Here is a 144,179-nt window from a genome sequence, read left to right as displayed (position 1 = left end):
ACTAAGGGCCAGTTGCACAGTCTCCAGTGTTATTCTAATCATTAGCGAAATCCATAGATTCAGACTGCGAGCGTGCAAATAGACGACGAACGGAGATAACAGGTAAGAAAGATTACTTATCTTCTTGGCGTATACAAGAGTACGAAATTTTGAAAGAAAATTTTTGCCAGATCGCTACTAAGGGCCAGTTGCACAGTCTCCAGTTAGCATCCGCGTCCCCCCCCCCCCCCCCCCCAACATGAACCATGGACCTTACCGTTGGTGGGGAGGCTTGCATGCCTCAACGATACAGATAGCCGTGCCGTAGGTGCAACCACAACGGAGGGGCATCTGTTGAGAGGCCAGACAAACGTGTGGTTCCTGAAGAGGGGCAGCAGCCTTTTCAGTAGTTGCAGGGGCAACAGTCTGGATGATTGACTGATCTGGCCTTGTAACACTAACCAAAACGGCCTTGCTGTTGTGGTACTGCGAACGGCTGAGAGCAAGAGGAAACTACAGCCGTAATTTTTCCCGGGGGCATGCAGCTTTACTGTATGGTTAAATGATGATGGCGTCCTCTTGGGTAAAATATTCCGGAGGTAAAATAGTCCCCCATTCGGATCTCTGGGCGGGGACTACTCAAGAGGACGGCGTTATCAGGAGAAAGAAAACTGGCATTCTACGGATCGGAGCGTGGAATGTCAGATCCCTTAATCGGGCAGGTAGGTTAGAAAATTTAAAAAGGGAAATGGATAGGTTCAAGTTACATATAGTGGGAATTAGTGAAGTTCGGTGGCAGGAGGAACAAGACTTCTGGTCAGGTGAATACAGGGTCATAAATACAAAATCAAATAGGGGTAATGCAGGAGTAGGTTTAATAATGAATAAAAAATAGGAGTGCGGGTAAGCTACTACAAACAGCATAGTGCACGTATTATAGTGGCCAAGATAGAGACGAAGCCCATGCCTACTGCAGTAGTACAAGTTTATATCCCAACTAGCTCTGCAGATGACGAAGAAATTGAAGAAATGTATGATGAGATAAAAGAAATTATTCAGGTAGTGAAGGAAGACGAAAATTTAATAGTCATGGGTGACTGGAATTCGACAGTAGGAAAAGGGAGAGAAGGAAACATAGTAGGTGAATATGGATTGGGGTTAAGAAATGAAAGAGGAAGCCGTCTGGTAGAATTTTGCACAGAGCATAACTTAATCATAGCTAACACTTGGTTCAAGAATCATAAAAGAAGGTTGTATACATGGAAGAATCCTGGAGGTACTAAAAGGTATCAGATAGATTATATAATGGTAAGACAGAGATTTAGGAACCAGGTTTTAAATTGTAAGACATTTCCAGGGGCAGATGTGGACTCTGACCACAATCTATTGGTTATGAACTGTAGATTAAAACTGAAGAAATTGCAAAAAGGTGGGAATTTAAGGAGATGGGACCTGGATAAACTGACTAAACCAGAGGTTGTACAGAGTTTCAGGGACAGCATAAGCGAATAGTTACCAGGAATGGGGGAAAGAAATACAGTAGAAGACGAATGGGTAGCTCTGAGGGATGAAGTAGTGAAGGCAGCAGAGGGTCAAGTACGTAAAAAGACGAGGGCTAGTAGAAATCCTTGGGTAACAGAAGAAATATTGAATTTAATTGATGAAAGGAGAAAATAAAAAAATGCAGTAAATGAAGCAGGCAAAGAGGAATACAAACGTCTCAAAAATGAGATCGACAGGAAGTGCAAAATGGCCAAGCAGGCATGGCTAGAGGACAAATGTAAGGATGTAGAGGCTTATCTCAGTAGGGGTAAGATAGATACAGCCTACAGGAAAATTAAAGAGACCTTTGGAGAAAAGAGAGCCACTTGTATGAATATCAAGAGCTCAGATGGAAACCCAGTTCTAAGCAAAGAGGGGAAAGCAGAAAGGTGGAAGGAGTATATAGAGGGTCTATACAAGGGCGATGTACTTGAGGACAATATTATGGAAATGAAAGAGGATGTAGATGTAGATGAAGATGAAATGGGAGATACGATACTGCGTGAAGAGTTTGACAGAGCACTGAAAGACCTGAGCCGAAACAAGGCCCCGGGAGTAGACAACATTCCATTAGAACTACTGACGGCCTTCGGAGAGCCAGTCCTGACAAAACTCTACCATCTGGTGAGCAAGATGTATGAGACAGGCGAAATACCCTCAGACTTCAAGAAGAATATAATAATTCCAATCCCAAAGAAAGCAGGTGTTGGCCGGCGGCGGTGGTCTCGCGGTTCTAGGCGCGCAGTCCGGAACCGTGCGACTGCTGCGGTCGCAGGTTCGAATCCTGCCTCGGGCATGGATGTGTGTGCTGTCCTTAGGTTAATGGCTCTGAGCACTATGGGACTCAACATCTTAGGTCATAAGTCCCCTAGAACTTAGAACTACTTAAACCTAACTAACCTAAGGACATCACACACATCCATGCCCGAGGCAGGATTCGAACCTGCGACCGCAGCAGTCGCACGGTTCCGGACTGCAGCGCCAGAACCGCTAGACCACCGCGGCCGGCGTCCTTAGGTTAGTTAGGTTTAAGTAGCTCTAGGTTCTAGGGGACTGATGACCACAGCAGTCGAGTCCCATAGTGCTCAGAGCCATTTTTGAAAGCAGGTGTTGACAGATGTGAAAATTACCGAACAAGCAGTTTAATAAGCCACAGCTGCAAAATACTAACGCGAATTATTTACAGACGAATGGAAAAACTGGTAGAAGCCGACCTCGGGGAAGATCAGTTTGGATTCCGTAGAAATGTTGGAACACGTGGGGCAATACTGACACTTAAGACCAAATCCAAATGACAGTCTTGCATTTCCTCGAACATGTATGTTTTATGTATCAAGCTTTTAAGAGAGATGTGCGCTAGAAAATGTTTTATTTTTTTTTTTTAATTTTTGACTTCCTATCTCTAACGCTCGGAGGGGGGGAGGCACCACTATCAAGTTTTTTCCCCGATTTGCAAACATCGTAGATTTAAGGCTGTGTTAAGAGTATGAGTTCTTTCGCGTCATAATTACAAAAATTTAAATTAAAACTAAAACAGTGAAAAATTCCCGAAATTCTAAAAAAAAACGGGTTTTCTGGATTTCTCTCAGATGAAAAAATTCTCGGCTGTCCCGGGACGTATACATCCTGAACACAATTTATTTTATCTCCTCGTGTGACGTGCCAAGGCCTTGCCGCTGTCCCCGTCAGATCACGGAAGTTACGCGATGTCAGGCTTGGCTACCACTTGGATGAGTGACCGTCCAGTCTGCCGAGCGCTGTTGGCAAGGGGGGCGCACTCAGCCCTTGTAAGGCCAATATTGAGGAGCTACTTGACTGAGAAGTAGCGGCTACGGTGTGCTGACCATATGCCCCTCCATATCCGCACCCAGTGACGCCGAGGATGACACGGCGGTTAGTCGGTACTGTTCGGCCTTCAAGGCCTGTTCGGATGGAGTTTAGGTTTTGGTGTGGAGTGATGGAGTACAATTCCAACAATTTTACCAATACAACAGCAAAGTGCAAATGATTGAGCCATAAACAATCAAGCCGATCACCTGTAGCGCCTCAGCAGAAAAGTTTCAAACTAAGGTATTGACCACTATTCTGGAAGCACCTAACGCACGATGGTCGGGTAACGCCAGCACAGGGAACTTCTAAAACAAATACAAAAATATTTCAAAAATAGATACCAAATATGTAAAAAATCACTGTTTGACCTGCCCAGTTAACAAACCGTTTAAGAAAAATGGTTCAAATGGCTCTGAGCACTATGAAACTTAACATCTGAGGTCATCAGTCCCCTAGAACTTAGAATTACTTAAACCTAACGAACCTAAGGACTTCACACACACCTATGCCTGAGGCAGGATTCGAACCTGAGACCGTAATGGTTGCGCGGTTCCAGGCTGAAGCGCCTAGAACCGCTCGGCCACACCGGCCGGCGTTTAAGAAAAGCTAATTTCTTTTGAAATAATATTTGTGAACTCTCGCTTTAAAACAACATAACACTGTGCTTTTAAATTATCAACACTATCAGAATTTGAGAATGACTGATGAATGACCAAAAAATCAGCAAGAATTACAAATGTCAGACAAAATTTTCATATAAGGAATTGAGCCGTGAATGGCTCGTGTTCGTGCCATATCTCTTTTTACATCCTGTTTTTACTGTACTACCACCTCGTTATGTTAATTTCAATTGCTGGTGTCATTGAGTTCCCACTTTGCCTGTCCGTGAGCGGCAGCAGCGGCGCTCATCGATATAAGCCCTGGCATATTATCTTTGCTGACTGCTATTGCCGGCCGGTGTGGCCGAGCGGTTCTAGGTGCTTAAGTCTGGATCCGCGCGACCGCTACGGTCGCAGGTTCGAATCCTGCCCGGATGTGTGTGATGTCCTTCTGTTAGTTAGATTTAAGTGGTTCTAAGTTCTAGGGGACTGATGACCTCAGATTTTAAGTCCCATAGTGCTCAGAGCCATTTGAACCATTTTGACTGCTATTACTTCCCGGTTTTCGTGTGCTCGGAGTTAGTTGGGGACTGCCAGTGAGTTGGGAGGCGCTAGCAGTTCAGTTCGGACCTGGCAGTGTTTGACGTAGAACGCAGCAGAAGTTCAGTCGTGGCGCGGCTGCAGTTAGGTCCGGATAGCCATGACTCGTCCGACGATTGCTGATACATATCACTTGAGTGCGGACCATCTTGGTTGGTTGTCAGTTGGTCGTCTTGTCGGACGATGTGTATGTTAGCCGGTGATCGCTTATGGGTTGCCTGCGTGTGCCTACTCGTGAAATGGTTCAAATGGCTCTGAACACTATGGGACTTAACATCTATGGTCATCAGTCCCCTAGAACTTAGAACTACTTAATCCTAACTAACCTAAGGACATCACACAACACCCAGCCATCAAGAGGCAGAGAAAATCCCTGACCCCGCCGGGAATCGAACCCGGGAACCCGGGCGTGGGAAGCGAGAACGCTACCGCACGACCATGAGATGCGGGCGCCTACTCGTGATTTGTACTTGTTATTGCACAGTCGCTGCTGTTAATATTGTCTAGTCCTTCGTGCAAGTGTTCGTGAAACTGTGTGTAGCTTTGATGTCGACTGCTCAGTTATTTTAGTGCTGTCTCCGTGCTGATGTGTGGGAGTCGGTCAGTTGGTGTGGATCAGCGAGGAAATCTCTGCGCGGCGCAGTGGGCCAGGCCAGATGGCGGTCTCTTCGCAGTGTCGGAGTGTGTGGGAGCTGTTCTGATTGTTACGAGGTTCGTGGGTCACCAACCCAGGACATCAAAGTTGAGGGGTGATTTAATTACCAAAACCAGTGTTGACACTGTGCCGTTGGTTTTCATGGTTGGTTGTTGGGGTTATCCCCATGAGCAACAGCGAGTGTTCGAGTTGGCGGAAGTTTGGCCACCAACCGGTGGAGTGGAGTTTAACTGTATTTTGGTTATTTGAAGTCCTGTTACCTGCCCTGGTCGCTGACGTAAAATTCAGGCAGTCCTTTGTTGCTGTCCAACACGTGTGTGTAGTTTTGACAGCTTATGCATACTCGGTTGTGGGCGGCTACGCCTTTTGCGTTTTGGCTTTGGAGTCCCTTGTGTACTGGTCGGGTGGAAAGCAAGTCATCTTGTGGGTGGGTCCGTTGACTGCCTCTTGGTTGGGTTGCCGGCAGATCGGATATAGTTGGGCCGACTACCTGTCTCCCCTAGGTGAATGTTAATATTTCAAGTGCAGACCGATCCCCGGAAACTTCTGAGCGTCGCTGGCTATACTGCCTTTCCTTATTGGTGTTTGACTGTGTATTTTAATGGCTCATAGCAGATGGTTTGAATTTGTATGCATTTAGTTGGGTTTTTAACAATGGGCCTTCAGCCGCTTTAAAATTAAAATTCCTTACTTGTCAAGTCTTGCATTGTTTGGGCCTTCAGCCTCATTTAAAATATTTTTTTTTTGTGGATAAAGCTTTGGGCCTTCTGCCTTTTGCAAATTTATTGTAGTTATGTTTTTTAACCATGGGCCTTCAGCCGTCTTAAAATTTAAATTCCTTACTTGTTAAATCTTAGACTGTTTGGGCGTTCAGCGTCATTTAAAAAAAATATTTAAAAATAAAGCCTTGGGCTTTCTGCCTTTGGAAATTTATTGTAGTTGTGTTTTTAAAATATGGGCCGTCAGCCGTTTTAAAAATTAAACAGGTTGTGCCCTTAAGCCATAAGATTGTGTGACATATTCAGTCGATAGTTAAGCTCGGAAATTTGCGCTGTAATGTTTGGGCAACTAAGTAAAGTTATATGTGTTCGATTGTAAATGACAGCCGCTCACTTTTGGCCCCTTTCCACAATTCCAACTACCTGTTCTGTCCTGCGTATTTAACCAGGCGTTTCAGAAATTTCGCTCACTGCAAGCCCGACACTATCAGCAGAACAAATAATTAACCCTGTACAAGGTAATCGTGATGATTTACAGATAATGATACAAGTTAAATAACCCCCAAAATTTCATTGTTAAATACGACAATAACAAATACAATGGAAAATAGCGGGAACAGGAGACTGAACAGTACCGCAGAGGGGTATCTGTTACTCTTGAGCTTTAAGAATTTTCAGACTGGGCCAAACGCTGCTCGAGATTATACGAGTACCATAAGATTGGCTGGGGAATCATACGTAAAAGAGAACATAAAAATTATTAATCATGCACACATCCACCCAACTGGGACGAGAGTATAATGATATCAGAGTAAGTGCCAAACTATCACAGTACAGTCACAATTTAAACAATTCGAAACACGTTTACCTGGTATAGTTCTTTGAAATCGGTCTGCTGGTGATAGAATAGGTGCATGCTGTCATGGGAATTGTCTTGTGGCAAACGGCTCTCTCCTCCACGAACTGCGCCCCCACACGGCTCCTGACGACTCCCAGGCAGACGGAAAGCAAATGAAGTGATATCTTCCGGATACCGGTGTTCTGGCCATGCTACAGAGCAGGTTCAGGCTGTGTGTTGACAGGATGAAGAACTTCCTGGATCGGCTGCTCATGATGACAGCTAATTCTGTCCTGTCGGAACCATGCTGCTCGAACTGGTCAAGCCCACTCGATACACGTGGGCAGCTTGCTTGCCTTAGTCGACGGCGTATCCCAGATTATGTATGGCAGAATGGCACCGGGCGGTGGTAGAGTCTTGCGTTCTTCCAAGAGGGTTCTGTCACCAACTGCTTCGCTCCATCTTATATTCGGCCGCCAAGAGCACTCGTCCCGCATCCCATGCGTTTCTTGCGACACGTCTCAGTATGTGTACCTGTAGTATTGTTGTCGGTACTGATTTACTGTTGATTCTGACGAGCATAATCCTATTACTGAACTGTTCACCCTATGCCCATCCTATCCAAAATGAATCCTACCCTCATTATACTATTATCTGCTCCTGTTGACATTACCTATACCAGAAATCCTTGTCTTCTTTCCATTTCACTTCACTTCGCTGACCCCCTACTATAATTAAATTTAGCCTCTGCGTTTCCATTTTCAAATTTTATAGCTGCCACATGTAGACTTCTGACATTACAAATTCTGACACGTAGTACGTTACCCTTTCGTCGGTTATTCCACCTGTTCATCCCTCTTCAGCCGCTTTTATTAGTCATTTGCAACTTTACTGTCCATCTTTCAGTGAAGCCCTTAGAATAGACTCCACAAACCAACAGCTAGCAGACAATGAGTGCAGCCACACTTCCCCTCACATCAGGGCCTGCAGCCAAATGCTTCGATGTCGCTGCAGCGTGGTTTCTAATGTCATCTTAGTACTGTTAACTCCATAAGAAGAATCTAAATTGAAAATTCACAAATTTGGCTAATCAATAAAACCCTGCCTGAGATCATCCAGATACTGCACGACAAAAAAAAAAAAACAATTTATCTTAACAAAACTACAATTTTTTAAAGTAAAAATGCCACCGCAGTACGACGCATCTCGCTGATTCTCTGCGGAACCTCCTCATTCCTTACTTATGAGACCAACTAATTGTCAGCACGCCGGCCGCGGTGGTCTAGCGGTTCTAGGCGCTCAGTCCGGAACCGCGCGACTGCTACGGTCGCAGGTTCGAATCCGGCCTCGGGCATGGATGTGTGTGATGTCCTTAGGTTAGTTAGGTTTAAGTAGTTCTAAGTTCTAGGGGACTGATGACCACAGCAGTTGAGTCCCATAGTGCTCAGAGCCATTTCAGAGCCATTTTCAGCATTCTTCTGTAGCGACACATGTCATATGCTTTGATTCGCTTCTTTTCCGACTTTCCCGGAGTTCATGTTTCGTTGTCACACAATGCTGTGTTCCAAACGTACTTTCCACATATTCTGTCTTGCTTCCATTATCATCATCAACGGTAGAACTGCCTCTCTGGTGTCTTTACCTTTCTCAAGGCCAAACTGATCTTCATCTAAGAGATCCTATAATTTCTTTTACATACTTCTGTGTATTATTCCAGTCAGCAACTTGATACAAGAGCTGTTAAGCTGATTGTGCGACAATTCTCCCATTTGTCGCTCTTGCTGGCTTCGGAATTGAGGGGATGATATTTTTCCGAAAGTCAGATGGCATATCGCCAGACTCATACATTCTACACACCAACGAGAGTTGCCGTCTTGTTGCCAATTAACCCCTTGATTTTAGAAATTCTGATGGAATGTTATCCATCTCTTCTGCCTTATTCTATGTTAGCCTTTCAAAACTCCTCTAAATTCTGATTCTAATACTGGATCTCCTATCTCTTCTATATGGACTCCTATTTCATCTTCTATCGCTTCATCAGATAAGTCTTCTCCCTCATAAAGGCCTTCAATGTACTCTTCCCACCTATCCCCACTCTCCTCTGCATTTAACAGTGGAATTTCCATTGCACTCTTCATGTTACCACCCTTTCTTTTAAGTTCACTGAACGTCGCTTTGACTTTTCTATATGCTGACTCAGTCCTTCCGACAATCATTTTTTGCTCGATTTCTTAACACTTTTCATGCCGTCGTTTCACCTTATCTTCCCTGCACTTCCTATTTATTTCATTCCTACTTGACCTGTATTTCTGTACTCCTGGGCATTTTTGTACTTCCTTCTTTCGTCGATTAACTGAGGTACTTCTTCGGTTACCCTCGGTGTCTTCGTAGTTACCATACTTGACGCTACGTTTTTCTTTCCAACTTCTGAGTTTGCTCTTTTTAGAGGTCTCCAGTCCTCTTCAACTGAACTGCCTCTTGTGCTATTCCTTATCACAGTGTCTATAACTTTAGAGAAATTCAAGCGTACCTAACTCTTCATTCATTAGTACTTTTGCATCCCACTTCTTTGCCCATTGATTCTTCCTGACTTGTCTTTTAAATTTTAACCTACTCTTCAACACTACTAAATTGTGATCTGAATCTGTACCTGCTCCTGAGTACGTCTTACAACCCAGTATCTGATTTCGGAATTTCTGTCTGACCATGATGTACTGGACTAAAATATTCCCTTATCTCCCGGCGTTTTCCAAGTATACCACCTCCTCCTCTTGTGACTCTTGAACAAAGTATTCGCTATTATAAGCTGACATTTATTGCAGAACCCAGATGGTCTTTCTCCTCTTTCATTCCTAGTACCAACTGCATATTCTCCCGTAACCCTTTCTTCTACTCCTTCCCCAACAACCGCATTCCAATCCTCCATGACTATTAGATTTTTATCTCCCTTTACGTACTGAATTACCCATTCAATAACTTCATATAATTTCTCTATCTCTTCATCTTCGGCTTGCGACGTCGGCATATACACCTGAACTATCGTTGTCGCTGTTGGTCTGCTGTCGATTCTTATGCAAATAACCCTATCGCTGAGGTGTTCACAGTAACTCACTTTCTGTCCTACCTTCCTACTCACAACGAATTCTACTCCCGTTATACTATTTCCTGCTGCTGTTGATATTACCCTAAACTCAGCTGACCAAAAATCATTGTTTTCTTTCCACTTCACTTCACTGGCCTTCACTAAATCTAGATCGAGCCTTAGTATTTCCCTTTTCAGATTTTCCAGCTTCCCTACCACGTTCAAACTTCGGATATTCCACGCCCCGATATAGTACGTTCTCCTTTCGTTGGTTATTCAGTCTTTTTCTCATGGCCACCTCTCCGTTGGCAGTACCCTCCGGAGAGCCGATTGGGGAACTACTCCGGAATCTTTCGTCAAGGAGAGATCATCGTGACACTTTTTCAATTACAGGCTAGTGGATACACTTTATGTGTCTTCACTGCAGTAGTTTCATTGCCTTCTGCATCCTCAAACTGTTGACCACTGCTGACCCTTACCCCTTTAGGGGCAGTTTCACACCCCAAGGGCAAGAGAGTGCATGAGCGGTGGCGGGTTTCGAACCCGGGCTCGAGAATGTTTTGATTATTAATCAAAGACGTTTCGCGGCCAGAGTATGTCAACGAAACCTGCGTACTGGCTTAGCAGCCGGCTTTGACGAAACACAGGGTCAAGATAATTCACAGAAATAGTAGAACACTATAACAACATGAACAGAGAGGATGGACTGCGTCCAGGAGCCGATGTCTCATACGCCAATGAGCACCAATCATAGCAAACAACGCAAGAAGCAATAGACAACAGCAGATCCCCACCCCCTCCACCGTAGCAACCCATTACAATTAAATTTCCGCTCCTTCCGCGTCAAGTGAACAATCATAACTACGATCTTTTAAGATGATGATGTAATGTGATGCTCAGTGAGAGGCAGTGACAAAACACAAGCGAATTCTCACAGCTAAAGTACATCAGCGGACTCAGAAGAAGGCCACTGTATGCGTAGCTGAAACGCTGGTTTCTCAAGTACAATTTTTTGTACTGCTCGATACCACGTGGCCCGGACGTCGGTAGGAAGGAAGGGCTGATGGATGCTACACAACACTATGGGCCACCGGACGAAGGGATATTTGGTCTCCGGTACGTTAAAGGAAGCACAGCGCAATAATAGGGAGTAAAAATCCTTGGTTCTGGGCGGACGCATATCGCTGTGTGCGTAACTTTAGTCAACGAAGAATGTCAAAATGTGAGACAGAAGAAGCGCAATGTGGCCGACAGACGCCGTTGGTGAGGTAGATTCAGGCACGAGGACCTCGAGGAAGCTGCGTTTAGGGACGCACTGCATCCAGTCCATTGTTTTCTCGCAGTACTCATATAAAAGGCAGCAGGTTGCATCGGGATGTTGACGATTCTGAGGCCACTATCCCGTGGGCAAGGTGAGAGTCTAAAACGGACGTTAAACACGGAACCAGCCGTAACATAATAGCGAAGGGCTGCCTGAAGGTTGCACCCAATCGCCGTCCGCAGATGGAGCGCTTTTTTTTTTTTAAATTCTTTATTTCCAAATACATATTAATCATACAATGTAGCCCACTACCTTATGTGATTAGTGGGCCGTAATACATGTACATTTATTCATTTTATTGCAGCTATTCTACATATAACTTAGTAACTAGTTAGTTAGAGCACTATATGAGAAGTACAATGGGCATAGTAATATGTTCTTAAGTACTAAGTGGTATCCTACTAACTATGGACTAGTCACTATAGCCTGCAGCGTTACAAATGTGTCAGCTGGAAATATAAACCTACTATAAGGCCTTGCTCATTGAGCTAACCCCAATGAGCGTGCCCCTGACACTGGGCAGGCCATGGTGTTAGTCGCTGCAGGTTCCTATAATTAAAGTCTATAAACTAGGTTCTACAACTAAACTTATCCTAGGGTCAAGTTTGGGTGCGTTGTCTAATTCAGTGTATAAGTGCACCCCACTCCCCCTAATCCCGAGCGCGGCGGATTCTCGACTGAAGAAGTCGGCCTTTCCGCGCTCAGGCGGTTTGGGAATAGGGTACTAGACTTCATCGGTATTTAAGGTGTCTTAGTAAGGTGCTAGTTCGGTTCTCGCAGATAGTCCCTTAAGACTTTCTGTGATACCGCGTTTGCCAGTTCGTTGATAGTCTGAAAAGTGTCGCGTTGTCTCAACAGTCTGAATGTGTCATTGTGGGCTAGTTGGTCTCGTAACACAGAGGCCACATCATTGAAAAGGGGGCACTCGTAGACTACATGGTCAGGAGTACCCTCCGGAACACCACAGTCACACTCGGGTGTCGCCTTTCTTCCAAATCGGCATAAGTATGTCGGATAGGGTCCATGGCCAGTGAGAAGGTGAATCAGTCCCCTAGTTGGTTCCATTCTTTCCCTGACATCTGGTAAGAAGTTGAAGGTTCTTCGCCCTGTTTCTTCGTTTTCCCATGAATGTTGCCACAGCTGATCCCCTCTTAACCTGATCTCAACTTTATTTTCAATCCTACTCCCTAAAATTTCTTCTATTTTATCCACGTTCCCCATTTTTGCCCAGTACCAAGCAGCCTGCTCTCGAATTTTGATATCTAAGGGGCAGAGTCCCATTATGACTAATAGGGCCCCTCCCGGTGTGGTCCTGTAAGTCCCCGTTGATCTCATAATCATGTTTCTTTGTATCCTTCTCACTGTCATGGCGGGCACCACCCTCGTGAGCCTATGTGCCCAGACTCCAGAACCGTAACCCACTATGGAGGGGAGTATGCTGTTATGATATACACTCCTGGAAATTGAAATAAGAACACCGTGAATTCATTGTCCCAGGAAGGGGAAACTTTATTGACACATTCCTGGGGTCAGATACATCACATGATCACACTGACAGAACCACAGGCACATAGACACAGGCAACAGAGCATGCACAATGTCGGCACTAGTACAGTGTATATCCACCTTTCGCAGCAATGCAGGCTGCTATTCTCCCATGGAGACGATCGTAGAGATGCTGGATGTAGTCCTCTGGAACAGCTTGCCATGCCATTTCCACCTGGCGCCTCAGTTGGACCAGCGTTCGTGCTGGACGTGCAGACCGCGTGAGACGACGCTTCATCCAGTCCCAAACATGCTCAATGGGGGACAGATCCGGAGATCTTGCTGGCCAGGGTAGTTGACTTACACCTTCTAGAGCACGTTGGGTGGCACGGGATACATGCGGACGTGCATTGTCCTGTTGGAAGAGCAAGTTCCCTTGCCGGTCTAGGAATGGTAGAACGATGGGTTCGATGACGGTTTGGATGTACCGTGCACTATTCAGTGTCCCCTCGACGATCACCAGTGGTGTACTGCCAGTGTAGGAGATCGCTCCCCACACCATGATGCCGGGTGTTGGCCCTGTGTGCCTCGGTCGTATGCAGTCCTGATTGTGGCGCTCACCTGCACGGCGCCAAACACGCATACGACCATCATTGGCACCAAGGCAGAAGCGACTCTCATCGCTGAAGACGACACGTCTCCATTCGTCCCTCCATTCACGCCTGTCGCGACACCACTGGAGGTGGGCTGCACGATGTTGGGGTGTGAGCGGAAGACGGCCTAACGGTGTGCGGGACCGTAGCCCAGCTTCATGGAGACGGTTGCGAATGGTCCTCGCCGATACCCCAGGAGCAACAGTGTCCCTAATTTGCTGGGAAGTGGCGGTGCGGTCCCCTACGGCACTGCGTAGGATCCTACGGTCTTGGCGTGCATCCGTGCGTCGCTGCGGTCCGGTCCCAGGTCGACGGGCACGTGCACCTTCCGCCGACCACTGGCGACAACATCGATGTACTGTGGAGACCTCACGCCCCACGTGTTGAGCAATTCGGCGGTACGTCCACCCGGCCTCCCGCATGCCCACTATACGCCCTTGCTCAAAGTCCGTCAACTGCACGTACGGTTCACGTCCACGCTGTCGCGGCATGCTACCAGTGTTAAAGACTGCGATGGAGCTCCGTACGCCACGGCAAACTGGCTGACACTGACGGCGGCGGTGCACAAATGCTGCGCAGCTAGCGCCATTCGACGGCCAACACCGCGGTTCCTGGTGTGTCCGCTGTGCCGTGTGTGTGATCATTGCTTGTACAGCCCTCTCGCAGTGTCCGGAGCAAGTATGGTGGGTCTGACACACCGGTGTCAATGTGTTCTTTTTTCCATTTCCAGGAGTGTAGTTTGATAAGATGTGGTGGGAGGTGGAAACGTTTATGTCCAATGGAGATGAGGTTGTTGAGTACTTGTAAGGCTCTTTGTGTTACGGTTTCAATGTGTCTGCCAAATGACCACCTCTCATCAATGATGATGCCCAGGTATCGAGTCTCACGTCGCCTGAGAACTGGTGAGCCCTCTATCCTAACTGTTGGATTCCTGACTAGCTGTCCCTTTAGAAGGAGATATGTTGACTTAGTTGGTGAAATTGTCATCTTAGTTTTTCGGCACCGAAGTTTTAGTGTTCCTATTGCACGTTCTATTTTAGGTTCTATGTCTTCTCGGCTTCGGCCGCCAACCAGTAGGAGGAGGTCATCGGCGTAGGCTATCACCTATAGCACGTCATCACTTTGCTGTAGTGTGTCTAATAGAGGTTCCATGTGGATGTCCCAAAACAGGGGACCTAGTACGGAGCCCTGGGGACATCCCTTGGTGATTATTTTTGTTACCCTTGTGCTAGGGGATGATAGCCAGACCTCCCGATCCTCACAATAGCTCCTCAGACACCCATATAGCAGCCCTGGACACTCCTTCTCCCGTAAACAGGAGAAGAGCGAAGGCCACCACAGGTTGTCGAAGGCGCCACTTATGTCCACCATGATGCCAACAACGTACTTGTACGGGGTAGAGCCACAGACCTCAGCCGCCAGGGCGATTGCATCAGATGCTGATCGCCCAGGCCTGAAGCCGAATTGCCTGCTGCTCATCCCGCACAGCACTCGGTGCGCAGCCAGTCTGTCGGCCAGCAGTCTCTCCAGAACCTTCCCAAGCAGATCAAGCAGGCAGATTGGGCGGTAGGATTTTGTTTCTGCTGGGTCCTTGTCAGCTCCTTTCTTAATAATCACTACATTTGCCCTCTTCCAAATTCGAGGGAACTTTTGTTGCCTAAGACATTCGTTATAAAGATGAGTTAGAGGGGCGACTATCTGGGGAGCCAGAAACTGCACCACCTCCGCCACAATGCCATCTGGCCCGGGAGCTTTCCCTATCTTCAGGGATTTTATATGGGCAGCTACCTCCTCTTCAGAGAAGGGGTAGACTGCCGTGTTGTTTCCATATTCATTGCTGTTATAGTTCTCCCGCAGCTGTTGTTGTTCGTCTGTTTCTCCATCTGCTGTGTCATCAGGCAGCAGGGACTGGAGAAGGACCTCAGCAGTTTCCTGCCAAGACTCCGTCATCCCATCCCCACGCCTGACGGTTGAGAGCTCCATCGGAGAGCGGATTTTTTCCCGGACAAGCTTGTAGGGACCTCCCCAAGGGTCTAGAGCAAGTTGATTTAGAACAAAGTGTTCCCAACTTTCAGATCTGACCTCACGTAGGCGTCTGTGGAAATTTTCTTTCGCTTCCCGGTATAGTTGCAGCCGTCTTTGTCTTTCTAGCCAGACGACACTGCGCTGGTAGTGCCTCCTGAGCCTTCTGACAGACCGGCGCATCTCCTCCAGTTCAGCTGACCATGGTGACAGAGAGGCCGCTATGGCCTTCCTCCTAGTAGGTACAGCAGCCTTCACCGCTCGAGTTATTGTCGTCATCAGTTCCTCAGCTCTGTTGTCTATGTCATAGTCCAGGTGTCCGTCACCTTCTGGTAGTGCAGGAATGTCGCACTCCCTAGCTAGCTTCTCCCAGTCGGCTCTTTTGTAATTGTATTGCACCTCCCACCCCACGGTCCAGCAGCTCTCCCTGTCTCCCACACTGAAAGTAATGAGATTGTGGTCACTAGTGGTGGCGTTTTCTACCACTTCCCACTGTTGAATTAGGTGCGCCGCGTTAGGCGTAGCCAAGGTCACATCGATGTTTGTGCCTTGGCCACCTCCCGCCACATATGTCGGAGGGTTTCCTGGCTTATTTACCACCACTAGCTGCAAGGCCATGATGGCCTCTTCTGCCTTCTCACCGTTTGGGTCTCTTGTGCCACTGTACCATAGGGGGGATTTAGCATTTATGTCGGCAGTTATAATTACTTTTCGCCCCCGCAACGCCGTGATAACTGTGGTGAGGTGTGTCAGGTGTCTTTCGATGTCATCACCATACTGGAAGTACATATTGATTAGGATAATGTTACCAGATGGAGATTGCAGCTCCACGACGTTGCAGTGGCTTGTTGTGAATTGTGTCAGAACTATGGCTCTTAGGATTTTGTTAGTGATAACTATTGCCGATCTCGGGTCTTCTCCTCTACTTATAACTTGCCATGTCGCGGCTGTAAAAACTAATTTTCCATTTAGGGAGTACGGCTCTTGCAGGCAGATCAGATCCAGCCTCCTCTCCTCCACTTCCTTGCGTAGCTCCTGCATCACAAGTCTGCTGTTGTGGGCGTTAAGTTGTCCAATGGTGATTTTTGTCATTAGTTTTTACGGAAAGTATGTATGGATTCTGTCATTTGGCCAGGTCTTGTTCCAGTCAAATGTGATACGTCCATTTGCTAAAACTGCTTGTTCATATATATCGTTCAAGTCAAACTTTTCGCCACGTCTTTCAAAGACCTTCTTGAGTAAGTCTTGCAGGGCTCCGAAGTCGGTGGGGAGATTCACTGACTTAAGTTGGATTCTGTCTACAGCCTCCATTACCGAGAAGGTGACTTTCCTACCATATTCATGTCCCACCCGGACCACGTGTCTTAAGGTAGTGGTCAGGGTAGTCGGCTGCTCTAATCTTGCTAACTGCATAGTAAACTCCAGGTTTGGGTAGACTCTGACTGGGTCAATGGGTGGCAATCTCACAACAGGATCTTTCATGTTTAGTTCACAAGAGCTAGTTATTTTATTTTCCTGGAGTGGTTGGTTGATATTCCTACTTTCTTCTGTTGGGATTGCCGCCGTCTCAGTTGCAGGATGCCATTGCCGTTGTTCTTTGGTCGGCGTTGTCCCCCGGCTTTGGGAGGAGGGAGACTTGACTTTAAGAGGATCAGTCTGAGTTCCTCTATCGGTTGTGGTGGATTCCGTTTGGGTACTCACATCTTTGGTGATGACTGAGGCGTCAGTGAGCGACCTCAAAAATATCTTAAAGGCTCTTGCCCTCATGGCATCCCTCCTCCTTTTGCTCGGGGATTTTCTTTTGGGCATCCTGTTCGCTTTGACTTGATCAGCCATAGTCTATCCTTGAGATTAGCCGTTGCTCTAGGAGTCTGTAGGTGGGGCAGTTTCGCCCAGTGGCGCCGCAAGGTTTTTTGCCCCTTCTTTTGCATGGGATGCAGACTGTTGCAGCCCTACAATCTTTGCGGACGTGTCCATCCTCACCACATTTCGAGCAGACCGACCCCCTGGTACAGTGCCTCAGAACGTGGTCGAGATCTCCGCAGTTGTGGCAACGCGGTACCACAAGATAGTCGCGTGCGTTTATGGCGTGAAAGCCAATATAGAGTTTGCCCATTGTAGTTATTCTCTTCCACATTTGAGAGGAGACCTCGGCGACGTGGTGAACCACGTCACGGTCCCGAGGCCCTGTTTTAAATTTCAGTTTAAAGTTTTCTTTGAATTCGTCTTCTGTCATTTCTTCGAAATTCTGTGCTTTTATGGTTTCGTGTATCTCCTCGTTAGTCATAGTTGTTGGTACATCATATAGGATGACCAACGGGTTTCTTTTCCTCGGTGGCTCGCATTTGACCACCGAGTTTAGTTTAGCATTGTTTAGTAATTTAGTTTTGTCCTCTTCAGAGGCCACTTCTACAATTACGGAATTCTTACTTGCTTTAATCTTGTTTATTTTGATCTTGTCTTTTATTGGATTGATTGTGGTGGTGAGCAGTTCCTGTATTTTTTTCACACTGGTGTCCTGACCGGGTAGGGTCCTTAGGAACACGGTTGTGTCTGTTCTTTTTGATACTTTAGTAATTGTGTCTCTGGTTGTTTGTGACTTTGGTGGCGCTTGTGCGACCACTCCCGCCCAGGTCTGAGCCGGTTGTTTACGCAATCTTTCATTTTCTTTCTCTAATTCTTCAACGCGGCCTTCGAGGTTGGCGTTGGCTATGGCCCATGCCGCCAGCTCATTTTTTATTGTTGTCAATGCCGCCTGGCTAATTTTACCATTTTTGATATTTTGCTCAAGGAGCAAAGTAATTCTTGTATGTCTTTGCAGAACGTTTTCCTCGTTTGCCTGTCCTGACTCGTCCTGTGGAGCAGGTACAGGCATCACAGAAGCTCGCGATGGCGCACTAGAATCACTCGTTTCTGGTGTGTCCATGATTAACGAGTGATAAAAAAGGAGTGGGAGCCCGTCTCTTGCCCCGGACCGGCTCCTCTGGCATGGGGGGGGGGGGGGGGGACTTCTGCAGCTCGCCCACCGACCTCGCCCCTAGGTCAAGGGCATTCCAGAGCCGCCGGGTTCAGCGCGCCGTCGCCAGCGCACTGGTCCCCATCGATGGCCTCGTCATCGACGATTTCACACGACGCTCCTCGGCAACTGCACCCCACACTCCGGAGAGGCGGATGCACCCCTCGCCCTTCGCCGCCTACTTGCCCGAGCTTCCACCTGAAGGCCAAGGACCCACTCCTACTCAGGTGGTGGGTCGGTCCCCCAGTCGTTCGGCGGTCTGGGCCCATCTAACCTAGCCCAGGCGATGTCACCACCTCCTGGGTTTGGCAGAACACGCCCCGGTTACCCAGGGGCGCGGCGAAGCACCCTTGCCGACTCGCGCCGTGATCCCACGCCGACAAACGAGGTCGCCGGCATGCAGAACACCTGCTGGACTGTGCCCTGCGAACAGAAAGGGACTGGTGTTCGGTCCCTTGACACAGCTCCCCCTGTGCCACGCACCCTTCGCTTTCGCATCGGGTTGGGTCGCAGCTCTCCCTTTTGTCGCAAGGCAGAATGCCAAGCTTAACGTCTGGCACCACGGGAAGGCGGAAAGAGCCACTTGGGAAGGAGAGGCTATAAGAGACGCTTCACTTCCCCTGTGAGGACTGCCGCGGCCCCAGTGCGAGCTTCCGTGCCTTACGGGGCGCCGGCAACGGGCGGGCCCGCGCCGAAACGCGCCGTCAAGCGACTGACCTCACGCCAGAGCGCCAGAGCGCTTGCTCGACGTGGACCAATTTTGATGCCACATAACGATTAAGGAACTCAATTTGTTGAAGAGTGTCCTGGAGGTGCAGGAGGTTCCGGCGGAAGTCACTGCGGACGTGTAACAGGCGACGGAAACTCTTCGTGGCTTTGCAGGTGACGGAGGAGGGGGTGGCGGGGGGGGGGGGGGGGGGAGGAAGGAAAGGAGGAGGTGGTAAAGATAAGGCTCAGGTACCGGAACATCCTCACTAGCGGCAGGGGTGCCACCTCTCCTTCCAAGAGGCCTAGCTCAATGTACAGCGCAGAAAATTTAACCACGTTCATGGCACTGCCTGCAGCAGCCCCGTAACGTGTTGTCAGTTCGAGGACTGCTCGAATTTCAGAGCCAGAGCAGATAAGCAGTAGGAGGTCGTCAGCGTATGCCCAGCAGCGATGAATGTGTTGACGAAGGGTGAGTCCGGAGAACTCAATCGACAAGTCCCGAAGGAGGGGCTCTAGGGCAGTAGCATACAGGAGGGTAGAAAGGGAGCACCCTTGCCAAATTGAGCAGCGGATGGGCACCAGTTCTGTCAATGTCCGTTGACTTGGACTCAGGAAAAAACACAAATGTAAGAATCGTCAACATCCCGGTGCGAGCATTTTACATGAGCACTACGAGAAAACAGTCGACTGGATGTGGCACGTCGATGAAGAGATGTGGGGCGCCCATGTGTGTTGCCACCAAAAACAAGGAACAGTGGCGCACTTTACCAGAAGCGTTATCGAAATCTAGAACGACCACCACTGTGCGGAGTTTGCAGGTTGCCACCATCGAAATTACGTTGCGGACTTCGCCTGTCACAGTTTGTATGTTAACCTGTCCCCCAGGTGCCGTTTGCTCTGGGGAAAGGGAGCGAAGGAGTATTGTTCGAAGACGCATAGCCAGTAAGCAGGTGAAGGTCGTAGTCTGCATTGATTAGTGTGAGCGGTCGATGGTTTGTGACTGTCGATGCGTGGGACGGTTTGTGGATCGGAATAATGATACCCTCAACAAAGTTGGGTGGAACTTCTTGGTCAGATGTCCTCAGTTTCTGGCACATAGCCAGCCACTGAAGTGCCGTGAGCCCCAAGAAAGCTTGGTAAAATTCAGTCAGTAAGCTGTCAATGACAGGCTATTTGTTGAAAGTATCCTTATCGATTGCATCGTCGGCTTCGTCTCGAGTGGCCGTCACTCTTAAAGTATCCACCACCATGTGTGAGCCGTGGTCTCTCCCAGCTATGCATTTTCTTGAACTCCGCTGTCTATCTGTGTTTGGTTTCCCGCCCTTGTCGCGGTTACGTCGTGGTTCTTCTTCCTTCTACGTGTGGCGGCAGTGATGTTTATCGATATTTGCACCGTGTACCATCGTTGGTTTGCCGCATATAGTTTCCGGCAAGGGGGTCTGGAGTCAGTCGGTCGATTGTTGCGGGCGAGGGAAGTTATCTCCGAGTGGTGCAGTCGGCTGGGGCCGCTGGCAGCCCCTGTGCAGTGTCGGAGCGTGTGTGGAGCTGTCCGGTCGCTACGAGCTTCATGGTTCACCGACCCAGGACGTCAAAGTTGAGTAGTGGTTTCAACTACCCAAGCCACGTCTATTCATGTTGTGGTGGTTTGCTGTTGGGGAAGTTTTCCGGTGAGCAATACCGAGTGGTTCTACTGCTGAAATTTAGCCGCCATGCGGTGCAATTAACTATTTTGGTCGACTAAGATTGAGTGCACCAGTGGAATTTTCTGTCTTGTGGCCGTTACTGTTCTGGTTACCTGCTCTGGGCGCTGACGTAAATTCAGGCAGTGTTCTTTAGAGCGAAATTAACTATTACTGTGTGTCAAATTCAAGTGTACCAGCGGAATTTTCTGCCTAGGTGGCCGTTACTGTTCCGGTTACCTGCCCTGGACACTAACGTAATTTCAGGCAGCGTCCTTTTCTCACCTATTGTCGCTGTCCAACATGGTGTGTAATTTTGACAGCTAATACGTACTCCATTGTGGGTTATCATGTTTGTAACATTGCCGGTTTGACTTCTCATGTGCTGATTGACGGGAAGCAAGTCGTGTCGGTTGGTCCGTGGCTGCCCCCTGGTTGCGTTCCGAAGGATCAGATATAGTCGGGCTCACTACCTGTCTCACCTAAGTGAACGAGGGCAGACCAACCTCCCTGGATGCCTTCTGAGTGCCACCGCTGTTTAATTATCTGTTGTCAGCTATTTTAAATTTTAGGCTTACGGTTATTTGTTTTCCTAAAATTTTGCAAAATTAATTTTTAAATTTATCTTTCAAACTTAAACACTGTTGCCTTCTGCCTTTAAAGATTATGTAATATACTCGTATTTTAAAATTTTGAAGTTTGATTGTGGCCCTCAGCCATTGGTATTGCACCTTGCATATGTTCCTTCTTTAAATTATTTTATTGCTATCTTAATTGGATTTTTATCTTGTTAAGATTTCTTGTTGGAGGCCTTCAGCCGCGAAAGAGTTGCATTCAGGAAAGATTCGGCTATGTGCCGCTTTGGTTGTAAAGGTTATTAAATTACAATAAATGGCAATTAGACGCAGAAACTGACCTCATCCATTGGCCCATTCCTCAATCCTATTACCTGTTGTGCCCGGCGGGTTTAGCGGGCGTATCAATGTGGATAGGGGTGCGTGTGACATATGGCAAGATGGAATCTTCCTCACCGGCGTCGGCATCCTCTTCCCTGTAACTGCGACAGTCATGTTTGACGAACACGGTAGCGATATCGGTCTGATTGGTCACCCACAGGTCATATGGCGTGACCAGAGTGTCGATGAGCTGTCGCCGACGCCATCGTAGGACACTGTGTGATGCATGGATGGAATTTCCAATCCCGCTTGGTCGTGGTGTCACGTCCGTATCACCACCCTCTACAATTTGCAGCGTGTCAGCGCAATTATCCTAGCCTTAATTCTGTGCCGTTCCATCTGGCTGTATAGGGTTAGCAATTAGTCGTCCAGATCTTGGAGGATCGCATAATAGAAGTTAATGATGTTGCAATGCCATTTGGATAAATCCTTTTCGTATCTCTTCATTGTTCTCCGGATAGTCGGTCTGGCGCAGTCCATCCATTACATCACTGCCACACATTAGCAGGGAAGGCATCGCTTGCAGGCCGCCCACGTCACAGTGACTTGATGGCGACAAGCCAGGTTGTGCAGGTGGGCAGCATCCGGTTTCCTAGGCACACAGGTGCACCAAACGTTTCGGGTTGGAACGAGGACAGTGCAGATTAAGCGCAATGGTCGGAAAAGACTACTCGCCACTGTCTGGTGTCCCGCATCACAGATGTAAGTTGCCGCGAGACATATATCCTGTCTAGACGGCTTGCAGAGCGGCTTGTAAGATATGTATGACTGATCGGTCGCCACGTCGTACTATTCAGGCGTCGTGGAGCAGGAAGTCCTGCACCACTGCACGTAGTTCTTGGCTGGTAGTACAATGGGGAACCTAATCTTTTGAGTGCAGAACCCAGTTAAAATCACCGCTTAGCATTCAGTGTTTCTTCCATCCTAAAAACAGGGGGCGACGTCTTCAGAATAAAACCGAGCCTTGTTATGTCGTTGGGTAGGGCCCAAAGGGGTGCAGATAACGAGGAAGCGTGTCCCCCATGGCAGTGACAGGAATCCTTTCATGGATGTAGATGGCCGCTCCACGGCTCATGGGACCACCTGCAGAGACATGGGCGGTGCAGCCATTTACACCCGAGTGACTAGCCATGTGAACTTCCTACAGGAGGGTGACATCAATACCAGACGCCCAAAACATTTCCTGTGAATTTTCACCCGGTGTTGCTGCTGACCGTAGCTATCCGATAGGCCTGGTGGTGGACCACTTGAGGCGGATCTGCCGTGGCGTCAGCAGGACTTGGGCGTCATGGTGAAACGTCGCTGCTCGCCCCATGGGGTTCAGGCAAGAGTATGATAAGCGGAGCGGCGCTGACGATGCAGGGCCCTGTAACGGGTCCTGTTCCTCCCCCTCCTCTTCGTCCCATGTTGTGGAGGTGGGCACCGGTGCATCGTCCATTCTGTCCTCCGAAGATGATGGAGGGGTTCATGATGTATCAGCAGAGCTAAGTCCATTAAGGGGGGACCTTGATGTAATTGAACAAAAATGTCAACTTTTGATTTATTTTTTATTTGATAATACAACTCATGGACAATAAGTTCCCAAAATTTCAATGTTGAAATCGCACCCGAAGTGCCTGAAAATTAATTAAAAGTGTGACGCGGCCTCCCTGCCACGCCCAAGTTTTGAAGCAGCACTTCAATACCAGCTCAGTGAACAACGATTCTGTGTATTACTTTCCACCAAACGTGTACAGGATGCATCTAGAAGGCCGTGATACATACTCTTTGGTTTTATAGATCATCTTAGACTCTGTTCCGTATCTTATAAACAATAACAAACTAGCTGCATCGTTTAGGACGAAGCAATTCGTTTTTTGCCTTATGATACAGACGGAGATTTATACAAGTGTTCGATTCTTTCTTCATTCACTTATGCCACGATCACAAAGAGTGTATAAGAAAGTGGATAAACTGCGTTTGAATGAGTTAGTGAATGGAAGACGTGAGAAACAACGACAAACCAGCAATGAGGCTACGTCTCTTTAGCGCGTCTCTGCAGCTGAATAGTCAGTTTAAGAACTGGTAAAGGAAAGAAGACAGACGACAAGAAACCAGAGGAGAAGCCTTGAAGGGAAAGACGACCCAGAGTACAAATGTGGTGCCTTCTGAAGAAGTGACATAATGGAAAAAGTTAGGTTGAACTTTAAATTGCGTTTGCTGAAAAGTTAGTTTTTTGAAGTTTATGTACCTTTTCTTCAGATTCTATGAAAGCTAGAATTATGAAATTTTGTAGACATATTTCTGTAAACCTAATAAAAGTTGTCTCAAGATCAAATTTTGAAATTCTGATTGCAAGCTGAGACATGAGGCAAAGTGCTTGGAATTTTGCATGAATTTAAAATTGTACTTGTGGAATTGTAATTAAAAATTATGAAAATTTTCCTATTTGACCTACTCCAAAAACCTCAAGAGAGAAGCTTACAACATATAAAGAGATGACACAGAGAAATTTTTGTAGAAATCTCTTGAATACTTTCTGAGAAAAAGGAACATACATTATTTTTTGAAAATAAAAGTTCAAATTTCATTAAAAAAGTTGAATATATATAATCAAAGGATTTTATATGTAAATGTGTTATTTTCATGTAAAGCATGGTACAAAATTTTATTGCCATATTTCCAAAACTGTGGATTTGGTGCATTTTTGAAATAGTTTGTGTTTTTCAGGAACGTCCCCCCTTAAAAACGTAGTGTGATGTCCTCACGGTGGTGTGGGGGAGGGGAGCCTCACTTACATCGTCTTCTTCGGCGGTGGTGGTTTTGTGGACCTCATTCGGATCGACGGCGGCCTTGTCTTCGGCCTGCAACTTCTCCCCTTGGCGGGAGACGGTTCGGCGCCTTTCCTTGGGACGTTTCCGAGAACATTGTTTCCTCACGCGACCTTCCGTGTCCGACGACGGCAGGGAGCCGCTTCGCTCTGACACGACAGCCACCATAGGGACGAAGAGATAGTCGATCTTCATGTTGGCGCCGAGGACCGAGCGCTCTCCGCGGGGGTGTATGATCTAGCACAGTTGTGGTGTCAGTGCGTCGTTGCGAGGTGACAGGAGAAGCGATGGCAGCTGTGTAGGTCACCAGTAGCACCGTTGTTTGCCACGCGGGTGGTCTACGGTAGGTACTAGTTGCGTAGTGCGCCTCTGTAGGCATTGGGATCTAAGGTGGCCTTCTCCACCGTATGCGGAACAGCTCCGAGGCTGGCCGTCGTACATGATTATTCCGCAGCAACCGCTGATCCGTAGATAGGGAGGGACGTGGATTCGGAGATCAATGGTGATCTGTCGCACGCCATTTAGGACAGTAAACGTCCGAAATTGAGTAAATTTTTCCGCAGTGTAGCCATGGACTGTGCTTTATGGTGAGAGTGTCCCGACAACTTCCTCAGCTGGAAGTTCGAATCGCAATTCGAAAACTGTTTCGTACGCAAGCTTAAGCCGGCGTGATCGACAGTCACTGGCCTAACTCTGCCGTCAGCATGACAGAAGCGGAGCCCGCGTTTTGTCTCGCGCAGGATACGTTCGCTGTCCGCGTCGTTGACAGTTTTAACAAAGACAGTGCTGTTCACGATCAACAAGTGTATTTCTATGACGTCTGTCGCCGGGATCTTGGTTTAATCTCTCAGAAAACGCTCCAACTCTAGCGCCTTAGGTCGGGCATAGTCATTGCAAAAAGTAAATAGGAGTGTGGATTCGTGGTGGCGGTTCGCCATGTATAGTACACGCTAAACCGCCACGTAAGTAACGGCCATCAGAATGTAAACAATGCGAGCTCTCGCTCAGCAGTAGGAAACACAACAGCGCTCCCACACTAGTGCCCCGACAAGCGCAGACTGCGCCCCTAGACCACGAGTGCTTTGACGATCTAAGGCGCCAGTTTAAAAGAATTTGACATGACATCTCTCAGGAGGACATCCAACAATTCTGTCACTCAATAGCAAACCGAACAACTGCTTGCATAAGGGCCAGAGGTGGACCAATGCGCTGTTGACATGCTCAGTTTATGAAGCTCTCTCTCTTGTGTAAATCATCCAATGTTTCTAAAACTGTAATGATTTATTTGTCTTTACATGAACATCACATCTACCGATTTCTATCCCATTTGGATAATTCCTTCATGGTGCATCGTTTTATTTTGTCTTAGAGAGTATTTTTTAGTTACCCGGTACTTTTTTTCTGTACAAAGCAGCAGGTATGTTGAAGTTGACACAGATTCGTGGATTCTTCTTAAGTATTTCATTTGAATAATATTATTTTTGGAAATTAAATCTTTTTACGTACGCCGTAAGGGCACAGGGAGAGCAGTTGAAAGAACGGGGCGTGACTTTCGCTTCCTGTATGGCTGAGCAAGCAGTAGATCCTCTCGGGCGCTATTTTATTCGTGCGGGACCGCTGAGTCGTCCAGGGCGTTGTGGCCTTCCTCAACTCATCAATTCCACATTCTCTTGACGACAGTGGGACCCAAACTAATGTGATAAACAACATCACGCAACAATAGCAGTATAGATAAGCTATTACACGTTTCTCTTCATTACATGAGGTGTAACACGATCTTATCACAAATAGCATACACTCAAAAGCGATTTCTCAACGAGAAAAACCGCTTCGTATTCTTTACTCACAAACAGAATGTAGATACATTATTAATATCTACTTCGGTTGTGCTGATATGCATTTCCAAGCAGTGCCAATTTGTTGCAATTTTAAGGTCACGAAGTTAAAGTGTTTCGCAATAAGATGATTAATACGGATGTAACATGTAACGGAATTTATGTGATTTCCCAGTGTAATATGTGTATTTATAAATTTGTATACTGTATGAAATATAAAATTTCCTTGTGAAGTTGTTAATCAGTGCCGCAGAAAAGAAATTAATTTGTTATATCTAATATTTGAAGACAAAGACAGTTGAGGTAAGGGTGAGATCTGTGAGAGAGACGGAAACCTGTTAAAGAGGAAATAGCAATCACGTTGATTTCGTAGCCTTTTCAATGGAGTCTGTAATCCTACAATGGATGGAACTGAGCAACGTAATTGTGTATTCCAGAAGCGACTGAGAGAAGTAAGAAGCAGTGTGTTTATTGTAGTGGACATTAGAACGAAGTTAAAAATGGAAGTTACGTGGGGTTAAAAATGGAAGTATCGTGGAACCAATGAAAGGCAATTACTTTTAGCTGTGAGGAAGCAGCAGTGTGAATACCAATTACCATAACAGCATTAAGAGTGTGTGACTCGTAATTTATTTTCTGAGTTAAATGCACAAATAGAAATCATAATACACTACTGACCATTAAAATTCCTACACCAAGAAGAAATGCAGATGATAAAAGGGTATTCATTGGACAAATATATTATACTAGAACTGACATGTGATTATATTTTCACGCAATTTGGGTGCATAGATCCTGAGAAATCAGTACCCAGAACAACCACCTGTAGCCGTAATAACTGTCTTGATACGCCTGGGCATTGAGTCAAACAGAGCTTGGACGGCGTTTACAGGTACAGCTACCCATGCAGCTTCAGCACGATACCACAGTTCATCAAGAGTAGTGACTGGCATATTGTGACGAGCCAGTTGCTCTGCCACCATTGACGAGTCGTTTTCAATAGGTGAGAATGTGCTGGCCAGGGCAGCAGTCGAACATTTTCTGTATCCAGAAAGGCCCGTACAGGACCTGCCACATTCGGTCGTGCATTATCCTGCTGAAATGTAGGGTTTCGCAGGGGTCGAATGAAGGGTAGAGCCACGGGTCGTAACACATCTGAAATGTAACGTCAATGCGAACAAGAGGTGACCGAGACGTGTAACCAATGCGACCCCATACTATCACGCGGGGTGATACGCCAGTATGGCGGTAACGAATACACGCATCCAATGTGCGTTCACCGCGATGTCGCCAAACACGGATGGGGACATCATGATGCTGTAAACAGAACCTGGATTCATCCGAAAAAATGACGTTTTGCCATTCGTGCACCCAGGTTCCTCGCAGACGCACCTGTCTGTGATGCAGCGTCAAGGGTAACAGCAGCCATGGTCTCCGAGCTGATAGTCCATGCTGCTGTAAACGTCGTCGAACTGTTCGTGCAGATGGTTGTTGTCTTGCAAAACGTCCCCATCTCTTGACGCAGGGATCGAGACGTGGCTGCACGATCCGTTACAGCCATGCGGATAAGATGCCTGTCATCTCGACTGCTAGTGATACGAGGCCGTTGGGATCCAGCACGGCGTTCCGTATTACCCTCCTGAACCCACCTATTCCGTATTCTGCTAACAGTCATTGGATCTCTACCAACGCGAGCAGCAATGTCGCGATACCGATAAACCGCAATCGCGATATTTTATAATCTGACCTTTATCAAAGTCGGAAACGTGATGGTACGCGTTTCTCCTCCTTACACGAGGCATGACAACAACGTTTCGCCAGGCAACGCCGGTCAACTGCTGTTTGTGTACGAGAAATCGGTTGGAAACTTTCCTCATGTCAGCACGTTGTAGGTGTCGCCACCGGCGCCAACCTTGTGTGAATGCTCTAAAAAGCTAATCATTTGCATATCACAGCATCTTCTTCCTGTCGGTTAAAGTTCGCGTTTGTAGCAATTTTAATGGCCAGTAGTGTGTTTCTGCGTCTGCGCGAGTACCGGAAATTTTCTTTATAGAATTCTATAAAGAAAGTTTCCCCCCACATCTCGAACTGTGATTCCGTCGGCCTGTTTTGAGCTTTCAGAGCTGGGAAATTGGTGCTGAATAAAACTGCTGGTCAGTATGTAATCCCATAGTTGGTATCACAGCTCCCCGATCTCAGTTCTGTGACCAATTTACGATATGATTTTGTTTTGTGAAAAATGCTAGTGTGTCAATACTGTCTTGTACGCTCTCTCTTCTGTCCTAGCTGCCTCAGTGAACGGACGAAATGACGGCTGTCTTACGATGTTAATGTAGATAAGCTGAATTGGAATAATTTGAATATTTGCTTTATTCATTTCTATTATTTGGTTTACTCCCTGTCCTCAATTAATAATTTTCAATGTTTTTAGCAAATATTCATTGTTGATCGTCTTAATAGGACGATGCCATGGATCAGCCGCAATTGTCAAAGCCTTAAATGCTCACAGCACGTTCTAGAAAACGAACCTATCTTCATTTAATAACATGAGATTACGTGAGAACGAAGTCCGATGACAATTTATAAGCGTCGTTTTATTACAAAGTTTAATCTGAGCCACAGAAATGATTGATCATCTTTCCATGGTCACGTACCGTCGTGTTGAAGACAGGCCTTCAACATAGGCTTCGCCGATTTTCGTCATTCATCATTGTAATTGCCCTTTTCTTTATTCTTACTTTAATATACACTGAAACACATATATCAGGGCTGGCCAGAAATTCTGCACGCGTGCGGTGCTCCTGCACATGTGCAATTTCCGGGTCACAGCGTGCACGCCGCAGCCGTCAGCGTTCACGTAGTGCATGTTTCTACGCACAGATGTCGCTTTATCCACTTGCTGGGATACTCTGTACCGGCGCATTCTAGTGCTCTTTCCACAGCTTGCAAGCCAACCATGGGAAGGTATTTCGCGTATTAAACATTTAAAATACTGTCACAGTCTACTCACTGAGACGTCTACTTTTATGTTAACAATTTAACCCAGTAAGACAAGTAATACAGTTAACAACCGTGGGTTTTTATTAAGGCAGCTTGACTGACGGCACGTAAATACGCGTAATGTTTTTGATCTAGTATTTAGGAAAGAGAGCACTTAGCGACTTCCAACGAACCTTAGTGATGATTTCAAATAACATTAAACCAATGCAAGGTTTCCTATAACTAATTCTCGGTGCCATTAGTTACACCCACATAATTTCTGCCTCACTGACCTCGTAACAGAACGACAACCGCAGACCTCTCGATGATGACCAGTACCATTATTGTTATGTCTTTCATCAGTTCCGTGTGAAATCTGTATAATAACCGACAATTAGATGAATGTTATGTTTTATGGACTTCAGCTGAGCGTAGCCCTTCACACATTAAAAAAAAGACCCTAAATGTGAGGCAATAATGCACAGTTAGTAAACAATAATTTTTAATTATGAAAGGAATAAATCCAAACACGTTTAACACTGGTCATGAGAAATGATATAGTTAATATCGGGCACAAAAGCACGGCTCACTGACAAACGCAAGCAGTTGCAGGAGATTTTCATCACTGATGCTTGATCGAAACGTCTGACAACATAGATCTTCCGTCCTTTGCTTTTTCACAGTACCATCCATTTCTCAGTACTTCTCTGTTCAAGTTACGGTCACCAGGGGTATTTTAACGAGACTGTTGCGCTCTTGCTTGTACCACATAAACAGGGAAGTGGAGCCGCCGCCGTTCATTTAGGACACAGGTCTAATAACAGATGTCGCTGTCGCTCGCTGTCGCACACGTGCGCACATGTGCAGCACTTCCGCACGTCTGCACACTGTGCAGCGTTTGGCCGGCCCAGACATATATTAACGGGTTACTAAAGGAGGGAGTGATTATGGCGAGAACAAGGAAGGACTTATAATTATCTAGAGTTTTTTTTGCATGTACCACATCTCAAAGGAAAACTGACATTAAAAAATTATTAAATATTTGAAAAGATAAAAAAGGAGGAAAAATTGTCAGAGAATTCCATTCATCAAATCCAGGAATCATTTTAGATCGTCAGTCCATCACTATTTGAGGTAAAGGCAATCTGTAACGCGTATTTTCAGCCTCTGGAATCGCGCTCTGAAACTGAAGCAGATATTATAAAAACTAACGTACTATGTGAAAATGATGCTCAGATATCTGATCTTGCATGTAGAGTAATTCATCAGTCTTATGACAATATTTCACGTAAAATAAATGTTCCAACGGGCGATGTTTCTATTGTTGCAAAATTTTAAGGCAGTGAGGGACGTCATGACCACGCAATTTGAGAACCAATCCGAAAAATTGCCAAGTTTATCCAAAGATTTAAAAAATCACTCTAGTAACTGATAACTTAAACACATTGTCATTACAATACGATACTGTAGCAAGTGAAGTTTCACAGTTAAAGAAAGCTTATCATGGTCTTCCGGAAGCCGTACAGACCCTGTCTAAAGATCAAAAACGAATGATATCGTGTGCAGTTAGAAAACAAAGTCGATACTTCCGTTGAAGAACGTGGTGCAAAAGTACAAAAACTGTTCAATGATCAGTGCAAGCACATTGCTTATGATTTTTCGTAATGGCTTACGCACAAAGATGTAGAAATGAACGACAAATTAAATTCAGAACTAGAGCGTATCGTGGGTGAAATGAACATAGCCGCTGTATCCGAGCGAGACAATGCTGGCAAATCGGTAAAATGCGAATTAGAACAAATAAAAGTTACTTTAAATAAAGATATCGCCAGAACGCTGTGACAAAGTAACTGCCCAAATCACAACCTTATAACAGGAATTGTCTACAGTCAGGGGCAAAGTCCGAGGCACTCCACCAACGGTCAAAAAAGTATGTGATTATTACGCCAGTCCTATTGCAGCAGCCGCATAAGGTAACGACACAAATTCTAATACTTCACCTCCTGCTCGTCTACCACATGAAGTACCGACTGCAGAATTGCTTTCTCCTGTTTTACTTGAAGAAAGTTCAAATCAGCGCATGTAATCACAGGTCTTTACGCGAGAATGGCGGGGCCATGTTGCAACGCCGAACTGCTGTTCTAGCCAGCCTAAATACACTGGAGCGCCAAAGAAACTGTATGGGCACGCGTATTCAAATGCAGAGATATGTAAACAGGTAGACTACGCCGCTGCGGTCGCCAACGGCTACATAAGACATGTGTCTGGCGCAGTTGTTAGATCGGGTACTGGCTGCTACAATGGCAGGTATCAAGATTTAAGTGAGTTTGAACGTGGTGTTACAGTCGGTGCACGAGCGACGGGACACAGCATCACCGAGGTAGCTACGAAGTGCGTATTTTCCCGTGCGACCATTTCACGAGTGTACCGTAAATATCAGGAAATCCGGTAAAACATCAAAACTCCGACGTCGGTGCAGCCAGAAGAAGATCATGCAAGAATGGGACTAACGACGACTGAAGAGAATAGTTCAACGTGACAGAAGTGGAACCCTTCCGCAAATTGCTACAGATTTCAAAGCTGGGTCATCAGCAAGTGTCAGCGTGCGAACCATTCAACGAAAAATCATCGATATGATCGATACGAGCTTTCGGAACCGAAGGCCCATTTGTGTGCTCTTGATGAGTGCACAACACAAAGCCGTCAAAATCGACATTCGACTGTTGATGGTTCAAATGGCTCTGAGCACTATGTGACTTAACATCTGAGGTCATTAGTCCCCTAGAACTTAGAACTACTTAAACCTAACCAACCTAAGGGCATCACACACATCCATGCCCGAGGCTGGATTCGAACCTGCGACCGTAGCAGTCGCGCGGTTCCGGACTGAAGCGCCTAGAACCGGACTATTGATGACTGGAAACATGTTGCCTAGTCGGATGAGTCTCGTTTCAAATTGTATCGAGCAGATGGACGTGTACGGGTATGGGGACAACCTCATGAATCCTTGGACCCTGCATGTCTCCAGGGGACTGTTCAAGCTGGTGGAGTCTCTGTAATGGTGTGGGGCGTGTGCAGTTGGAGCGATATGGGACCCTGATATGTCTAGATACGAGTCTGAGAGGTGACACGTACTTAAGCATCCTATCCGATCACCTGCACCCATTCATGTCCATTGTGCATTCAGACAGATCTGGGCAATTTCAGCAGGACAATGCGACACCCGAGACATCGAGAACTGCTACAGATTGGCTCCAGGGACACTCTTCCGAGTGTAAACAACTCCGCTGGCCACCAGACACCCCAGACATGGACATTACTGAGCATATCTGGGATGCCTTGCAACGTGTTGTTCAGAAGAGATCTCCACCCCCTCGTACTCTTACGGATTTATGGGCAGCCCTGCAGGATTCATGGCGTCAATTCCTTCCAGCACTATTTCAGACATTAATCGAGTCCATGCCACGTCGTGTTGCGGCACTTCTGTGTGCTCGTGGGGACCCTACACGATATTAGGTAGATGTACCCGTTTCTTTGGCTCTTCAGTGTAGCTGTTGAGCTGCTCATGTGACGTCACCTCCAACGACACATGAGAATGACGTGCAGCGTACTGACAACGCACGCGAAAACAGAAATTACAATATCCGGTACCACCCTGAATATCAAGGAAACTGGGCACATAATTCTGTAGAAATAAACGGTTGCTGGGATCTACGTGATGCTAACCACAACCGCGTGAGAAGAAAAATTACTCATGTAAAAAGTAATCATATGTCCCATAATCTGCCTGATGCTAGTTGGTAGAATTACGGTTTCTCCGTGAATGTTCTTGATGTAACTTATAAACCACAATCGGACTTCCATAACCAAACTGTGACAAATTCCTTTAAATCTCATTACGCCCACCAATGACGATAGTTTTACAGGGTGGAGCATTCAAGGCAATCATGTCAATTTTTAAGGTATAATGACGGTACTGGTATTAGAGATGTGTTGAGTATGGATCAGCCTTTGCACACTGAACATACACAGGTTTTAATGAAGTCTCAATAGATGCCACAGCGGGAAAAATTCCTACCAAAACAGTTTTAATACAGGTGCCTCAACTGATGATTTTTCGCAAAACCTGTTCAAAAGGATTGAAGAAGTAGAGAAAGTGCTGACCCACCAGATACAGAATTATCGTAGGGGCCTGATGCCCATTTCTGATTCTAAAAAATCTTGTTGTTGACTGCTTGCTAGGTTTTTCCGAGAAAAGGGCGTAAAATTAGATTTTTCTTTGGATAGGTGCTACTTATGCACCGAGAGCAAAGATACCGAAGTGGATTTAATGTAAACCCCAGTGGAATATGGCAAGTACTACTAAAGCATTAAAGTTTTTAAAAGCAAAGAGTGTACCCGAAGACTGTTTCTCACTCACCGTGATTAAAAGGACAATAACGGAGCATATATATAAGTTAAGGCAAATTGATCTTCTTATCTCGATGCATAAGAGCAATCAGATTTAAGAAATACATTTTGGGAGTACTTACATGTTTTTGAGCCGAAACTTGGCGTAATAAATACGCATGTGTACGACATGGTCATGATACCACACGACACATTTTGCCGTAAATCTTACTCCATTCCGTGGACGAAACGAGAGGCTGTTGATCGAGAAATAAGACGAATGCTCACTGGAAAGTAATCGAAAACCGTCACATTCACCTTACTGTAGTCGATCATTAGCAGTAAATGAACCTAATGACCGTGTACGCCTCGTTCTGTATGCGAATTCTATTAATAAAATAATATGTACTAGTCCGCACGCAATCACAGAATTTAGAAACGCAGAATGTGGAATTAACAGAAAAATGAGATGAAAAGCACTGAAGGCTCAAGGTAGAAAATGTATTTATGAAAGGACTCATGTTCCCTTCAGGCAAAGTCTAATAAGTAGTTCTCACTTTTTTACTTAATTACTATTTATTCATTAGTGAACTGTTAGTATAAGCAGGTTTATATACTAATCTTTAGGTTCTATTATGCAAAAGAAGGGCCACTTAACCATGACGTTGAACTGATTGAAACTAATATGAGCTCGAGAAGAGCACTAATGGTGAAATGAGAATATTTCTGATAGAATCAGTAGATCTTAAGGTGTGGATGCACTATGTTCTGCCGGCCGGGGTGGCCGTGCGGTTCTAGGCGCTACAGTCTGGAGCCGAGCGAGCGCTACGGTCGCAGGTTCGAATCCTGCCTCGGGCATGGATGTGTGTGATGTCCTTAGGTTAGTTAGGTTTAAGTAGTTCTAAGTTCTAGGCGACTGATGACCTCAGAAGTTGAATCGCATAGTGCTCAGAGCCATTTGAGCACTATGTTCTGACAATCCGTTTTTGACAAATGAAATCCCTGAGCTGAGATCAGGCAATGATTCATTTGCACACAAGTAGTTGTATGTGTACTAAATTGTAATGCCCCTTAGTCTGGGCTATTTTCTATTTTTCGGTGTGCTTTACCGTGTATTTCCGCACGTCCGCTTGTCTTTCGTCTGCTGTGGGCGTATTTTCTTCTTCGTGGTAATGGCAGTGCCTGTTGCCCAACCATAAATAGTGATGAATCCGCATATTCACCTGAGCATTTGCTCATTACTTTGAAAGTCCATTGTAAATATTCTTGTACAGGACAAGGGGAAGACTAAGAAATAAATGTGAAATACTGACACCTTTATGCAAATGCTATGAAACCATGTTTGATTTCACGACTAACAGACAGATCCACAGGGACGAGTTGCAGCTTAAACTCCGAAATGTGAATGACGAACGCTGAATTAGAACCTCCTCACTTAGATCACAGTGAAGTTATAACGTGTTAAAAAAACCATTAAGTGTTTATGAGTTAGAGGAGAACCTACGAGAGGCATGAAGTGTCAGTGAAATCCTGTGTTTGGCAAGCGTTGCACGAAGAAAGTGAACACTTTACTTAACTGGACTTGATGCTGTGAGCTTCTGGCTGTCTGCGGTTTAACTCGTGGAAGAGGGATATCCTTGTAATTTCCTGCAAGGGATTACACATGAACACGATCATGCGAGTACGTTATCCATTTTATGCTGGTACTGACGAATTATTCGTAGCGCCTGCGCCGGGAGAACCTTACGACAATGCCAGCGGTGCAATACAGACTTCATTGTCGAGACAGACTGCTGCTACGTGGCGGCGACATTATGAAAATTCAAATAGTGTAAATACAATGAACACCAAGTGCAGACTTAAAATAGACACGAACTGCGCCTAATGTAATGTAATGTTATATCATCCAGGCACTTCTTATGCTGCGTGATAAAAAAGAAATTCGCTTCCCTGAATAAAACTGAGCGGATCTACTAGGATATTATAGAATCTGTTAGAATCGCTTAGGGTGTATTAAAATGTATATACGGGGTGTTCAAAAAGTCTCTCCGCAGTGCCGTATGATTGTTAGCCCCGCGTGCCGTATAACGCTGTGAATATACCGAAATGAAACTCAGTGAAATACAGGTTATTAGTTTATTGAATATTCATTTTTACTTACAAATTTTCACATTAAATGTTGAAACTGTCCCCCTTGTTGTTGAATGCATAATTAAATTCGTCTAATCATGTTTCCAAACTCAAGATGTAATATTTCTTCTGCAACAGAAGCAGTGAAAGTGGATATTGAAGTTTTCAATTCATCGATGGATTGTGGACGGTTTTTGTAGACAGTTGCTTTCGCTGCACCCCAGAAGAAAAAGTCAGGTGATGTTAGGTCAGGCGATCGTGGAGGCCAAAGTCCCTGTGAAGTCGTGCGATCACCGAAAACATCAGCAAGCAGTGACATTGAAATGCGAGTGTTGAAAATAACCGTTCAGTATTTCACTTAACGCAAGTTCTCCTATGAACGGGTACAGAACATCACTGAAGTATCGTTGTGCGTTTATTGTTTCGTTGAAGAATATGGGACCCACAATCCGACGTCTAGAAATTGCAATCCAAACTCCTATTTTCACAGAATGAAGTGGTTCCTCATGAATACACAATGGATTTGCAGTACTCCACATACGAGAATTTTGAGAGTTCATGTACCCGGATAAATGAAACCACGCCTCATCAGTGAAAAACGTTTCATTAAGAATATCCCTTCCATTTTGTTGAACGAAATTTTTGGACCATTGACAATAATGCAGTCTCTTGCCATGAACAGTATTTTTCAGTTCTTGCACGACTGTCACTTTGTATGGGAAAAGTTCTAAATTTTTACTTACAGCTGCGTGGGCCGTTCCGACACTAACATCGATTTCCTGGGCGAGTTTTCTTACTGACTTGTTCGGACTCAAAAGAACTAAACTTAAACGTTCACGACAACACGTAACGACACAAACCAACGATAGTACTTGTCACTGGCTGAGATAAACGTAACAGTGGAGTCCACTTGAAGGAAAGTAACCCAGACAAGCTAACAATCACACGGCACTGCGGAGAGACTGAACACCCCATATAAATATAGAAATGGAAATATCGTAACCTTCGTATTTTAAAACCTTTATTTCAGCTCAACTGTCTTGAGATGTGCAAAAGCATCACTGATTCTGTCGTACAATTGTTTCATCATCCTAGCCTATATGGCGTACTGGTCGAGTCGTGACATCCACGAACAGTCGGCCAATCTCTGTCGGCTCCTGTCATCTGACCTCACTGGGCGCGTGGTCTACTTTTCACCGATCAGTGGTAAAACAGACTACGTCTATTAATCTAATATACTTAAATACTGAAACGTCGCAAGACATGAAAAACTATCCATTCAAAAGAAAGAAAACATTTTCCTATCTATATGAACTATTTCTACCTATGTAAATGAAATCATTATATCTATTGGTTTGTGTATGTGGTAAAATGTACTGAGTGCTTTATGTGAGTTCAAGAGAAAGAATAAATGAATAGACATTATGTAGGACTTCGTTGACTGGCGTTGTAACTTCATTGTGGAGAATTGTGCCAACGCCATTCAAGGGGCTGTGTAATACGACAGTTAGTGTCACAGTTCCTCGATCTCAGACATGCTCTGTGACTTATTTACGACATCATTTTGTTTTACAAAAAACGCTAGCGTCTCAGTACTGCCTTGTACCATCTCTCTTCGGTTGTAGCCGTCTCAGTCTGACTTTTTCATTGGTTGCTTTGTTAGAGCTGGGACCGTCGTGTTGTTGTTGTTGTTGTTGTGGTCTTCAGTCCTGAGACTGGTTTGATGCAGCTCTCCATGCTAATCTATCCTGTGCAAGCTCCTTCATCTCCCAGTCCCTACTGCAACCTACATCCTTCTGAATCTGCTTAGTGTATTCATCTCTTGGTCTCCCTCTACGATTTTTACCCTCCACTCTGCCCTCCAATGCTAAATTTGTGATCCGTTGATGCCTCAGGACATGTCCTACCAACCGATCCCTTCTTCTAGTCAAGTTGTGCCACAAACTTCTCTTCTCCCCAACCCTATTCAATACCCCCTCATTAGTTACGTGATCTACCCATATAATCTTCAACATTCTCCTGTAGCACCACATTTCGAAAGCTTCTATTCTCTTCTTGTCCAAACTATTTATTATCCATGTTTCACTTCCATACATGGCTACACTCCATACAAATACTTTCAGAAACGACTTCGTGACAAATCTATACTCGATGTTAACAAATTTCTCTTTTTCAGAAACGCTTTCCTTGCCATTGCCAGTCTACATTTTATATCCTCTCTAATTCGACCATCATGTTATTTTGCTCCCCAAATAGCAAAACTCCTTTACTACTTTAAGTGTTTCATTTCCTAATCTAATTCCCTCAGCATCACCCGACTTAATTCGACTACATTCCATTATCCTTGTTTTGCTTTTGTTGATGTTCATCTTATATCCTCCTTTCAAGACACTGTCCATTCCGTTCAACTGCTCTTCCAAGTCCTGTGCCGTCTCTGACAGAATTACAATTTCATCGGCGAACCTCAAAGTTTTTATTTCTACTTCAAATTTTTCTTTTGTTTCCTTTACTGCTTGCTCAATATACAGATTCATTAACATCGGGGAGAGGCTACAACCCTGTCTCACTCCCTTCCCAACCACTGCTTTCCTTTCATGCCCCTCGACTCTTATAACTGCCATTTGGCTTCTGTACAAATTGTAAATAGCCTTTCGCTCCCTGTAATTTACCCCTTCCACCTTTAGAATTTGAAAGAGAGTATTCCAGTCAATATTGTCAAAAGCTTTCTCTAAGTCCACAAATGCTAGAAACGTAGGTTTGCCTTTCCTTAATCTTTCTTCTAAGATAAGTCGTAAGGTCAGTATTGCCTCACATGTTCCAACATTTCTACGGAATCCAAACTGATCTTCCCCGAGGTCGGCTTCGACCAGTTTTTCCATTCGTCTGTAAATAATTCGCGTTAGTATTTTGCAATTGTGACTTATTTAACTGATAGTTCGGTAATTTTTACATCTGTCAACACCTACTTTCTTTGGGATTGGAATTATTATATTCTTCTTGAAGTCTGAGGGTATTTCGCCTGTCTCGTACATCTCGCTCAACAGATGGTAGAGTTTTGTCAGGACTGGCTCTCACAAGGCCGTCAGTAGTTCTAATGGAATGTTGTCTACTCCCGGGGCCTTTTTTCGACTCAGGTCTTTCAGTGCTCTGTCAAACTCTTCACGCAGTATCGTATCTCCCATTTTATCTTCATCTGCATCTACATCCTCTTTCATTTCCATAATATTGTCCTCAAGTACATCGCCCTTGTACAGACCCTCTGTATACTCCTTCCACATTTCTGCTTTCCCCTCTTTGCTTAGAACTTTGTTTCCATCTGAGCTCTTGATATTCATACAAGTGGCTCTCTTTTCTCCAAAGGTCTCTTCAATTTTCCTGTAGGCTGTATCTATCTTACCCCTACTGAGATAAGCCTCTACATCCTTACATTTGTCCTCTAGCCATCCCTGCTTAGCCATTTTGCACTTCCTGTCGATCTCATTTTTGAGACGTTTGTATTCCTTTTTGCCTGCTTCATTTACTGCATTTTTATATTTTCTCCTTTCATCAATTAAATTCAATATTTCTTCTGTTACCCAAGGATTTCTACTAGCCCTCCTCTTTATACCTACTTGATCCTCTGCTGCCTTCACTACTTCATCCCTCAGAGCTACCCATTCGTCTTCTATTGTATTTCTTTCCCCCATTCCTGTTAATTGTTCCCTTATGCTCTCCCTGAAACTCTGTACAACCTCTGGTTTAGTCAGTTTATCCAGGTCCCATCTCCTTAAATTCCCACCTTTTTGCAATTTCCTCAGTTTTAATCTACAGTTCATAACCAATAGATTTTGGTCAGAGTCCACATCTGCCCCTGGAAATGTCCTACAATTTAAAACCTGGTTCCTAAATCTCTGTCTTACCATTATATAATCTATCTGATACCTTTTAGTATAGCCAGGATTCTTCCATGTATACAATCTTCTTTTATGATTCTTGAACCAAGTGTTAGATGTAGATAGTGCAAAACCCGGTCTCGTTTCCGTTCTCACTGTAATAACAGTTTGTGTCTTGCTATGTTAATGTAGATAAGCTGAACTCGAATAATATGAATATTTACTTTACTTATTTGTACTGTTTAGTTTACTCGTTGTCCTCATTTAATAATTTTTTAATGTTTTTCAGCAAATGTTCGTTGTTGGTCGTGTTAATACGATAATGCAATGTATAGGCCGCCGTTGTCGCAGCCTTAAGTGCTCACAGCGCGTTCCAGAAAATGAACATAACTTCATTTGATTGAATGAGACCGAAGTCAGATACCGATTTATAAGCGTCGTTTTATTGCAGTGTTAATTCTGACGCAGAAGCCTGATTAATCATCTTTCCACGGTCACGCATCATCGTGTTGAAGAAAAAGCTTCGTTGATTTTCGTCATTCATCATTATAATCGCCCCTTCCTTTCTTCTGACTTTTTCGTACAGTGCAACAAATATCAATAGATTACTACAGGGAAAGAGCTATTATAAGCACATAGACAAAGATAATTATAGGCAGATCAGAGAGGAAGGCGGCAACCTGAAAGATGAGATGGTCGAACTTCTTGTCGTCTCAACAAAACTGCGGCACCCACTCCATATGAAAAACCAGATCCTCTTTAATGATTCAAAAGGTTAGTGAAAACCTGGAATAAACACTAACACAATTTACATGGAGTGGTAACTGTACAAAAAATGAAGACGGTTTGAACTTAATAACATGTCACTATTCCATTTTACCGTAAAAGTAATTCTCGAAGTTGCAATTGTGGGAAGAGTTATTTCATAACAACGACAAGCAGGCATGGAATAGTCCCAACCAGGGTTTTAACAGTGGTTTCACCTCGCCATTCTCTCTCTCTCTCTCTCTCTCTCTCTCTCTCTCTCTCTCCCCCCCCCCCCCCCCACTCGACCTCCAGCCAACCGATCCCCCTTCTGGGAAACGTTGCCTGGCACAAATGGGATCTCCTCTGCCCCAGTTTCAGTCAGCCTGCTGGGATAGTTTGCCTACGAGAACCGAGTTCTCCGACATCCCGCCCTACTCTCACTAGTGAAAAAACAAAACAAAAAAAAGTCATCGCCAACTTATTTCGTACAGTAACGCACACGCACATACACAATATGGCCTTCATACACAATACATGTACACAACATTTTAATTTTTCTCTGGTAAATACAGTAGTTCCAAACCCGCAATCCTGTCCAAGGTCTGCGAGTGGTTTCCCTTGGTTGTAAAGCAAAAGCTGTGACTAGAAATCCGCTCTCAAATATTCCCATTTGAGTCTCCCCCTGAAACCACTACAAACTGGCCTGGTAGTTGGCTGAAAATTGCCACTCTATAAAGCTAGCCCCTCTTCCTTTAGGAGCAGGGAATGAAAAATATTTAAAAAAACAAAGCCTTTTAACGCGTCTATTAGAGAAATTTTTTAAACTAGTTAACCTCATTTTGAGAAATGAGATAAAGTTATTCGGCTTGCATTGAACTGCAAACATCTTGTCAGGAAACTCCACGCAACATATTGCACTAAATTTATTTTGTTGGATGTCTTGGTGAAAAATTACACTGCGTAACAAACAACTCGAAGCACCCAGAAGAAGACACGTCCCAATCAATATAACTTCGTACATGCACACACCATCGGCGGGTACATAAATGATTAGCGTTGCAGTTCTCTGTGACAGTTACAAAGGCCGCCAGAGTGCATTAGTGTGGTGTTGGTGTTTTCACAAGGCCTAGCAGGGTATATAAGGGCATGAACAGCGTCAGATATTGAGTGATCATCATGAAGGAGATCCTGCGTACTCCTGTGAAACAGCGTCATCATCACGTGACAGAGTTTGAAACGGATTTCATTGCTGGTTTCCATTTGACCGGCTAGTCGAAACGTCCAGTATCCAGATTTATGGTGTATTCGGATGCGAAAGTGGCCCTGTGTTAGACTGCGTGGGAATGTGATAGCAAGCATACTCGTCATCAAGGTTTTGGCCGACCACGTCTGACCACCACAAGGGAGAACCGCCACGTTGTGCACCAAGCTGCGTTTGGAGTGGTGCCCTGACCCTGAAGCATAGACTGCTAATGAATGACGCCACGATGTGTCCAGGGATGAATCGTGGTTCTGCACTAGCCTGGACGATTATCGTTGGCGAGTAAGACGGCGACCTGGGCAGCAGTCCCATTCTTCCAGTTTCTGGAGAGATGTAGCTGTGTTATTTCTGGCGTCATGGAGCAACCGTGTATACAGGCCACAGTTTGTGGTGTTTGAGGGAACTTTGGCATCACAGTGGTATGGGATGGACATCCTGCATCCTCATGTGTTATCTCTGGTTGGTCGGTTTGTTGATTTGGCGGAGAGGACCAAACAGCGAGATCATTGTGTCCATCGGATTAGAGAAAGTTGGGGAAGGAAGTCGGCTGTGCCTTTCAAAGGAACCATCCACGCATTTACTTGAAGTGATTTAGGGAAATCTAGGGAAATCGCTGAAAACCTAAATCAGGATGGCCGGACACGGGTTTGAACCGTCGTCCTCCCGAATGCGAGTCCAGTGTGTCATTTTTCAACAGGACAATGCTTGTCCATACACGGCGCGCATCTCTATGAATTGTCTGCGTGATGTTAACGTACTCCTATCGTCACCAAAATCCCTGGATCTGTCCCCAACAGAACATGTTGGGGACCAGCTCGGATGGAAACTTTGTCCTAAGAAGGACCAGTTACAACAGTTATGGGCCAACTTGCGTCAGCCATGTTTTATGACACCCTTCACAACCAAACCAGTGCATGTGTTTAGGCCAGAGGGGGTGCAACCTCACATTGATAAGTGATCTCAAAGTACCAAGTTCTTTGTAAATGTGACTCGATTTTGGGATCACTGAAATAACATCAAATACCCTCTCAACCCATGGAGTCCCATTTCATTCTCTCCTCCCCTTCTCAGTGCTTCACATTTTTTTGTCAAGTAATGTAAATTCAGTACGAAACAAACTCTGAACTTTATGTAAATGAGGCCTAAATCTAGCAGCAACGGTGTTATATTAGAGAATGACTTTTCGTGGTGATAAAGTGTGTGAGATCAGTGGACTGTAATTCACTCAACTAGAAAGAAGTAAGGTTATCTCCTGGGAGTGCAGTATTAGTTATTGGTGAATGAAGAAAGACATCAGGAGCGATAATTGGTGACCATAAGTACATATTATTATCGATGGTACAAAGAAATTGCTTCAAATAAGCTAGGAGAATATTATGGTTACATGACATGATCATTTACGCAGGAGACGATCTATAATTCTTTACTATAGTTTTCTTTTGAAAACTAGAGAATAAATTAGTTTCCAAAAGAAGATTACAGAACTAAAAGAATGTAATTTATCGCTTGGGTTACTAGATCCTTGGCAAGTATTTAAGTACCAGTTGTTAGATATTAATGTGTGTTAATCTACAGCAGGACAAATTATTGTTTTAATCGATGAGACAGGTGGGGTGGATCTAGAGGTGTAAAAGAATAGTCTGATGTCAAAGAAAAGCGAAAATATTGAAAGTAAAAGAACTGAGAATGACGTCAGGTGATGCTACAATTAAAGATGCAGTTCACAGAGCAGGATACTGGCAGGAATGGGGCAGAAACACAGGAGCCAGTTAAGTACTGTGGAGCAAGAAGTAAGAGATACTAGCCAGAGGACGGACAAATATTGATTCTCAGTATATTAGGTTAAATGATAAATAGCCAAAAAGAACTCATTCACTATGATCTTCCTACTATCGTGCGTTGTTCAAGTAATGGCATATGAAAGTTAGTGTTCGAATTATGGCAAATAGAGCAAATATTTTACTGGCCTCGGAGTGAGAGCTGTTTGTGCACGTTGTCTAAATCAGCCAGTAAATTTCTAAACAGTGTACACCCGCTGCAATGTGTAAGATTAATTTTGGAAATTTTCGTCTCAATGTCTTCACAATTCGTCCTATCAACAAATAGCTCAACGATGATCCTTTTGTTTATTCCCAGTCACTTATGCTATAAAACTTTAGGGAAGGAAGGTGACAGTTATAGTAGCATGCTGTTCAGAATACAGACATTTGTTGCCTTAATCGAGATAATTGGAAAACGCCATGTAGATTATTATTCACTGTTTTATTCACTTAAAATGAACATTACAGAACAGTCGGTCAGTTTACTCCAGTGTGTGACAAAAATGGAAGTATATTCACATATCATACAAATAAACCTAAGTATAAAAATATATACATTGTTGCAATTTTTATTGCTGAAAGTATAAAATAATTAATACAAAAACTAATCAGTTCTTTTAATACATTGTGGGAATGTTAGACCAGTAATGTGAAAGACGCCTCTCAGATTAAAACTCTCCTTTCCAGCCACAATATTTGGCTTGTACAATTTCTAGAAAACTTCTACAATTAATACTATTTAGCGATACAAGGTATGTAGCAATACAAGACTTATGTCGATAATCAGACTAACGATATCGACGCGTAAAATCGCCAAGACGCTTATACTTTTGTGACAAGAATCAGTGAGGAACACTTTCACTGTGAAAATGGTTAACCAAATTCTTTGATGACTACTGTTTTCGGGGTTCAGATTACTAATATTAGGTTTTTGTTAGTGCTATAGGAACATCAGTATGCCTCTCACTCCATAAGTTAAGTAACACAAGCTGCTCGAAAAAGAAGGTATAAGCACTTAACACATTTTCTTCAGTTCATTATCTAAACCACATTCACATTTACGTTAAAAGTTCTCGCGTTAATATTTCGTTTGCGTGATTTTGTGTCTATTGGTCGAAGTGACCACAAAAATATGACACTTTTGAAGACATGTCTGTCTTTAATTGTAGTAAAACACGGTTTGTACTTGTACTTGAATGTTCTATTAGAAATTCAAGCAATAGGATTCTCTCCTAAGACCACTTATTACGTTATACCCCGCTATATACAGTTCTTTACATTGTACTCTACATTTCATTAAAATATTCATATAATCAGTACACAAGTATCCACATATTGGAAGACAATTATTATTTACACATGTTTATTTTCAATATATCCAGCTAAGGAATGTCAATTATTGGACGGCTTTATGTGCTCTTTGAAACAGCATCCTCTCTTCTTACATATTTTAAGATCACAGCCGCAGTTAAATACAAAATGGCAAGGATTTTTACAGTAACTCCGGTTTATCATTGAACTATCTAATCACACGGTGGTAATCGCGTTTAGTCTCGACCACAACGTGAGGAACAGTAGGTGCATCCGGGAGGTAGGATTTGTCCCCCCTGAAGTGCACCTCTGCTCTCCCGTCGTGTGTTATTGCACGGTGGTGTCCGCTGCCGCTTTGGCGGTAATACTGTCCTTTAGGTTTGTACACTTGTAGCCGCACTCGCGCACGGCGGTTCAGCTGGTCGCGGCGCCAGCTGCGACGAGTCCAGTTAGTAGCAGGAGGACGCTGGTGGCCAGCGTACCAGCTGCGGGCGCGGACGACTGACCCGGCTGGTCCCGAAGAGGGTCGGCGGTGAGGCGGGAGAGGGCGTGTCCCTTGGAAGGGTAGGGCGGCAGCCAGCTGTTGCAGCGAGGGAATCCTGGGGGCGGCGGCGGGAAGTCGGAGTGGTCGCCCACCTTGAACACCACCGCCATGCCCACCTCCACGTGGAACTCGATGTGGCAGTGGAACAACCAGTAGCCTGCCAACAAACGCTCTCATCAGGCAAGCGCCACCAAACATCCAGCTGCAAGCGCATCCATTCTGTCTCAGTACAGGGTGATCTGTTAGACGACATTCAGTTTGGCTTCAGTAAAGGTAAAGGTACCAGAGAGGCAGTGCTGACGTTGCGGTTGATAATAGAGGCAAGACTAAAGAAAAATCGAGACACGTTCGTAGGATTTGTCGACTTGGAAAAAGCGTTCGACAATGAAATGGTGCAAGATGTTCGAAAGCCTGAGAAAAATAGGGATAAGCAACGACGGAAATAAAAGATAGGTTTAAGTGTTGGATTACAATCCAGAGTGACGGGATATCGATGATAAGATTCAGTGGTGACATTCCTATCGTCAGTCAAAGTGAAGAATTACATGACCTTTTGAATGGAATGAATAGTCTAACGAGTACAGAATATGGACTAAGACTAAATCGAAGAAAGATGAAAGAATTGAGAAGTAGCAGAAATGAGAACAGCGAGAATCTTAACACCACTACTGCTGATTACGAAGTAGGAGAACTTGTCCAAAAAAAATGGTTCAGATGGCTCTGAGCACTATAGAACTTAACATCTGTGGTCATCAGTCCCCTAGAACTTAGAACTACTTAAACCTAACTAACCTAAGGACATCACACACGTCGAACCTGAGACAGGAGCGGTCGCGCGGTTCCAGACTGTAGCGCCTAGAACCGCTCGGCCACCCTGGCCGGCTCATTCTTAAGTACTTAATGAATGTACTTTGGGTATTTGTGCACTGTCATTTATGATGTCTCAAGACAAGCACACAGTATCCAACTTTAATACTTGTTTTATAGTGATAAAAATTAAATAGTGAGTTAATTATGACAGAACTTTAAATCTGGCCAATAATTAAACGAAATTAAAAGCAAATATTCGGTGCTTTAGAAGTTAAGTCCCATAGTGCTCAGAGCCATTTGAACCATTTGAACTTAAGAATGAGAGCACTTAGTGACTTCCAACAAACTTTAGGTGCAATATCAGACATTGAAGGAACTTTCTCTTGCTGATAAGCTCTTTCGCACGTATCGAGCTAGAGAATACGAAAATTTCGCAGGTGGTTTTTGAAGATGTTGCGGGTTGCATAGAACCCACAGGTAAGGGCAGCTGACTCATCCTGTATAGCTGTAACACAATGTTATAGTGGCGTTTACAAAGTCGCGAAATGTGATTGATTGAGCTAGGTGCACAAAGCCGCTGCGTCCACTGCTATTGGGGATCTTCTTATACCGACTCAGCTATAGGATGGGTTTTACCCTGGCATTTCACAAAACACTGTTGCCTATGGTGCCCGAACGCAGATGATGATGAAGCTACAGCTACGGAAAACTATCAATTCTAGATTGTTCCTGAAAATTTCTGGCACGTGCTGGACTCGAAACCTTTACGTTTTTAAGAAAACGCTCTACCAGCAGAGCCGAAATAGAGAAATGTTCCACGTTCGACTCACGATCCGACACACATTTTTAATCTTCCACGAAGTTTCAAATGAGCACACACCCCTCTGGAAATTCTGTCTAGACTCTAAGCCTCTTGCGAAGCCTTGCTTACCTGGATTGTCGGCGGAGACTCTGAGCACCGTGAAGCCGCCATCCGGCACGGTGACGGTGTCCTTGATGGGGGCGCCGTGGAGCTTCCGCTTGATGCCTCCGGCTCTATCCAGCGCTCGCACCTCCTCCACAGACGTGTTGGTGCCCAGTTTACCCATGGCTACCACGCGGAACGCATGCCCGTGCAGGTGGAACGGGTGGTTTGCGTTGTACATGTTACCTGTGACAGAAGGCGTACATGAGTCACTCGTCCTCAACAGGTGGCATCCAGCTGGCGTATGACCAGGAGGACATTCTATGTTAAGGCTAGCGAATACACGATTTTTAGTCATGTTTTTTTGCGTCCACTGAAGATATGCAATGTCTTTTAAATTATTGCAGTAACTTGGAATATTCTTCTGTACTCTACATAGCATACGAGGAGCGGTCATAACGTTATATTCGCCTCGAAAAAATAAGGTTGCATAAATAATTTCTGTTCTTTGTTTGCAGGTACGTGGCTGCAGATGTGGTACGCAGTGAAATCCCGCGCCACAGTACTGTAGCAGGCCGCTGGAGAAGGCAAACAAAACAGTGCAGGCCATTGATTGAGTGGAGTATCTTACACTAATTCGTTTTCAGTATCACCAGAAATGTTGCAGTTGTCAGTCAAACCAGAAGACTTCTTTAGTCGTCTCTGACGAAGCTGCAACATTTCCGCTGCTGCTGAAAAGGCACAAGACTCCACTTCATCACTGTGATGGGCAGTTTTGTTTTGCCTCCTCTACCGGCGTGCTATAGTACTTTGGTACGGGAATTTCAGTGTGTACCAGGACTGCAGTCATGTACCTGCAAACAGAGAAAATGTTTGAACATCTTTGCGGTGATTTAAACATCCTGTTAAGCAGGTTATCAACTTGTAAATATGTTATAAAAGGAATGAAACACAAATACTGACTTTAGGTTATGTTTATCCTGGCTACGAATGTAATTCCTTCGTAGTCCTTCATCTTTGAACTTCGTACTGTGAGATCTGGCCCTTTAATGTCAGTGTATGTCGCATGTTTCTCGTGTTGTTCCTCTTCATTTAGTCGCTGTTCACACAGATATCATACGTGTAATGTTCGAAACGAACGATACTTATCTTTAATGATGTTTTCCTCGTGGTGGACCACAGTCATACAGAATTTTTTGAAAGAAATTTGCTTCATTTTACTGTTCATTGTTCATTTATTTTACACAGTGATGATTTCGGCTTTGTAGCCATTTTCAAGTGCATCTTGAAATGTTAAAACATGACTGACCTGTCTGTGACATGTCATTGTCGAAATATATGTTTTTTCGACGATGACATATCACAGACAGGTCAGACTCTTTTAATAGTTCAACATGCACTTGAGAATGGATAAAAATTCGAAATCATGATTGTGTAAAATAAATGAACAATTAACAGACAAATGGCGGTAATTTGGTAAAAAAATGATGCTTTTAGTTTTGATGTGTGAGGTTGGCTGCAAATTAATTTTTCGACGATCGTGTGCATGGTTTATGACCAAAACCGGTCGGAATAAAATATAAAGAACGTCAACATTTGTGTGTCACGCATTTTATGAAAAAAATTATTTATTGCTACTTTATTTTATCGTGTGATAACCAAAGTCTTACGATTGACTACTACTGGTTTATCCCTTGTACATCGTGTTCACTCAATTAGGCAAGCAAGAGCTTGAGTGAATGGAATAGGAAGAGATATTAACACATGTTATTGTAGAAAGTACCCTCTGCCATTTTTTCGTGACCGACTGCGAAACGAAAAGGAAAGTACTCATTAACTCTTTGACAGAGAGAAACTGACCATATACCTAAAGTTTTATACGGAATTGTTTTGAAGCTGACAAAAAAGAAGTGCTTCAGCTTCTTCCTGAACGTAACAGGACATTGAACTGTACCCGAAAAGCAGGGTAGCTGATTTCAGAGGGGGACAGCAGCAGAGAAGGACGTTGCGAATGATTTTGTTATGTGGATGGGTAAACTAGTTAAGACCTTGTGTTGTGATTGCGATAACACATGCTTGGTCTCTGCTGTGAGGTAATGCGATGCATGGGCACTGAGGAAGTAGACACAACAAGTGGCAAATTTGCCTGGCAGCAGCCGTCCTAACACTGATAAAAAGAAGGATGTTGCAGATATGGTGCACATAACGTCTAGATTTGTTACTCTCCGTGTCGTGCTAGATTGAACCGCGGTAATGGAGGTTCATAGATCGAGTGATTGACCAGCTGTACATTTCACATCCTTTCGAAAAATATTTTGAAACTTCTTAGGAAATAGAGGCAAGCGAAATCCTTCCTGCATGTGAGTACGGTGTTTTCTGCCAAGCGTAAGTGTTCATCCAAAGCTACAGCGAAGATCTTGACCGTCTTACGATATATTTGCATGCCTTCGAGAAAAATAGCAGGCAATTTTTCACAGAATTCAGAGCTAATTAATTTATGAAGGGGAACTAAAATTAGTTGTGAATTCTTCATATGTAGTTTAAAGTCCATGTTTTGGGTCCATCTGATCACTGAACGCAGACCGACAATCATGTAGAAAATGGCGGTAATAAGAGCTTTAGGTCTTTCGCACACTTTCACCACAGACACCTGGGTTACAGGTATTTCGACCCAGGGCTAAAGGATGGCGACAGGAGGGACATCCGGTCACTCCTTAAATTAACCACGCCAAATCCATTAATAACGGTGTTGAACCTGCGCAGATGTGGGACAAGGGCACAAGAGAAAAAAGAATAATCAACGAGATATCATTGACGTTCAAGGAGAACAATAGTGGGACCAAGACTGAACCACGTGGCATGATTTCAGGAAGATTTTTCGTCCCCACAGCCAACACGCTAATGTCTGTATCTCAAGTACTTTTCGAACCATTTAAGGCCATATCTAAATATTTTAGCTGTCGCCTGTTTCTGGGCAGGATGCTAAAGCTGACGATATTAAATGCTTTGTTAATATTGTGGTCTCACAATTTTCTCTGGCATATTTTGTCACCAGTTACCTTACTAAAGCAGCGTTTGTGCTATGAAGTTTAGGAAAACCAGGCTGATACACCGGGTGATCAAAAAGTCAGTATAAATTTGAAAACTGAATAAATCACGGAATAATGTAGATAGAGAGGTACAAATTGACACACGTGATTGGAATGACATGGGGTTTTATTAGAACCGAAAAAATACAAAAGTTCAAAAAATGTCCGACAGATGGCGCTTCATCTGATAAGAATAGCAATAATTAGCATTACAAAGTAAGATAAAGCAAAGATGATGTTCTTTACAGGAAATGCTCAATATGTCCACCATGATTCCTCAACAATAGCTGTAATCGAGGAATAATGTCGTGAACACCACTGTAAAGCATGTCCGGAATTTTGGTGAGGCATTGGCGTCGGATGTTGTCTTTCAGAATCCCTAGCGATGTTGGTCGATCCTGATACGCTTGCGACTTCAGGTAACGCCAAAGCCAATAATCGCACGGACTGAAGTCTGGGGACTTGGGAGGCATGACGAAAGTGGCGGCTGAGCACACGATCAACACCAAACGACGCCATCTGTCGGAAATTTTGTGAACTTTGCTTTTTTTTGTTCTAATGAAACCCCATGTCATTCCAAGCATGTGTGTCAATTTTTATCTCTCTATATACATTATTCCGTGGTTTATTAAGTTTTCAAATTTATGCTGACTTTTTGATCACTCGGTACTTTGTCATGTAGCTGGACGTGCCCAACTAGTTTGCACTACTGAACTAATTAAGGTAACTGATGACACGAACTACACCGTAGACAATTATAGAACCCCTTACGAAAGTCTAGGTCAGCCCGATCAAAGGTCAGAGGAAGACATGGGCATATCAGCTTCAAAAGGACCAAGCCCTGTAAAGCACTGTTCTGTCCAAAACTATTTTCAGGCTGAGGACAGTTCTGGTTTGCATAGTTTGGCCTAGTTACGCTCTGACGTAGACGTACCTTCGTCGACGAGCACGATCTCGACGACGGCGCCCAGCGGCACGCGCAACATGTGCAGGCACTCGCAGTAGCCCGACTCGCAGCCCTGTCCCGCCATGGTGGTCTGGTTGCAGGTGGTGGACTCGTCCAGGTCAGAGAACTGCGACAGCAGCGGGAACGACGGCAGGCGCAGCGACAGGTGGTTGAACTGCGGCGTGAACAGCTTGTGGTCGTTCCGCACCACTGCAAGGGGAGCATCGAGGTTACAGCATGGCGTCTCGCCGTCCACATCAAAGTCGTTACAAATGACGCACTACCTTAGTAGAATGAGGGTATGGAGGCAGGATACGACCGTGACTTGGTTGCCACGACGAATACGGGCATGCATCAGTGCAAGAGGACGTGCTACTGTGTATTAAAGGTACTGGTGTATACAGTAATCTGGACCACCACCTCTGAAGGACTCGCTTTATGGTGTTACAACATGCAATGTGTGGTTTTCATGAGCGAAAGGGGACGGAAAGCACTAGCCTAAAGCAATTGAGGACATACAACCAAAAATCTCAATCTGGTTGCTCAGACAGACATTTGAAACCCATTCCATCCAAAGTAATAGTTATTTAGAGCCAATTATTGGTGATTCCACAGTGTTGCACAATTTCCTTCCCACCCCTCACATCTCTGAAACTACAAGGCAGAAGGGCTCATTTGTGCTACTATGAAATTCAAGGCTCTAAATTTCGGTCATTTTTTCCAATGTAAAATGGCAATCAATAAAAAATTTTACCAAGAAAATATGTCAAGATGAACTGGCGAGCAATTAAAAAAAAGGAGCAGATGTGTCAAGGGAAACTGACAGAAAAAATTCGAATATTTATGTTTCCCTATGTAACAATCACACTTGCGCTCTGTTAAAAGGACAGAAAAAATCGAAAAACTACAATAAAATGCGTTAGATACATCACTCCCAAATAAGAGGCTGGTCTCTGTTCTGTACACTCGTAATGGAATATCAAACAATTGACGTTGGAGTTACTTATCAAGTGACTGGTAAGATAAGCAAGCACACTACGTAACACTACAGGATGCACAGTTGTGTATTGGATTTTTAGAAAAACGTTTCGTAAATAATGTAAATATCAGTTATTGTTTAGGCCCAGTTATTGCTAAAGTAATAAAGTACTGTATAGTTTCATATATCAGTTACACACCAACAAAAACGTACTGTGTAGTTTCAGATGTCAGTTACACACCAACAAAAACAACTGTTTGAATGTGACAGCGACACTATCTGCTGTATATTGGACATCCGCGTGCTATCGTGCTTCTGGCGCAGGCTTTATTTAATGAAAGCCTTACTTAATGAGAGATATTAAACAAAAAAAGCACCTATGAAGCGGCACACTAGATCATAATGATGTTTATATCGAAAGGTGCAATAAGTAAATCCTTGTATCTACTTAACTGTTTATGCATTACACTCTGTACGCGATTCCAGATCCTTATTACGACCAAAAGGTAAAAAAGAACAGAAGTTAACATTTAATGTTTCGTCGACGACATGAAGCACAAACTCGGACATGTCAAGTTTGGGGAAGGAAATCGGATGCGCCCTTTTCGAAGTAACGATTTCCTCATTCATCTTGATGGTAACATCTACATCTGTACCTAAATTTACATCTTTATTCCGCAAGATACGTTAAGATGTGTGGTGGAGGGTACTCCTAGTACCACTAACTGATCCCCCCATCCGGGTTCCGTTTGGAAATGGTTTGTGTTTTTCTATTTGAAACATTTCCTTTTTTTTTCAGTTTCATAATTTTGTTGACAGGACCAGAAACTTTATTAAATTGCTTACAACGTTTACTAACGATTCTGTCAACAGTTGCAGTCCTTATATTAGGCGACTATTTTGAAATGTTACAGGTTTATTTTCAAGCCTGGTCAACTGAAACTGCTTCGTAATAAACGTCAAAGTGGCAACACATGCTTTATAAATTTTTACAGAATGAACGCATTAATCCATCCATGACTCTTACGAAGTCAAAATCCATTTCATTCTGTGAAAAATTATAAAGCATGTGTTGCCACTATGATGTTTATTATTAAGATCAGGCACTATAATTGCAGCCTCAGTAGGCCAGGCTTGAAAATGAACCTGTAAGGTTTGAAACTAGTCGCCTAATATAAATGCATCTGTTGACAGATTAGTTAATAAACACTATAAGAAATTCTGTCTTATGTTTATTGATTTGAAGTATTTACAAAGTATCTTCTGTCTGTTTTTCTTAACGTTATGAAGTTGTCACAATGTACATCATGGGGACGGTTATACACACATCAAAAAAAGTTTTGCATCACCCCGGTTTCCGGAACTCCTGAAGACTGTGGATATTGTATAGCAACAAAGGCCCTTTGAGCGTTCAGATATGTTACTAAACCCGTCCAAAGATGTAAACAAGCATGTTTGAGCAGCGCCTATTAGACGATGGGGGGTCCGACAGCCGACCTGTTCCAGTCATTCCACCAAGGAGGTGGTACACGGCTCGTGTTGCCTGTGGTTCAACCGTGCCTAGTCGATCAATAACGCCGTTCGTTCGCGTCCGCATTGTTAGCTTGTGTCAGGAAGGGCTCTCAACGTGGGAAGTGTCCAGGCGTTTCGGAGTGAACCAAAGCGATGTTGTTCGGACATGCAGGAGATGTAGAGAGACAGGAACTGTCGATGACATGCCTCGCTCAGGCCGCCCAAGGGCTACTACTGCAGTGGATGACCGCTATCTACGGATTATGGCTCGGAGGACAGCAACGCCATCATGTTGAATAATGCTTCTCGTGCAGCCACAGGACCTCGTGTTACGACTCAAACTGTGCGCAATAGGCTGCATGATGCTCAGTTTCACTCCCGACGTCCATGGCGAGGTCAATCTTTGCAACCACGACACCGTGCAGCGCGGTACCGAAGAGCCCAACAACATGCCGAATGGACCGCTCGGGATTGGCATCACGTTCTCTTCACTGATGAGTATCACATTGCCTTCAACCAGACAATCGTCGGCGACGTGTTTGGAGACAACCCGGCAGGCTGAACGCCTTAGATACAATGTCCAGAGGGCGCAGCAAGGTGGAGGTTCCCTGTTGCTTTGGTGTGGCGCTATGTGGGGCCGACGTACGACGCTGGTGGTCATGGAAGGCACCGTAACCAACTTTACGATACGCGAAAGCCATCCTCCGACCGATAGTGCAACCATATCGGCAGCATATTGGCGAGGCATTCGTCTTCATGGACGACAATTCGCGCCCCCATCGTACACAGCTTGTGAATGACTTATCGCTCGACTAGAGTGTTCAGCATGTTCTCCGGAGATGAACTCTATCGAACATGCCTGGGATAGATTGAAACGGGCTGTTTATGGACGATGTGACCCACCAACCTCTCTGAGGGATCGCCGTTGAGGAGTGGGACAATGCCTTGATGAACTTGTGGATAGTATGGTACGACGAACACATGCATGCATCAGTGCAAGAGGACGTGCTAGTGGGTATTAGAGGTACAGGTGTCTACAGCAATCTGGACCAACACCTCTGAAGGTCTCGCTGTATGGTGGTACAAAATGCAATATGTAGTTTACATGAGCAATAATATATATATTCCTCAAAATGATTCTTCTATTTGGTAGAACAACTTCTTAATTATAAATGAAAAACAGTTTCCCTTAGGCTACTCAGTAAAAGTGCTTGTTCTATTGAACACTACATTGATTTGCTTGTTGTAATTCAGTCAGCAAATATTTCGATGCTGTAGTGGTTATATCGGGTCAGGTCAGGAATTGAGACATGTGGAGGAGACTGTGGCCAAGCACTCACCGTGCGACATGCCGTAGTACTTGGGGTGGTGGAAGTGCGGGTTGTCGATGGCGTAGAAGTCGTAGCCCAGGTAGAAGGTGTGCGCCGCTCGTGGCGACAGGCTGGCGTCGTCCTGCAGTGTGGGGGCGGCGCTCAGCTCCGACATCACCAGCGAGTCGGTGGTGCCCGGCCCAGCATTCAGAGTGTTCAGCGACTGTTTGCAAACAAGTACACCCATACAGTCTACGACCACACACTGGTATAAAAAGAAATGCTGCACTTCGCAACTACACAGAACGAGGAGGAGGAGAATGCGGAAGATTGGATAGGGTTTTGTTTAACGTTCCATCGATGTAACGCCATTAGAGGCTCTGAGAGGACGAGGATCAGCTTGGATGTTTGGAATGAGATTTGTTTTGATGAATACAACTCTATGGAGTAGGTTCTCTTTGGTTGTGTCATCAAGCTAGTTATTTACAGTGCGTGTTGTCTCCCTGCATACGCCGTCTTTTGTTTGCAACGATGGGTTCGCTTGACCTTTCCGAAGAAACCATTCCAGCATTTCTTAGGAGAAGAAAAACTTCTTAGCCAAGATTGTAATAAAACACTGTAATGTAGATGACCGGTTTCGGTAAAACAATGTTATCATCATCAGATCTGCAATATCATTACAAAAGGTGCTACAATCCGTTATAATGTGAGTGGGCTGTGTGCACCCCTTAGCGCTTGGCGTGGCACAATATCCATTGTAACATAGTTTTACCGAAACCGCCCATCCACGATAGAGTGTTTTATTGCGATCGTGGCTAAGAAGTTTTTCTTCTCCTAAGAAAGTAAATGCAGATCGCCCCTTCATACTCAGTATGAATAAACTAATGGATATTGTCTCAGAAAAGTAGTTTTGCAGAACTTCATGTCATTCAAGGTCAAAAGAAATATTCTAAAAAAACAATTATTACTTGTTTGAGACGACAGAACCCTGAAAAGCATAGTGTGACATAATAAAGAGCGAACATTTATACTGCAGTGACAATTTATTACACTTCAAGGGTTTCATTGATTCTACAAATATCTCCAAAGTTGTGGAGTTCATACGTAGGAGACCATTGTTTCAATGTTTCAAGGCTATGGACGGTTTTCCGACTGAAAATTTCACTCTCTGGTGGAATGTGCTATGAAACTGAGTTTAAAATCCTCATTAGGGAATGCACTCTTTCAAAGAGTGAAACATAAAAATGCTAAGCAGTAGCGTGCCATCCTCGAATACTATTTTTAAAGTTTTATTTAGTTGTTATGCACATTACCCCTATCGATGGCGGACCGGAAGCGACAACGTTGGCACTCTTCAGCCTTAGATTTGCAGACAAGAGAGAATATAAAAATAATTTTAATACGATGTACATGACTTGATGTTCATAATGTGAGTAGTTCTCGACGCTGATAGCAGTGGAAACGGTTAGTAAATTGAGTGGGCTAAGGAAGTTTTATGTCGAAGGTACTGGAGACGATGTTGTACCTAAAAGAACGTATGATGTGTAGGTAAGAAGGATGTAAGTATTAGGAGAGCAGAAGGGCTTCATTTAGGCAGAGAGAGGGTGGACTGGAGCCTTTATTCGGGTTGGGACATATGGGATGGACTGAAGCTGACAGGTTAGCTGCATATCAGGCGTTATATCATGGTCTGGGAGAAAATGATGGTTAAAATTACCCTGGGTAAAAGGTTTGGACGTGAAAGGAAGACGGAGTATGCCGATAGATGCGCATTATCGAGCTAGTGTACTCAAGGACGGGAAATTCAACTTGCTGATAGGACTCAAGTTTATGGGAATGTAGAACAGGCGAGAGTGTTCCAGATGTTCGAGAAGGTGAGAGCTGGTACAGGATTCGAAATTGAGAAGGTAGTCAGATAGCGACTAGCAAGTATGTCCCGCAATAAGTGGTTCTTTGCTGTGTGTACAGAGGAGAAGGAGAAGGAGAAGGAGAAGAAGAAGAAGAAGAAGAAGATGATGATGATGATGATGATGAAGAAGAAGAAGAAGATGATAATGATGATTAGTATTTTAGGCAAGGACATAAGCGGTCTGTGTACGGAGAAGGCAACAATGTTCAATTAATTTGTGTGGAAGTGGAGATGCTAGCTGGGTGTAGACGCAGCACTGGTTTAGACAGACAGACAGACAGACAGACAGCACATAGTACTTACGAGTCCCGGTCGTTGGGCGTCCTCCCAGGAGACGTTCCCCGCCGGCATCGCGAGATCCGATCCCTGGTAGCGCAGCACTGCCACCTCGTGGGCCTTGGTGAACTCAGCGCCGCAGTCCATCAGACCCTGGAACCGCACCCAGTAGCTGGACACCGCAGCCGACGCCTCCAGCACGAAGTCCCAGCGCTCACCCGCGTACGTCACCAGCGACTCCACTGCCATCAAAGAGGGGAGCATGAGCTGGCACAGTACTTAAACGCTTTCACTGCGGTACTTTAACGCTTTCACGATAGATTATCAGAGAACAAATGTGAATTTGCCGCATGTTATTGCGTGTATCAGTCTCCACCTGGTGAGGGGAAGCCTGATAATGGTTTCCAGACCTCGCCAGTCGGTGTTTCCGGTTTATTATAATAACAGCTCGCGCCTGTAGGTTAAGTTGTCTTAAGGGGAGATTTACTACCTTTCGGTTCAAAAAATCGATTTTTGTAATTGCGTTTTTGGATCCACAAAAGACAGTGGAGACTGCGACTTTCCTGGCAGTGAGGAGCTTCAACGAGGGGTATTCCGCAATTCTGAAGACCATGACGACGATGGACGTCACCCTGGGACTCTATTCGACGCAGTTCGCCAAGCATTCGGACGACCACCGATTCAAGCGGCCAAAAACCGCTTGTTACCGGCCGTACGAGCGGTTCTGGAGCAGCGCAGGATGTCCAAGATCGAGCAGAACGTCCTCTGTGAGGAAGAGGAAGGACTAGTTTATGGACCTGTAATAGCAGACGGAACGTACGTTGCATAATATTGCATTTATATGTAGTCAAAACTTCAATCGCGTTTCTGTCGAAATGACCTTTTTTTATCGCGCGGTATGCTAACTTCAAATCTACTGAACCGATTGGCATGATTATTTGTTTCCGACGAAGCTAACTAAATTGTCTAGGAGTTGCACCACTTTTATTCCGATCCATCGACTATAAATATTTTTACTTGGCGAACGAAGCCGAAAAATCGAAGAAAAAAACCCTATTTTGTTTCAAATGGCCACCATTTTGTTTCCTACGGTCCAAATAAGTTAAGCGAGGTACAACTCCTACAGAATCTTATATACTTCGCTAACGTCAACTCAATTTTGATTTCAGACGAGCCGGCTCACCTGTGACATACCGCTTTTGGAGGTCTACACCGAAATTTTGATTCGTTCCGACGGCACTTCCGCCTTTGATCTTCGAAATTTTATGTCGAAAAAATTCCAGTTTGTAGAGGAAATATTAATAAACATTTTCACAAAATTTGACATTGATATCTATAACACATCCCGAGAAAAAAAAATCTCGAAGAACATGCTTTTTTCGGGCCAAAGATAGTAAACCTCCCCTTAAGTTTCGTTGCAAACCCTCTGCTCTACTCCGTATCGAATTAGTTCATAGTTCCAGATGGGCAACCCAATAAACAGACCTGCAAAGCTGACTGCTGTCCCGCCTTCCCGTGAAATTCGACTCAACTAACTGCACGCAGCTATTGATGCTTGGCGCGTCACAAACGATGCCCGTACTGAGCACCAGTAATATGACTTTAAAACCTCGTGAGATGCTCCGTCCACTCGTATGTGTACTTTTTTCTTTATATCATGCAGATTTTCAACAGTCGTCTTCTGAAATGAACCCAGCATGCCCCACCGCTCCTCGCTTTGAAGAATGAAATGCCGGGAAGCATTTTGTTTTCGTGTTGTTACTTCTGATTACGACATTAATTAAAATAACGGTACATCATTCTCCTTCACTATCCAAAAAGTTGAAGTGAAATGGTTAATTAGCTGATATTTACGTCAGGAGGTTAAAAGATAGGCTTCAGTTTGCATTTACATGCAGTTTAGGAAGCTCCCCCCCCTCTCTCTCCCTCCCTCCCTGTCCCTCTCCCTCTCTGCTAGGCACTCATTTATTCATTTCCATAATTTTACGTAACAAAAGCGACCGCTAGTAAAGATGTATAAGGACGCTATACTTTATTACTTCATTTTAAGCCTTAGTATCCATCGTGGCTAACACTGCACTACGCAACACAATTGAGGGATCACTTTTTTGGTACCACGTAAATGTATCCGGTTGCGGCGCATAAGTTTAAAATTTGACTCAAAAGTGCCTACAGTTTTGCTGTGTCATAGAGCAAAAGCATGGCGCCTTCGACGTTACCCTCGGGGTCTGCGACGATTCGGAAACCAGGGTGTCGACACGTGCTCTGCAGTTCACTCGGGGTGCCAGAGGGGCTAATGTTGTCACATTGGCACCAAATTTCACCACAATTCTGTCCAGCGCCACCGTAGCCGTGTCACACGATGGAAAGGCCGTCACACCCTCTCTCAACCACATTTCACCCCTTCTTGTGATGCTTCTGCGATGAAGGTCAGAACCGTGACTCCCAGCGTTGATATGACTGGGTTTTCTTATGGGTGGCAGAGGAAAACATTTCAGATACACCACCACTCAAAATCGACTCGACGAGGCCTCAGGTACTGACATAAATGGCGAAAGGGCGTCAACGAAACTACCCCTTCCCTTTGGACAGTGATATCCACACATTTCGAGGTCGAAAACGGCAGTTCGCAATGTCATGAGCAACAAGATCACTTTCTTGATAAGCTTTGACACTGCTGACAACAAGTCTCTAAGGACATCGCGGGCCAGAAGCCCCACTGAACGTGACCTGACCCCTTTGGAGCACAACAGAGCAAAAATTCGGTCGCGCTACACTCCAAGGGGGTATGATCACGGCGTCCTTAGAGAAGAGTTGAATCGGTGTCAGGGGGTGTTAGCAGTGTGAAAAGTTATCAAGAACGTGGTCGTGTTGCTCGTCGCAATGCGAACCGTCGTTTCCGACGGCGGAGCGTGTGAGAATCAGCGTCGCAAAGGCACGGATGGCTTCATTCACGCCCCTTTATGCCACCCCCTGAGGACTTTTCGTGTCGGTTCTGAGCGGTGATGTGTCTGAAATTTATTTCTGTCACCCATAGGAAAACACTGGGAGTCGCGGTTTTGATCTCCATCGTAGAGGCGTCAAACGAAGGGGTGGAATGTGGGTAAGACAGGGTACGTCGACCTTCCCATCGTGTGGCACGATCATGGTGGTGTCGGGCACAATTGTGGTGTAATTTGGTGCCAATATATTATCATTAACTCATCATTAACCCAAGTTACACCTCACACGAACTTCTGAGCACTCATGTGTCTACACCTTGCTGTTTGATGCGTCGCCGAACCCGAGAGTGATTTTGCAAGGTTCCGTGCTTTTGCACCATTGCAGACGAAGTTGTAGACACCTTTGAGCCAACCTTATGAGTCGCAATGGGAGCCAATTACGAGGTTTCGAAACGGTGATCATTTAATTGTGTTGCTCAGTGTATTAAGAGTCATTAAAATGTGAAAACGAAAGAGAGGTTGGTTTCTTGGTAGTGAGATAGAACTACGTTCCTATGTTTTATTGAGCCTGTGTTAGTTGTATGGTCGGATTTCTTAACAACACTGCGACACTCACCTCTGACGGGGTCGATGTCAGCGCCGTCACTGCTGATGACGAGCAGCGAATGACCGTCCACAGACATCTGAATGGGGCAGTTCAGAAAGCCGTTGTTGATCACACGGAACCTGTACCGTTTTCCCTGCGAAAGACACAAGAATAAACTTTACATTTTTGAACTACATTAAGATAATAGCAGATTCACTTTTGTTCTTTAACGTGCGTTTAAGCATATCACAAGAGAAGTCAATAACGTAAGATGTATTCGTATACCCGCCAGTTTTCATTAATTTAAGACAGAGAGGTTACGACATTAATGTTTTGTTCTTCAAAATAAGGGCACCGAGCAAAAATTTCGTCAGAATCAGGAGACATCGCGCAAACACCGTGTGGCATAGACTCTAGTCTTGATAATTTCCTCAACTGGAGAGGGAGACCACAAGCTTCTTCAGTGTGCCGTATCCAACTGAAGCCACTCACTGATGGTTAGATCACGTAGAGCTATCAAACTGCGGGACTGTTGACTGTTACGTTTCACAGGCCGTTCCAAATCCACCCCTTTTCTATGGGACTAATACAGAATGATTCTGAGGGTCAGTCGTGGTGCGATAGGTTGCATATTTGCATAAGTCCTCGTCAAATTAAGAACGTAGGCGCGCAGGCCTCTTAAGGCGGTTGTCGTCGTTTTAGAGAAGGGGAAAGTGCGTGGCATACTGATGGTGAAGATTTGGAAGAAAAGGCAACACATGGTCCACATGAATTTACGGTCTTTAGATTGAACTGATTTATTGTGTGACTGAAGTTCAACGGATTCCTTTTAGCACTCATGTGGAAGACCTCACATTTTTCATTATTTAGCATCAATTGCCAATTTACGCACCATTCAGATATCTTTCCAAAACCGTTTTCAAATTTGATTTGATCTTCTGATGATTTTACTAGACAGTCAACGACAGCATCATCTGCAGACAACCTAAGGCGGCTGCTCGAATTGTCTCCTAAATCGTTTATATAGACAAGGAACAGCAGAGGACCTATCACGCTACCTTGGGGAAGGCCAGAAATCACATCTGTTTAACTCGATAACTTTTCGCCAGTTACTACGAACTGTGCACTCTCTGACAGCAAATCACGAATCCATTCACATAACTGAGACGATATTCTATAAGCACGCAATTTAACTACAATCCGCTTGTGTCGCACAGTGGCAAAAGCCTTTTGCAAATCTAGAACTACGGAATCAGTTTGTTATCCCTCGTCAATAGCACTCAACACTACATGTTTGTAAAGAGCTAGTTGTGTTTCACAAATATCATGTTATCTAAATCTGTGTTGACTGTGTGTCAATAGACCGTTCTCTTCGAGGTAATTCATAATGTTCGAACACAAAATATATTCCAGAATCCTGCTGCATATCGACGTTAATGATGTGGGCCGGTAATTTAGTGGATTACGAATAACTGATTGATCTTTTATTGTAAATTGAGACGTTTTATAATTTTTGACATTTATTGATTAGTCTATACAGTACGCGAATGTCTGGTGCAAAACGTAGCGAAAAAAATGTATACTGAGTTCTACCTACACAACTCGATGAGTTTCAGATTATGTTCAGTTTGATAAGATATTATCTTTTGTTCACCAAATATCGCCCATAGATATGATCCACATTTATTTTAACTGGACATTACTTAACTCACAAGTAGAACCAATGAAATTATCTCTATCTGTTTTAAGGTCTTAATATAAGCTCTTTCGTTTTTGCTGTTGTAGCATCAATTTGTATATTGAGCAAGGAGTAAAGGAAACAAAAGAAAAATTCGGAGTAGGTATTAAAATCCATGGAGAAGAAATAAAAACTTTGAGGTTCGCCGATGACATCGTAATTCTGTCAGAGACAGCAAACGACTTAGAAGACCAGTTGAACGGAATGGACAGTGTCTTGAAAGGAGGATATAAGATGAACATCAACAAAAGCAAAACGAGGATAATGGAATGTAGTCGAATTAAGTCGGGTGATGCTGAGGGAATTAGATTAGGAAATGAGACACTTAAAGTAGTAAAGGAGTTTTGCTATTTGGGGAGCAAAATAACTGATGATGGTCGAAGTAGAGAGGATATAAAATGTAGACTGGCAATGGCAAGGAAAGCGTTTCTGAAGAAGAGAAATTTGTTAACATCGATTATAGATTGAAGTGTCAGCAAGTCGGTTCTGGAAGTATTTGTGTGGAGTGTATCCATGTATGGAAGTGAAACATGGAGGATAAATAGTTTGGACAAGAAGAGAATAGAAGCTTTCGAAATGTGGTGCTACAGAAGAATGCTGAAGATCAGATGGGTAGATCACATAACTAATGAGGAGGTATTGAATAGAATTGGGGAGAAAAGGAGTTTGTGGCACAACTTGACTAGAAGAAGGGATCGGTTGGTAGGGCATATTCTGAGGCATCAAGGGTTCACCAACTTAGTATTGGAGGGCAGCGTGGAGGGTAAAAATCACAGAGGGAGACCAAGAGATGAATACACTAAGCAGATTCAGAAGGATGTAGGATGCAGTAAGTACCGGGAGATGAAGAAGCTTGCACAGGATACTGTAGCATGGAGAGCTGCATAAAACCAGTCTCAGGACTGAAGACCACAACAACAACAACAACAACAAGAACAACAACAGCATTTGAAGACGGAAATTGCAGGTCACAATCGGTCGTGACTGTGTCATTTAAAGTGATTGTATCAAAAATAAAAAATTTAAAAAAGAAATTTGCAGAGTCGATCACCGATTTCGTGAAATGGAATGTCGTTTCTTCCAAGGATCGCCTTTCTAACACTCTCACTCGTCTCCCCTTTGACTTTTCTTATTGTGCCGATTCCACAAACCGAGTGGATCATACACAGTACTTTACTGCCATCACTTACGTCAGCATTGGAGAGTCATATGACAGCATCTACATCGTCGCTAAGTGACCTTTGTGCTATTTTAAGGGGGTGGCTAGTATACTGCCGTGTGGGCTTATTTGAGGCAGGCAGTAGCCGTGTGAGACCCTGGCACCTGCTGCGAGACGCACTCACCTGCTGGACCGTAAAGTGCGCCGGTGGGGGTCCCGGCTGCCCGCTGGCCCAGCGCAGGCCGCCGCGGCCGTTGACGAGTATGGCGGTGGGCTTGTTGTCGCCGGCGGCGTGGTGGTGGTTGACGAACTTGTCCACCCCCAGCGGCCGCCCCCAGTCCGCCAGCTGCAGCACCGGGCCCTCTTCGTCGTACAGCCGCGAGTGCGCGTCCACGGCTCGGGGCGTGCGCACCAGCAGCGCCCCGTACAGGCCGTCCGCGCGCTGACACCCTGCAACCACAGCACACCGCACTCTCACCTGCCGTTCTCTCTTTCTCTCACTCACTCACTCACTCACTCACTCTTTCTCTTTCTCTCTCTCTCTCTCTCTCTCTCTCTCTCTCTCTCTCTCTCTCTAGGACAGGTTTTTGGAGACTATCCTTACTTTTCCGTACCACCTCTCGACTTTCCACATCCATGGAGTGACATTTGTCTCTTGTTGCTTATAGACACAGCACACAGAGACACGCACACACACACACACACACACACACACACACACACACACACACACACAATTAATTTACTACAATAATGAAAATAATTAAAAATTTCTTACAAAATTCGACCCCCGTTACTACTTGCACTATTTGCTCCTAACACGCCATCTTTGCTTACCTCAGGGTATACTATGTAGTGTAAAATAGACTGGAAAAAAAGAGCCTGTGACCACTGAAAAGCATAAGGGGGACTTAACTTCTGAGGTCATCAGTCCCCTAGAACTTAGAACTACTTAAACCTAACTAACCTAAGGACATCACAAACATCCATGCCCGAGGCAAGATTCGAACCTGCGACCACACAGCCATCCTGGCCGGCAAGGAGCAGTCAAATGAAATGCGAGACATATGAAAAAAGGTAAGTAAACTGTTTATTATATCAAAGGTAACTGCCATAAGTGTTACTACATTTACCCCAATATGAGATTAGAAAGTCAGTGTATCCATCCAAAAATCTTTGCGGTTGCCTAAGCGAGGCCCACATGATTCGCAGAGTGTTTCGACTACGCTGCACAGGTTTAGCTGGGAGGGTTGGGTTGTTTGGAGGGAGGAGACCAGGAGACCAAACTGCGAGGTCATCGGTCTCATCGGATTGGGGAAGGACGGGGAAGGAAGTTGGCCGTGCCCTTACGAAGGAACCATCCCGGCATTTGCCTGGAGTGATTTAGGGAAATCACGGAAAACCTAAATCAGGATAGCCGGACCTGGGATTGAACCGTCGTCCTCGCGAATGCGAGTCCAGTGTGCTAGCCACTTTTCGCTGGGAACCCCTTACACATCGTCCACACAGTCCCGATCTCTTCCATACGATTTCTATATTTTTACATCCCTGCAGAAAGACATTCGTGGTCGTCAGTTTACTTCGGATGAAGAGGTGCACCTCTGAATACAATCATGGTTCTCTCGGCAACTGCAAACATTCTTGCATGAAGGCCCTGACCGTCTTCTCTCACGGTGGGATACAGCTACTAACACTTACGGTAACTACTTTTGAAATAATGAACAGTTTACTTACTTCTTTTCATCTGTCTGGGTTTCATTTACTGTCCCTTATATTTACATTTAGTTGTAAATTAAAACTGATCTTAAGGGGCCGCGATGAGCGTTAGATGGTGACGAATAACTTTCATAATAAGACACTGTCTCAAACGATGACTCATTACACCCGATACCGGTTAAGTGCCATAAATCCATCAAGCGAGATCAAGAAAAATGGATTTTTCAAAATAGATCGTATGTTCCAATTTCATAATTTCTGATTATATTACTGGTCACTTAATAAATCAGAACATTTACAAAGCATTGAGACCCCAACAAAAATAGTTCCTTGTTTTATTTTCAGCTGCCATACAGTGCTACATATTACTCAAAACTAATATGTACAATACATCCATGCATCATTAAATGGCATAACTCCACTTTATGAAGGTATGATCCAGCAAAAACGGATGGTGGAACGTGGAGTTACAATCTGTGTACCTGGTTACGGCAGTTTATATTTTCATTTTGTATTTATAATGGTCACGCTCAAACCTAACGGAAAGTTCTCATTTGAAGAAAAGAAAATTTCGCCTCAGTTTAAAATAATATTGAAATATCTTATGTCACCTAATCTATACGATAGTTTTATTCAGTTGATGATAAAAAATAATAGTTGACAAGCTGTGTAAACGTGAATATAACAGCAGCCTATACAGAATTAACCAGGAGAACGGTATCTGTGTCGTGAACCTGGTGAATCGCCTGCAGGACCTGTAGATGCCGCACGCAGCACACACAAGGTAAATCGGTTGCATAAAATGCAGGGGCTTAGTACCTGCTACTTGACGAACAGCAATAATTTGTATGTCGTTGTTGCCATATTTGTGTTGATTTTTCGGTTTAATTGCATGTGTCAAAAGACGCTTTATGAATTAAAGTTCCATTGCGCTTTTAACAAGACAAACCAAATTCTCTCTTCGTTGTACAATGACGAGTCAAGCAATACGGTAACAAAGAACTGTCATGGACAGACTTTAAACCACACATTACCATACACTTTAGTTACTTTCGCAAGTAACAACAACTTTTTAACATGGTCAGCACATTTATCCAACACAAGTTCTTTAGATACCCGCACAAAAGAAATGCCACTACGTCACTGTATGACACTGAACATTCATATCAGCTTTTGTTTGAAGTTTAGACAGCTCAACATCTTGGCTAGAGCCCAAGTACCGTGGCTAGAGGTCAACTACCGTTAAGAGTGACACAAATACTGCTTCGTTACCCGCTGCCATGAATATTGGTTGATGTCATGCGATTTGTTGCAAATAGGAATTGCCTGCAATGTTTTGATGGCAGGTATTGAGAAATTCTTCTCTGCATAACTCTGTATTTTGTGAAAAAAAAGAAAATCGTTTATGCACCTTTTCTTACTTTATGAATTAATTTACGATATGATATGTGCCCACGATAATTCTGTTTCAGGTTACATGTTGTCTAGATTGTCTTCTGTCAGTCTTCAGACTGGTTTGACGTGACGCGCCACTGATTGCTCTCCTGTGCCAAGCTCTTTTTCATAGCAATACTTGCACACAACGTCCAAAGTTATTTGGTGGATGTATTCCAATCCCCCACAGCTTTTACGCTCTATAGTTTCGTCAAGCACGAATTTAGTTAACAAAAAAAATTTGCCCTGGTAGGTACCGCAACACACATTCAGTTTAAGGGTCTGCAGATCCTAAGTATGGCACCGCTCCTGAGAGCGTGTTACCGAGCGACGTGGCGCAGTGGTTAGCACATTGGACTTGCATTCGTGAGACCGGGGGTTCACATCCCTATCCGACTTTCTAGATTTAGGAAGTTTGGAAGTTCGTGGTAGGGTCTTATGGGACCAAACTGCTGAGGTCATCGATCCCTAAGCTTACACACTACTTCATTTAATTTAAATCAACTTAGGCTAAGGCCAACACACACACCCATGTCCGAGGGAGGACTCGAACCTCCGACAGGGGGAGCCGCGCGGACCGTTACAAGACGTCTAAGACCACGCGGCTACCCTGCTCCGCCTAGATTTAGGTTTTCTGTCACTGAATATATCTCACATTGTCACAACAGGAGAAAGCGATCATGAGCAGATAATCAATTGTAAAGTTGTAAAAAATTTAAAAACTTTCTATGAAACTTGTTAAGAGTTTCAAAATTTTATCTATGTAGTGTCTCAGTCGCATGCAGCATTAGAAAATTTTTACGAACTGATGACTAGCTTCGGTGGCTCAGCTAAAATCTTCAGATCTGAGAAGAGACAAACCAAAAGAAATATAGCCTTAAGTAACGAAGTCTTTTAACAATTGCTATTGGCTTACTTTTTAAAAAATTTACAGGGTATTAACATACTACATGTAGTATTATAAATGCATTCGCAGTGTACAAGACGATTGCATCTTCCTTTACATTCTTATTTTAAATCTCCGAGTCAAATGTGCCACGTACAGCCAAAACGAACCTAAGGGAAATATCTTATGAACTGGCAAACAAATAAGAATAATTCATTTAGAGAAAGGCTAATTCGTTGAATGTATTACGTTACCTATGACAGCAATTGCTTGCAGTTACTGGCTGTAACTGAAATAATTACATGGGAGCTTCAATGTATAAAAAAAATTTACGATGCTTTGCAGGCTTTTCTGTTTCAGTTGCTGTAATAGATAACGTGCTACGTTCAACAAATTAGACTTTGTCTAAATAGACATTTCTTCTTATTATTATTTGTTTGCCAGTGCATAATATGTTTCCCTTAAATTCTTGTCAGGCGGTACATAGCACATTTTGCCCTTGAGTCAAACTAAGAATGTTATGGACGATGCAACGGTCTAGTATATTTATAATACTATATATGTTATGTTAATTCCCTGTAAATTTTTTTAAAAGTAAGCCAATAGTAATTTTTGTATAACTTTGTTACTTAAGGCAACATTCCTTTTCGTTTGCCTGCTCTCAGATCTAAAGATGGTAGTTAAGCTACCGAAACTGGTCATCACTTTGTAAAAAAGGAATTGCAATGTTAAATGTGACTGAGACAAAAAATTTCGGAGGTTTTAAAAAGTTTTATAGAAAATTTTAAATCTTTTTTTTTTTTAATTTTACATGTAACTGATTTTCCGTGATTCCCATAAATCGATCAAGGGAAATGCGGGAATGGTTCCTTTGAAAGGGCACGGCCGATTTTCTTTCCATCCTTGAAACATTCAACGCTTGTGCTCCGTGTCTTGTCGATGGGACGCTGAAGCCAAATCTTCCTTCCTCCCAAGTGCGAGTGTAATTTATTAGCTGTTGCACTCACTTTCTCTGCCGTTGCTGTGTAGCACGCCTGCAGTACGTACCGGTGTGTGAGTGCCAGAAGTGCGTGCCCGGAGTCTCCGCGACGAAGCGGTAGCGGAAGGCGGAGGCGGGCCCTATGGGGCACTGCGTCACGAAGGGCACGCCGTCCATGTGCGGCGAGCCGCGTTGGTGCTGTCCGTGCCAGTGCACGCTGGTCGTCTCCTCCGTCATGCCGTTCACCACGTCCACCTGCACGATGTCGTGCTGGCACACCTGACACACGGACACACCCTGTTTCAAACCTCAGGCTCCGTACAGTCAAACAAGAGACATGCAGAATTTATACTAAATAAGACAACTGACAGAGGCACCGGAGCAGGAGGTCCGTTCTTAGGCACACTTCTTTCCCTTATGTAGGAAAATGCTACAGATACTTCAAGAAGAAACTCAGTTCTAGGGAGCACCACTGCGCTGCAGCTCATCGTGATGCATTAGGCAATGAGGTTTTTTTTCCCCTGAAGCTCTGTCACCAATATGACACTCTATTGAGCGCATTCGCAAATTGGCCACCAGGGAAAAACACCTATTTGGTACAGAGACGCAATCCGACTTAATAACATTTGCAGTTTCCTTGCTGGTAGAATATGGTGGAGATATTAGCTTTAGACAGTGTTGACTGGAATACTCTCTTTCAAATTCTAAAGGTGGCAGGGGTAAATTACAGGGAGCGAAAGGCTATTTACAATTGGTACAGAAACCAAATGGTAGTTATAAGAGTCGAGGGGCATGAAAGGGAAGCAGTGGTTGGGAAGGGAGTGAGACAGGGTTGTAGCCTCTCCCCGATGTTATTCAATCTGTATATTGAGGAAGCAGTAAAGGAAACAAAAGAAAAATTTGGAGTAGGTATTAAAATCCATGGAGAAGAAATAAAAACATTGAGGTTCGCCGATGACATTGTAATTCTGTCAGAGACGGCACAGGACTTGGAAGAGCAGTTGAACGGAATGGACAGTGTGTTGAAAGGAGGATATAAGGTGAACATCAACAAAAGCAAAACGAGGATAATGGAATGTAGTCGAATTAAGTCGGGTGATGCTGAGGGAATTAGATTAGGAAATGAGACACTTAAAGTAGTAAAGGAGTTTTGCTATTTGGGGAGCAAAATAATATGATGGTCGAAGTAGAGAGGATATAAAATGTAAACTGGCAATGGCAAGGAAAGCGTTTCTGAAGAAGAGAAATTTCTTAACATCGAGTATAGATTTGTCACGAAGTCGTTTCTGAAAGTATTTGTATTGAGTGTAGCCATGTATGAAAGTGAAACATGGAAAATATAAATAGTTTGGACAAGAAGAGAATAGAAGCTTTCGAAATGTGGTGCTACAGGAGAATGTTGAAGATTAGGTGGGTAGATCACGTAACTAATGAAGTATTGAATAGGATTGAGGAGAAGAGCATTTTGTGGCACAACTTGACTAGAAGAAGGGATCGGTTGGTAGGACATGTCCTGAGGCATCAAGAGATCACAAATTTAGCATTGGAGGGCAGCGTGGAGGGTAAAAATCGTAGAGGGAAACCAAGAGATGAATACACTAAGCAGATTCAGAAGGATGTAGGTTGCAGTAGGTACTGGGACATGAAGGAGCTTGCACAGGATAGAATAGCATGGAGAACTGCATCAAACCAGTCTCAGGACTGAAGACCACAACAACAACACATCAGGTTTGACAACTTCACAGAATAAAATAGAACATTTTAGTCCCAAATTTTTTTTTATCCACTCTATCTTTCCTCGTGTTCCCGTGAGGTCACCGAAGTTAAGCGCTGTCGGGCGTGTCCAGCACTTGGATGGGTGACCATCCTGGCCGCCATGCGCTGTTGCCATTTTTAGGGGTGCACAGCCTCGTGCTGCCAATTGAGGAGCTACTCGACCGGCTAGTAGCGGCTCCGGTCACACAAAACCATCATAACGACCGGGAGAGCGGTGTGCCCCTCCTCTCCGCATCCTCAACTGAGGATGACACGGCGGTCGGATGGTCCCGATGGGCCACTTGTGGCCAGAAGACTGAGTGCTTCTTTCCTCGTGTTTATTCTGTCAAAAGAACTCCGGTGTTTTTGGTTTTGTTGGTTTTTGAAAGTCTATTTTAAACTTCACTATTGCCGCTATCTTCAGTTAACTTAAGGAAGAGAAGTCGACTGTGCCAACCGTACGTGAAAGGTGCAAACGCTAAATATCGCTTAAGGAAAAAAACGCTTTTTGATGAATGCTTTGTGTCTGCGTAGAGAGTATGGCTCGGTGGATCAGTCATAAAGTACCAAACTACAAATCTATGAATTTCGGTTTCGATCGCGATCAATCCTAGTATTTTTGTCTGTCGGCAAGATCTACTTTCTCCTCTGGCAATGTTTACCGATATGAAAAATGCCGAGTTACACCGTCATTCGGAATCCACATTAAACTGTAGGTCCCCAAGTAGCTGGCTGGGTCTATCAGGCCAAAGGTTGGAGGAAGGCAGCAGCATAGCACCTGCAACAGGGTACAGCACTGGGGTGTTGACGACAGCATTGCGTAACTACTTTACGATCTGAGCGTATCGTCTCAAATTTCACATTATTTTCGGCTTGAGGAAAGGTTTTTTTCTTTGCGGATTACAGCACAACGGTCTGTATCAGGTATTCATATTTAGTAAATTTTATCATTCAGCATGCTCCATATAACATATACAGACCCGTACGTTGTAATGCATGAAGATACTCTTTTCCTCAAGACCAAAATAATGTAAAATTAGTGTATGAAATTCCCTTTGCCTTCTGACGAGGGTCTGAGCCCGAAACGGGTTATGAAAAAGTAAAACTTTGATCAGAAAGTGTGGCTGGTTGCAATTTTTTTTTTGCTCAGTGATAAATACAGTCGCAGTGTGCACAAACCATTACGGATAAAATGATGTGGTGTAAACTCTGATCTGTGCCTTATCGTATTTTAACTGTGGCATGTCGTGTTTTCCAAGACGGAGATTGGGTATCAGGTCAGCATTTGCCTCCACAGGTGTAGAAAACCAGCTCAAAACTGCGCTCTGGCTGTCCAATACACCGAACCATCTGTCGTTAATCGCAGAGCGTTTTAGATGCAGGTCTGGCTCACCTGCTAAAACTATTCCTTGATGTTTCTTCTCCGAAAGTGGGAGACACCTTCGGAGGTAAAATGGCAGTAGCATCAAGGGCCTGAATACCGTCGAATTTACAGGGCACTACCTTTCGGCTCATGATGCCGACTGCTTGATTATCTTTGGAAGTTACCATCACGTAACGAATGGTGATGCCCTCTGTACAGCTCTGTAAATTCGGGAACCCCTCGAGCCCTTCATACAGCTACGGCGTTACCTCCAAATATGTTTCCCACAGTCGCAGGGGACAGTTTTATGCTGGGACCGTGGTCTTTCATCCTGCAAGTTTTTACTGAACCAACGAGTATCTTTTGTACCGCTAAAATTCTGGTGACGAGTTTGTCACCATCAGTAGGATTCGAATCATCCTTTCTGAATGATAAAAATTATGATAAAATATGATGATACTCACGCTGATGGTGGGTCCGGGCATCTGCCTGTTGGCGACGATGATAGGGCGTTCGATCCCGTCGGCGGGCACGCAGTGCGGCCGTTCGCAGTCGGACGCGTTGTTGGGACAGCCGAAGCACGCCTTGCTCATTGTGTGGTACCACTCCACGTGGAACGTGAACTTGCAGACGCGCGGCGGCGCCCCGAGCTCACACGGCCGCGAACAGTCACCGCCGGCGTCGACGTCTGCGTCTCCGTCATCGAAGTGACTTCCGCCAATCTCGTTGTCCTCCTCCGACAGCGGTTCGGTGTCACGATGGTAATATTTGTCTTCCAGCTGTCTCCCTGTGGCCTCTTTCGTCTCAGAACGATGAACTCCCCAGTCCTCTGAAATAATCGTAGTCTCTCCCACAAACTGCTCCGTCTCTGTTGTCACGTCCATCAACTTCACCGACTCAGATTCCATCTGCTGCACAGTGGTGTCATGGTCGACTAGTGGTGTCACACCAGCTTCCTGATGGTCAAAGTTCTCTGCCGGCTCAGTCGCCGTGACTCCTTCTGCAATGTCATCCAGTCTTTCTGTCGCTGGCTGCATTGGTAGAGATACTTTGCTCTCATTCTTTGCTGTTTCCTCCACGGCAGAATAGTCAGTTGGTGGATCAGTCACCATTTCTACAGTTGCGGCCACGTCAGCAATCTGCGGAACGCCCGAATCTTGTTTATCACTTACAACAGTCTCGTAGTACGTCCACTTCATCGCACCTCTGTTTTCTTCCATTGGCGTCACAGCAGTAAGCACTGCAGACTGCTTGTTAACAGCTGTAGTTCCGATTTCGCTGCCAACTTGGCCGGGCACCTGACCAATATGGCTACTGCCAGATTGCGAGATATCGATGACTGGAGCTTCCTTTGTCGCGTCTGCAGGTGCTTCGTTTCTGTCGGGAAGAAACTTGGCTCCAACTCTGACTATGTCTTCCAATTGTTTTGGAAGTATGAGTCCGCCTTTGCTATCCAGCGAGGAGATTTCGCGACTTTCATTTACAACTGTGAGGCTGGAGTCGGGAGCGTCGCTAGACTGTTCCACTAACGTTCCCACTTCCGGAACGTTTATTATCGGTTGTGCAGAGTCCGTCGTCAAGGAAGTATCGTCTGTCACACGGGGATTCCCAACGACTGTCTGGAAATTTCCGGTTGAGGCAAAGTTCGGGGTTCCTCTGCTGACGACGAACCTCTTGAAGTTGGATTTTAGAGCTCCGCCGGAAGGTTGGTCTCCACCGACGACAGGGATGCCGTAACCTGCGCCAGGGAACTTTGCATCGAATGTTGCAGCTTCCACTATTGCAGGATCTGCAAAACAAAAGGAACTGCGTTATTAGTTTACACAATGTATCGAGGACATTTCTAAACTTCATTGGAAATTTCTAGAACATATGAAAGGTGCTGTACGCATCGTACAGTTTATCTCATTTATCTTGTTCATCTCAACTTTTTGCACAGATGCAAAATAAAAAAAAAATGTATCAAGCAATGTTGTTTAGCCACCAAAGAACATTTAGTCAACTTGACTGCCTTTCTTTTAGATTTATTTGTTATGAGGATATGAACAGCACGTCCTTTTAGGATTGCGTACGTCAATAGGTAAAAATGGATTCATTATCGAATCATGTTGTTGTCCATCTGTATGTACAACTGCTGCAAACATTTTTGCTCAGGAACGTGTAGACATATGAAGCTGAAATTTATATCACACACTACTCTCTTCGCATTGTAAAAAACTGGTGCTTCTCAGACAGTGCAGACGAACGATACGACCATTTATGTCACATTTTTTTATACTCGCAAACTCTCTCAACAAAACCTATAGGGTGCTTCCCATTGACCTAGAATAATGAAATTTACCAAGAAACAAGTTTTCATAGTACAAGTGAGGGGAAAATATCGAAAACTTTTAAATATTTTGTCGTTTGTTATCCGACTGCTTGCCTGCCTGGTCACAGTGAGTGGCAAACCTGACGACAGCAGAGTTCCGTCTTTCGAACTGCGAGAGCGCTGCCGTCGGGTACTGTAGTTAATTTTAAAGCATGTGCGGAATACACACAGCGCAGTAATACGCTGGTGAACGGAGGAAGTCTTCGTGTCTTCGAAGAGGAGAACCAACCTTTCAACACAGCAGCGTTCAGTCCAAGGATGCAGCTGAGGATGACAGCCCCTGCCACGAGACGTCTGCAGGGCTCCATGGTGGACACAGTTCCTGAAACAGTGAAAAGAGCACCGCTGATCCACCGCTCCAAGCCTATGACTCACAGCAAACGCGACATAACTGCTCGACGCAATATAACGGGAAAAAGAACGCGACGCGTTTCTAGGAATTTCTGTTACGCTGTGTGCAATAGAGCCGTGCTATTCCTTTATAACTGGAACGGATGCTGGATACACGTTTATTTCCGAGAGTACTATCGATAATCTAAAGTCGACAGAGCAACCAAAAAGAGTGCATTCTTTCGGCACCAATTCTGTGATGTTCCTTACCTGCACTACTGGTGGATCTGATTTCAGAACAACAGGTACGTTTTGTTGATCACTAAGACGCATAGCGGGTCTTGAAGATGGTGTATTCTCAGACCGAAACCAGCTGCATACAAATAAACCAGTAAATACGACTCTTGGTGATATCGAAAGATACAGTAACAAATGGTTCAAATGGCTCTGAGCACTATACGACTTAACTTCTGAGGTCATCAGTCGCCTAGAACTTAGAACTACTTAAACCTAACTAACCTAAGGTCATCACACACATCCATGCCTGAGGCAGGATTCGAACCTGCGACCGTAGCAGCCGCTCGGTTCCAGACTGTAGCGCCTAGAACCGCACAGCCACTCCGGCCGGCGATACAGTAACAGCAGTGGTCCCAGTGTACACCAGAAGACTGATGTACGGAGGGGTTTGTTGAATCTATGTACACAACTATACTCGAATGTTTTTTCGTGAGCATGCTCCTACGAGTGAGGCAGAGCGATGACCACATTAAACGTGCTATGCTGGCTCAGTTGACAATAGCGTTGCCCACGAAGGGCAAAGGCCGAGATTCGAGTGCTGGTATGGCAAATATTCTTCCTACAAACTACAGGATGTTTCAAATAGATTCATTTGATTTCATAGGACTATCACGAATGAAGACAGACACCTGAGTCAATTACAACTTAAAACCATGTTCGTTTTTCCCGCGTAAACGGACAGTGAAAAAGGGGAGGGAGCGGGGGCGGCCAGGTGAGTTGTCGTACCAGAAGTACTCACCGCGATGCACCGCCCTGTGGCTTTCTCTGTATAGATGTAGACAGGGCTCCAACACATTTTATTCGGCATGATCAGTTTGGTTATACCTACAATTCCCAGCATGCATGCTTCCTCAAACCTATTCCTGTAGGCCACCTAAAACTGGTGGTTTGCGTGCGGACATTTTATCAGCATACCATCATGAACATCAACTGCTGAATGAGCAGCTGACGTTCGTGGAGGCATATTGCGCTCCGTTCATCGCCATCGTCTGCTATCATGTTAGAAATGGTCTGAAGAGGGCCACATTCTGACCGAAACCGGTACGTTATAAATAAATATTTTCTTGCGGTCAAGACTGTTTTAATACATTTTTAAGCTCTTGCTTCATGAAAAGGTCTCTTTTTACACATTATAAGAGAGACGTCTGACACTCTTTTTCGATGCATGCTGATCCTTGAGCTGAACTAAATAAAAGATGGCGGATACTTCTGTTTACATCGGCTGTTCATTTGATATTCCGAAGAACTAATAGCTCACAATAATGGTTACACCTCTGACACCATCAAAACTTGACAACAGAATTAAAAACAAATACAGTAACAAAGATAGCTCTATCGACCACATCAAACAGCAGTTTAGCACAAATAGCTCCTCAAAACTCTGAAATATGTCGGCTTACCATTCATTGGTAAGGTGTCACATCAGATTGCATATTTATTCTATCCTAAAAATAACAAAATTAGTTTTTCCACACACAATAAAATGAGAGACAAAGTGGTTCATAACTTATAGAATGAAGTACACCGCAAGTCGGGAATTTATAAACTGAATTTTTCTATGTGTCCTGAATTTTATAATGGCCAGACTGGTAGGAATTTCAGCGTACGATACCGATAACACGTCGATGCTCTCTGGCTGAAAAATCTAAATAAATCAGCTTTCTCAGCTCACTTGGGTCAACGCAGAAACACAGAGATAAGAATCGAAGAAAACTTAGCAAGATTACATGTTGCGGAAACAAAGGTACGAATGAATTTGTTTCAAGAATTAGAAATGTAGGATCACATTCACAGTAAACATGACTGCATCCGGAATGATGAACTACGATTAAGAAACAAAATGGTCTTTCAAAATTTCATACAATCCTTAGAATTTCAAATGATAGAAACAATAATTAATCGAAGGAGAGAATATTCTTCTTTGGCAGTTACCAGCATCTTTCAAACATAATTAAGTGTATAACTTTGAAATTATCTGTACTGCAAAGAAGTATCTCTGCAGGAACTCTAGATGTACGCCTATCTGCATACCGGTAAATTTTTAGCTCATCAAATCAGCAGCCGACGTAAACAAATGTATCTGCCATCGTGAATTTAGTTTAGCTCATGGATGAGCATGGATCTGAAAAGAGAATCACATCTCTCCCTTATACACTGAAGAGCCAAAGAAACTTGTTCACCTGCGTAATATCGTGTAGGGACCCCGCGAGTACGCAGAAGTGCTGCAAGACGACGTGGCATGGATTCGACTAATGTCTGAAGTAGCGCTGAATGGAACTGACACCATGAATCCTGCAGCGCTCTCTACAAATCCGTAAGAGAAAGAAGGGATGGAGACATCTTCTGAACAGTACGTTGCAAGGCATCAGATATGCTCAATAATGTTCATGTCTGGGGAGTTTGGTGGCCAGTGGACGTATTTACACTCAGAAGTGTGTTCCTGGAGCCACTCTGTGGCAATTCTGGACTTGTGGGGTGTCGTATTGTCCCGCTGGAATTGCCGGTCTGAATGCATAATGGACATGAATGGATGCAGGTGATCAGACAGGATGCTTAGTACGTGTGACTTGTCAGAGTCGTATCCAGGCGTATCAGGGGTTCCATATCACTCTAATTGCATACGCTCCCACACCATTACAGAGCCTCCACCAGCTTGAACAGTTCCTTCCTGACATTCAGGGTCCATGGATTCGTGAGTTTGTCTCCACACCCCTATACCTCCAGCCACTCGATAGAATTTGACTTGTCCGACCAGGCAACATGTTTCTAGTCATCAACAGTGGAATGTCGGTGTTGACGAGTCCGGGCGAGGCGTAAAGGTAGGTGTCGTGCAGTCATCAAGGGTACTCTGAGTGGGCCTTCGGCTCCGAAAGCCCGCATCGATGATGACTCGTTGAATGGTTCGCACGCTGACACTTGTTGATGGCCCAGCATTGAAATCTGCAGCAATTTGCGGAAGGGATGCACTTCCCTCGCGTTGAACGATTCTCTTCAGTTGTCGTTGGTCCCGTTGTTGCATGATCTTTTTCCGTTTGTAGCGATATCGTAGATTTGATGTTTTACCGGATTCCCGCCGGCCGGAAACTGAAGACCTTAGAAGTTAAGTCCCATAGCGCTCAGAGCCATTTGAAATATTTTTTACCGGATTCCTGATATTCACGGTACACTCTTGAAGTGGTTGTACGGGAAAATCCCCACTTCATCACTACATCGGGGATCCTGTGTCGCATCGCTCGTGCCCCTACTGTAACATGACGTTCAAACTCACTTAAATCGCGACAACGTGCCGCTATAGCAGCAGTAACCGATCTAATAACTGCACCATATAGGCGCTGCCGACCGCAACGCCATATTCTGCCTGTTTACGTATCTCTGTATTTGAATGCGCATGCCTATACAAGTTTCTTTGGCGCTTAAGTGTATTATGTAATCGAGAGCATTTCATGATGTAAGTACAATGTATAGAGCTGATATGGAATGTAAGAACTTTTGTACACTGTGTAATCACTAGACTTCGTTACATTTTAGGACACATAAATAAAGATTGCTAAGAAATCAACGTTGCCGTTTGACGATGGGCTTAGGCCCGCAACTAGTAACGGTACAATAAAATTATATCTAAAAAAACTTGTGGCTGGTTACAGTATTCCGTACGAAAGGAGCTACCACGTTCTTTAACCGTATGGATGAAATAAACATAAAATTAATTACGTAACTTTATGTTTAGAAGCAACGATTAAAACCTTGCGACCGCTCTTTGCAAATGCAAATGCAAAATCAAGATACGTGTATGTTTGAGAGAGAGAGAGAGAGAGAGAGAGAGAGAGAGAGAGAGAGAGAGAGAGAGACTCTCTTTAACGAAGGACTTTTCCATGTGTTTTTCTCTTGTGTCGGTGTGAGGAATCAGTCCTCACAGTTTCTAGGACAACCTACGCAGAGGCGTCACGCGCTGTTTTACGCTAATGGAGTATGAGTCGGCGCTCCTGGGCGTTACCACGCGGAAGCAGCGGGCTGCGGCCCTCCGGGTCATGCACGTCTGGTAACGAGGCGGCTGCTGAGAAGGCGCCAAGGACGGCCTTGTGCTGATGTTGCCATTGTGACGTAACCGCGAGTCACGGACCCCAGCCTTCAACAGTTAGGCGCGTCGCGGCGGCACTGTTCCCACAGCTGTTTGCTTATTAATAGAGTTAGTGTCCTCTCGCGCGGCAATTTTCCTCAGCGCTGTCGTAGAGGACGAAGGTCTCCTGGGCAACGCTCCATTACCTATGCTAACGATGTTGAGAGAGAGAGAGAGAGAGAGAGAGAGAGAGAGAGAGAGAGATAGGAACCCGCACACTGTAGTGAAAATACTTTAGTTGCAATTACTTCGGGAGCGTAAATAGGTATATTCTCCTCGATGAGTGGGAGGAGGACTAGAAGGAGGAGGAGGAGGAGGAGGAGGAGGAGGAGGAGGATGAGAAGGGAACAGCTTAAGATGCAACTGCAAAGAAGTGGCTGTGGTGACACAAACCGCACGGCAGCATCCATGTGTCTGTCCAGTGGCTCTCTTAATATAACTGAATGCAACCCGTTGCAGTGTAGCGTCTGTGTTCGTACGAGGCCGGCCAGGGTGGCCGAGCGGTTCTAGGCCCTACATTCTGGATCCGCGAGACCACTACGGTCGCAGGTTCGAATCCTGCCTCGGGCATGGATGTGTGTGATGTCCTCAGGTTAGTTAGGTTTAAATAGTTCTAAGTTCTAGGGGACTGATGACCTCAGAAGTTAAGTCCCATGGTGCTCAGAACCAGTTGAACCAGTTCTTCCGACAGCTGAGACATCAAAGCAGTGCGCAACTTGACTGCTCGGCAGAGTGAGGGAAAGTTTATAGGACCAGCTGAATAGGGTAAACAGCCTATTGGCAAGGAGACCACGCGCAAATAAGAGTTTTGTGTTTTTTTTTATATCTAGTAGTATGTTACGTTAAGTTCGCAGCTCAAATATCAATCACCCAAAATATCTCGAAGCAACTTCCAAAATTTCTCGAGAAAATAAACCTCGAAATTATCCGAACAGTTTTAATATCCCAAACATAAACAACTTCCTTTTCTTGATGGGCCATGTGGTTCTATGGTAGAATGCTCGCCTGCCACTTGTGCAGCCCGACGTCAAGAGTGCAGGCATTGTGTGACGTGAGAGACTTGTTTTGTGTTAGTGCCATCGTATGTCGTAGCCATTGCCAGTGAGTAGTCAGTAGCAGAGAAAAGAGAAAGCAAAAGCAAAAATTAATTTTCCAAAAACAAAACGAAGTAACACCGAAAAGATATCACTGAACTTGTAATAAAAGAGGATAGCTTTAAGAGGAAAAGCTGAAACGAAAAAAATGTAACATTTATTAATAGTTGTGCTATTTGTATGTACACACTTAATTGAATAAAGTTTTATGATTGGTTAAATAAAAGTTCCATTCCCAGCTGTGGTCAAAGTTTTAAACAACGGGCATCTTCCATGACCTTTCCCATAAAGCGTAAAAATACATAAAATGAAACAAAAAATTTATTTGTAACTTTTTAAAATTTCAACAACCTTTATTTATAATGTTTCATAACAGTTCGGTAACTAAGGATTTATAATTGCAATGAAAACTGGATTTTTGTGTTCGATATGCAATTAAAAATAAGATTTGCGTTTTTCATAAAAATTACAGTTCATTAACATATATTTGATGAATTTTCTATTTACATGACGTAAATATTCGAACCGATTGGAAAAAAAGAAAAAAATGATGACCAAAACGAGAATCGAATCAGCGGTATCATTCTCAAATGCTAACGATCTTTTTTCATCTTTTTTTATTTTAAGCTTCACAGAAATGCTCGTATAACATGCACTTTGTTTAAATATTTAATCGGTCAGGACTTGAAACCAGGACCCCTACGTGGCAGGCAAGCATCCTAGCAAAGAGCCACGCTGTCTTTCGAAATAGAGACATAAAAAAAGTAGAGATCAACATAAACATCATTTCTGCCCTTTTTATTGGTTATGAAAACCACACATTGCATGTTGTACCACCATACAGCAAGACCTTCAGAGATGGTGATCCAGAATGCTGTACACACCGGTACCTCTAATACCCAGTAGCACGTCCTCTTGCATTGATGCATGTCTGTATTCGTCGTGGCATACTATCCACAAGTTCATCAAGCTACTGCTCGTCCAGATTGTCCCAGTCCTCAACGGCGATTCGGCGTAGATCCCTCAGAGTGGTTGGTGGGTCACGTCGTTCATAAACAGCTCTTTTCAATCTATCCCAGGCATGTTCTACAGGATTCATGTCTGGAGAACATGCTGACCACTCTAGTCGAGCTATGCCGTTATCCTGAAAGTCATTCACAAGGTGTGCACGACGTGGGCGAGAACTATTGGTCATGAAAACGAATGCCTCACCAATATGCTGCCGTTATGGTTGCACTATCGGTCGGAGGATGGCATTCACGCACCATACAGCCGTTACGGCGCCTTTCATGACCACCAGCGGCATACTTCGGCCCCGCATAATGTCACCATAAAACAGCAGGGAACCTCCACCTTTCTGCAATCGCTGGACAGAGTGTCTAAGGCGTTCACCCTGACCGGGTTGCCTCCAAACACGTCTCCGACGATTGTCTGGTTGAAGGCAAGTGCAACACTCGTCGGTGAAGAGAACGTGATGCCAATACTGAGCGGTCCATTCGGCTTGTTGTTGGGACCATCTGTACCGCGCCGCATGGTGTCGTAGTTGCAAAGATGGACCTCGCCATGGACGTCGGGAGCGAAATTGCGCATCATGCGGCCTATTGCGCAATAGTTTGAGTCGCAACACGACGTCCTGTGGCTGCACGAGAAGCATTATTCAACATGGTGGCGTTGCTGTCAGGGTTTCTCCGAGCCATAATCCGTAGGTAGCGGTCATCCACTACAGTAGTAGTGAGCGGCCTGAGCGAGGCATGTCATCGACAGTTCCTGTCTCTCTGTATCTCCTCCATGTCCGAACAACATCGCTTTGGTTCACTCCGAGACGCCTGGACACGTCCCTTCTTGAGAGTCCTTCCCCGCACAAAGTAACAATGCGGACGCGATCGAACAGAGGTATTGACCGTCTAGGCATGGTTGAACTACAGACAACACGAGCCGTGTAGCTCCTGCCTGGTGGAATGACTGGAAATGATCCACTGTTGAACCCCCGCCATCTAATAGGCACTTCTGATGAATGGGCACGTTTGGTGACATCTCTGAACAGTCAAAGGGACTGTGTCTGTGATACAATATCCACAGTCAAGATATATCTTCGGGAGTTCTGGAAACTGGGGTGATGCAAAACTTTTTTTGATGTGTGTCTGTACCTTCCTTTAGGATACTAAAGATGCTCGGAAAACTTCAAAGTCGATATTCTGGAGAATTTTTGAGAGTTGCATCGAATGAATTTGACAGTTTGAGATTTCAGTTTTCAACTTCACGCACCTTAATGTAAAAAGTTTCAAAAATGAGATTGCCTTGTGGTCCTTCTGTGAACAAAACGTATGGACTGAGAGCAGACAAAGGAATGATCAAAGCTGGGCAGCAGCAGACATGGGATTAATGCCAAACGTTACATCAAATCTGGAGAACACGAAGCGAAGGAATTTTGCTGCCTTGGAAGCAAAATAACAAATCCAGGACGAAGCGTGGAGAACGGCAAAGAGGGACGGCAAAGAGGGCATTCCTAACTAACAGAAGTCTACAGGTATAAAAAAGTGGCCTCAATTTCAAGAAGAAATTTCTGAGAATGCACAGCATTCTATGGAAGTTAATCGTGGACCGTAGGGAAACTGACAAAGAAGGAAATCGAAGCATTTGATATGTGGTGTTCTCCACAGAATCGCCAAGCAAAAAATTTTATAAGAATGATAGGACATGTGTTAAGAATCGGGAAATCACTACCACACTACTAGAGATAGCCGCGGAGGGCTACCGAGCCTTACTCTGAGATGAACAGATGGGCAGATGGGCAGAAGAAAGGAAATTGTAGTGGGCTACATGAAACCCCTTAGAAGATTGTTGTACACACAGGATGCTACAATAAGATAATGACAAATTGCGAAGAGTTGTAGGGGGTGTCTTGAGGAACAACCTGAGTGTAGGAACCTGTGTCCGGAAACATCATCCAACGACACTATAGAGTGTCGAAAATACAGGCTTCGTCGTCTTCCATTAGAACGCTCTTTCGGCAGCATTCGTGACTTTGTATGCTGACGGATCGCACGCGGAAGATACCGCAATGCTGCTTGTTATTCAGTGATCTCTACTGATTGCTACGATCGCCAGCGGAGACAGTCCTCGTCTCCTACGAATGCAATGCTCTGTGGCTTCAGTTTCCATGTGCAGATTTTTTTGTCCTGTATAACGAAAACCACTGGAGATTTTAGAGGGTTCCAGAAGAAACATAATCTGCGAACAGAGACCCATGTCTAACACCATGATCCATAGAGGCAACAGAGCATCGCATTTGTAGGAGACAAAAACTGTCTTCACAGCAGCTGGCTCATCTCTTTCACTGATTATCGTGGCAACGAGCAGCGATCACTGAATAACAAACAACGTCTGCGAGACTTCCTGCCGTCAGCATACAAAGTCACTTTTGCTGCCAAACGGGTGGCCTAAAGGCAGGTGCTGGCGCCTGTAACTTCGACCCTCTGTAGTGTCGTTGGATGAAGTTTCCGGACTCGGTTTCCTGTGCTCAGATTGTTCCACAGGACATCCTCTACAGCCCATCGCAGTTTATCGGTATCGTTTTGTAACACAGTGTACATTTCTTCAGAACTCACTATAATGGAAATAGAGGATTCAATACACGGAGACAACGAAAGGTGCAGTGTGTTTAAGAATTTGAGGAGGTTGTGAGTAGCACATTGGGTAATAATACAGTATACACTGAAGGCAATAAAACATTTGATTGACTGATAGGATTGAAATAGAAAAAAGAAAATTGTTGCCAATTAGACAACACTGCCTCTTCAACTCTGGGCTCAGATTCTGCTATCTATCTACCAGTAAGCACAAAGCCTCGGATAATAGTGGTTAATGCCTTCCATTTTGTGCAAGTCTCTAGATGTGGCGACTTGCATATCAGTACTAATTAAATCAACTTGTCATTTGGCGTGGCAGAAGTGACTGGTTTACGTCCCAGAAAAATTTCAAGCTGATGAAGAACCTGGAATCTCTTGTGCAGCAGGCAGCGGTGCTAACCGTTAGACCAAAGAGGCCGTCTGGCGTCGAGCAATTAAGTGAAGCTTCCATCCGAAACCGAAGCTTTCGCGCTGTGGTAGGCTGAGACAATGCACTGTTTCGAAAGGGGATATTCGGGGGAGTTTCCACGGCTGATCGCCGGCGTTGCCAGGGAAACCGTGAAGGCCGCGTGCCGCGGGCGTGTTGCGCAACCGCGCGTGGTCCACTGACCGGCCGCAGAGCAACAGGTAGCCTATAGCCTGGGCTGCAGCTTTCTCCGGCGTGACGTCACACGCGTCGGGGAAGTGCTCGAGCGCCCAGCCAGCTCGTCCCGTTTGCAACGGGCCGGTTGCCTGGCAACGGCGTTACGTCATCCCCGATGCGCCGCTCGTGCAGCGGGCTCGTAACTTAAATAAGATCTTTGTACAGTGACGTCACTCAGTGCATAGCGTAGAAAACTAGGCTAAACTAAAGCCTTTGGTACCATCCGTCGGCTTTGAGCATTGGTGTCACAACGAGCCCCAAAACGCAACATAAACATGATTTCAAAACGGCAGTCAGTGACATTACCAACTGCCATAACACGAAAACATCGATATTGAACTAGAATTGTACACCCTTACAAATTTTGTTGACTGTTTGTGACCACCCTCTTCATTTAATTTAATCGTATGGCTAGGGGCCCCTCGTCGGGCAGGCCGTACGCCGGGTGCCGGTATTTCAATTTGACGCCACTTCGGCGACCTGCAGTCGACGAGGATGACAGGATGATGATGAGGACAGCACAACACCCAGTCCCTGGGCGGAGAAAATTCCCCGACCCCGCCGGGAATCGAACCCGGGCCCAGAGGATTGACAATACGTCACGCTGACGATTCAGCTACCGGGGGCGGACACCACCCTCTGTATCACGAAGAGAAAGACGCTGCGAGTGACATTTCATCGTTGGCTCCAGTGTAATCGCTCGTAGCAGGGTGACTACTATCTCTGGTATCGGTGTGACTGCGTTACGACTTGGACAGTCGGTCGCTTACCTGAAAAGACGATGATGATTAATGTCGAAAGCTCGGTTTTTCATGGAAAACTTGACAAGATAAATACACCGAGAACAAATCTGTCGCGTAGCAGTTCGTGGTTGTATTCGAAGAGTCATGTGTGGGAAAAGTAAATATTCAGCATCCGAACGAATGCGGAAAAAAAGCAGTCTACGTTTTAGAATAGTGGTTTTTCTTAAATCCGTGCTTATTATTTAAGAATTTCTTCCTCCAGCAGCCACATACACAGTATATAAGGTGCTTGAGAGTGACGGAACAGACATAGGTTAACTTGTGTGACGGACCGGGACTCGAATTCTTAATAATTTTGCACTTCGCGGACAGTGCCCTCAACGGTTCCAGGTCTGAGTCCCAGCCACTTACGCAGGTCTGATTTGCCAGGATACAAAACACAAGCTTATCCGCAGCATGAAAGATTCATTAACATGCGTTCTTTCTCAGCCACTTGAGTGTTTTCGCTGATCGAGATACTCTCGGTATTTATCGGCCCCATACCACAGTTGTGAAGCACTGTAGGAGACAAAGGACGAATGAAACAGCTAGAAAGCCTTTGAGACGGTCTAATCATTCTGCCACTGTGCTGGTGAACGTGTGAAATCGAAACCTGTACTCCGTTGGGTCGTTATATTTTCACCACAGTTTTCAAGATGTATACTGCACGGCTTGCTAGACCAAAACGAAGTCGCGCCGTGTACAGCTGCTTTCCTCGTTCTTAGCTCCGTTGTGCAAGCGAGTGGATTTTCCACTTTTCCAATGTGTTTGTCGCCTAATTACCTTCAGTCACTAACGTTGTCCACCGTAAGAACAACGCTGTACATTCTATTTTAGTCGCAGGCAGAACGAAGGTCACTTGCATTTTGAAATACGCGGGAAGATCTTAATGTTGTCTTCATGTGTCTATCAACTTAGGAACATCTAAACGTGGTGTGCTCTCAGATGAAAATCTGGAACAAAACCACAGGTTAAAATAACAAAAAACGAAAATACCAAACAACTCTCAGTAGAACTAATGTGTGGAAGACTCAGTTTTGGTGCAATTGTGAGTTCCCGTCTGTAAGACAGATCAAACGCCAAGCAAGTTAATTAGGTCTTAGAATGGTAAGACACCGCGAATGCGCAATAGATATGCGTTGGGTACTATTTGACGACATTGTCGTTCTTCTATATCACAGTCGGTAAAGAAACACATGTAACTTTTTACATGTCAGATTAGGAGGAGCGGGGTCTATGGAATATCTGCATAGCAGAAGGTGGATCAGGTGTGAGTCTTGTATGTTTGGGCGACGAATTTAGTTCACATGCTCGATCGAGTGGTACATCTACATCTACATCTCTGCTCCACAAGCCACCCTAAGGTGTGTGTCGGAAGGCAGTTTTAATCTGTTGTGGTATTTCTTTTAATCGAGGCTCTTTTTTCGAGTCGTCAGTCTTCTGACTGGCTTTGAAGCGGCCCGCCACGAATGGCCCTCCTTTGCCGACCCTTCCACTTCAGAGTAGCACTTGCAACCTATGCCCTCAATTATTTGCTGTATGCATTCCAGTCTCTGTATTCCCGTACAGATTTTACCCTCTGCATCTCCCTCTGGTACCATGTTAGTTATTCCCTGACGACGAAACACAGGTTCTATCATTCTGTCCCGTCTTATTGCCATTGTTTTCCATACGTTCCTCGCCAGTTCTGCGGAGGACATCCTTATTCTTTACCTTATCAGTCCACCTAGTTTCCAACATTCTTCTGTAGTACCACATCACAAATGCTTCGATTCTCATCTGTTCCCATTTTCCCACAGTCCATGTTTCACTACCATACAATACCGTGCCCCAAACGTACATCCCCGGAAATTTTTCCTCAAATTAAGGGCTATGCTTGATACTAATAGACTTCCCTTGGCCAGGAATGCAATTTTTTCCAGTGCTACTCTGCTTTTTATGTCTCTCTTGATCAGGCTGTGATGGGTTATTTTGCTGTCCACGTAGCAGAATTCCTTAACGTCATCTGCTTCGTGATCCCCAGTTCTGATGTTAAGTTTGTCGCTGTTCTCATTTCTGCTACATCTCATTACTTTAATCTTTTTTCAATAATGCTCTCAGCCTATATTCTGTACCCATGACACTGTTCATTTCAGAATGAGATTTTCACTCTGCAGCGGAGTGTGCGCTGATATGAAACTTTCCTGGCAGATTAAAACTGTGTGCCCGACCGAGACTCGAACTCGGGACCTTTGCAAAGGTCCCGAGTTCGAGTCTCGATCGGGCACACAGTTTTAATCTGCCAAGAAAGTTTCACTGTTCATTTTATTCAACAGATCCTGTAATTCGTCTTCACTTTCACTGAGTATAACTATGTCATTAGCGAATCTTATTGATATTCTTTCACCCTGAATTTTAATCCTGTACTTGAATCTTGACTAGACCGAACAGTAGGGGCGAAAGACTACATTTCTTGTAATATTTATTCGATTCTATCATTGGCTGTTTGGTACAGCAGCCGGTTTCCATCGTCATGTTAAAAAAACACGGCTGAAAAGTTATTTTATTTGAAACTTTGTAAATAAAAATAACTTTGCAACCGTGACTGTTCTATTTTTAACAGAAGACTACTTTCCTGTCTCACATATTTTAGCCCGAGCACTCCGTTCTTGGTCTCCCACCCTTATTGTTTCTCCTTGGTTCTTGTAAATATTATGTATCACCCGTCTTTCCCTGCTGCTTACCCCTATTTGTTCCAGAATTTCATACATCTTGCACCATTCTTGCATCGAGTGTTACTCGTAACAAATTTAGTGCTATAATTAGTTGGACTGGATGACAGCGGATTGTGAGGTAGAAGCATCGCGGACGGAATGCTCCTATAACTATACTCGGGCTTCTTGCTGATTTTGAGAGGGAGCAAGGTGTTATTTTCTATAATTATATCCCGTATATCCTGGTTTTTTAAAGGGTTGATGGATAGCTGCAACTGGTCATATCATGAACTTACGTTGTTGAGAACGAGCAGGGAGGGAATGCTCACGTAGTGGTTTCCTATAATTACATCTCAGCGGGGATGATGGATTGGTGCGACTCGTCATACCAAGAGGTGAGCTGACTGAGAGGAGCTAGAGGGATAGCTGCGCCGAGTTCAGTGTGCACAGCGCGATACAAAGACAACCACGATGTCCATTGACAAGTGTAGGGACAGTGATGAAATGTGCGGGATGATCCGCAGAGATTCTGATTCAGTGGCGTAACGGACGCTGTAACAGGGCGTCGATTTCAACACTTCGCGTTCCAGTACGCCACACGTACTGTTTCTCAAGTCTCATGGAGTCCTGCCGGCGTCTGATTTATTTCCTCGTCGGTTCGACAGCCACCGGCTGAAAGCAACACCGCTCGCTTATCGTACATGGAGGAATCCGTGGAATTGTTAGTTCCACTCTCTGAACTGCAACTGATCCGGAAACCACGTGGCAAATACAGGTTGTTGCAGCGCGACAGAGCGAATTTCGAAAGCGTGCATAAGTGGCAAGTGGCAACAGCCGTGGGATGGTGTCAGATCACGTGGTCACTCTCGCCAACGGAGATATTTTGTCCAAGTGTCACAAGAAAAGGACTACTGGCATGCAGTACAACTGGGGTAGAGCCGGGTTCGTGCGATGGAAGAGATGGCACAACAATATGGTGGAGGAACTTCTGCAACACCACTTTTTGCCACGTACGGATGCCTTCTCCAGTTTGTTACGCAGCACGATAACACATTACACTGCAGCTTGTCACACGTAAAAATCTTTACGTCACGGATTGATTTCCTTCGTCATCAAGGTCCTCGAACAGTGACGTAACTAGGACAGGAAAGATGCTGGCCTGTGCCCCGTGCGTCGTTTCCGTGGTGGCGTGGTCTTGTGACGGACGGAAAAAGCTAAGAAAGCTAAAGAGAAGTAGAAAATGGAGAGCAGAAAAGATAGAAGAAGAAGTGACGGAGTAGTTGTGGTGGGGTGGTGATGGTGGTGGTGGTGGTGGAAGTAGTAATAGTACTATAACAAAAAGAAGAAGAAGAAAAAGAAGAAGGGACTGGGTTGAGGGTCACTAAAATGGAAAGAGGGAGGAGTTTTATGGAAGGAAATTATAAGGAGATTCACAACTAGACTATGTTGAGCAACAGTTCTGTAAGATCTAATGCTCCCTGGTACAAATACGCTTGTTTCCTGGTTTCGGAGCTACCCTCATTATGCAAAGCGAGCCAATGCAGAGAAAATGCAAGGAATATATTTTGCATTTATTGTTTTGTTTGTTACGGCTCTGTACTGGTCGGAAAAGAAACTGTGGAAAACAAATCCTGGTACTGTTGTTGGCAACGCGACTTTGGACTCTCTTTGTTGCAAGCTTTGAATTGTATTACACCAAAATTTGCGGTTAAAAGTGTATCTTTTACTTAATTGTAATGTCTTGGTCTTAATAAATAATTTGGCTAAGCGGCGACCGTGATTCAAAACCGAAATAGGGAGATGTCGGCAGAGCGTTGGATGGATGAGTGGTGGGGGGAGGGGGGGGAGTGTGCAAATTACTCTACTGCCCTTGAAATACACTGTATCTCCGCCTACATTAAGCAGGTTATCCCAAGACCTTAGGGTCAAAATTAATGAGATGGTGAAGCATCCTCAATTATTATCTGATAATCTGAATATTCTGTTTTTTTTATTGTGGTTGTTGTTGTTGTGGTCTTTCGTCCGAAGATTGGTTAGACGCAGCTCTCAACGTTAGTCTACCAAATATCAACGTGTCCATCTCAGAGTAGCACCTGAAGACGTAGGGTGTAAGGATGTTTTCCGTTCTCTGTATTCGTTTACAGTTTTTTTACCCTCTACATCTCCCTCTAGCACCATGGACGTTATTCCCTGATGACTTAACACATGTCCTATATTGCTGACCCCTCCTTTTTGTCAATGTTTTCCACGTACTTGTGTCCTCGTCGATTCTGCCCAGAACACATTTCTTACTTTATCGGTCCATCTACCTTTCAGCATACGTCTATCGCACCACATCTAAACGCTTCAGTTCTCTTCTTTTCAGCTTCCTTCACAGTGTTGATTCACTTACTTTCGCTCCAGACTTACATTTTCAGAAACATCTTCCTCAGATTAAGACCAATGTTTAACACTGGTAGACTGCTTCTGGGCAAGAATGCCTTGATTGGCTGTCCTAAACTACTTTTTATATCCTCCTTGCTTCGTCCGTCAACCTTTGTTTTGCGTCCAAGTTGGTAGAGCTTCTCCACTTCGTCAATTATGTGATACGTTCCCAAGGAATGTATAGAGGATGATTCCGTGACGATGTTACATACTTTCAGGGATGATGGAGAAAGGTAAATGTATCAGTTTGAAATAACGTACCCTGTTCCGGAAGCGAACGAGACGAAATTTGTAAGCGAAAACCGTTCTGATACCTCTGACAGTGGAATAGATGTACCGGTACAATTGTTACTGAGGTTGTAGGGTTGGCAACTTTCAGAGGTGGTAGTACGGACCAAAACAAGAAAAAAATATTTTTGAAAACATGGGCTCAAAAATGCACACCTTAAGAGAGCTTTGAGCACTTGTTCATCTTAATAATTGGCAACCAATGCTGTACAATGGCAATAAAGTCATGAGATGTTCAATTGACTCTTTAATTAGAACACGTTACGCGTTTCGGGGTTACACCCATCTTCAGACATCATAAATTTCAACTACTTCTTAACCAACCAGGCGTACAGCCTTGACAACTCAAAGAAAGTGTCGAACAACATATGACTGTGACACGAGCAGTCTTGAAGCTCTGCTTGAAGGAGTTGAAGTTTGTCATGTCTGAAGATGGGTGTAATCCCGGAACGCGTAACATGTTCTAATAAATGAGTTAATTGAACATCTCATGACTTTATTGAGATTGTACAACACTGGCTGCCAATTATTAACATAAAAATGATCGCAGGCCTCAGACGGGATTTTATGTCCTGTATATCACACGTGTTCATCTTCGCTACTGTGAAACACATCTCTCCTATTGAAAAAAGTGCCCACAGCTCTTAAGGTAGGCATTTTAGAGCCCACATTTACTGGAAGTTTCTTTCTTGTTTTGGTACATACTACCTCCTCCAAAAATATGGAAAGCTAAGAGGTTGCTGAAGAAGGGATGTGTTTCACAGTATCGAAGATGAACGAATAAGGGATACATTTTTGAGCCAATGTTTACTAGACATTTTTTCGTTGTTTTTGTCCATACTGCCACCTCTGAATGTTGCCTACTCTACAATCTGAGCAGCAACAGTACCGGTACGTGTAATGCACTGTCACAGGTATCAAAGCGATTTTCGCTTCTAATTTTCGAGCCAGTGGTTTTCGGATGAGGGTCCCTTAACTCAAATTGATAAATTTATCGTTATCCATCATTCCTGAAAGTATTTAACATAATCACGGTATCACACTAATTCGATCGTGAACATGCATGGATGCATAAAGAATGGAGAAAATGGAGAAGGGAATTAATTTGGGCAATGCGACGTGCTCCATACGCGTACCATTAAACTTGTAATCGGATGTATTGTATTGTATTGTATGTTAACCGAGGACCTAGGAACGACGGAGAGGCTCCGTCCCCGCCGCAGCCGCAGTGGTCCACTTCACCCCTCCGCCGCCCCACACCGAACCCAGGGTTATTGTGCGGTTCGGCCCCCGGTGGACACCCCCCCCCCTCCCCCCCACCCGGGGAACGTCTCACACCAGACGAGTGTGACCCCTCTGTTTGCGTGGTAGAGTAATGGTGGTGTACGCGTACGTGGAGAACTTGTTTGTGCAGCAATCGCCGACATAGTGTAATTGAGGCGGAATAAGGGGAACCAGCCCGCATTCGCCGAGGCAGATGGAAAACCACCTAAAAACCATCCACACCTGGCCGGTTCACCGGACCTCGACACAAATCCGCCGGGCGTGTTCGTGCCAGAGACCAGGCGCTCCTTCCCAGTCCGGAAAGCCGTGCGTTAGACCGCACGGCCAACCGGGCAGGCTATAATCGAATGTTCTTGTAGACATTGTCTTGATTGTCCAACCCATGAGTCCCAGAATGGGTGAGATTGGCCTGGTGGCATACAACTATGTGACGATGTAACTTTTAAATCACTGCTGCAGATCGTGACGATTGCAGCGTATGTTTCGACCTGGCAGGCGACCAGGCGTAGGGAGCAACGTGGCGCTCTGGTTGCCGCTGTGGCAGCCGCTCGGGCGTCAGGTCGGGATGGCAGGCCGGCACTCCTGCGAAGGTCGTCCGCGGGACACTTTCGACAGCGCCCGCAGGTCGGACGCCAGTGCGGCGCCGCCACAGGGCGAACCTGCGCTCCTGACGCAACGCCGCTCGCCGCACTTGCGAAACGCGACGCACTGGCACGCATCGACACCCGTGATCCTCTGCCGTGTTCCAGTGAACCGCGAAACTGCGCGAACCTTTCCTGGCACCCCAGTCACTGGCAGCGGCCGTATCCGGATGATCACGAGAATCCACCACATGCACAGTCAATGCACGCTACGCTACGCCTGCAAAACTCACTTCTAAGCTGTTGGCACACAATAACCCGCAAGAGACATCGCCTCTAGCGTTGGCAATGGTCGCAACTCAGCGACGGAAAAGAGTCCGTAAGTTTCTTCAGGTACGCCACATTCAACCGAAGCCCCTCACTGATGATTAGACACCGTTGAGCTACCGAATTGTGAGGATGATTGTGAAGATGAAGACTGTTACCTTTAACTCACTGTTCAAAACAGCCCCAGACGTGTTCAGTGGGATTAGCGGGTCAGTAGAACTGCAATAGGACACTTGAACTTAAAATTTGGAACATACGCGTGTAGTCATGTGAACATGAATGTTATCATATTGGAAGATGAGAATGTCCACAGGTTATTCATCATGAAGATGTAGAAGAATGGGCACCGAGAATGTTAAAATAAATATTATTTATGCTAACCTAAATGAGTGAGTCCAAGTCTCTTTTTCCTGTTGCCTGTTTACAGCTGTCACCACATACCACACAGTTGTCACCATCGGTTTCTATCAATTCTCTCCCGTATGCATCTATTTCTCTTTTTCTTACAGCCTCCTCAACCTCCTCGTCCCTGAGATGCTACATCGAGATCTTCCTTGGCCATCTGCCATTCGCATTATATGCCTACGACAGATGAGTTGCCGGTGTTCCATTTTATGTGTGATGCTTTGGAAAAACGATTTTCCGTTTCCGGAGATGATGACTGACATATCGTATTATTTTTTATTTTTGACTCATGTACTTTTTATGATACAATCATAACCGGTATCGGCCTGCAAATGCCAACTTCACATGCTGCAACAGAGAACAGAAATCCTTAAATTAAGACATGAAACAAGTGTAATTATTTTCGCCAGATCTACTTGTGAGTTTAGTAATGTGCTATTACAATTGCATATGGTTCTTACCTATGGGCGGCATTTGATGCTTTCTTGAGTCTGGGTCATTTCTCTAGTCACTGTACTTTTTACATGCTCTCGCCTAGTTAGTGTACACGATCTTCTGCGATATTTCATTTCTACAACTCTCAGTTTTATTTTTTACAGTAAGCTGCCAGAACTAGTATCCGCATGTAGTTATAGATTCTACATTACTTCTACGGAGCATCTTCTTTACTTTCCAACTTATCTTAGAAGAACGCAATAGAGGGTTTAGCTTCTGGAGTGCTGCTTTCTCATGGCCTACGCGCTGCTGTATTTCTCATTTACTTCTTTCGCCTTCCTGTATACGTTACCCAAATACTTAAAATTTTTAATTACTTTTGAATACATTATGGGAGTATCAGTGATCAATGAGTTACAAATATTTACTATTAAAAACAATCTTGATCACGATTAATAAATTTTATTTATTAATAAATCGTGATCAAGACTGTTTTTAATAGTAAATGTTTAAAATTTTTACATGCCTTGATGTGCTGGCCTTCAACTATTACGTTTCGTACATTTTCTCAACTGCATAGGCATTCACTCTCTTTAAAATTCACTTTTAATCTCCACTTATCATATTCTTCTAATAATTTACTTAGCATAAAGCAAATATCATCCTCTTCACTGACCGCCACTACCTGATCATCTGCGAAGAAGTAGGCGTACAAAAATGTGTCCTTTGTTTTCCGAATGCATTCCTCCACATTTACTGCTCCACAACTCTAAGGCTTTCTGCGTGTGTACTTTAAACATTGTAGGAGACAAGCAGCATCCCTTTTTTAATCCCCTTGTAATTTTATTCCCCTCTTTGGTTATACACACTGCAAACTTGAATAGGTGGCATGAACTTCTCGCATATGTCTTTTCAAGCTCACTCCCCACCCACACGATTTCAGTTTTATCAGCTGCATTGTGTCATACGCCTTCTCGAAATTTATGAACACTAAATGGCTGCTCAGGATCCAGAGCATGGTACGAAAACTCACCCAAAACTTTACAGAATAGCCTCTTGCCGGATCAACATCCTCCTCGATGGGTCAAACGTCTATGTGGAAAGAGAAAAAAATTGGGACTTGTCGGACATTAAGCGCCACCTGTAAGCTACTGTTAAGTATCTGTGTTGTTTGCCCCATCGAAGGCGTGATTCTGTATGTGCCGTTCAGCAGTGCCGTTTTGTGAGATATCCGTCTCCAAATGCCCATTGTATGCACAGCTTTGCAATATGTGCTCGGAAACTGGTTGAAATGGACCAGCATTCACTGACTGCAGCAATTCCTGTCAGGTCCTATGAGAGCCTGTCCCTCGTAAGACGTGGAAAATGTTATTTTACCTTCAGGGTGCTTTTAAACGCATATTTGTTTGTGTTTAGTTGATGACAGATATTCCCACCTGTACAAGGTATGCTAAGTATTTTTTTCCTCCATTGATACTTCATGGTGTCGCAACTGACACAATTTTCTCTCCCTTCCATTTCCGCCGTTTCTGTACACATTCAACTGCGGATTTTGTCTTGACACACTCACGGATTGTACGTAAGATTATATTTGATGTATTACGTGCTCACGTATGTAAGGCTGATATAATTTCATTTTTTGTTCATGCACTTTTAAGAAATTCAAACGGTCTTTGCGCTTGTGTAGCTTTATTATATTTAGTTGTCCAGCCTTTCCATCATCCCTTGCACATAACACGTGTATTATCAGTGTACTTTTGTTCTGAATGTGATCTGTGCATACTTCTAATTTTGAATCCTCCTTTAATTAGGTTTATTTATGTTTTATGTTACGGCAACTGTTAAGTAATTGATCTATTTAATGTTTCGTCTCTCCATGTTTAAAATACGAACCCAGTGCCGGTACAATCCAATCAGCTAACTGTATGTATTCGTAACTTGTAACGGCGTGTTGCTATCATCTGAGAGCATGTGTAAGTTACCACTTGATATTGTTGTATTAAGTTCATTTCTGGCATATAAACTTGTTTGTGTATGTATCTAAAATAGATTTACAATTAAAGTGTCATCTGAATTTGAGCTTATATGATAATCGTAATATTTTTCTTTGACGGATATTCTGATGATGGGCCTTGCCCCAAACACGTCAACGAAGTATTTATAACCAGTAGGTTCTTGGCATTTACTGCACTGATGAAGTAGACGAGCAATACGCAAATTAAAATGTTACAGGGCAGCTTAAGGCTGTTGTTACTGTTGTGTTACTTTCCAAACCTCAAGAGAAATTCTCTACCGAGCACGCTTGTTTAAGGATTTGTGACCATGTATGCCTTGGATGAAGGCTCTGCCAAATTAACAACACGCCTCGAAACAAATCGTAATCTTAGGCTCATATGGAGAACAGATACCAATGATACGATTCGCAAATGTTCATAGTCTCTATAGTTCAAAGTGTGGAAGGCTAAAGAAACTGACCACTGACCATATATACACAAATGGAGCACTGTGTGTGTGTGTGTGTGTGTGTGTGTGTGTGTGTGTGTTTGTTTGTTTTTTTCAGCATAGGTCTAGAACGCGTAGAATGATTTCACCCAGTAGCTTCAAACGTATATGATTTAATGCCTGGGGAAAATAGTGTTGAGGTAAAACATCCGTAGCACCATCAGACGTGGGGTGCAGGTGTAAAGGGAGTGACATAAAAATAATCGAAAACGAATGATATTCGTATGGATCAATAGTTGTCGGGGCTCTGGGTTGGTCAGTAACAGTCCAGCTGGAAAAAAAAAAAAAAAAAAAAGGTTCAAATGGCTCTGAGCAGTATGGGACTCAACTTCTGAGGTCATTAGTCCCCCTAGAACTTAGAACTACTTAAACCTAACTAACCTAAGGACACCACACACATCCATGCCCACGGGAGGATTCGAACCTGCGACCGTAGCGGTCGCACGGTTCCAGACTGTAGCACCTAGAACCGCGCGGCCACTCCGGCCGTCTCCAGTTGACATAGGAGATTTAGATGTGAGGTTAAGTTTGTTTTTAGTCCTGATGCAATTTAGCTGCTAGTGGTGAGGGTACGTTTGTTTTTCCTGTCAGATAAATAAGCAATCGGGCAACACTGGGTAATCAGAAAAATAGCGGACTTAGAGCAAAATCCTGAGGCATTCTGAAATCTGTAAATTGCAGCACTCCAGTCAGATTGCATACTGGTTGACATTGTGAGAACAACTTCTGCTTCATATTTAATTTACTGTTATAATAATGCTGCAACATACGTAAAGATAATACAGTCAAAAGATTTCGTTTAATCAAAGAAGATACCTACTGCCCCAACTTATAAATAAATAAGCCCCATGAGTGCCTCACAGACAAAATATACAAATATACTGAAATCGGCAACAAATCATTCGTATCGCTGTACAATAAAAAATAATGTGGGTCTATTGAGGCTCAAAATGAGTAATACAAGTTGAACTCAATGGCTAGCGTACTGATGGGACCTAGAAAATGTTACAATGCACGTATTGCTTCCCTCTTATGGTTCTAGCGTTCAGCTCACACTGTGCTGCTGCAAGGAGCTCATTTCTCGTCCACGACGGCCGAGAGCGCGTGCAGTCTGTCACTTCCGCAGACGCAGCTCTGTCACCTGAGAATTTCGTAGGCCTAGGAAAGGCAGAGAAAAAAATCTGTTGCAGACCGTGAGGCTTTCGTGGGCCATTCAGCCGTCAGAATCTTGCGGTGAAATGTGACTGAAATCATTTTCAGCTCTATTACAAATCTTGTTTCTCGTAGTGGGCTACGTACGTATAGCGCTACATACGGGGCCTCGGCTCTTTCTCTAGCGGTACGACTTACCAAGTGTATGCAGAAGAAGCTACAGCGGCTAGTGTGCTCCTTTTGTACGGAGCTGTTCCCGACCGCAACGGCCGTTGTTTCTGAGGTAGCTAACACACTGACATCAATCGCAGTCAACAGGAGAATTAAGTAGTATTATCAAAATCGTATTTAAAAATTTTCAATATGCAGAATCACAAAATATTGCTGTCTAAAACATTGTCCATTACATGATAAAAAACCTTGCAAAACCTAAAATCACTACCAAGTAGCAACTAGCAGTTACATTGTGGCTCCCATTGTAGCCATTTAATTAAGCCAGAATTCGTTATACTTCAATGACTTTGAAAGTGAACTTACAACAAAATAGTACACAGGGTGTCACAGGAGGGATGGACAATAATCAAGGACGTCAATGTGGGCTGTAAAATCGATATACTTCGAAACTGTGAAACAAATTTCTACTGTAAACTCTTTGTTTTCTATATTTTATGAGGTGGAAGTACGGACTAAAACAAGAAAAAAATTACAGTAAACATGGGCCTTATAACGCATACTGTAAGAGCTATGAGCATTTGTTTATCTTCGCAAATGCCAAAGAAATGTTTCTGCTGAACAAGTGCTCACAGCTCTTAAGGTATGCATTTTAGAGCCAATATATGCTAGACTCTTTTGCTTTGAATGATCATTCCTGTTATATCCATGGATACTGACGATAGATCCCGAAACCCTGTGTGTTATTGAAAGCAGTTTTGTAGCTTCTGGAGGTTGTGCAGTGGGCAGGATAATGGACTCGCCTGAGGTGGTATGAAAACCCACTATGGACATCCTGATTACATGCCAAACCGTGTCGTACCTCTGCTTTTCCTGCCTCCAACGTAGCAGTGAGTCATATCGATAACTGATTATTACATATATTTTGCCACATACAATAAAGTCGGGCGAAGGTTCACATTTATTCTCCGTGCATTCTTTTGTCTTCCTTTCTTCGAAGATGGAGACATTGTCGGAGAAGTTAGCTGTAATTCGTCACTCAAAGCATAGAGACGCTCTTTTTATGTGGTCCGCCATTATTAGATTATCCCCAATCACATGAATGCAAATGGAAGATGCAGCGTATTTAGTAGTACTCGAGGAGAAGAAATGTATTTAAGGCCAAGTGCATCCTCGAAACAATGTTATGAACCTACGAAAATAAAAACAGTCAGGTAATTTGTAAAGTTATAATTTGTTTTCTGTGTGTTACTAATGAAAAATAATTTTATCTTCCCTGAGCTATCTTCACACAGGACCAACGAAGTTCAAATGGCTATAAGCACTATAGGACTTAACATCTGAGGTCATCAGTCCCCTAGACTTAGAACTACTTAAACCCAGCTAACCTAAGGGCATCACAACACACATCCATGCCCGAGGCAGGATTCGAACCTGCGACCGTAACAGCAGCGCAGTTCCAGACTGAAGCACCTTGAACCGCTCGGTCACAGCGGCCAGCACCAACGAAGTATTTTATTGTTATGGTATTCCACGACTCAAGTCAGAGGCGACACGGTATATATAAATAATTTAAAAAATATTGCTAACTGTTCATACGAAAGACTTAATGCAGCAAAAGGAAAAGACTGAAAGGAAGAAATAGTATATAACCTATTAAAGCAAAAGCTTGGATGACTCCTTCGAAGAAAATTTCGGTGTGCTATTTGAGCGTAGATGACGGCATCGACCCTAAATGTTGCAACTCAGTAACTAAATTCAATGAGAATCTCATCCATTCATAATTATTCTCTATATCAAGTGATGTGTTACTAAAGGGTGGCGTGTGAAGGAACTGTTTATTAATGTTGGATTGAACTTTCCTAATATGGTTGGCGTGTGTTATTACAGTCAGTTTGTATTACGTTACACATACACACACACACACACACACACACACACACACACACAAAATAGTCAAAACTAACACTATCCGGAACAATCTTAAGAGAGTAGTGATTCAAAAGTCCAGGTAATTGTTCAACCCTTATTGAACAAAATTAAAAAGAAAAACACCTTTATAATTTTCAACTTTTGCTAAAAATCTGTAGTCACATGGAAAAAATTGATACGTTTGTCTAGTATTAGAAGCCTCTTCCGTAATTATGGGAATTTAGAAATTATCTTTTAGTGTTACTAAGGGAGCTCTAAGTAGCCATTTTCTTCCGGTTCGACCCGTCGCAAGTCAGTAAACAGAATGGAGTCATTCTGATAAATTTTCAACACGTAAGCAGCAACACGAAAGAGAACACGTGTATTCATTTTTTCCGACACGAAACAGCAACAATTCATGCATGACTGTCAAAACTTGCTCTCAGATCTAACTTCACGCTATTTTCCCCACTGTGCCGCCTCTGTTCAGCGGTACCGGTTACTGTTCTCAGTTTCGTCTCGTTACGGTATAGCGGAAATGTGTGGAGCTTTAGCAAGACAACACAGTCTTACGGTGGAATACGTACGTCCACGGCAACGGCGCGACGCCTTCTGGCAGTCCCCGAGCCGGCTACCGCGTGCCGGCGGAGTGCGCGCATGCGCACTGGTGGCTGCACCTACCTGTTGTGGGCGCGGGTGCTGTTGCAGCGGGAGACTGGCCACAGTATTCGTCCGCTACTTGGCGTCGTGGTCTGCCGGCGGAGCTGCGCCGACTGAGCTCTCGCCTCTGCGGAGGGTAGCCTTTGAGGGCCCGACGGCCGGGTCTGCGTCACGGAGCGCCGGCCAGGGGCTTCCCGCGTTCCTGGCCCCCGCGGACGTTGGCGTCAGCGGCCCTCCCCACCAAACCTACCTGACCGAAGGGGCTCCGAGACTGGGTACAGCACGTTGCCGCCGGACAAGAACGGACAGGGGAGCATGTGACTCGCGAGGACGTCGTTATGACGTCTCGACAGGAATGCGTTGCGACGGGCGGACACGAACTGCGCAACTCAGAAAATATCGCTAAAGGGTCCGCTAATCTCTCTACACAAAATTCGAAACTTGCACTTCAGTTAAACGAATATATAGGCCTATATGAACATTATCTCATAAAATTGTATCCAGACACCTATTAGTCAACTTTTCATTGGGTGTGTCTACATTTTGCCTTTCTGTCGTCTTAAGCTCTACTGGGGCATTTTTAATTAGGTGTCTGAATATCTGTGGAGGAATGGTGGTCCATTCTTCCTCAAGAGCTTGTAACACAGGAGATAGCGATGTGGGGCGGTGGGGTATGGGGAGACGTCGACTTTGTAATCCCAACACCTATTAGTCAACTTTAACATTGGGTGTGTCCACACTTCGCCTTTATGTTGTCTTAAGCTCTACTGGGGCACTTTTCATTATGTGTCTTAATATCTGTGGAGGAATGGTGGTCCATTCTTACTCAAGAGCTTGTAATACAGAAGATAGCGACGTGGGGCGGTGGGGTATGGGGAGACGTCGACTTTCTAATCCCAAAGGAGTTCCATTGTATTCAGGTCTGGACTATGGGCAAAACAGTCATTCCAGGAATGCTACTGTCAACAAACCATTCCCTGACAGATGCTGTTTTATGACACGGTATATTGCCATGCCGATACTAATGGTCAATGTCTCCGAACTGTTCCTACGCTGTGTGCAGAATACAGAGCTGCAAAATGTGTTCACATCGTCCCACATATATCGTTTTCTTAATCGTGAGGATGGGACAATAACTTAACGACGATAAACATCCCCATATGGTAACATCACCTACTCCATACTTCACTGCCGGCAGGTGTGAGCGAGCGGTTCTAGGCGCTACAGTGCGGAAACGCGCGACCGCTACGGTCGTAGGTTCGAATCCTGCCTCGGGCATGGATGTGTGTGATGTCCTTAGGTTAGTTAGGTTTAAGTAGTTCTAAGTTCTAGGCGACTGATGACCTTAGAAGTTAAGTCCCATAGTGCTCAGAGCCATTTGAACCATCTGATGACACAGTAATCTTCTCCAGACATCCGCCAAATTCAACACTTCGATCGAATTACCACAGATTACACCTGATTCACCTGTCCAAATCACCAGTTTCCAGTCAGTCACTTTGGCCGCGCGGGATAGCCACGTGGTCTCAAAACGCCTTGTCACGGTTCGCTCATCTCCCCCCGTCGGACTTTCGAGTCCTCCCTCGGGCATGGGTGTGTGTGTTTGTCCTTAGGATAATTTAGGTTAAGTAGTGAGTAAGCTTAGGGACTGATGACCTTAGCAGTTAAGCCCCATAAGATTTCACACACATTTTTTTGGACCGATGACCTCAGTAGTTTGATCCAATAGGAACTTACCACAAATTTCCAGTTTTCCAGTCAGTCACTTTCTAGAGGCGCCGCGCTTTTCACCACCCCACTCGATGCTTAGCCTAACTGCTAGATCATCGTATCCGATTCTTTTTAACTCCCTTGCACAGTCATTGCGCTAGTTGGAGAGCTGGTAACATCTAGAGGTCACTTGTGATTCCTTCTGCTAATTTCAGGCATTTAGTTACACCCACCCTTCGCAATGCTCGATGGTCCCTGTTCGTCAGTAAGTTATACGATATCTGTCTGATCTCGGTTTAGCTGTGGCTGTACCTTCGCCTTTCTACTTCAGTCACATTACCAACAGTCGACTTGGCCATCTTCAGAAGGGTTGTGCGTGATGGAGCTTTTCCGCTGACAACAAAAGACTCTCTGACTCAGTTTACATGGCCGAGTCCGCCTCTCGTGACATTTTATTTATTTATTTATTATTTTACACGCCCGCTTCCGTAGGATCAAGTTGAAGAGCCAATCTCCAAGGTCATGGAACGTCTCAGTACATGAAATTACAAAGTAAAAGTAATAAAAGATAAAACGAAATGTTTATGAACCTAAAAAAAGACTAGTCGTAAGTTTATGTAAACGTAGTCAACAATATAACACAAGAATCAGCTTAATTTTTCAAGCAACTCCTCGACGGATAGGAGTGATCCACGAGGAAACTATTCAGTTTCGATTTGAAAACGCGTGGATTACTGCTAAAATTTTTGAATTCTTGTGGTAGCTTATTGAAAATAGATGCAGCAGTATACTGCACTTCTTTCTGCCCAGGAGTCAAGGAAGTACGATCTAAATGCAGAAATGCAGATTGGATTTCTGTCTGTTATTAACTGATACTGTTAACAAGACGCGACAGTTAAGAATTGATAGGCCAATGTTAGATTTTTTTTTGGTCATCAGTCTTCTGACTGGTTTGATGCGGCCCGGCACGAATTCCTCTCATGTACTAATCTCTTCATTTCAGAGTAGCACTTGCAACCTACGTCCTCAATTATTTGCTAGATGTATTCCAAGCCCTGTCTTCCTCTACAGTTTTTGCCCTCTACATTCCCTCTAGTACCGTGGAAGTCATTCCCTCAAGTCTTAACAGATGTCCTGTCATACCGTCCCTTCTCCATATCAGTGTTTTCCACATGTTCAGCTCCTCTCCGATTCTGCGCAAAACCTCCTCATTCCTTACGTTATCATTCCACCTAATTTTCAACATTCGTCTGCAGCACCACATCTCAAATCCTTTGATGCTCTTCTGTTCCGGTTTTTCCACAGTCCACGTTTCACTACCACATAATGCTGTACTCCAGACATACATTTTTCAGAAATTTCTTCCTCAAATTAAGGCCGGTATTTGATATTAGTAGAAGTCTCTTGGCCAGCAATGCCCTTTTTGCCACAGCTAGTCTGCTTTTGATGTCCTCCTTGCTCCACCCGTCATTGGTTATTTTACTGCCTAGTTAGCAGAATTCCTTAACTTCATCTACTTCGTGACCACCACTCCTGATGTTAAGTTTCTCGCATTCTCATTTCTACTACTTCTTATTACCTTCGTCTTTCTCCGATTTACTCTCAAACCATACTGTTTACTGATTAGACTTCATTCCGTTCAGCAGATCATTTAATTCTTCTTCACTTTCACTCAATATAGCAATGTGATCAGCGAATCGTATCATTGATATGCTTTCACCTTGAATTTTAATTCCACTCCTGAACCTTTCTTTTATTTCCATCATTGCTTCCTCGATGCACAGATTCAACAGTAGGGGCGAAAGGCTACATCCTTGTCTTACACCCTTTTTAATACGAGCACTTCGTTCTTGCTCGTCCACTCTTATTATTACCTCTTGGCTGCTGTACTTATTGTGTATGACCCGTCTCTCCCAATAGTTTACCCCTACTTTTCTCGGAAACCGAACATCTTGCACCATTTTACATTGTCCAACGCTTTTTCCAGGCAGACAAATCCTATGAACGTGCCTTGAATTTTTTTTAGTCTTGCTTCAATTATTAACCGCAACGTTAGAATTGACTGTCTCGTGCCTTTACCTTTCTTAAAGTTAAACTGATTATCATCTAGCGCTTCCTCAATTTCCTTTTCGCTTCTTTTGTATATTATTCTTGTAAGCAACTTGGATGCATTAGCTATTAATCTGATTGTGCGATAATTCTCGCACTTGTCAGCTTTTTCTGTCTTCGGAATTGTGTGGATGATGCTTTTCCGAAAGTCACATAGTATGTCGCCAAACTCATACATTCTGCACACCAATGTGAATAGTCGTTTTGTTGCCACTTCACCCAATGATTTTACAAATCCTCATGGAATGTTATCTATCCCTTCTGCCTTATTTAATCTTAAGTCTTCCCAATCTCTTTTGAATTCTGATTCTAATACTTGATCCCTTGTCTTTTCTAAATCAACTCCTGTTTCTTCTTCTTCTATCACATCAGACAAGTCTTCCCTCCAATAGAGGCTTTCAATGTATTCTTTCCACCTATCCGTTCTCTCGTCTGCATTTAACAGTGGAATTCCCGTTGCATCTTTAATGTCACCGAAGGTTGTTTTGACTTTCCTGTATGCTGAGTCTGTCCTTCCGACAATCATTTCTTTTTCGATGTCTTCACATTTTTCCTGCAGCCATTTCGTCTTAGCTTCCCTGCACTTCCTATTTATTTCATTCCTCAGCGACTTTTATTTATGTTTCACGGAACATTTTTGTACTTTCTCCTTTCATCAATCAGCTGAAGTATTTCTTATGTTACCCATGGTTTCTTCGCTGTTACCTTCTTTGTACCTATGTTTTCCTTCCCAACTTCTGTGATGGCCCTTTTTAGAGATGTCCATTCCTCTTCAACTGTACTGCCTACTGAGATATTCCCTATTGCTGTATCTATAGCCTTAGAGAACCTCAAGCGTATCTCGTCATTCCTTAGTAGTACTTCCGTAGCCTAATTCTTTGCGTATTGATTCTTCCTGCCTAATGTCTTAAACTTCAGCCTACTCTTCATCACTACTAAGTTGTGATCTGAGTCTATATCTGCTCCTGGGTACACCTTACAATACAGTATCTGATTTCGGAATCTCTGTCTGATCATGATGTAATCTAACTGAAATCTTCCCGTATCACCCGATATTTTCCAAGTGTACCTCCTCCTCTTGTGATTCTTGATCATAATATTCGCTATTACTCGCTGAAAATTGTTACAGAACTCAATTAGTTTTTCTCCTCTAACGTCAGAATACTAAGAGAACAGGGGTCAACAAGAGGTTCGCTAATTTACACCACGCATTGTCCGAACCGCCCGTTTCTGAGCCAAAAATATCATTTGAGACTGGGAATAATTAACCCTAAATGTAATACCATACGTCATAAGCGCATTAAAGTAAACAAAGTAGACTACTTTTCCTGTCGAACTATCACTTACTTCAGATACCGTTCGAATAGTAAAAATGGCAGCATTAAGTCTTTGGACAAGATCCTGAACGTGGGCTTTCCACGACAGTTTACTATCTATCTGAACACCTAGAAATTTAAACTGTTCACTTTCACTAATCATATCCCCATTGCGTGAAATTAAAGCGTCTGGTTCTGTTGAACTGTGTGTTAGGAACTGTATAAACTGAATCATACTGTGATTTAGCGCTAGTTTAGTTTCTTCAAGCAATGAACTTATCTCTGGAACTGCTCTGCCGGCCGGGGTGGCCGAGCGGTTCTAGGCGCTACAGTCCGGAGCAGCGCGACCGCTACGGTCGCAGGTTCGAATCCTGCCTCGGGCATGGATGTGTGTGATGTCCTTAGGTTAGGTTTAAGTAGTTCTAAGTTCTAGGGGACTGATGACCTCAGATGTTAAGTCCCATAGTGCTCAGAGCCATTTTTGAACTGCTCTATATGAAACAGTGCCATCGTTGCACGCAACATCCTTCACTACCAAGCTAGTGTCATGAGTAAGGAAAAATATTTTAGAATCACTTGTAATACCAGAGGGCATATCACTTATTTAAATAAGGAACAGGAGAGGGGCAGTACTGATCCTGGGGCACACCCCCCCCCCCCCCTTTCACACCCATTTAACCGTGCCGCACTCCGCACTCAGACCCCTCATCATAGCCATTCTCAATATGTGGAGAATGACCTTTTGCTGTGTGCTATTAAAGTAAGAGGTGAATCAGTTGTGAGCTACTCCCCGTATTCCATCCTGGTCCAACCTCTGGAGCAATATTTTGTGCTGAACACAATCAATCGCTTTAGTTAAATAAAAAATGATGCCTAGCCTTCTGTTTAATCCATCCAGTGCATCACAAAGAAAGAGGAGAACATAGCATTTTCATTTGTTAAGCTTCTAAAACAGAGCTGTACATCTGATAGCAAATTATGTGACATTAAAGGGTCAATTATCCTTACATAAACAGTCTTTTCAATAACTTTAGCAAACTCTGATGCCACAGAAATAGGTCTAAAATTATTTACATTATCCCTTTCTCCCTTATTATAAAGCGGCTTTACTGCTGAATACTTAAATCGTTCAGGAAACTGACTACTCTTAAAGGAAAAGTTACAAATACGGCTAAGTACAGAGATAACATGTGCAGTACAGTACTTTAATATTTTACTAGGTACTCCATCATATCCATGAGAGTCCTTAGTCTTCAGTGATTTAATTATTGACTCAGTCTCCCCCTTATCAGAATCACAGAGGGGTATTTCAGGTATCAGTCCCGAAAAGGCATTCTCCAAGAGAGTTTTATGATTCCCTGTAGAAACTAAGCTTTTATTTAATTCACCAGCGATGCTCAGAAAGTGATTGGTAAATACTGTACATATACTGACTTATCGGTAACAGAAACATTTTTACCACAAACTGACTTTATATCGTCCGCTTTGTGCTGCTGACTAGACACTTTTTTCACAACTGACCATATGGTTTCAATTTATCCTGTGAATTAGCTATTCTACTTGCGTACCACATACCCTTTGCCTTCCTAATATCATTTGTAAGCACTTCCAGTACTGTCTGTAATGGACCACTGAAGCGCCTAACATTTTTATATAATTCACACTTTGTTCTACAAGATATGCTTATCCCACTACTCATCCACCAAGGGTGCCGTTTACTGCTAGTACTCTGTTTAGAACGTTCTAATGGAAAGCAGCTTTCAGAGAGCATGAAAAATGTGTTAAGGAAAGCACTATATTTTTTGTAATTCATTATAATAGTTGTTTGAGTACAAAAATCTTTTAGTGTTAAAATTTGTGAATCATTGTCTGAAAGGCCATTCACCGTTTTACTAACAGAATGCCCATCTAGTAACGAAGAATGAATAAAAATATTGTCTGAGATCTTCCGATATCCTTTTTCTTTCACAATCATATGCAAAATTAATATTGAAGCCAACACATATAATTGTTTTTTGGTACTACCTATGAAGTGAACCAAGAACCCTCTCTAGCTTGAGCAGAAATGCTCGAAGTCAGAGTTAGGGGACTTATAAATAACAACAATTAGAAATTTAATTTCAGTAAATTCAACTGCCCCTACACAACATTCAAATGCCTGTTGAGTGTAGTGCTGTGATACGTATATGGTCTCAAATGCAATACTGTTTTTTTACGTACGCCACTCCTCTACTCCGCAAAGAACTCCTTAAAAAACAGCCAGCTAATCTGTATCCTGGTAAAGGAAGTCTCTGAATTGTCGAATTATTTATGTGGTGCCCCGGTGTACCAATAATGTCAGAATCAACATCTATAAGATGTTCACTAACTTTATCTCCAATACCTCGTATATTTTGATGGAATATGCTAATTTCTTCACTACTTGGATACCTGACCTCCTATGAAGACGATTCCTTTGTTAGAGGCACTTCTTTTAAGCAGGGATACCTTTCAGCTAACTTAAGTCTAAAAAAGGTGCAGCTCTAACACCAAATACTACATGAATTTTTCCATGAGTGATCTCACCCCGCCAACTGCACTATCACCTGTAAGCTTTGCCAGCCTCCCCTTTCTATACGTATCGAGTTGCATAACATACCTAGTGAAACCGTATCTATTGTTAGACTGCCGGCCGCGGTGGTCTCGCGGTTCTAGGCGCGCAGTCGGGAACCGTGCGACTGCTACGGTCGCAGGTTCGAATCCTGCCTCGGGCATGGATGTGTGTGATGTCCTTAGGTTAGTTAGGTTTGAGTAGTTCTAAGTTCTAGGGGACTGATAACCACAGCAGTTGAGTCCCATAGTGCTCAGAGCCATTTGCACCAATTTTTTGTTAGACTCAACTGGCAGCACTGCAATGTGAGCCATGCCCTCCGCCATCAGTGCCTTCTCTAGCCCCATGTTAACACGCCTAACAGCACCATTAAGATGACGCTGAAATAGCTGCACGAAGTGTACATTAGTGCCAGCAGTTTGGGAAGCTTTGTTTACTAGGTCACCACCTACGTCATACTCACAGTCCCTATCAAGACTATTTTAAGCTCCAACCACGATCACTACTTGATCCTCTTTCGTAAAATTCCTACATAACTCCTCTACGTTAACACTTATCTGAACCAACCCTTCCCTAGGCTTCACAATGATGGTTCAAAAATGGTTCAAATGTTTCTGAGCACTATGCGACTTAACTTCTGAGGTCATCAGTCGCCTAGAACTTAGAACTAATTAAACCTAACTAACCTAAGGACATCACACACATCCATGCCCGAGGCAGGATTCGAACCTGCGACTGTAGCGGTCACACGGTTCCAGACTGAAGCGCCTTTAACCGCACGGCCACACCGGCCGGCTCACAATGCTGGTGACCTGGTAGTCACTCCCCAACACTTCCTGCAACTGCTGGCCCACACCTCTATCTAGCAGCAGATCCTTCTTCTTTCTGTAAGAATTTGCAACTGACTTAGGCTCCCTAACTGTTGGGGACTGCTGCGTGTTTCCTAGACCTACACCTACAAGAGACTCGTCTACACTAAACTCTGACAGTTGGTCAAACCTATTTGTTATACTCAAAGTACAACTGTCTGAATATCTCCTCCTCCTAGCTGCCTTCTTACCAACTGCCAGTTCGCATTCCCCAGAGCCCTTCACCCTTCTCATCCTATCTAGTTCCACCTTAGGGTTCTGCAACTGCATTTGAAGGACACGGATCTTACGCTCCTTCTCCTCTGCCAACTTATTTCTGCTACAGATTCTGCATTTCCAGGAGAAGATACGCTAGAATGCTCACTGGCTTCCCCATTCCATTCCTGCCCCCCCCCCCCCCCCCCCCACCTAATGAAAACACTTTGAAAACCTCTCGCGCCGTAACCTGTTACTCACAAGCTTACGACAACACCCACACCTCTCACTCATGGTAAAATGTTAGCAGTTACTGAAAAAAACTGCACGTCTACGTTACCTGAGTGCAATTACTACAGCAGGACTATTTAAAGAATAAACAATAGTTATCTCGAATTTCGCTCTCTGCTAAGAAAGCAACTATTTTTATTAATATTACTAAAACACAGAAAATACAAATACCACAAAAGCTTCAAACAATTTCTTGACTAAAATAAAAAATTCAAGCGACCACTCGAACACTCAACGAAATTACACACTGAACGAAAGTCTTACTGAAATATTTCACTACAAACAATAAGAAACATCAGCTGAAAACTAGCATACTAAATTTAATAAATGACTTCGACGCACAAACAACTCTATAAAACACAATGGGCGCAAGTTTCCGAACTTTATTAAACAGTTATTTCGCCAGAAACAGCACGAGACACCACTGAAAACTACTAAATTTAATAAACGAGTAACGGTGCACAAACAACTTTGTCAGAACTTATGAACAGCTAAAAAAAAAAAAACACGGTTCAAATGGCTCTGAGCACTATGGGACTTAACTTCTGAGATCATCAGTCCCCTAGAAATTAGAACTACTTAAACCTAACTAACCTAAGGATATCACACACATCCATGCCCGAGGTAGGATTCGAACCTGCGACCGTAGCGGTCGCGCGGATCCAGACTGTAGCGCCTAGAACCGCTCGGCCACCCCGGCTGGCTCAAACTTTTCCCTTCCGAGATTCTTACGACGGTTTACTGTCTGTTCATTAGATTTTTTTTAGCCCAGAATGTTTTTGTGGCTATTCTCCATATCCACATCCGTACTATTACTAATTTTTTCCTTTTTTTGTTTTCCCAGAGTCCATCTTCCATAGGCATAGCTTAAAATGCTCCAATTAAATGTTCTTATTAATTTATTTCTGGTTTCTATATTAAGGTGGTTGTTTGTTAATAAATTATTATTATTTTGAATGTTTTTAGTCACTGTAATTCTGTTTTGTGTTCAGCTATAGTAATTATCAAGTAGCAGTATTCATTTATTTGTTCAAATGGCTCTGAGCACTATGGGACTCAACTGCTGAGGTCATTAGTCCCCTAGAACTTAGAACTAGTTAAACCTAACAACCTGAGGACATCACAAACATCCATGCCCGAGGCAGGATTCGAACCTGCGACCGTAGCGGTCCTGCGGTTCCAGACTGCAGCGCCTTTAACCGCACGGCCACTTCGGCCGGCCATTTATTTGTATTGGTATTTATATCGTATCTTACTTACCTGTGCGATTTATCCATCACCATTATTTTAGTCTCGTTGGTATTTATTTCCATTTTCTGATTATCCGCCGGAAAATTTTTTAACATTCAGTTCACATCCTTTGCAGAATCAAGAAAAAAGTCATTCAGAACAAGTGTAATGCCGAGATGGTGAAATGAACAGACCGAACTTACTAAAGTGTGTTTTGGATAAAGCTTAAATGTTATCGTTAGCTTAAAACGACAGCTGAATATTCACGTGCAACTGATATTCGTTATTATCTTTTTTTTAATTGTCATTAAACACTTTTCGTCATCCTTCCGTCATTTAAGGTAAGTCTAAGAAACTCTTTCTTTCCGGCTGATACTACAGTCATTCACAATATCTGAAATGACAACAATTCCGCTATCCACTGTTACGACTATCTATTTCTATAACAGTCGAAATTGGTCGATAGTGGAAACCAGATAATAAAGACATTCGATGGCTTCCAGACCATTGAAAGTCGTCAACGAATATATGATTTAATAATTTGATTGTAATGTGGTGCTTTAGTTTCTTCCAACGTACTTGTTGAATAAAGGATGTATGTTACATAGAGTAGCATTAAGAACAGTGTGTGTGTGTGTGTGTGTGTGTGTGTGTGTGTGTGTGTGTGTGTGTTAAGAGGGGGGCGAGGAACGGGTCCGAAGGTGGAGCGGAGTATTTCCCACAGTTGAGGAAAATAAGTGATTTTGCAACTTTAAAGCATCACTAGCACTTCAAAATTTTATAGTTTGTGGCTGTGTATTCATTAATGCTATTTACGAGTATGCATGTGAATAACGTATGGTACTTTTGTCTACAGCACAAATGGGCAATTATAAGTGCAATTCTTCCACCTATCAGTCACGCTAGATATTCTTGCGACTGTTAACAACGTGATTTTGTACAATAAGTCAAAACTGTGGGAGACTATTCTACATTAAAAATGTCTGATGAACTTGTTTTTGGGAACAGGTGATTCCCGTGTCAGAGCCTATTTTATTCGCACCATGCAAGAACTTGTACAGTAAATTACAGTGGACCAGAGAAGGTTTTTGAAGTGTCCACCACAGACCTCGAGGCATCTACTTGCGCTTCGCTGTTGGCGACTACACTTGTGCAGATGTATGAGGCTGCGTCCAAATTGCATTAGCGGCAGCCTGAATGCGTTGTTTCGATGTTTGCACTCAGCGGATGCATCCACGCTTTCACATTCCCTCTCAGGTTGAGGTTCGATGACCAGGTGGGTTACGCAACTAGAGTGCTTCGACTGGGAAAAATGTTGTCGGGATGCGTCCGCATCATAATACGGAATTGGACCGGAGCACCATCTTGTAACAATCACACCAACCCAAGACGTACCCATAAAAAATGATGTTCATTAGTTTTCATGCGTCCGATCGCCGCGTGCGATGACAGTGTTCAGGCGCCTCTACATTGTGACATGAAACTAGACAAAGCATCCCTCACGTAGTAAACACAAAATCTTATAAGATAGCACTCTGTAATAGTAAGATTTATCAAGCGTACTGGGGAACTAGTGACAAGTGCATCCGTACTCTACGGTTCAATGGGATTGTAAACAACGTCATGTAGCATCCACACTGTTCTCTCAGTGTAAGTTCAAAGGGATTACATTTGGCTACTGGCTGGTCCTCGATCTAGGAGGACATTGTCCAGGAGCTTCTGCAGTATGAAACCCAAATTGGACTAAAGCACCAACATGTACCAGCCACACGAATCTTAACAGTTAAAAGTCGTGAAAGGTAAAGTTTGGCAAACGGGTCGTCCATGTGACTGAACTGTCTCGAATGTATAAGACATATCCGAGGTTCATTTACAACGTAACGGGAAATTGGACTGGGGTAACACTATGCAGCAGCCATACGATCCTAACAGGTACAAGTCTAAAAGAAGAGACTTGACAAGCTAGGCTACGAATGCGACTGGATCATCTCAACTGCGGAACACGTTGTTGAAGTGCCTAGGCACGTTAATACGCAATTTGACCGCTGCACAATCGCGTCGTAATCACAAGACCTCAAAAGACCACGGTCGAAAGTGGTGCTCTTCTGCAGATGGGCAGCCCATCCGAGTGAACTGCTCGACTGATAAAGAAGGTATTTGGTGTCTGCGCATCATAACAAATAAGACAGTTGGAAGATGTGTAGTTTTAACAATAAACTAAGAAGAAGCACAGAAGTATGTACTGAATGTATGAAAAAATGACTTTTACATCAGGAAAGACAGAAAGGTGATTTTTTTTGGAGGGGGGGGGAGGGCGGAGTGTAGGGATGGGGGTGGGGGTAAAGGGAGAGAGATCAGTTTTCAGACTGACTTGATGAGCTGCACCAATATTTCCTCCCCAGAGCAATCTTTTCATCACAGAACAGCGGCTACATCCAATGTCTTCAATTACCTGTTGCATATCTTGAAATCACTGTCTTAATCTGAAAATTTTGCCCTCTATGGTTCCTTAGAATACACTACTGGCCATTAAAATAGCTACACCACGAAGATGACGTGCTACAGACGCGGAATTTAACCGACAGGAAGAAGATGCTGTGATATGCAAATGATTAGCTTTAAAGAGCATTCACACAAAGTTGGCGCCGGTGCTGACACCTACAACGTGCTGACATGAGGAAAGTTTCCAATCGATTTCTCACACACAAAGAGCAGTTGACCGGCGTTGCCTGGTGAAACGTTGTTGTGATGCCTGGTGTAAGGAGGAGAAATGCGTACCATCACGTTTCCAACTTTGATAAAGGTCGGATTGTAGCCTATCGCGATTGCGGTTTATTGTCTCGCGACATTGCTGCTCGCGTTGGTCGAGATCCAATGACTGTTAGCAGAATATGGAATCGGTGGGTTCAGGAGGGTAATACGGAACGCCGTGCTGGATCCCAACGGCCTCGTATCACTAGCAGTCGAGATGACAGGCATCTTATCCGCATGGCTGTATCGGATCGTGCAGCCACGTCTCGATCCCTGAGTCAACAGATGGGAACGTTTGCAAGGCAACAACCATCTGCACGAACACTTCGACGACGTTTGCAGCAGCATGGACTATCAGCTCAGAGACCGTGGCTGCGGTTACCCTTGACGCTGCATCACAGACAGGAGCGTTTGCGATGGTGTACTCAACGACGAACTTGGGTGCACGAATGGCAAAACGACATTTTTTCGGATGAATCCACGTTCTGTTTACAGCACCATGATGGTCACATCTCTGTAAGGCGTCATCGCGGTGAACGCACATGAACTATCAGTTTGGAGACAATGGCTGCGGCTACCCTTGACGCTGCATCACAGACAGGAGGCCTGCGATGGTGTACTCAATGACGAACCTGGGTGCACGAATAGCAAAACGTCATTTTTTCGGATGAATCCACTTTCTGTTTACAGCATCATGGTAGTCGCATCCGTGTTTGGTGACATCGCAGTAAACGCACATTGGAAGCGTATATGCGTCATCGCATACAGGCGTATCACCCGGCGTGATGGTATGGCGTGCCATTGGTTACACGTCTCGGTTCGCATTGACGGCACTTTGAAGAGTGGACGTTACATTTCAGATGTGCTACGACCCGTGGCTCTACCCTTCATTCGATCCCTGCGAAACCCTACATTTCAGCAGGATAATGCACGACCGCATGTTGCAGATCCTGTACGGGCCTTTCTGGATACAGGAAATGTCCGACTGCTACCCTGGCCAGCACATTCTCCACATCTCTCACCAATTGAAAACGTCTGCTCAATGGTGGCCGAGCAACCGGCTCGTCACAATACGCCAGTCACTACTCTTAATGAACTGTGGTATCGTGTTGAAGCTGCATGGGCAGCTGTACCTGTACACGCCATCCAAGCTCTGTTTGACTCAATGCCCAGGGGTATCAAGGCCGTTATTACGGCCAGAGGTGGTTGTTCTGGGTACTGATTTCTCAGGATCTGTGCACCCAAATTGCGTGAAAATGTAATCACATGTCAGTTCTAGTATAATATATTTGTCCAATGAATACCCGTTTATCAAGTGCATTTCTTCTTGGTGTAGCAATTTTAATGGCCAGTAGTGTATCAAGGAAGCTGTCATCTAAAGGATATCATCGAAAGGATACCTGGTTTTTACATATTAATTTCCGTGTTATGTGTAGTCCATTATGAAAATCTGAAACACAGTTGAATTAAAGTTGTGCTGTGAAAGTTCGTGAGCTGGACACTTAATGTTATGGAGACGGAGTAGCACTCAGCCACCAACAGCTTTCAGGTCTAGGTGTCAGTTCCCCGTGCTAGGTGTCAGTCCCCCGTGCTAGGTGCCAGTCCCAAGTGGATTTCAGCCACAACACAAGTTCAGGTGAAGTAATTGTACCCCAGAAGGCAACGTATCTCGGTTACCTTCTGGGGAGCAACGAAGGAAAAGTCAGCGACCGGTTTATCGGACTCGTCTCCGGCAGGTACGGTCCGGCTACTCATTACATCTACCTGGAAAAGGCGTAGGCCTGCGTCAGCAGTGGCGTCACGTGCGAAAAATCAGAGCCGGCGAAGGAACGGTGAAGGTCGCCGCTGCTTCCCGGGCGCCCTCCGTGGGCTGCTGCGGACGTGACTGCCTCGCTTCCTCCTCAGGAATTCGATTTTTCGAGGCGTCCCACGCGGCCTTGCGCAATCGCTTCCTGACTTAGTACTTGCTACACGCGTGACTGATGCTAAGGATGACGCTCTTTCATTGATGTCCGTAGTGAATAGAGAGAAACTATTTCACAGTCTAGCTGACGGAGTGGTGGACTCGTACACTACTGGCCATTAAACTTGCTACACCAAGAAGAAATGCAGGTGATAAACGCGCATTCATTAGACAAATATATTATACTAGAAATGACATGTGATTCCATTTTCACGCAATTTGCGTGCATAGATCCTGAGAAATCAGTACCCAGAACAACCACCTCTGGCCGTAATAACGGCCTTGATTCGCCTGGGCATTGAGTCAAACAGACCTTGGATGGCGTGTACAGGTACATATGCCCCTGCAGCTTCAAAACGATACCACAGTTCATCAAGAGTAGTGACTGGCATATTGTGACGAGCCAGTTGCTCGGCCACCATTGAGCAGACATTTTCAATTGGTGAGAGATCAGGAGAATGTGTTGGACAGGGCAGCAGTCGAACATTTTCTGTATCCAGAAAGGCCCGTACAGGACCTTCAACATGCGGTCGTGCATTATCCTGAAATGTAGGGTTTCGCAGGAATCGAATGAAGGGTAGAGCCACGGGTCGTAACACATCTGAAATGTAACGTTCACTGTTCAAAGTGCCGTCAATGCGAACAAGAGGTGACCGAGACGTGTAACCAATGGCACGCCATACCATCACGCCGGGTGATACGCCAGTATGGCGATGACGAATACACGCTTCCAATGTGCGTTTACTGCGATGTCACCAAACACGGATGCGACCATCATGATGCTGTAAACAGAAAGTGGATTCATCCGAAAAAATGACGTTTTGCTATTCGTGCACCCAGGTTCGTCATTGAGTACACCATCGCAGGCCTCCTGTCTGTGATGCAGCGTCAAGGGTAACCGCAGCCACGGTCTACGAACTGATAGTTCATGCTGCTGTAAACGTCGTCGAACTGTTCGTGCAGATGGTTGTTGCCTTGCAAACGTCCCCATCTGTTGACTCAGGGATCGAGACGTGGCTGCACGATCCGATACAGCCATGCGGATAAGATGCCTATCATCTCGACTGCTAGTGATACGAGGCCGTTGGGAACCAGCACGGCGTTCCGTATTACCCTCCTGAAGCAACCGATTCAATATTCTGCTAAGTCATTTGATCTCGACCAACGCGAGCAGCAATGTCGCGATACGATAAACCGCAATCGCGATAGGCTACAATCCGACCTTTATCAAAGTCGTAAACGTGATGGTACGCCATCACAACAACGTTTCACCAGGCAACGCAGGTCAACTGCTATTTGTGTATGAGAAATCGGTTGGAAACTTTCCTCATGTCAGCACGTTGTAGGTGTCGCCACCGGCGCCAACCTTGTGTGAATGCTCTGAAAAGCTAATCATTTGCAGATCACAGCATCTTCTTCCTGTCGGCTAAATTTCGGATCTGTAGCACGTCATCTTCGTGGTGTAGCAATTTTAATGGCCAGTATTGTAGTTTCACGACTCGGGGACTGTAATATTAGCTACTTCCTTGGCTGCGCAATAATTGGGAAGGAAATCGGCCATGTCTTTGTAAAGGCAAACTGCGAACGGTTCCATCAAGTACTTTAGGGAAAGAAGACGTAGAGTTCCTGCGACTCGTCCCAATTACTCCTCCTCCTGCCTCTCGCACCCAGTCCTCTCAGCTTTTTCTGCCTCGTGTAATCTGCTTACAAACGCAAGGCGAAAAAAACACTACGAGCACCTTGTACGTGAATTATATTCTCTTTTGTTCTCACTGGCATACTTGTTCCATGTCTAAATTTATGGACAAAGAACAACCTTCAGCAGGACATGAATTAAGTTTTATTCTTGTACTAGCTGACAAACCCGGCCTTGCCCGGGTATTCATTTTGCCAGCTTTCTATCAGGAACGAAAACGAAAAGTGAACAGTGTTTGTAGTCTAGTACCGAACAGATTCCATTTTCTTGTATTCGTGAAAACACCTTTGAAATTATGAAATAGTCGCGCAAAGAAACATGAATAATATACATATGAAAAAAATTCAGTATCACACTTAAGAAACATGATCGCAGACAAGTTCTGTATCCTGGGCGCATCTGCTTCGCGTGTTTATAGAGCGATTTTGTGAACGTCTCTGTGGCAACGCCTCTTCATAGCTCTACAAAGCACTCCGTCTTCAGCCCACAAGTGGCCCATCGGGACCATTTGACCGCTGTGTCATCCTCAGCTGAGGATGCGGATAGGAGGGGCGTGTGGTCAGCACACCTCTCTCCCGGTCGTTGTGATGGTTGTCTTTGTCCGGAGCCGCTACTTTTTAGTCGAGTAGCTCCTCAGTTGGCATCAAGATGCTGAGTCCACCCAGAAAAATGGCAACAGTGCATGGCGTCCCGGATGGTCACCCATCCAAGTGCCGGCCACGCCCGACAGCGCTTAACTTCGATGACATGACGGGAACAGGTGCATGCACTGCGGCAAGGCCGTTGCCTCATAGCTCTACAGACGGCCCTCATTTTCGTGTAAATCCATTTGAGCTTCGCAGTTGAAAGCTGTCAAAACCGCTGCCAGGCATTAAAAATTCACACATGATACGGCTTTTTTTCACGAATCTCAGCGTTTATGACGTCATATCTCTTGAACTATATGTCGTGTAATGATATATTTGTGCAGGTACATTAAGTAGTATATGTGGGTAATGTTAGCGACATATTTCGCGAATTTGGTTAGGAGCAAAGAAATAATAAATTTAACTGTCATGCACGATGCGGCAGTTTCTCATGCATCTCAGTGTTTATGACGTCATATCTCCTGAAACAATTTCCCCCCCCCCCCCCACCACATACACATACACACACACACACACACACACACACACACACACACACACACACACACACAATGTGTGTGGAATTGACAGAGTTTTTCTCTTCTTTGCTATCAATTTTCGTGCGGCTCGGTGCGATTTCCCTTTCTCTGGTGGTCTTTTCATCTCCAAGTAGTACTTACGCGTCAGTTATTTGATTTATTTCAATCTCTGTCTTCCCTTATAATTAACCCCCTCTGCAGCTCCCTCTAGTAGAATGGACGCTATTCCTGATGTATTATCAATTCTGTCTCTTTTCATGACTAGCTTTTTCAAATGGCTCTGAGCACTATGCCACTTAAGTTCTGAGGTCATCAGTCGCCTAGAACTTAGAACTAATTAAACCTAACTAATCTAAGGACATTACACACATCCATTCCCGAGGCAGGATTCGAACCTGCGACAGTAGCGGTCACTCGGTTCCAGACTGTAGCGCCTAGAACCGCACGGCCATTCCGGCCGGCCTAGCGTTTTCCACATATGTGTTCAACCACAGAGAACACCATTTCTTATCGGTCCACCTAACTTTCAGCGTCCTTGTGTAACACGTCTCGTTCTCTTGCATTATCTTTTCCCAAGTTTTCCCCACAGCCCATGATTCATTGCTAAACAATGCTGTGCTGTAGACGGACGTTCTGAGAAATTTCTTTCTTAAGTCAAGGCTCAGGGCCTGCCTGAATCGACGTAGAACTCCTTAAGTACGGAGGACTAAATTCACAATTAAGTCTCTTACACCTGTTAAAGGCGAGGGTGGTATATTAGTCATGGGAGACAGCGGAGGGGATTCCGCCCTCCAGAAAAGGAGGGCGAAATGCCTGTGAGAACGATACATATGCCTTTTAAATATTTATCAGGATCTCTAAGCAAGCATTATCGGTACACATGCGACAGCATGCGCTATCTAATCTGTTCCAAAACGGGATTCTTCCGGGGCTCATACCTCGCGTTCTTTTGGCTGGCTCTGAGCACTATGGGACTCAACTGCTGTGGTCATAAGTCCCCTAGAACTTAGAACTACATAAACCTAACTAACCTAAGGACATCACACACATCCATGCCCGAGGCAGGATTCGAACCTGCGACCGTAGCGGTCGTGCGGTTCCAGACTGTAGCGCCTTTAACCGCTCGGCCACTCCGGCCGGCGTTCTTTTGGTGATAGGAAGTTAGTGTCAAGTGTTTTGCATAACCCTTGACCTAGAGACCATTTATATATCCGACAAGGTGTTGTCTTGCCTTAAGGGGCTTATGGAGGCTCCATTAGTTCATGGGCGGTGCCTTAGAAACCCGTCCCCCCCACCTCCCCGAAAAAGGGTTTTATTATCATATTTTCGTAACGAAGACAAGCTGCTGCTTCCAAGACCGCAACGCACAGCAAATGGCTGAAATTTTTGCGACATGTTGCTAAGATTCAGATTTCGAACGAAACTGAAAAAAAAGAGCACAGAAAATATGTCGCAAACAGCGCCAATAGTTGCTTAAAACATGCTGTAACATACAATAAATAAGGTAGTATGAAAGTATCAATAGAAAACTATATTTTAAAAGACGTATTGTAAAAATGTGATCATGTTTTACTGTGTTTGTACAACCATGCCATTTTCTGCATGTTTTAGATTAAAAAACCCCACTGATGATGGTGATATCTGTCGCCGAAAGTAGTTTGGGATAATAAAGAAATAAACGAATAACAAGGTGTTTTGCATCAAGGCGGACTCAATTTCTGATATTACTGTTCGTCCCTCTAATGAAGGAAGAAAGTGGCTTTGGGAAGGGACAATCTTGTGGTAACAATGTCGTTACTGCAGGCTAGTTAATCGCAAAATGACTAGAATGCAACATGGAGACTCACATCGCATTAATAGATTATGAAAAGGTTTTCGATAGTGAACAGAAGCAAGCCTTGAAATATAATGGAAAAGCGAGATTGCCTGAGAAATTTAATGGAAGTATTAAAAAGAGTTCGTATTATTACATGGAAATTATAATAAATGTAAGGAAAGAGAAGACAGAGGAGTGCGACAAGCGGTCAGCCTTTCACCTACTATATTCAGTATACACTTCGAAACACTGTTAGACAATGCCGACACACACACACACACACACACACACACACACAAGCGGTCAGCCTTTCACCTACTATATTCAGTATACACTTCGAAACACTGTTAGACAATGCCGACACACACACACACACACACACACACACACACACACACAAGCGGTCAGCCTTTCACCTACTATATTTAGTATACACTTCGAAACACTGTTAGACAATGCCGACACACACACACACACACACACACACACACACACACACACACAAGCGGTCAGCCTTTCACCTACTATATTCAGTATACACTTCGAAACACTGTTAGACAATGCCGACACACACACACACACACACACACACACACACAAGCGGTCAGCCTTTCACCTACTATATTCAGTATACACTTCGAAACACTGTTAGACAATGCCAACACACACACACACACACACACACACAAGCGGTCAGCCTTTCACCTACTATATTTAGTATACACTTCGAAACACTGTTAGACAATGCCGACACACACACACACACACACACACACACACACACACCTCTTTGCTGATGACCAAATAACTATTCGGAAGATGAAAAATGACCTCTAGTTCGCGATAAATCACCGAAATCAAAAATGTAAGAACTATAATCTAAAAATTTCAATGAAAACTAGTGGCCTTCAAAGAGAAATTCCATGTGCTCCAAAATAGAATTAGGTGAACAATCCATAGAACAGGTGTCATATTTTCAGATGTTAGGCTATGATATTACCTAAGACTATGTAAGTCACATCACTAATAAATTGAATAAGTTTCAAAGGATATACGGCACAAAACACCGAACACCGTGTGATAAAACAAGGAAGGATACATATCTAAAATTTACATAGTAGTGGCTGATATATGGAATCGATTCTTGTATATTAGAGAGAAAGACAAAACAAGAATACAATCGGCCAAATGAAATTTTTAAGGTAAATTAAAATGTATCCTTAGAGATCAAATCCAAAATCATAATGGAAGAACTTAATATATACTGTACAGATGAATAGCAGAACAAGAATGCTGAAACCGAAAACAAAATTTCAAGAGAAAGGGGAAATACATATTAGTTAAACAGGTAATCAATTATAAACCAATAGTAAACGGAGGTGCACAACGACCGAGGAACAGATGACTTCACTGAAGACGGATCAGGCTGTAAGCCTACTCCATGAAGTGAAGAAAGCAAAGTTAAGGCTGTCTAATTCATCATTCATCGTGAGATGGCAGACAGCCACGGCCAGATGCATGCTGATCTGACAGATAATTTTGACCATTTCACTGTAAGATGCAAAGAACTCAGAAAACAAGGTCAACAGCTAAAACCTGAAGTCACCGAGGACGAGCTGGAGAAACGAACCCTAATCCAAGGAAAATGTAGTTATAAAGTATACGTGCAAGCAATGAAAGATGTTACGCTAGATTTTCTGATTAAAAAAAGAACTGAATTAGTATTTTTCAACTGCCCATTTCTCTTAGTGTTCACAGAGCTGTCCGTAGGTGACTGACTACAGCTGTTAGATAATTTGAAATAAGCACCACTGTATTACTGTACGCTACTTGCAGTATTGTAATGGTGCTAAGGCACAGCGCCTTCAAGTGGACTGTGTTAAGACAGACTGTTATGGCTATTAGAAATGTTCTGCAATCAGTTGGGTCAGATTTGACGAAAATGAATATTTGTTTCATTGATATACACTCTTTTTCTCCTGTGAAGACGACTGTAATAATCGAAACCGGCAGAGAATAAACACACAGTTGTACAGCTGATTGCACAAACATGATTCTATTACCTTAAGTGTTCTCGGAGAGTAAAGACGAGCGCATCTGAGTGGCGAGTCAGTCGTCATTAAAGTGTTTGAAATTTTTCGGGTGACAAGAAAAGGGAATTATAGAATTTCTTCAGGAGTTCAGGGACGTAGAGACTTTTCCGACAATCGGTTTTGTGCCCTCTACTTCTGAACTGCAGTGTCATGTGTATTAATTTACTCCTACTTTTAAGGGCTTCTCCAATCTTCACTAGTTGCCCTGCATTCACATTCGCCAGTTTTCACGATCGTCGCTGTCTTCCTCTTTCATAGCCGGCCGTGGTGGTCGAGCGCTTCTAGGCGCTTCAGTCTGGAACCGCACAACCGCTACGGTCGCAGGTTCGAATCCTGCCTCGGGCACGGATGTGTGTGATGTCCTTCGTCTAGTTAGGTTTAAGCAGTTCTAAGTTCTAGGGGACTGATGACCTCAGATGTTAAGTCCCATAGTGCTCAGAGCCATTTGAACCATTTGAACCTCTTTCATATCCATCTTCCTCGTCATTCCAATTGCTCCCGCTCTCCATGTTAATCTCGGCCGTCTAAGCTTCCTCCTTCCTGGCGGCGACCATTCCAGGATTACTTTCGGCCATCGTCCTTGCTCCATTCGCTGTGCATGGCCATACCATTGAAGAGCTCTATTCTCAATTCTTTGCACGACTGATTGTTCCGTGTCCATTACCTCCCTAATTTCCTCATTTCTTCTCCGCTCTGTCCTGGATATCCTGGCCGCTTTCCTTATTCCATCCATCTCTGCTGCCTGTACTCTGCTTCTCTGTCACTTCTCCAGGTTCCATCCTTCTGCACCATACGTTGGTATACTTTCCACTACTGTATACAGTATCCTCTCCTTTGTTTCTTTTGATATTACGCAGATCCATAAAACTCCATTTAGCACTTTAACTGTTCCTCTTGCCTACTGGATCCTGCGTTCCGCATCTGATTCACAGCTTCCCGAGGAATGGATGATCGATCCTAGATATTTAAACTGTTTTACAGCTTTAATAGTTCCTAGCTATTTGTTCTAAGGTTGCCTCTTTCAAATGCTTCCACTAACTTCTTTATACTGTATTTGACGTCCTCTCTATTTTATGCTATCAGTATCTGATAATCTGCAAATAATAATGAGTAGATAGTACCATGCTGGAAAGGAATTTCCATACCTCTGCATGGTTGATTCCATCGATATTGCGTTTATATCTTAAACAGGGTCGGCGCCATACTGCAGTCCTGTCTAAGTCCTTTTGATGTTTGGAATGTCTCACTCAACTTTCTCCCTACTTTAACTGCTGTGTACGATTGGTGGTATATTCCTTGAACTAGGGATATCTGTATCTATTACGCAGAGTGAGTGTGTAAACAGTGTAGAGAAAGTAGGTCGATTCCTCAAGATACCCGCCAATTGGCTGCAGCCACCAAATTTGATGATTTCCATTATGTTTTCCGAATTTGTTCTTACTGCGAATCCTCCACTCATACTATATTCTGCTTGTGACAAGCTTGATTCCTCTAGCCTGTGTACCAAGCAAGATGGTGGTTTAGAAGACGCTGAATTACCATTCGGGAAGACACTGGCTAAAGTCTCTTTCTAGCCATCCAAAGATAAATCATAACGAAAGGAGGTGTTGAGTATTGTGTTGACAGAAGAGAAACAGTAACAGCAGGAGGGGCCGGTAAGTAATATCTGTCGTTCCCCAAGCAAGTGTTATAGGCCCTCTATTGTTCTTGATCTGCATAAACTACATAGGAGACAATCTGGGCACCTCTCTTAGATAGTTTGTTGTCATTTGCCGTCTGAGTAGCCCTCTCAGATTGTTTGGAGATGATGCTGTCATTCTTCGTCTTGAAAGTCATCAGATGATCAAAACCAGTTGTACAATGATTGAGACGATACCTGTATGGTTCGAAACGTGGCAATTGAATCTAAATAACGAAAAGTGTGAGTACTAAAAGAATTCCTTTAAATTTCGATTACACGATAAATCAGACAAATGTGAGGGTTGTAAATTCAACTAAACACTTAGGGATTAAAATTACGAATAACTTACACTGGAACGATCACATAGATATTGCTGTGGGGAAAGCAAACATAGGACTGCAATTTATTGGCAGAATACTTATAAAATGCAACAGGTCTACTAAAGGGTCTGCTTACACCACACTTGTCCGCTCTCTTCTGGAGTACTGCTGTGCGGTGTGGGATCCGCATCATGTGGGACTGACAGAGGACATCGAAAAACTTCAAGGAAGACGAGCTCGTTTTCTACTATCATCAAACAGTGACGAGAGTGTTACGGACGTGATATGTTTATTGGTGCAATCATTAAAATAGAACCATCTCGTGAAATCTCAATCACTAAGTTCCTCCTCCGATTTCTAAAATATTCTGTCGGCGCCCATCTACAATGGGAGAAATAAGCATCATGGTCATATAAGAGAAATCAGAGCTCGCACAGAAAGATTCAAGTGCTCGTTTCTCCGGCGCGTCGTTCGAGAGTGGAACGGTACAAAAACAGCTTGAAGGTGGTTTGATGAACTCTCTACCAGGCACTTAATTGTGAATTGCAGGGCAATCGTGTAGGTGTAGAAGGAGAGATCAGTGACTTCGACCGTGGACTGGTCGTTAGATGTCACCTGCGCAACAAATCCACCAGGGACATGGAAACTCTTCTAAAGCTGTCCAAATCAACAATTGGTGATATGATTGTGAGGAGGAAAGGCGAAAGAACAGTCACACATAAACCATGACTCGGCAGACCTCACGTACTGGCTGACTGGGATGGTCGACCATTGCAGAGACTGGATGTAAAAATTGGAGACTTATGTCACTGCTGAATACGTCGCTAGAATAAACTTGCCACTGGCTGCTCGTAAATGCAGTTCTACTGACGCGTTTCTGGCACAGTTCGTCATCAGAACGTCAAAGTGATGGGCTGTTCCCCAAGGCGCGTCAATAACAATGAGTTTACGAATAGTATGTGGCTATGTTATTCTATCTATCGCTTGAGCCTTGTCCTGCAGTTACGCACGGTCAGCCATCGTTAATCGGATTTGGCATGTTAATGTTTAAGGGGTGGCCGGATGTCCTTCCTGCCGCCACCCCGTACCCCCCAGGACGGAATTAGCGGACCCCAACTGTCTGCGTCGAGTGTGATCCATGGAATAGTGCGAATGTGTGCAGATGTCTGCGAGCCGTGTATCTGAGGCGGAACATGGGGAACAGCCCGGTATTCACTTAGCAGGATGTGGAAAACCCCCTAAAAACCACATCCATGCCGGCCGGCACATCGGCCCTCGTCGTTAATCCGCCGGGCGGATTCGATCCGGGGCCGGCGCACCTAACCGAGTCCAGGACGCAGCGCGTTAGCGTTAGCGCTCTCGGCTACCCTGGCGGGTTAAGTTGTCATGTTATCCTAGCGACCTATTCATCAGTGGCCGAAATCTCAAGTTATGTCACACCTTAAACGGGTAGTAAAAAAAAATTGCGTGGAATCAGGGGAAGGAATCACTAGTGACTCGCAAAGTGCTACCAACTGTTCCTCTAGCACGAACATTGTAAGAAGGGCGTTTAAAAGAATGAAATACAATGGTCGAGCTCCTCTTTGAAAGGCTTACACTTCTTTAGCCAATGCTAACCGACGCTTGAGATAGGGTAAAGAGTGACGCCACTGGACAATGGGTCAAGGAGTGATATGGAGTAATGAGTCACGATATACCCCGTGGTAATACTATCGAAGGTTTGGGGTTTGGGTTAGCTGCTCCCATGTGTAGTGCCGACATTGAAGCACAGAGCAGCGAGTTAACGTAATGGCATTGTTTTTCGAAGCTACGGTGTAGCTCCGTTATTGCACTTAAGAAAACACTAGATGTCGAAGTATGTGAAGACATCTTACAGCACTGTGTACTGCTCACAGTAGAGGAAGAGTTCGGAAATGATAGCAGTTTGTATCAGCGTGACAATGCAATCTCTCATACAGCAGCATCTGTGAGGCAATGTTTCATCTACACCCCTGGAAATGGAAAAAAGAACACATTGACACCGGTGTGTCAGACCCACCATACTTGCTCCGGACACTCCGAGAGGGCTGTACAAGCAATGATCACACGCACGGCACAGCGGACACACCAGGAACCGCGGTGTTGGCCGTCGAATGGCGCTAGCTGCGCAGCATTTATGCACCGCCGCCGTCAGTGTCAGCCAGTTTGCCGTGGCTTACGGAGCTCCATCGCAGTCTTTAACACTGGTAGCATGCCGCGACAGCGTGGACGTGAACCGTATGTGCAGTTGACGGACTTTGAGCGAGGGCGTATAGTGGGCATGCGGGAGGCCGGGTGGAGGTACCGCCGAATTGCTCAACACGTGGGGCGTGAGGTCTCCACAGTACATCGATGTTGTCGCCAGTGGTCGGCGGAAGGTGCACGTGCCCGTCGACCTGGGACCGGACCGCAGCGACGCACGGATGCACGCCAAGACCGTAGGATCCTACGCAGTGCCGTAGGGGACCGCACCGCCACTTCCCAGCAAATTAGGGACACTGTTGCTCCTGGGGTATCGGCGAGGACCATTCGCAACCGTCTCCATGAAGCTGGGCTACGGTCCCGCACACCGTTAGGCCGTCTTCCGCTCACGCCCCAACATTGTGCAGCCCGCCTCCAGTGGTGTCGCGACAGACGTGAATGGAGGGACGAATGGAGACGTGTCGTCTTCAGGGATGAGAGTCGCTTCTGCCTTGGTGCCAATGATGGTCGCATGCGTGTTTGGCGCCGTGCAGGCGAGCGCCACAATCAGGACTGCATACGACCGAGGCACACAGGGCCAACACCCGGCATCATGGTGTGGGGAGCGATCTCCTACACTGGCCGTACACCACTGGTGATCGTCGAGGGGACACTGAATAGTGCACGGTACATCCAAACCGTCATCGAACCCATCGTTCTACCATTCCTAGACCGGCAAGGGAACTTGCTGTTCCAACAGGACAATGCACGTCCGCATGTATCCCGTGCCACCCAACGTGCTCTAGAAGGTGTACGTCAACTACCCTGGCCAGCAAGATCTCCGGATCTGTCCCCCATTGAGCATGTTTGGGACTGGATGAAGCGTCGTCTCACGCGGTCTGCACGTCCAGCACGAACGCTGGTCCAGCTGAGGCGCCAGGTGGAAATGGCATGGCAAGCCGTTCCACAGGACTACATCCAGCATCTCTACGATCGTCTCCATGGGAGAATAGCAGCCTGCATTGCTGCGAAAGGTGGATATACACTGTACTAGTGCCGACATTGTGCATGCTCTGTTGCCTGTGTCTATGTGCCTGTGGTTCTGTCAGTGTGATCATGTGATGTATCTGACCCCAGGAATGTGTCAATAAAGTTTCCCCTTCCTGGGACAATGAATTCACGGTGTTCTTATTTCAATTTCCAGGAGTGTAGATCTACATCTGCATCATAGTCCGCAAGCCACCTAATGGTGTGTGGCGGAGGGTACTTTCGGTACCACATTATGATCCGTCCAACCCTGTTCCACTCGGGAATGGAGCGTGGGGAGAATGATTGTCGGTAAGCCTCTGTATTGGCTCTAATTTCTCGAATTTTCTCCTTGTGGTCAATACGCGAGATGTATGTGTGTGAGGGGGGGGGGGGGGGGGGGAAAGTAATATGTTGTCCAACTCCTCCTGAAAGGTGCTGTCCCAAAATTTCAATAGTAAATCTCTCCGTGATGCGAAACGCCACTCTTGTAAAGTCTGCCAGTGGAGTTTGTTTAGCGTCTCCGTAACGCTCTTTCGCCAGCTAAACGATCCCGTGACGAAATGCGCCGCTCTTCGTTGGATCTTCTCTATCTCCTCTATCAATCCTACCTGATAGGGATCTCAGACAGATGAACAACACTCAAGAACCGGGCGAACAAGCGCATTATAAGCCACTTCTTTCGTGGATGAGTTACATTTACTTAAGATTCTTCCGATGAATCTGAGTGTGCTGTCTGCTTTTCCCACTATCTGTTTTGTATGTTCATTCCAATTAAGGTCGCTCTGGATAGTTACGCTTGGATATTTTACGACAGACAATGTCTCCAGCTGTTTGTCATCAATAGTGTAGCTATACAGTAATGGATTTCTTTTCCTATGTATGCGCATTACTATACTTTCGTTTACGTTCAGGGTCAACTGCCAGAGTCCGCACTAATCATTAATTCTCTGCGGGTCGTTCTGCAAATTCTTACTATCTTCTGGCATTACTGCTTTGATATAGAATGGTTCAAAGAGCTCTAAGCACTATGAGGCTTAATATCTGAGGTCATCTGTCCACTAGACTTAGAACTACTTAAACCTAAGGATATCACCTACATCCATGCTCGAGGCAGGATTCAAATCTGTGGCCGTAGCAGCAGCGCGGTTCCGGACTGAAGCGCCTAGAACCGTTCGGCCACAGCGGCTAGTACTTTGATACAGACAATTGCATAATCTGCGAATAGCCTTAAAGAGCATCCGACGCTTTCTACTAGATCATTTGTATGTATTGTAAACATCAACGGTCCTATCACACTTCTCTGTGGTACTCCGGATATTACCTTTACACCTGTCGATTTAGCACCGTTAAGAGCGACATGTTGAGTTCTATCTGCAAGAAAGTTTTGAATCCAATCGCAGGACTGCTCCGATACTCAGTAAGTTCGTATTTTTTTGCATTAAACGGCAATGCGGGACGGTGTCAAATGCTTTACTGAAATCAAGGAACACTGCATCAACGTGAATGCCGTTCTCCACTGCTCTGTGGATCTCATGGAGGAACAGAGCGAGCTGAGTTTCGCGTGATCTCTGTTTGCGGAATCCATGTTGATTTTCATGGAGGAGATGTTCACTTTCGAAAAATGTCATAATTCTTGAGTATTAAACATGTTCCATAATTCTACAGCAGACTGACGTCAACGATATAGGTCTATAATTGTGTGTATCTGTCTTATGGCCTTTCTTAAAAATGGGAATGACCTGCTCTTTTTTCCAGTAGTTAGGTACCTTTCGTTACTCAAGCGATCTGCGATAAACTACTGCTAGAAGGGGGGCATGTTCTTTCGCTTAATCTTTATAGAGTCTTATAGGTATCTCATCTGGTCCTAAAACCTTTCCACTACTAAGCGATGTTCGCCTCTTTAGCGCAGCGGTAGCGTTACCGCCTACCACGCAAGTGGGCCTGGGTTCGATTCCCGGCAGGGGAATGGGTGTTGTGTGTCCTTCATCATCATTTCCATCATCACTGACACGTAAGTCGCCGAAGTGGCGTCAACTAAAAGACTTGCAATACGGCAGCCGAACTCCGAAGGGCATATCCCGGCCAATAAATACCATACGCTCCTTTCATTTTTTTTATTAAGCGATTATAGCTCTTTTCGGTTCCGCGATCGGTTATCACAATAACTGCAGTTTCGATGATCGTACGATGATTGAAACGAGGGATAGTGTTTATGGAAAATAACATTGCAGAAATCAACTGTCGTGCCCAGAGTCCCGGTATGAACTCGATGGAACTCCTTTGGGATGGGTTGGAACGTCGATTTCGCTCGACAACCCAGCGTCCGACATCACTTTGGTTTCGGCTATTGAGGAAGTACTGGGCGGCGTTCCACTACAGATGTTCGGACACCTCACTGAAAGTAAACCCAAAAGTGTACAAACCGTCATAAATACTAAGGGTGGACACACTTCATATGTGTCCTGATACTGTTGATCAGACAATGTACGAGTAGCTACAGTTTCCTGAGTTTCATCGTGTGATCTGTAGGAAAACGCGTATTCCTGGAAAGAGGTATATATCTTATAGAGCAAGGCTGTCCAAAGTAGCAATCCTGTAGTGCTCGTGATATGTTCTCCTAGCGCCCTTCGTAAGTAAATTTCTGTTCCGATTTGTAATATTAAATCAAATTTCAGAGCAAATCTGTTTTTTGTAAACTCAAAACTGTGCTCACTATTTCTCTGAACAAGCATTGAACCTCAGTTTTTGGGAATTGGAGACAGTCGCTTCAATCACAAAGCTTTGTCGCAAACAATAAGTTTGTTCTTTTTGAACACTGTTGTTTGTACTGATAGTTTCTTCCTGTGAAATATTTTTGGCACTATTCATCATCACTTGAGAAGTTGTGAGTGTATGGTCAGTTTCGTTTCTTGTGCGTGATCGAGTATTCTTAATTCAATATGGATAAAGGACAAACAACTTACAGTTTTAAAATGATTGGAAGGAGCAGTACCGTTTTATCGAATCCAGGAGAAAACCCGTATGTTTACTGTGTAAAAGTAGTGTACTTATTCCCGAAAAAAGTAATGAGTAACTTATTATTCGAAAAAAACACAAACTTAAGTGCCTTTTTATTCCAGTCTCTGATCACAAATGAATTCTTTAGATGATGAATATGGTGTAGAATAGGCCACATCGTCCAGTTGAGTTGGCAATAATCACTATGTGGACGATGTGGCCTATTCCACACCACATTTTAAATCTATGTGACGATGCTGTGCTGATAATATTTATATGTTTTCACGATACCATTATGGCCGTATCAATTTAAGACATGGTGTAAAAAAGATCTGAAGATGGTCATTACAGACTGAAACCGGTCATCATCTAAAGAATTCATTTGTGATCAGAGACTGGAATAAAAAAGCATTTTGCAGTATTGGATCACTGTTTGTATAAGCGATTATGTCGCAGTTGGTGAGACAAACGTAAGTAGTGACTTACCTTTTAATTCTGAATTACGGAAACAAGGTTACAGGCGTAAAATCCTAAATTAACAGCATAGCAAATTGTGTTTACAAAGCCAGTTCAGCAAAACAGTAACATGAAAATGGGTTCTTACAAAGTCTGTTATGTTTTAGCCGAAAGGAAAACGCTTCCAGTGAAAGGGAAGTAGTTAAAGAAGCAGCTATCAGTGCAGCGGAATCTACGTTCGATATTCACTCACCAAACTATTGCTACAGGCGTTGAAGAGATTTATAAAAGTTTAGTATAGTTGTATCAGGACCTGCAATAGTACGAACATTTTTCGCATCAGTTTGATGAAAGCACTGGTATTTTTTATATGCCGGCCGGGGTGGCCGAGCGGTTCTAGGCGCTACAGTCTGGAACCGCGCCACCGCTACAGTCGCAGTTTCGAATCCTGCCTCGGGCATGGATGTGTGTGATGTCCTAGGGGACTGATGACCTCAGAAGTTAAGTCCCATAGTGCTCAAAGCCATTTAAAACATTTCTCAAATGGGAGAGATGTGTTTTTTGTATTAGAATGGTCTTTCATGATTTTACGGCCAAGCAGAAGTCTGTAAAAGTCCTGCCACTTCATGCACGTCCTTGGGAAGAGTCGTGTTTTATGCATTCCTCAATATCGCTTAAAGTAGCAACTTTCTACTATACAAAAGATGGAGGTCCTTCAGTGAATGGGAAGGAAATGGATTTTTTGCTCTTTGCGCTGAAAATTATTCATTTCCAAAAAATCTTTATCATTTCTACTGTCCAGAACCATGCTTTACTTGCAAAGATTTTGAAGTGTGACCATGTCATGAAAGTTTCAACTCGTATAGTAAATTACATCCGATCATCTTCTACACGTCACCGATCAGAAATCTATCAAATATATCACATTTTGAGCATGGTGACATAATTCTTCACGCAGACTTAAGGCTGCTTAGTAAGAAGAAAACTATGGAATGATTCTGCAGTCTTTTGGATGAGGTAAGAGTTTTTCTGAAATTATCTTCTGCGCAACTCGACAACAACTTGACGAGATACAGCAACTCCTAGATTTTGCTTTCTAGGCACATGTCACGTCAAAATCAAATGAGCTAAATCTACAATTGCAAGGGGAACTTTTCAGCCATGATTAATATAGTAAATGATTTTAAGAGGAGACTAACTATGGATTGCACTTAAAAAGTAATTCCCTATCACTGTCCCCAGCTTTCAATTCTGTTATGGAAACGGTAAATGTCGACGAACGTGGTTACCTTTCTTTTGCCAAGCTTCTTGAAATCCTAGTCACAGAATTTAGAAACAGGTCTAGCCAGTTTTCAACACTTGAATTAGTAATTATGTTGATCAATAAAACGTTAGTTTCAATTGACGGTACTGAATTTGGAGGTCAGGTATGTGAGATCTTCGGAACTTTTAATCTCGAAGAAGTAGAAATGGAAATTAAAATCTTCAGGAAGATACATTTTTGAAATCATGTTTTGCTACTTCAGGCGATTTCTGGACCCTGACGGGAAGGTCTAAATAACCCATTGTCGTTAGTGCTGCTTTGAAAATTTTTTCTTGTTTTGGCTCGACATACACTATGTGACCAAAGTATCCGGACACCTGGCTGAAAATGACTTAAAAGTTCGTGACGCCTTCCATCGGTAATGCTGGAATTCAATATGGTATTGATCAACCCTTAGCCTTGATGACAGCTTACACTCTCGCAGGCATACGTTCAATCAGGTTTTGGAATATTTGTTGGGAAATAGTAGCCCATTCTTCACTGAGTGCTGCACTGAGGAGAGATATCGATGTCGGTCGGTGAGATCTGGCACGAAGTTGGCGCTCCAAAACATCCCAAATGTGCTCCACAGGATTCAGGTCAGGACTCTGTGCAAGCCAGTCCATTACAGGGATGCTATTGTTGTGTAACCACTCCTCCAGGCAGTGCATTGTGAATAAGTGCTCGATCATGTTGAAAGATGCAATCGCCATCCCCCAATTGCTCTTCAACAGTGGGAAGCAAGAAGGTTCTTAAAACATCAATGCAGGCCTGTGCTGTGATAGTGCCACGCAGAACAACAAGGGGTGCAAGCTCCCTCCATGCAAAACACAACCACACCATAACACCACCGCCTCCAAATTTTACTATTGGCACTACACACGCTGGCAGATGAAGATCACTGGGCATTCGCCATACCCACACCCCGCCATCGGATAGCCACATTGTGTACCGTGATTCGTCATTCCACACAACGTTCTTCCGCTGTTCAGTCGTCCAGTGTTTACGCTCTTTACACCAAGAGGGGTGTAGTTCAGCATTTACCGGCGTGATGTGTGGCTTATGAGCAGCCGCTCGACCATGAAATCCAAGTTTTCTCACCTCCCGCCTAACTGTCATAGTACTTGCAGTGGATCCTGGTGCAGTTTGGAATTCCTGTGTGATAGTCTGTCTATTACATATTACGACTCTCTTCATCAGTCGGCGCTTTCTGTCAGTCAACAGACGAGGTCGGCCTGAACGCTTTTGTACTGTACGTGTCCCTTAACGTTTCCACTTCACTATCACATCGGAAACGGTGGACCGAGGGATGTTTAGGAGTGTGGAAATCTCTAGTACAGACGTATGACACAAGTGAGACCCAATCACCTGACAACGTTCGAAGTCAGTGAGTTCCGCGCAGCACCCCATTCTGCTACTGAAATCGCTGATGCGGAGTACCTGGCAATAGATAATACGTAAACCTTTGCTTTTAGGGGTGTCCGGATACTTTTGATCGTATAGTGTATCTTTGCGAGGTCACATTTTCACATATGACCAACATCGAGAATAAATACCGATCCAGCCTGAGATACATGGAGATGACTCATTAACAACAGCTTTCTCCATCTACGGACAATATTTTTTTGAACTTACGGCGAACGTGTAGTGCCAAACATCACAGTTATGTAAGCTGTAAATCTAAGCAATTTTAACTATAATTCTATGAAATATTTTTACACTATTACAAGTTCCTAATAGTAGCAGTAGTAGTAATACTAACATAGCGGTTGTGCTGGCGGCGACGTCCGCACCACCTTAGGCACGAGTTAAATGTGTGTGCACACATAAGAAAGCTGGACAGCACTATTCCAGATTATTAGACCGCGACATTGTACTCTTCAAACTTCTTCTCACAAATCGACACCTCTGCTGGGATCTTCTGGTGTCGAACGGTAAGCTAAATACAGTGAAGACTAATATCGTACTCAGTTTTAAAAGGGAGTTTTTCCACACTTGTTTTGTAGAAACTGTTATTGGGTAGTATTTATTCGGCTGTCATTGGTTGACACAACGGCTTTGCCGTGGTAGTAACATCGGTTACCGGCAGGTCAGCGAAGTAAAGCGCTGTCGGGCTTGGCTAGCGTTTGAATGGTTCACTGTCTGCGTCTGCCGAGCGCTGCTGGCAAGCGTAGTGCATTCAGCCCTTCTGAGGCCAGTTGAAGAGCTACTTGATTGAGAAGTAACGGCTCCGGACACGAAAACTGACAACGGCCGTGAGTGCGGTGTGCTGCAAATCTGCGTTCAGTGATGCTATTGGCTGAGGATGACACGGCGGTCGGCTGGTGCCGTTGGGCCTTGTGAGGCCTGTTTGGACGAACTTATTGATGTCCCATTGTCACTAGATGGGCAACGATAATTAGCTGAGAAAGAAAGAAGAAATGCTTACCAAACTATTATTGATGAGCTGCAAAGTTGGTTCCTGGTAATCGAGTGCATTCCTTGTGGCTGGAAATTTTTTCCACCACAGGGGAAAGCGACGAAGCTGGAATTCTACAGCCTCTATCGAAATTGCTTTCGTCCTTACAGATATCAACCGCTTGTCTGACTCTCCCACAGATGTTACTCCCTTTGGCAAGGACTCTTACATTGTTGAAATCCATAACCTGGCCGCTGCCCTCCTATTGTTCCGCTCCACAGATTTCACTCTTTGTTTTAAATGTGTGCCTGTTAGTGCTTTTTAATGCATTCTTTCATTGTACTCCCTGTTTCCCCTATAAAACTTTGCAACAGCCATATGTCGCATTACAGATTCCCACAATGTCATTTAAGAAATTCTGAAATCTGTGCAACTCTTTTTTACTGAGAAGAAGACCTTAGGGGCATATTCCCTACTGACTGTTTTTCTTCGTGCGCCATGGAAATAGCCTTGGAGATTTTATTAAAAACTGAACTTTGCAGTACCAACTTCTCACAATAGTATTTATTTTATAGTCCATTGAGAACCGGCTTTCACCTTCTAGGGCATCCACAGAGTTCTTAAGACCAAACAGTTAGTTGAAATATCATTGACAGTTTGTAACTGTACAAAGATAGTTTTTCCAAAAATGTGTGATCGTTTATCACCATACCCCCACGGTGAACGTGACTGATTGCTACACTTGACAGTAGAAAAGATGCCCTCACGTCCTATGAATAAGGTGCTCTGTTGCCCCGGTGGATGATGGTTTTGGACACGTGTCAACTTGCAGTTTATTTTTCTCCTGGATCTTCCTGAAATCTCCAAAGTTCTTCAGTGTACACGAGGAAAATAAACTGTGGATGGAAACCTATGTCCGAAACAGTCATACACTGAGGCAACAGAGTCGCATTCATAGGGGACACGGCCTGTCACGCGGTTCCATCTTCTCCGTTGGCGCCTGTGGCATCAGTTGCGATCACTGAATAACAAAACGACATTGTGAGACGCTCCGCCTGCGGTCGGCCAGTGTACAAAGCCTCGTTTGCTGCCAAAGGGGTGGCCTAGCGATAGCCACCGGCGCCCGTAAGGTTGACACTCTGTAGCGACGTTGGATGTTCCAGACGTGGGTCCTATTCTCGATTTGTTCCTGAAGAAACCCTGTACAGCCCATAGAAGTTTGTCGCAACATTTCTGTGACACACTGCATGTTTATACGAAAATCTTAAGCATAATAAACTCCGGAGAGATTCTACGAAAAAGTAAACCTTACATTACATTATACTCATAAGTTGTTGTATAAGCATGTAGAGGCCAAATCAGAACACAAATGAGTATTGGCACAGATTGCTGTGTTATGTGGGAAAAATGACAGGAGAATGCGACTAACTCGCAGAAAAGGGGGACGGAGGGGAGGAAGGCGTCAGTGACATGTGGGTGGGTAACAGTTATATTATTATCATCTTACAGTGAGAAAAATATTAACTGACTGCTGTTACTTCAACAAGCGTGAATAATGTACTGTTTTTTGATCATTAAGGATTAATTCAGGATTTTGTGATTGGTGTTTAGCGACAGCCATATTTCAAAGTCTATTTGTTCGTAGTTTCTTTGTGTATTTCGTTTTGCTTGTGTTTTTCGTACACATACATAGTCTTATAAGGTCAAATATCTTTCGGAAAAATAACCATTTAACAGTTGTAAACTGTCACTGATGTGTGGATTATCTGTGTAGTCTTAAGTTGTCTGAGAGTGGTCTAAAAAGCCGAAAGCCGGTTCACAACGAACTATGAAGTAAGTATTATTGTGGAACAACAATATTATTTATTTCAGTTTTTAATTTGTCTATGTTCTTCCAGATACTGACGGAATATTGCATAAATGTGACCAAGAAGATTTCACCTTCAACGACACCGACCTCGAAAGTTTGCAAACTTACATAGTAAGACATACCTGTTGCTTAGCTTTTTCCTCCGCTAGACACACACACACGCACAAGCACAAGCACACGCACACACACAAAATGATTAAGGAAATAGCTTTTGGCTTACAAGCGGACGGGCGAATGGTATGTCCGCGATCACAGATCTTAGAATCTGAGCCGCTCGTTGTACTGTTTAAGCTATGAAGCAACCTCTTCACCGAATTCGCTGTGTCACCATTGAGTTACGTGTCGGGCTGGTTAGTTGCAATTGTAACGTGCTGCCGCTAAGTACACTAACAGGCTAACAAATTCGTCACACTTATTGCCTCAGGTGTCGTTGCCGGTCTTTAGGTGCAACAGTTCAACATGAAACCTGATAGCGGCAAACGCAGCAATTAACTAGTCATCTTTGGGACATAGGTTATGAGGCAACATGTTAGTACATCTTGAACATGTAGCCACGCAATGTCAGGCAATGAATGGCAGCGCTTTACTTCTACACGCACAGCACGTTTCGGCATTCGGTCTCGTAGGTTCTGTTGTGAAGATGGGAGATCGAAATCGGTAACAAGTTGCGAAATTCTAAGGTGATTATCAATGCAACACCACGAAAATGTTTATTCTTCGTTCAATATTATGAAGGCATTTGCAAACTGTTATCTGCAATTTATTAAATTACGAGGCATATTCGGAAAGTAAGGTCCGATTAGGCGCGAAATGGAAATCACTGTGAAAATCCGGTGGAACTATGCACAGATGTGTTGGGCAGTGTCTTTAGTGTGCCTGTCGATCGCTGCACGTCGCCCTTTGCAGTTCAGAGCGCAAAGTGATCACGTAGAAATGCCTGAAAGAACTGTGTCTCCCGGCAAGTATGTGGATCTGGTGAGAGATTTCGCTTGAAGCTATACAGCCCACATAACATAAATGCCAAGCGTTTCTTTCTTCAAGACAATTTTCAGCCGCATTCTGCAGGGCGATGAAGACGCTCCTGCAGCGTTTTCGATGGGAAATGTTTGATCACCCACAATGCAACCCTTAATTGGCTCCCGCCGTTGTTCATCTCTGCTCACCTGCACCGCTGGATACGTAGACAACATTTTGGAACAAACAACAAAAAGCAGATCAGCGTAGAGAATTGGCGGAAAGCACAGGCGGCTGCTTTCTGTGACGAGGAACTGGAAAGTTTTTACAACGCTACGACAAATGTCCAAGTCGGATAGACGACTATTTAGAAAGCTGGCTGGAAGGTATGGCTAACTGTTACGAATAAGAAATTTTTTTGTTTTCTGCGTGGTTTTCATTTCGCGACCGATTCGACCTTACTTTCCGAACATACGTCGTAAATTAATTTCAATAGCAGCATGACACGTGACAAATACGAATTTATTCCTTTTTTTACAAAAAATTACCCAGTGTGGCACTTAATATTGCTCGGTTGCTAATTCTGTGAGTTTCAGGCCACAGACCCAAAGATCCAGAGTTCAATTATCAGCGCGGACTACGATTTTTTCTGTCGCTAACCGCTTCTTTCACCTCTGGGAATGATATGTTAAAATGAAAAACACCCATTTCTATCGTGATTTGGAGACCACGTCATACCTGAGGTTCACTTATAGTTGTGTGGGTAAGTCATTTCAAAGTGATGAGGAAGATAAAATCTAGTAGCACCATACTTAACAAAGCGCTGTGGTGTTCTAACAAACACTGAGGTTGAGGATGACTTTATTGTTAAATGGCCAGCTTGTAGCCACAACCACAAACAAGTCTATAATGTACACACTATTTGATGAAAAGTAACTGGATGCCCCTATGTAATGCGGAATTGACCACTAGATGCTACAAAGACTAAACAGCCAGTACAAAAGGAGGCGGGGAGTATTACATTTCGAGTAGAGAAGTAGTAACAACGAAATGCGTCGGTTGGGAGTGATCTGTGACTTTGAACGTGGAATAGTCTCGATGTCACCCGAGTAACAGATCGTTCAGGAACATTTCAACTGTTCTAAAACCACCCAACTGGACTGTTGGTAATGTGACTGAAGTGGAAATGCGAAGGAACAACCACAGCCAAACCAAGATCAGGTAGACCTGATGAACTGACGGACAGGGACCACTGATCGTTGCGGAGGATGGTTGTAAAAGATAGCGTGAAATCAGCGGGTGAATCAGTTGTGTACCGTACGATTTAAGTGTTGTGGGGTTCGGGCTGGGGGCTGTGCAGACGTGGAGCTTAATTTAACAATTAAGTTAGTTGGCATCAACAGAACAGAAATAGAGTAGTACACTTCCAGTGAAACCAGATCCCGTAAAGAATCTGACACACTGTTCCACACAATCAAGAGTAAAGTATAAGATACAAACAATTCTGCTACGTGAATTTCCAGCTTACGGAACAGCAACTTGCGTTAACCCGTAAGATGTGGAAAACAGCGCAAGTTGCGAAATTCAGTTCTTTTTATTTAATTGATGACCCGATGCCGGTATCAGCACCCTTTCTCAGATCATACAAAAATATAATGTTCCGTGATAGCACGGAACGCGTGCTAATGCTGACCCCAAACCGGTCGCTAGTTAAATAAAAGGAACTGAATTTCGCAACTTTGGCAGTTTTCTATCACTTGCTGGTCTACCACTGCTACTTCGACGGTCACCAGATAGCTATCACCACAAGCTACGCACAACTCTCTATCGAACTAGCTGCACATATATATAAATAATTCTTGCACTTTAACAAATATAATACATAATTAACAAGATGAGTTCTCAGCAGAATGAGTCAACAACTGAGTTCCCTCACGGCGTAGTTTAAACAAACACCCTGGGCTTAAAACAATTAATCATGCTCGCAGGGAGTAGTTAGCAAATTTGAACTGCTCTCGCTAAACGTGCGTGTTATCAGTAGTAACCATAATTTGTATACGATAACAACGGACTTCCGTGTCGAATTTATGGCTACGAAACACCCCCAATGCACCCCACGTGTAACACAAAGTGCGCTGTATCAACCATAAAACCACCAGCACGCACGCGTCAATTGCAAAATTCTCTCGTAGCGCTCCACTTGATATGCGAAAGCCCTTTTCTCCACCTCGACCGAGGTGGCTGTTCGTCCGGCCGGGAAGAGACGCCGATTGCTCCAGCGTTATTGGGTCCACAGAGTGGTCGCTCCCCACAAATACCGTAGTGACGTCCGGGTGACCAAACCACAGCACATGAAATGTATTCACATCTGCGAATATGGAAAACCATCAGCTGTACAGTGGAATGACGACAATGAAAATTTGTGCCGGACCGGGGGCTCAAATGCGGATTTTCCGCTTATCGCGAGCGGTCGCTTTGCCATTTGTCTATCCGAACTCGACTCATGGCCATACACTATATGGCTTCAACCATGTGTCTACCTATACTCTTATATCCATTGTGTATATTCCCGTAGAGGGGAGACATTTTACTTGAAAGTCGCTCGCCCGGTGCCGGCGGATAATTACGATACTGCAGTGCTTGTGTTATTCTGAATTACTATGCAATGTTCCTTCTGGACATGCACGCACTTTCTAAGGAACATGGGTCGTAATTCTGAATAACACAGGAACCGTAATATCGTATCGAACCACAGCAAGTCCGATTCTCAAGGCTCTCACATACTGTTCAACATTCGTTTGTTCGTCTCCATCCAGCAGCTGATAACACTATCTTCAGGCCGTGCCTGCCATTCCGGACACCTCGGCCGGCGCGCCTGCAAGGTCTCTGGCGCCTCGACGCAGGCTTGTCCACCGCTTCCACTGGGGCGACGGCAGTGGCCGTCGGAAGATGCTGCTGGTTACTCCTGCCGTCTACTCGCCGTCGATGCTTGCGACCAGCTCGACCACGGCAGCACTCATGTGCCAGCGTCGTCGGCCCTCTTGCGGCTCCAGCACGACAATCCGCTTAAAATGACTCCCTGGAGGCCGGAAAATCAGCTGTTGGACACTGCACACTTACGGGTTCCAAAGAGCTACCAACGGTCAATCTAGCACCATGATTGAGTCTTTTTTTCTTTTTGAGTCATGAGTCTTCCATCTGGTTTCATGCTGCCCACCACGATTTTCTCTCCTACGCCAACATCTCCTTTCAGAGTGTCATTTGCAACTTACGTCCTCTATTATCTGCTGGATTAATTCCAATCTTTCTCTTCCTCTACAGCTCCCTCTAGTACGAGGGTAATCCCAAAAGTATGGTCTCCTATTTTTTCATAAGTACATAGACCTGCTTATTTCTACAATGCTTTACATCAGATTACAGCTTGAACATTTAGCTTTTTTTCGACATAATAACCATTTCTGTCGATGCATTTTTGTAGACGCTGTGGCAGTTTTTGTATGCCCATGCCATACCAGCTCGCCGCCATTCTGTTTAGAAAGTTATGAACGTCTTCTTTCACCTCGTCGTCGGAGCTGAATCGCTGGGACCACAATTAACGCTGACAGGTTCTGTGAGACTCTGAAAAAACTCAAACGGGAAATTCAGAACCGGAGAAGAGGAATGTTGAGCAAGGGCGTACACATTCTCCATGATAACGCTCGCCCACACATCGATCGGCAAACCGTTGTTCTCCTTCAATAGTTTCAGCGGAACATAATCACCGACCCACCCTATAGTCCTGACTTGGCGACAAGTGACTATCACCTGTTCCTTAGGTGAAAAGAACATTTGGCCGGAAAACGATTCAGCTCCGACGACGAGGTGAAAGAAGAGGTTCATAACTTTTTGAACAGCATGGCGGCGAGCTGGTATCACATGGGCATACAAAAACTGCTACAGCATCGACAGAAATGGTGATTATGTCGAAAAATAGCTAAATGTTCAAGCTGTAAACTGATGTAAACCATTGTAGAAATAAACAGGTCTATGTACTTATGAAAAAATAGGAGACCTCACTTTTGGGATTACCCTCGTATAATAGAGGTTCTTCTCCGGTGCCTTAGCACGTTTCCTGTCATCCTGTGCCTCCTACTTGTCGGGGTTTTCCATACGTTCCTTTCTTCGCCAATTCCGCGGAAGGCCTCTCATTCCTTATCTTACCAGTCCATCTGATTTTCAACATTCCGTAGCATCACATCTCAAAGGCCTCAATCCTCTTCTTTATCAGTTTTCCCACTCAGAATGAGATTTTCACTCTGCAGCGGAGTGTGCGCTGATATGAAACTTCCTGGCAGATTAAAAGTGTGTGCCGGACCGAGACTCGAACTCGGGACCTTTGCCTTTCGCGGGCAAGTGCTCTACCAACTGAGCTACCCAAGCACGACTCACGCCCCGTCCTCACAGCTGTATTTCTGCCAGTAACTCGTCTCCTACCTTCCAAACTTTACAGAAGCTCTCTCTGCTATATCCTTTCTTTCAGGAGTGCTAGTTCTGCAAGGTTCGCAGGAGAGCTTTTAAGTTTGGAAGGTAGGAGACGAGGTACTGGCAGAAGTAAAGTTGTGACGACGGGGCGTGAGTCGTGCTTGGGTAGCTCAGATGGTAGAGCACCTGCCCGCGAAAGGCAAAGGTCCCAAGTTCGAGTCTCGGTCCCGCACACAGTTTTAATCTGCCAGGAAATTTCAGTTTTCCCACTGTCAAATGATTCACTGCGAAATAATGCTGTGCTCCAGATGGCTTAGGGAGATGAAAAAATTGGACACAATGGTCGAGCAGCTCCTCATAATCCATGAATTTCTTTAGTCATGTTAAGGAAGCCTGGGTTACCATTCCCCCACAGCTTCTCCAGCAGGGATCAAGCCGTCAGAAAGGGAAGGGTGGACGTACTCCACACTAATGTCCACTAATACGAGCTAGGTGTCTACGTATTCCATGATACGAAGTGCACTTATGGTACACTAACATTTCCGCCCCTTTCCTTTTCCATATTTTTCGAAGAGACCATTCCGCGAGACACATGTTGGAAGATATTATATGTTGCTGACTTCTTGGGACGTAAATCGTAATTTTCACAGTAAATTTCTTCATAAGGTACAAAGGTTCTTCTGTCGCGTCTATCACTGGAGTTGACGAGTACTTCTGTAAAGCTGCCGACTTACCAAACGAAACCGTGAGAAAATGCACCGCTCTTCTTTGGATCTTATCTATTAGTCTCACCTGATAAGGGTCCTAGACTGACAAGCAATCATCAAGAATAGGCAGAAGTAGTATTCCAACATGTTTCGTGCATGAATTCTTTAGGATTCGTCCGGAGAAACTCGGATTGGCGTCTGTCAGAAACACAAGTCCTTTAAACTGGTATGTGGAACATAGAATTAACAAACTAAATACCTCCAATGTTTGAACATACAAAGAATATGATTATAGTAGCCTGCAACTGCGATGATCAATGAAAATTTCATACAAATCATCTGCGACGTCGTCACTTACGTGTACAGTGTCCTTCCTCTGTATTTCATCGTTGAAGAGAATCTTACGCATCCTTTAGCGACAGAAATACCAGAAGCGGAAGCGCTAACAGACGAGTCTACGTGAAAACCCGCGGTGGCACTTCCGCCACGTGTAGGATGTGGCCTGCGAGCGACTGCCTTGCTTCCTGGCGCTTGTCACTGATGAGTTTTTCTTTTGGGTGTTAAGTCCTCTATTATTCCATAATATCGTTATTTCTGAAACGTTCCCGGACACATTACAAAATCTAGCTAAATACTGCTAGACCATTAAGTCCCGAGAGCAGCAGAAAACGGCACCCTGATTGATATCGTGTACTTCGACCTCTGGATGACATTCATTACAATTCTTTGGTATCGATAAGTGAAGAAAATATGAGCTTATTGATTATTGGGCCATTTTTGTGCCTGAATTCAGAACGTCCTACCAGACTCTACACATCGTTCTTAACGGGCTGAAATCGAAAGACGTAAAGGTATTTTCGGGCTTACCACAGGATTGTGTATAGAGCCAGTGTTGACCATGATGTACACTATGTGATCAAAAGTATCCGGATACCTAGTTCAAAATGACGTACAAGTTCGTGGGGCCCTCCATGAGTAATGCTGGAATTCAGTATGGTGTTGGCCCACCCTTAGCCTTGATAACGGCTTCCACTCTCGCAGGCATACGTTCAGTTAGCTGCTGGAAGGTTTCTTGGGAAATGGCAGCCTATTCTTCACGGAGTGCTGCACTGAGGAGAGGTTTCGACGTCGGTCGGTGAGACCTGTCACGAAATCGGCCTTCCAAAACATCCCAAAGGTGTTCTATAGGATTCAGGTCAGGACTCTGTGCAGGCCAGTCCATTACAGGGATGTTTTCGTTGTGTAACCACTCCGCCACGTGCCTTGCATTATGAACAGACGCTCGATCGTGTTGAAAGATGCAATCGACATCCCCGAATTGCTGTTCAACAGTGGGAAACAAGGAGGTGCTTAAAACGTCAATGTAGGCTTGTGCCAAGATAGCGTCACACAAAACAACAAGGGGTGAAGCCCCCTCCATGAAAAACACGACCACACCATAACACCACCGCCTCCGAATTTTACTGTTGGCACTACACACGCTGGCAAATGACGTTCACCGGGCATTCGCCTTACCCATACACTGCCATCGGATCGCCACATTGTGTACCGCGATTCGTTACTTCACACAATGTTTTTCCACTGTTAAATCGTCCAATGTTTACGCTTCTTACAACAAGCGAGGTGTCGTTTGGCATTTACCGGCTTGATGTATGGCATATCAGCAGCCACACGACCTTGAAATCCAAGTTTTCTCACCTCCCGCCTAACTGTCATAGTACTTGCAGTGGATCCCGATGCAGTCTGGGATTCTTGTGTGATGGTCTGGATAGATGTCTGCCTATTACACATTACGACCATCTTCAACTCCCGGTGGTCTCTGTCAGTCAACAGAAGACGTCGGTCTGTACGCTTTTGTGCTGTACTTGTCCCTTCACTTTTCCACTTCACTATCTCATCGAAAACAGTGGACTTACGGATGTTTAGGAGTACGGAAATCTCGCGTACAGACGTGTGACACAAGTGGCATCCAATCACATGACCACGTTCGAAGTCCGTGAGTTCCACAGAGCGCCCCATTTTGCTCTCCCACGATGTCTAATGGCTACTGAGGTCGCTGATACGGAGTAACTGACAGTAGGTGGGAGCACAATGCACCTAATAAGAAAAACGTAGGTTTTTGGTGGTGTCCGGATACTTTTGATCATGTAGTATATTTAAGTAGCGTAGTGGATAACGTTGGAAGGTACGTGGCGCTGATTACTGGTGATGCTGTTGTATATATGAATGTTTCAAAGCC

At 44.3% G+C, this 144,179-nt stretch overlaps 1 protein-coding gene across 1 annotated transcript; it reads right to left on the bottom strand.

Moving 5' to 3' along the window:
- Positions 1–44,008: 44,008 nt before the first annotated feature.
- Positions 44,009–99,900, bottom strand: LOC124776721. Its single transcript, XM_047251837.1, has 11 exons — positions 99,793–99,900; positions 74,276–74,368; positions 72,140–73,464; positions 68,626–68,836; positions 63,727–63,992; positions 60,676–60,799; positions 57,145–57,359; positions 54,963–55,155; positions 51,120–51,341; positions 47,124–47,342; positions 44,009–45,539 (listed from the first exon to the last, which is right to left on the bottom strand). The coding sequence occupies exons 2-11, from the start codon at positions 74,352–74,354 to the stop codon at positions 45,253–45,255; spliced, it is 3,141 nt and encodes a 1,046-aa protein (XP_047107793.1). The 5' UTR covers positions 74,355–74,368; positions 99,793–99,900; the 3' UTR covers positions 44,009–45,252.
- Between the last annotated feature and the right edge of the window lie 44,279 nt (positions 99,901–144,179).

The sequence above is a fragment of the Schistocerca piceifrons genome, chromosome 2, assembly GCF_021461385.2.
Source record: "Schistocerca piceifrons isolate TAMUIC-IGC-003096 chromosome 2, iqSchPice1.1, whole genome shotgun sequence".
NCBI lineage: Eukaryota > Metazoa > Arthropoda > Insecta > Orthoptera > Acrididae > Schistocerca > Schistocerca piceifrons.
Note: the sequence above shows the minus strand (reverse complement) of the source record. Positions and strands in the feature narration are given on the sequence as shown.

Bases quoted from the DNA above. Each gene is read 5' to 3' on its own strand.
- LOC124776721 (XM_047251837.1), bottom strand. From the start codon at position 74,354: ATGGAGCCCTGCAGACGTCTCGTGGCAGGGGCTGTCATCCTCAGCTGC. The intron at 68,837-72,139 runs GTGAGTATCATC...TCCGTGTGTCAG, and splicing joins TGCCCGGACCCACCATCAGC to GTGTGCCAGCACGACATCGT. The intron at 60,800-63,726 runs GTGAGTGCGTCT...TGTCTTTCGCAG, and splicing joins CGCACTTTACGGTCCAGCAG to GGAAAACGGTACAGGTTCCG.